At 39.3% G+C, this 114,826-nt stretch overlaps 7 protein-coding genes, 1 long non-coding RNA gene and 1 pseudogene across 8 annotated transcripts; 2 read left to right on the top strand and 7 right to left on the bottom strand.

The window, feature by feature from the left end:
* Window positions 1–7,264: 7,264 nt before the first annotated feature.
* LOC137256149 (cation-dependent mannose-6-phosphate receptor-like) lies at window positions 7,265–19,461 on the bottom strand. Its single transcript, XM_067793852.1, has 7 exons — window positions 18,931–19,461; window positions 15,424–15,514; window positions 14,220–14,335; window positions 12,492–12,579; window positions 11,417–11,508; window positions 10,499–10,625; window positions 7,265–8,088 (listed from the first exon to the last, which is right to left on the bottom strand). The coding sequence occupies exons 1-7, from the start codon at window positions 19,113–19,115 to the stop codon at window positions 8,029–8,031; spliced, it is 759 nt and encodes a 252-aa protein (XP_067649953.1). The 5' UTR covers window positions 19,116–19,461; the 3' UTR covers window positions 7,265–8,028.
* A 1,939-nt stretch (window positions 19,462–21,400) lies between these two features.
* On the bottom strand, window positions 21,401–33,201 carry LOC137256341 (uncharacterized protein 3). The gene is made up of 5 exons (XM_067794117.1): window positions 33,111–33,201; window positions 25,482–25,557; window positions 24,379–24,405; window positions 23,107–23,331; window positions 21,401–21,832 (listed from the first exon to the last, which is right to left on the bottom strand). The coding sequence occupies exons 2-5, from the start codon at window positions 25,555–25,557 to the stop codon at window positions 21,642–21,644; spliced, it is 519 nt and encodes a 172-aa protein (XP_067650218.1). The 5' UTR covers window positions 33,111–33,201; the 3' UTR covers window positions 21,401–21,641.
* Window positions 33,202–36,042: 2,841 nt separating this feature from the next.
* Window positions 36,043–40,488, top strand: LOC137256025 (uncharacterized). Its single transcript, XR_010954542.1, has 3 exons — window positions 36,043–36,179; window positions 38,033–38,106; window positions 40,219–40,488. It is a non-coding gene; the product is annotated as an uncharacterized lncRNA (long non-coding RNA).
* A 4,557-nt stretch (window positions 40,489–45,045) lies between these two features.
* Window positions 45,046–49,834, top strand: LOC137256369 (glutamine-rich protein-like). Its single transcript, XM_067794199.1, is given in 3 exon segments — window positions 45,046–45,134; window positions 46,175–46,242; window positions 49,478–49,834. Coding segments are annotated over 3 exon segments (471 nt in total). The 5' UTR covers window positions 45,046–45,060; the 3' UTR covers window positions 49,807–49,834.
* A 1,683-nt stretch (window positions 49,835–51,517) lies between these two features.
* Window positions 51,518–59,347, bottom strand: LOC137255455 (uncharacterized; annotated as a pseudogene).
* Window positions 59,348–64,275: 4,928 nt separating this feature from the next.
* Window positions 64,276–67,797, bottom strand: LOC137255958 (uncharacterized protein 7). The gene is made up of 4 exons (XM_067793567.1): window positions 67,693–67,797; window positions 66,845–66,910; window positions 64,993–65,142; window positions 64,276–64,422 (listed from the first exon to the last, which is right to left on the bottom strand). The coding sequence occupies exons 2-4, from the start codon at window positions 66,900–66,902 to the stop codon at window positions 64,298–64,300; spliced, it is 333 nt and encodes a 110-aa protein (XP_067649668.1). The 5' UTR covers window positions 66,903–66,910; window positions 67,693–67,797; the 3' UTR covers window positions 64,276–64,297.
* Window positions 67,798–72,398: 4,601 nt separating this feature from the next.
* Window positions 72,399–76,771, bottom strand: LOC137256424 (uncharacterized protein 4). The gene is made up of 4 exons (XM_067794268.1): window positions 76,663–76,771; window positions 76,056–76,130; window positions 75,725–75,766; window positions 72,399–72,993 (listed from the first exon to the last, which is right to left on the bottom strand). Exons 2-4 carry the CDS (start codon window positions 76,114–76,116, stop codon window positions 72,704–72,706), a joined length of 393 nt encoding a protein of 130 aa, XP_067650369.1. The 5' UTR covers window positions 76,117–76,130; window positions 76,663–76,771; the 3' UTR covers window positions 72,399–72,703.
* A 5,320-nt stretch (window positions 76,772–82,091) lies between these two features.
* On the bottom strand, window positions 82,092–97,066 carry LOC137256070 (alpha-protein kinase 1-like). Its single transcript, XM_067793754.1, has 3 exons — window positions 96,956–97,066; window positions 95,419–95,496; window positions 82,092–83,685 (listed from the first exon to the last, which is right to left on the bottom strand). The coding sequence occupies exons 2-3, from the start codon at window positions 95,483–95,485 to the stop codon at window positions 82,244–82,246; spliced, it is 1,509 nt and encodes a 502-aa protein (XP_067649855.1). The 5' UTR covers window positions 95,486–95,496; window positions 96,956–97,066; the 3' UTR covers window positions 82,092–82,243.
* On the bottom strand, window positions 84,716–95,398 carry LOC137256069 (uncharacterized). Its single transcript, XM_067793753.1, has 5 exons — window positions 93,408–95,398; window positions 92,842–92,889; window positions 87,987–92,018; window positions 86,903–87,418; window positions 84,716–86,475 (listed from the first exon to the last, which is right to left on the bottom strand). The coding sequence occupies exons 1-5, from the start codon at window positions 93,421–93,423 to the stop codon at window positions 86,381–86,383; spliced, it is 4,707 nt and encodes a 1,568-aa protein (XP_067649854.1). The 5' UTR covers window positions 93,424–95,398; the 3' UTR covers window positions 84,716–86,380.
* Window positions 97,067–114,826: the final 17,760 nt, after the last annotated feature.

Below are 114,826 nucleotides of genomic sequence, written 5' to 3'. Positions count from 1 at the left end.
GGTGCGTAGCGGGATTTAAACTGCAGATCACAGATTCCTGCGTGTCTCAAGCGACGAAGGGGAGGTGGGGTGTCCTGGTGGTTAAACCGTTCGCTCCTCACACTTATCGAAGACCCGGATTCGACTGCCTCGAGTACAATGTGTCAAGCCCATTTCCGGTTTTTCCCGCCGTCATATTGCTGGAATATCGCTAAAAGCGGTATAAAACCATACTCATTCCCTCAAGAGATGAAACTCTGCACTGTTATTTGCTGCCCAACAACCGAGAGACCCTTGCACGGGTGGTGATGGCTAAGTCCTATGTATTATCCAACAATGAGTGAGTCTATGCTGTTTTTGTCAACACTCCAGCAATAGCATGTAGCGGGAGACTCCAGAAACGTTTTACACAACGCACCCACGTGGGGAATCAAATAGTCAGTGTGATGAGCGAAGGCTAAAACACTGCCCTGAAATAAACACGTGTGAACGAAAAGGACTTTTCAATGGCTGCCTTCACGCCTCCTGCTGACAAACGGCGCGTTATGTTTTAAAATTTCTCACATATTTGTCTTTCTCAAATAACCCAGCCTGAGATTTTATGTTGTAAGCAGCATATTAATTAGCACATTTAATTTTACACATGTAAAAACATTGATTAGACGACAGTCTCGTTTCCTGTTTACTGGGTTCCGTCCAATTGCGTAACTGAGTGCGATAACCAGTCCAGAATTTTTAGACTGATTCAATTAAATGGACACAAAAATATTAATAAGCATAATTTAAGCACCTGTATATTGCAACACTACGTTCCTTCTAATCCTTGCCAAAAACACATCGTACAGTGTCCTCTGTAGCGACTCTGACAAAACGGAAACCTGACAATCGTGGAAATCTCAAAACGAGGCTCTGCCGCAAGGAATTTTTTGCGGTCTGGTACGGACTTGATACTACAATAATCTCATTGTGTTTTGCAGAGCTACACTGAATATGCGCTAAAACATACGATAGGTGTAACCAGTGAGTAAGATGTATTGTGAAGCATTTTACGACATCATCAAACAGGGTCAGTCAGTGATTTCTCAGATAAAGTATGCTACCTAAACCTAGCCATAAATATAGAAATACTGTGTTATTAAAGTTTTAAAATAAAATTCATTTGTAAATACAATTTTTGTATGAAACAATGAGATGGAATTCAGTGTAACTAGAGTACCTATTTTCACTGTCTCACGATATAATTAGAATCGGAACAGTAGGTCATTGTCTGAATAGGTTAATGAGACTTCGTCATGTTTTGTTTACACTTTACATCCTGAAGACTCGAGATAAGAGTGATACTGGTTACATTCTCAATGGTCACACAAACTTCGGTGTGGTCCAGCCTCGATTGTATACAGATTGCCGTCTTATAGGGTCATACAGAACCCTGGAGCAAAATATAAAGCCCAAGCAAGTCTAGATCTCCACAGCTTCTGAAAGTTAAATTTCAGGGCTCCTTTTCAGTACATTATAACTCTTTTCTGTACAATATGTTCATTTCAGAGACTAGTTGTTAGACTAGCTTTAATAATGATTAACTCAAAAACAATAAAATAAAATAACTAATTAACGAATTAACAAATTGTGCTTGATACATGTAGTGACTAAGTATCGTTGTCGTTATATTTGGAATAATATTCACCTCAAGAAACTCAAATGCTTGAATTACCTTGGATTGGTTAATGCAGAACACACGTACTGTGGATTGATTATCAATTATGAACAAACAAGTTAAGCCCTAATCAATCAACAACACACAAAAAATGTTTTCTCTTTCTACTGTTTGGTTCGATATGTAGTCGATATTATAAGTGCCCCTTACAGATGGATATTGATTTCAAGCTGCCTATTGGTAATTGAATATGCGTTTTATAGGAAACAAAGGTAACCACGCTGGAGTACACATACCGAGACCTACTTGCACGTTTGGGTCATCACAGCACTTACCATAACAAATGATGGTCAATAGTCATGGTGAGATTTATTGAGCAGGCACAAACTGATACAGCGTCAGTAGTATTACGGGCTTTGATTACTGTTGGTTATTTGAGCTTCAGGAACCTTAAAGGTAGAACCTAAAGACGTGCATTATGAAGACTCTGTACATGGTGTGTCTTCTGATGGCGGGGTGTTCCGGAACAGTGTTTCAGGGGTTGTTTTCCGGGGATCCATCTTGCAGAAGGGAACATGTGTTTGATGAAGTTATTGTCGGGGTTGTACCAGTGTCGTCACTGACGGAGTGTGTTTTGGAGTGTCTCGTGTACCCGAAGTGTTTATCCTTTAACTTTTGCATGATCGACAGCGTCACAACCTGTCAACTCTCCACAGAACCTACAGACGGCACGTGTGATCAACTCAAGCCCAAACCCGGTTGTAACTATTACGAGAAGGCAAGTAGTAACTTTTGCCAGGAACCATTCTAAGCACCGCCAAAATCCGAGTTTGTTTGTTGACTTGTTGCTTAAAACCATACTCAGAATATTCCAGCCTAATAAAGCCGGTCAGTTAATAAGCAGATCTGCACCAGACAATCTAGTGGTCAATATCATGAACAGCAATCTGCGCGATTGGGACACTGACTACCCAGTAGTGTTTGTCGCCTCTTACGGAAAGTGTCGATTGTTGATGACAATACATAAAAATACATTGAAGCAGGATGTGTTGATAGCAGAGGAACAAAGCTTGACAACATACTGCTTCGAAACAATATTTATTTGTACGTTCATAGTTAGAAAGAGCGGTTTTACGTCGCGTTTGGCAATATCCCACCAACATCACCAGAAATGGGGTTCACACATAATACACATGTGGACAATCGAACCCGTGTCTTTTGACAAGCAAACACTTCAGCCATTAGGCTACGGAACCGGCCTTGTACGTTCACCATGAACGTGAAACTTTTTTTCAGTGCCACAAGGTAATAGATACTGACGTTGGTTTGAAAGAAATTGTAGATGAATACTTAAGCATATGCTTTACCAAGAGTCAAAGGTTCATACTGGCTACCTGCATAGAATTTCCTTCAACCCATGGCCGTCCTGCACAAACGGGTGGTCGGGTTCGCTGACGTCGTTGACACATATCACCGTACTGAAATCATGAAACCAGAATTTGAATTGTCTGCTCCTGACTCGATTAGTTTCAGACCATGGCCCTTTAGATGAAATATTGCATCAACAAATAAACAAAATATATGTAATCCAATGTGTTTTCTTTCAGTTGTGAGGATCCTGCCGATGTGACAGTATGGTCTTCAAGTGTGACAGGACCAAGGAAGTGTGCACCTGAGACATGTATCGACAGTTGCCAGTATTTAGCTGGAGGTTACAATGTACATCTGTGTACATTTGTATATACAAACCCTTACAGCACGGTTGTCATGGCAACAAACATTAAACCTATAGTGTTAGTTTATTAGGGACAGTTCTGACAGTCATTCAGAAACAATGGTATGAACTTCAGTGTGACTGAACCGGAAAATCCATTGAAAAGATTCCTTGATGACGTTTTATGTGTTGATCTCATTCGTAACTACTCGTGTCATTCCGCCAAGCCGGATGGCGTCTCGTACCCCTCTCGTGGTCAAGTTTACGACTGGATCCTGTCTAAGCTCAACGAGGCATGGAGATGAAAACAGTCTAGTACCATCATCGATGAAAGATTACTCTGAATATCCAAACATGCCTCTAAGAATATCCTACATCCGTGAGGAAAACAGCACTGTGGTCATTCCCTTTGCAAATATGTTTTAGTTTTGAAAGTTGTTCTTTCTTTAGCTCAATGTTTATGGTTAAATTGTGCTTGGTATAGTTTAGTCAAGTTTCAATATTCTACGGTTCCATCATTTTCATGTTTTGAAACTCGCGACTTGATTGGTTTGCCACGATTCTTGGCAATAATGGCGTACGGGACTTCCTGGGTACGGGACTTCTTGTAGGTCACGGAAAGAGACGGGTAGTAACGAATGTGCTGAACCTTGACTTGAGGCGGGTACATACGGTCGCCAGTTGTTGATTGATGGTGTCAACTCCCGTTTCTCGTTCCGGGGATGTTCCCAATTTGTTTACAGTTCATCCTGACTGCAGTCTTATCAAACAGCTTTATGGTTGAGTGATTTGAAGTTAAACCTGTTCACCTATCAACTTTGAGACACTAGCCCACTATGCTTGAGCGACTATGTTTCATTAATCTGATACCACTGTGACTGGCTTTATAATTTATTATTCAGGGATGCGTGTAACATTAACAATTTATATCAAATGGATATTATAGCGGCGTTATAATTAACCACACTGACAATAAGTTTAAAAACTGTACAGACGTTAACACATTTCACAGAGAAATGAGCTTGAGCCTTCGACACAGTTTGTAGAGTTTTGACAGAGAGTAATGTAGTATATGGCGTCCCAACGGTTGCCGCTTTGCAATGGCACTCATAATATTGCTGTCTAGTTTCTGGCAAAACAAATAAATCTAATTAAATGTACCAGCAAACACTCGATTTGCAACTAAACTCTGGACTTACAAAATTGTAAATATTTAAAGTTTGTAAAGATAAGATTTACACAACATTTACAGATCAGGACAAACTTTATGAATGAACAGATTTCATTTGGTGGAAGATGCTAGATAGATTGTGTTTCTTCTCAAGGCGAGTCAAGGAGTTTATGGCCATGACGTCGGATAACTTCCTTCAGTGACAGATTTAGAAGCTGTCTTTATTCGGGAGATGCAGCAATCTAAACGTCTCGCGAATGAGGAATTTGTTCATCCATAAAGTTTGTCCACATCTGATTCACCAGCTCATGCCTCTCAAAGAGGACATTTACAATTTCGTAAATTTGAGCTAAACAAAATTGTTAATTATGTAAATCTTGAAACAAATTCTGGTGTCACGAAGCATTTTGTCGGATGCCACGACAAATTTAGTAGTATGTTGGAAGCCAAGAGGTGGAGAGGTTACCTCCGTCATTATAATATTAATCCAAGGAGCAAACGATCCACATCTGCTGTTGTTTGGTTAGCTTAAAACACTTTACGTGTATTATTCTGATTATCAGAACACCTTTGCCCGTGGAACCAGGGCATACCAAGGTATATGTGCACATTGTAGTCTTTGGCATTGCACAAGGCAATAACAAAATTTATTCAGTATACAGTGGAAGCTGTCAAACCGGCATCTGTCCATTCCGGCAAGCTGTCAACACCGACATAAAATCTCCCATTTGTGGCTTGTACATTTACCATCAGCTCTCCAATCCGGCTCGTTGTCTAAATTCGATTATTTTTTCAGTCCCGATGAATGCCGGTTTAGACAGCTGCCACTGTATGTGGTAACCGATGGATTGAAGATATGAATATAAGTTTCATAATTTAGGTTACCCGTAATTTATTGCTCTTGGTACCAACAAGTAATCGCCTATCGTTAATAAATCATAACATGTCATTTGTTTGTCATGAGAAATGATGTTAGATCTGTTACTAAGAAAACGCAATATTCGACTTGTTTCAGCAGTCAAACAAACGCTATAAACGTATACTCATAAAAACACCTGATTAAATAATCGATATTTAAAGTGATCGGGATGACTTGGGTTTTGGATTAATCAGATCATGGTGATTGATCAATGCTTTGATGTCAGTAGGTAATCAAGTAATATTTGATCATGAAAGGACGATATTTATGTCAATCACATTTTGTGTTTTCCAACAATTATACCAAATCAAAATTGTAATAAAATATGTAACAAGTTGGAAGTCCAAACTGTTCTTTCGTTATCATACTAGTATTATTTTAACATAAAACTGATATGTGTGCTAAAAAACATGTTGATGAAAGCACATGGCCTATTATTAAGAAATATGTTTTTCCGCTGAGTTGTAAGGGTGTCGTTATCGCCTTAGTTGTCTTATTCATCTGTCTATATTAGATAATGCAGAGGCCAAAAGAATCGGTGGAAGCATTAAAAACCATTCCTCTTCAGATACAATACATGGTTTGTACGAATCGGCTATAAATGTGTTCTGTTGTCATTGTGTCCATGTTTTGTTTTTTTACCAGATGTATGCATGTGCACATGTGCATGCGAAAAATACCCTAAGCTTATGTCGACAATGACGTTCGCCTGTCACTTCGACACCCGTATGTGAAACCCATTTCTGGTGTCCGTCGTGATATTGATCATATATTTCTAATAGCGGCGTAAACCTATGCTCACTTACTCCGAGGGTACTGGTGGTGATTCATTCACTCGTCAGGGTTTAGGCGTTAACCACTTTGGTGAAACATTTTGTCACGGGGACAAACCCACTCCAGGTTCGAGGGAAGATTCCTGGCAGTACACAAGAAGTGAACTCAGACAATTGATTGATATCCTTCTCTTGCGTCCACATATGCTGTGTTTTTGGATTGCACATGGTCGCTTCCCGAAAGGCTTTCTTCATTCACAACCGCGGCGATATGCAGTTGCCAGATCAATACACAAAGCATATGATCGTGATGTTCATTTGATGGAAGCCAAGGAGGCTGAGTGGGTTTGATCGCTGACTTTTTATGTTGCCTCGTACTGAGAGTCAAAGTTCGATCTCCGATTGGACTCACTCCAACACGTTCTTAAATCTATCATTACACCGAGCAAGTATAACTTCATTTGAATATAAAGTCTTTCCTTACATTCAGGACTGAACGTAATCCTTAACACAGGGAGTCGGTGGTGTATATGTGCTGCATGCAGCAATACATGTCTCTTTGTGCGAGAGTTTTATGGAGCTTTGGAACACAATGAAAACAGAAATGGGTATGTCTCCGGGTAAAGATAACAGTTATAGTCAATTACAGCTTTGAGAACAGTTTTTAGAGTGCAGTCCCGTCTAGCATGCAATATATTACAAGGACGTATCAGTATTTATACGTACTGCGACAAAGATTATTGTCTTCGTGCTGTTTTCACAGACCAACAATGAAACTATACATGTAGGTGTTAATTTGGCAATCAAGATGAAGCAGAACCCATTCATTTCAGTCAGATTTAACAGTTTTCATGTAAATGAATGAAACCTGATTATGATAATATACTGCCGGACATCACAAAAACTTCCCAATCGCGACAGTGCCTTAAATAGTCAGCGGAAGGCTGCAAACCACCAGTGGCGGAGGGGTACCCAACGGTTCAAGCGTTCCCTCGTCACGTCGAAGACCAGGTTCGAGTCCCATGTACATGACTTCATCATTTCATAATGTTCATTGGAAATAAAGCATTACTTTATTCAAGAAAGCCTGTTCACTTTGCATAGTATGGATACACATTCTCTCGTAAAAACCCTTTAAGTTAACATTCCACCTTTCATTTGAAATAACATATAATAAGCATATATTCCATGGGAATAGAATATTAATGTTCCTTGCCTTTGTTGGGGGTACATTTTCATTTGGTATAACGTATGCATTCATTTGTAATTACTCAGGGGTGTCGAGGTCGCTCAGTGGTTAAAGCTCGTCACGCTGAATACCCAGTGCCAATTCCCCCGCAGTGGTATTGCTGAAATATTGCTAAAAGCAGTGGTGTAAAACATAATCCCACTCGGAAACATCAAGAACAAAACAAGAATGATACCAGTATCAACACAACGCCATCGAACTATTTCTTGTATGATCAATGCTTAACCACCATTTAACATGGTCGTCACCATATGGCTGAAATATTGCCGATGTGACGTTAAATATCAACTCATTCTTTCATTCACTCATACACGATGTGAACTCTCTTTGCCCTGTAGTGTCGTATCCATAGATAGCCACAAACTTAACTGTATCCCATAAGCTATTACGGCGTTATCTGGGGCTGTTTCATTGACTGCTCCCTTGCAGATACATTGATGGTGATTGCTTTGATGTTGCATAATAACTTCATAGTTGTTAGGACAAAGATAAGAAATATGTTGCTGCTTGAAGCCACTGGAACGCGTCTGTACCTCTGGGTGGCAGGGAAGGGACTTGTCCGATGACCGTCATATTTCAGAATAAACTCTATTTCCTCTGCCGCACCGAAACACGAACAGAAAACCTGTCTGAAAACAAATGGGAGAGTGGTGGAAGGTTTTACAATATTAGCTTTGAACAATACTTCAGCTGTATCTCATGGTTCTAGACGGTAGAAGAAAAGCCCAAATTGAGATGTCATAACCAAATGATCGACTAGGGGTTTATGATACGCTTTAGGGAAGTAACGCTCCACAATGAATACACCTAGCAAGAACACTTGGTGTACGGACGTCCGGCATGCTGCTACGGACCCAAGAACAATAATCAGTTAGAATCTGGATTTATAACCAAAAAGCATAAGCTCACGGGTATATGTGACCTTCACCTATACATTGTAAGGGACGCAACTCTGTATTTCTTCAGAGCCACCTGTACCTAACAATGGAAGATACATACATGATCGTTTGATTATTAAATTCAGTGAGTAAATGTTGTTTTATTGATTACTGACTTTTTCAAATAACAAACGTTATGGTGAAATGAACGTGACTGTACAAGGTCATATATCTTCAAAATACATCTTAATTAGAGCACAAAGAATCACCTGACTACCCTAAAAGAATAATTTTATTAACGAAAGCGGAAGAAGTTATGCTGTAAAAAACTGAATAGTGTTGCGGAAAGGGAAGGTAGCTTCACGCCTGTTATTTAAGAATAATATAGCTTTCAACTACTTTCAAAAATGTCTTTTCTCTCTGTTATACCGTAACGTGTCGGTGCCACGTTAACACGTCCATGTGAACGGAGAACATCTAACGCAGAAAATGAAAATGCAACACTGTAACACGTGTATATTACAAAGCACATATTAATATTACAATTAGAGTGTTTCCAGTTTGTTGACATGGTGATAACAAGTATCAATGATAAAAGTAAAACCCTCATATGAATATGCGTTCCAACTCTACGTTTCAGTATGTTGTGCAGTTTACATTGTCTAAAGTGCCGATTTGTGGGTTCAAAAATATTGATAATATATTTGCCTTGAATGTTTATAATGTATGTGAAAACCCTGGCTTACAAAAGCCTACCGCATTGACGTGCGTAATATTTCTTTATTCATCTATATTCAGGATCATGTGCGTTGGAATCAATGCTGAAAAGCTGTACGAAATAAACGTCAATAATTGTTAGAATCGCCATTGTCGAAATTTCTCAGCATTAGTACTTGGACAAATGGAATATGAATCATAAGAAAATCGTGTGATCGATATACTGAATGGGGTAGTTTGAAGTGTTGATATGGGTACCAGATTAGATCTCGCAGTTTGACTCAGATCGGCCTGCGATTTAGGTTCAAACGGGAATTGGTTAATTGAACGGGAACGACTTGACTAAAAGGATCGAAATCGGTTCTACAGTCGGTTCACAATGCAAACGTTTTGTCACGCACAATACACCACAACATGTCCCTTACACAATTTTCGTATCACCAACACGAAACAAGCATGACACGCCACTATATTGACATCTCAAGTGGTAACTACGTGACAAAAAAGCCATGACGTGCCAAATGTACTACCCATCAAACGTTTAGACTCACTAATGTAAATGAACTCGTTTACTTTAGTCAACTGTTCTGAACTAGGTGTTGCTATTTTCCATACTACATGAAGGTGTTGTTTACACATGAACTGCTGTCATGTGTTCAATAAATTATGCAATCAGTCTAAATCGGCGAAATCGTAAACCTTTACACCAAATGAGGCTGTTTACATGCGTGATATTTGCACATACTTTGCCGGCAATTTGATTTTTGATTCAAATGAAAGTCATCTTTATATAAGGTTTGTTGTTGGTTCGCCCAAGTTAGTGGAGAAATTATTCATCGATGCAACTACAATCTACGCATGCGTGTTATAGGTGAGTCTAACCTTTTCATGGGCAGTATATGTGTCATACCAGTGACACGCCACCTACATGACACAGACACAGACACACGGACAAACAGACACACACACAGACACACACACATTTGGCACTTCAGTGACATTGCTCGCACAATATATTATGCAACCATCCATACATACACAAGCACACACACACATACATGTCATGCATTTTAGTGACAACATGCCTACATCACACACAGGCACACACACCAGGCACAGAGAGAGAGAGAAAGAGAGAGAAAGAAATTGAGAGAATGCTAGAGAGGCATGTTCTGTATATTAGTGACACTACATAACACACACACAGAGGGGCATGCCCTACATTTCGCTGACACGCCTCCAGCATTACACACAAACACACATTCACACGCGCGCACAAACACGCACTTGTCCTGCATTCCTTCGCAAACCATACATACACACAGACTGATGACGAGTCACATACATGTTGCACTCCAGGGCCAAATTATGCCACCAAAAAACACGTACCCAGTAGGGTACTTAATCTACTCATTACCACACCCTTCAATCATGTGACACCTACATGTATGGTTCCGAACACTGAGTACCAGAAGTTGTAGTTGGGGAGTAGCTCGGCTCCAGAGGCCTTCCTTACAAACTTCTGGAAGATGACTCCCCCAACGATGTATATGATCACACATCCTGATATTCTGAAGAATTAACATCGAACATTTGGCACAACCCTAGCATGTCGTTGCAGGGACATTACATGCTGTAGCGTTCTTTTAGAGAAATCTGCGAAGACATTACGACATGTTTCTTTGTCGTTAGTCAGTGAAATCATCATTATCCTAATAGTTTAACTGTGTGTCAGGACTGAAATGTAGTTTTAGCAATATTCCAGCAATTTTGGATACCAGAAATGGATTTCACACATTTACCCATGTGGGGAATCGAACCAGGATCTTTGGCATGAAGGGTGAACGCTTCAACGACTGTGCTTCCCCGCCGCCATTCTCACTGTGAGGTCTAATGATGTGAATTCGGTCAGTGAGTGAATCAAAAATAGGAATTTTACCACAGTGTATATTCAATACCAAAACCACCATTGGCCTTGGGCCTTCATCGTGACTGGGGGCGAGGTAGCCTAGTGGTTAACGACGGCTCGTCACGCCGAAGACCCGGGTTCGGTTTCCCACATGGCTACAATATGAGAAGTTAATTTCTATAAATATTGCTAAAAGCGGCTGAAAACCATAGTCTATGCCACCTTTGCAAGCTATTACATTTTTACGGAGCGTCGCATTAATAAACAGATAAGCAGAAACTAATTTCTAAGTTACATTTTACTTTACTGAAATTATTGAATTCAAAAACACGTTTGAGCACAGTGGCCAAAGATTTTGGCATGTCAAAGGGATGCAACTGTGTCCTGAATGCATTACGGGTTTGATTTTTAAATAAATAAATAAATAAATAGATAAATAAATTAGCAACTTACGCAATTACTACAATAGTTCCTATGGAAACTGGACCATTTTCCCCTCCCCCTTCGGTCGCAGGACATGCGTACTTACTGTGAAGAGTTAGATACTGAAACAGGCAAACATCTGATAATATGGTGTGTTTCTATCATTCGTATAATTGGCACCAAGAAATGACACAAGTACGAGTGCGCCGCAAAGTGCACTAAATAGTCCATATTAACCCCATTATTTCCAGCACTCTGGAAACTGTACCTTCCCAAAACGCCTCGAGCGATCAATGCCATCGTTCTTTCGTGACTACAAGTGTCATTCCGGCAAGCCTTCTCCTACTCATCTCGTGGCCGTGTTTACGACTGGGTCCTGTCTAAACTCAAACGGGCATGGAGATGAAAACAGTCTAGTACCATTATCAAGGAAATGCGTTTTACTACGAGAGATTTGATTGATTTGCCACGATTGTTGGCAATAACGTCGTGCGAGACGGATACGAGTCTTCTTGTAGGTCACGGAAAGAGATCAGTAGTTACGAATGCCATCGCTGTCGAAATCAAAGGGACACAACTCCATCTACAATTTTGACACAGCTGCGATAGACATTTTACCATCGCATCAATCACTTTCGTCGATCGAAACGAAACAAGTTGCAAACGAGTTACTGCTTGACACGCATTAGATGAGCCTGCGCAGTAAACGCGTTTGTGACAAGTAGACTGGGCAAGGAATGTAAACGAATACACTCGGCTGCTACAGGTACATGAGGTAGGTCGGGGACTAAGCACGTGCAATACACGCTTACGGTGGCGTGAAATCAATACTGCTACTGTTTATCACGTGTCTCGTAGAGAGATTTCGTTAAGCAAGACATGATTCGCACGAGGAAATTGAACATTTTAATATCTAGACGACAACCTGTTTCCCTCTTGTTTCAAATGGAATGTTCTGGAGGGCGTTCCCATATAAGCAAATTTGTGTCATTTGCCAGGTCGTGGCTCATCTAATACTTGTCAAGCAGTAAGAACTTCCTCATTCCCTTATAATGGGAACCGTTATTGTAAAATATGTTGTCTCTCAAAATAAAGGTTTACATACATATTGCTTGCTCCTCGGTGGATTTTCTCCCTTCACATCAAGTTTACCGGTCTCCGTTTTGTTACAGTTCAACGTCACAAAGAGAGTTCTGTTAATTGAAAAAATATCAGCTGTGGGTGACTGAATACCATGGCGGGGTACACAAGAAATAGGCTTCACACATTGTACCCATGTTGTGAACCAAACCCGTTTCTAGATGAGGGAATGCTGGGCTACCCCAGCGGTCCTGGCACATTATCAGTAAAAGACACTGGATGTCATGGCTAGAACTGCTTCAAGAAGCAAATGAAAAAAAGCTTATATACTGTTACATCGTAACAGAATATCTTCAAAAACTTGGGGATACCAACTGCAAACTTCACGAGGATAAAGAGCATATGCAAATACCGACATGTGAACTCACGACAATTATCTTTCCACGATACGAATTTGCCTACAACAATCAGTTCATATGAAAACAGTAGCTTTAAACAGAAAGGGATGTTTTGCAAAACATAGTTTAGAACAGTTGACTGAAGTGAGTGACTACATTTACATTGACTATGCCAGCAATAATGCGACGGGGAACATCAGGAATGCGCTTCAGAGAATTAAACCGCACTCAACAATAATCCAGTTATATGGAGGCGTTCTGTAAATAATCGAGTCTGAACCAGACAATCCAGTGATTAACAAAATGAGCATCGACCAAGTCAACCAGCCTGGCCACCAGTCTAAGTAAACTTAACCTCAGTACTTTTCTTTACACGCCACTTCTGAGTCTAACAAAACCTCATATGAGGTAGCGTCAGGTAAACTTTGAGACTGACCAATCAGAACACAGCTTACCAAATCGCGAAAGGTGAAATAATTGTGTTCTTTGCGGATTTTGTTTGTGGAGAGATCTGTGTCAGTGACCTGTATATTGTGTAAGTCCCTCCGATCCCTAAGTAGTAGTCGTTGTCTGATTAGTTAAATATATTTAACCGTCTCGCTATTGATTGGACGGTCATATGTCGCTCAAAGGTTCTTCTACTAGGGCTTGTTAGACTCAGTGGTAGAGTCTGATGAATAACACTGAGACCAAGTTTACTTTGACAGGCCTGACCACCTGATCCTATTAGTTGCCTTTCACTGAGGACCATGGGTATGCCGACGATGAATATGTCCGTATCTTCGGACATATCTTGTAACATATCTTGTAGCATAGTTAAAGCGCCAGCCCAACGTTCCGTTGTCCAAAACAACAGTAGCTAAGATCAACCTTAAACACTAACGTTGGAGTTACGACCACCTTAAGAAAAAGATACGCCCGTTGCACAACACAACCTTAGGGCAACCTCAACTCGGACTCCAGGATTAGCCGTAACCTTAACTTAGGCTGAACTATTCAACACAGGTGTATTGGAAACGTCCCTTGTTACCAAATTCAAATTGTCGAGTTGACACACTCTGTCTCTGTACAATCTCTGCTTTCTCAAAGTTCCCTCAATATCGTTGCATAAAATAAAAGCAGCCGCCATATTCCCTTCCCAACATTAGAGATGCTAAGGTTGAGTCGGACCAACCTTAGTTATCAACCTTAACTTAAGGTTAACCTTAGTTAAAGTTGTTTCATGCAACGGGAGGCAAACCTTAGTAAAGGTCTAAGATTGTAATCTTAGAGTTAAGGTTGATCTTAAGAGCTGAGGTTGTTTTGAACAACGGAGCACAGGAAAAGTAGCTCTATGCATAAAAACAATAGCTTACTTCGCCCCATCTGTGTACTGAATCTGAAGACCATCTGTCACGTCATTTATAAACAGTGCACTGTCCTGCTTGCCAATACTCGTAAAATCTCCACTATCCGTGTCTTGCTGACAGCCCTGAAAAAGAAGCGAGGCAATCCTGTAAAGACACAAACATTTTACCCTATCAACTAATCCACCTTTATATTTCTGAATTAACCGTAAATCTCAGTGTAATTAGTTTAGAAATGGCTTTAGTGAGTAAGTGGTGAGCAATGTTCCAGCACCATCCAGCACGGAGGAGATTAGAACATCACACTTTGACTCTTGTAAGCGGTTGTTTACACTAAAGGGGTGTAGATGATTGTTTCTTGATCGCACTTTTAGGTTTAAGTACATCTCTGCATGTCAGTGGAGGACAATGTGTGGTCATAGGCCAAATCATGAATATATATATATAATTAAAACTTAGGCCAATTCATGACTATATATATCATTCAAACTATCGTAGACCCGACGTCACGCACGATGAAGGTTATGAGTGAGAGAGTGAATATTGTTAAGCGCCTTTTAGTAATATTCCAGTAATATCACAGCGAGGGCTTCACATATTGTATCCTTGTGGGGAATCGAACCCGGATCTTAAACGTGACGAACCAAAGCTATAACCACTAGGCCACCCAAGGAATTCAATGATCTACACCATGACACTGGACACCTTAAATGGGCAGCACATATATTGAAGCACCGATGCACTGAGTAGCCCCGCGCGCTTTAAAAGCGAACTAGTCCACCCAGTGCGAGGCTGACGGGTAGTCTAGTGGTTGAAGCGTTCCTTCGTCACGTCGAAGTGCCGGGTCGGAGTCCCCACATGGGTACAATGTGTTAAGCTCATTTTCTGGTGTTCCCTTCCGTGATATTGTTGGAATGTTGCAAACAGCGGCGTAAAACCAAACTCACTCACTCAATCTCTAACCAGTGAGCAGTAATGACCCCGTCGCCTACCTTAACACACCGGACACGCACCAGCACAAACGAGAAACACGCACAAATGAACGCATACACGTGCACAGGCATACACTTACTCATTCACTCCTCGTGATGAAACCAGCACCTAGATTTTGGGAGTTCTCAGAGAGCTAAGATAGTCTGTAGTTATTGCTATGCATTGTACTTAGGACCATCTTAACACTAGAAGAACTTGAAAATCAATTCCGGTACTTTACCGCGACGCCGATGCAGGTGCCCTCTGTAAATGGGTGACAAGGGTTCCATGAATACTTGTAGTAGCCAGGAGAGTCTAACAGGTCAGAGAATCTGAAATCCGGCAACAATATGTCAGAGTATTGAGGTACCAAACGGAGGATGTTTCCGAGGTGTAGCTATGAATCTTAAGTTATGTCAAATTATTTACGGCGTTAGCCAAAGGCAATAAATACCAACATCTTTGCTATTAAAAATAATCAATAACATTCAGAAATCTGAAAACACACATTGCTTAATAAACATTTATGTAAATATTTAGTATAGTTCTTACGTACACAAGGGTAATGTTATGACGTCATAATGACCATGAATGACTACATACCCTTCAATGAAAAACTGACGAATCCGATAAGTAGGTACAAGTAACAAATTTGAATTGGAAAACTTCCCGTGAATTTTATTTTATTTCATTTATTTTATTTATTTATTTATTTATTTTGTTTTATTTTTATTTATTTATTTATTATTTTTTGGGTATATGACCAAAGGAAAAATACTACCAAAGGAGAGTATTGGAGTAAAGCCCGTTTTTCTTGTCAATTTTAAGTATGTTTTGGCCATTTATTACTGTACAACGCTATCTGGGTCATGGCAATGTTTCGCTCATTTATCTCCACTCTCATCTTTTCGTGCACATTTGTGCATATGGTTGCCGGTTTTAACAACACGTACTAGACTAATGCTCAGTCTCTGAATACATAATTTTGATAGTAACAAACAAACCCATTTAAATTGAAAAGGCGCCCACGACCGACCAGAAATTCAAATCTGAACCTAGGAAACTCTAGACTTGCTTTATTTAGAGCCTTAGCACTACATGGACAGATGGGGTGGTACTCATAAAGTTTCTGTGAATTTTCTTAGTTTTTCACTTAAGTTTCCTTACGAATTCTTAAGTTTAGGAAACATTCTTAGTTACTCTCTTAACCCAATGTAAGAAACATCTTAGCTATAAATGTTCCTACAACTTAGAATTTTCTAAGAAGAAATCATAAAGCATGATGGGATCGTATGTACCGAACCAGTGGTGAGCGAATGACGTTTCGAAAAACGAAAGTCTAATTTTAGTTACGGAGACGAACTCTTCAGTCGAAAAGATAGGAAAATCTTTTAAAGCAGACGACAAAATGGAACCTCCAACAAAAGAAACAAGATAATCTAACTGGACGGAGGAACAGAATTTGCTTCTAACTCTCCTTGTGGAGCAAAACGAGAGACTCTTACTCGCCAAATTAGGCGCGGGGGTAACTTCCCTAAACAAAAAGTAAAAAAAAAGCATGAATTAATTAATACCCGAGCATGACAAAATGCAATGATATGCATATATTCATGTTTCAAATTTTTGGACAAGGATACATATACCGTATATGTTTTGATAGAAGTTACAATATAAACTGGAGTCACTTTTCCTATGGTCTCAAGCAAAAATAGTTAAAAAACATAGGGCAGACCTCTTTGTATCCTTGTCCAAAGTTCAAATTTATGCAAAAGTTTGAAACATGAATAAATGCATGGCATTGTAGTTTATCACACTGACATATTAGTTATGGGATAACAAAATTCACGTGAGTAGATGATCCTAAATAGTTGGTAAAGGTGTCTGATAAACTTTGACAAAACAGAGTTAAAGATACAGTGAAATAATATACATCCTCAAATGATAGCAGAATTCTATTGGCCTGAAGTGTCTAATAAAGCAAAAATACAAATGACAAAAATACTGCCTAAGTAGCACATGAATTATTCTCAAATTAGACATTGAACTGTATTCATTTTATTCATGATTTAATTTTTATCTTAATTTTGCAATAACCTATTTCAATTTTTCACGTTCCTATAATAAGGAGAGTAAGTCGTATTTACCGGTTGTACGCATGTTCGTGAGTGTTGTTTGGCGGGAGGTATGGTGTCAGAAGCCATGGTTTTGAGAAATGCCCACTGTCTCCTAATAAATGAAAGTTGCCAGGTACCCGTCTTTTTACAAAGAGAACTTGGAGGCTACTTGCTCGAAGGATCTGTGTATCATGTGTCGATCCTGGCCACTTGGCGACAATCCAGTTATGTGCGTCAAAAACTAGCTGGGTGTTGATTGAGTGGTAATGTTTGCGGTTCACAAACACAGATTCATTCACGTGTGGTGCGCTTACTTGGACATGAGTCCCAGCAATGACACCGACCACATTTGGGAAGTTTGCAACGCGCCCAAACTCATTTGCGTTATCAATTAATTGCCTTTGGCATAACAGAAATGAGATGAATCTACACCATATGCCGTGCTTTTAGAGCAGCTGACGTCTGTGCTACAGCCCGAGCTGCTGTTGGTTGTGGAATATCCATTTCCATAGCTCGTTGAATTCCTTGGGTGGCCTAGTGGTTACAGCTTTGGTTCGTCACGTTTAAGATCCGGGTTCGATTCCCCGCAAGGATGCAATATGTGAAGCCCATTTCTCGTCTCCCACGCTGTGATATTACTGGAATATTACTAAAAACCGCTTAAAAATATTCACTCTCTCACTCATAATGCATTTTGCCTGTAGCCCAAAACCTCAGTGTTTCAAGCACTTTCCATGTGGCTGATAAGGACCAATTTGTAAAAGTAAATGCATCGATTTCACCCGAGATCAAGCCTGTCACAAACTCCCACCTCTGTCAAGACGATAACGTCATAATAGCTCCCTATGAGTGTACAGATCACGAACATTCTTCCTAGTGTGAACGTTTGTGTTTACACGAACCGGCATATTGGATAACATAAGATTTTTCGTAACTAGTTTGGTGTCCTCATGAGGTTTCTTAAGTTAAGAAGTAAACTAAGAACAAAATGCCTTGTGTAAGAGTTTTCTAAAAGGTTAGGAACGTTGTTATGGAAACTAAGAATTCTTAGTGGATTTAAGAATATTTATCTCTTAAGAAAATTCTAAGAAGCTTTATGAATACCGCCCTGGGGCGGTAGAGAAAATAATGTGGTTCAGGGACTGTTAGGCACGCTAAACATGAAGATCTGCTCAGGCTATGTTACCATTCCATGGAAACCACAAAAACTAAAATTCATACCTGAGTCTAACCATCAATAGTCACATCTAGGGATCATGCTTGACACATGAACCAACTCTGACTGAGCTATCACGAATAGTTTAGGAGATGCTTCGGAAAATGTATGGCGGACGTACGATGGATGGACGTACAGACGGAAGTCGTTTCTATATTCCCTGCAACTTTATTGTTTCGGGGGATAATTGAAGAAGAGAATCCAGTATAAAAAATACAGATCACCAGCAACTGAAAGTTCATCACCATGTTCTAGAAACCATGGTTACAGTGCTTTAGCTACCTGCAGGCTCCCTTACGACGTAAGCAGAATTTCCCACCGACAAATATGTCAATCAATAAATCAGTCAGTCATACGAGATCCATATGTAATGAAGTACATGTCGATATAAAGATGATATAAACGCTACAGTACTCACGCGGGTGTGTTGTCGGTCTTTGCAAGAGGGGAGAGATCGATCAGTCCCTCTGAGTTCCGACATGAACAAGAACTCACTTTATGGCATAGCTCGGTTGAATTACATACACTTAGGATGGTACTACACAATAATGACAGTACAAGCAAATTATACATATTCAAGTATACTGTCCTTTTAAACTGCATTGTGCTTGCCGGGATCAAAGGTATTCAGATCGTTTGGGTTGTGTTATCTGCTGTTATCACTGTTGTAGAGACAGGTCACTGAGCGCTATCAGACACGATTACAGGACGGGTTGAGAGTTGTATGGCTGCTCTCGGTGGTGAATGTTCTATTTTGATTGATGTTTTATGCCCCAGTGAGCAACGGCACTGTAGTCGTGTTTGCCAGGGTTAAACAATGTAGTGGTTGATAATGTGAGCATCCACATGACGACCTCCCGCTCCCGATATCAGTCTTTCACAAGCATGGGTGACTGAAGTTGAGGAGGAGGATCGCCAACGATGACTGATTATGTGAGTGTTGATACATGTCCCGGAAATGACCTTATCACTTGTTCAGCCACTCAAGCAGCTTGCGCAACGTGAGTGAGTGACTGAGTGACTGAGTGACTGAGTGCGTGCCTGCCTGCCTGCCTGCGTGTGCGCTTGCGTGAACTAGTGAGTGGGTGAATGATATGACAGCAGTTTGAATAACCACTACCCTTTTCGTGTTCCAATCAGTGCTGCACCGTCAGTATGTTTCATGAGAAAGCAGACGCACACACAAGGTATTTTCATTGTAATTTATTTGGGACACGTGATATAATGACATTATTTTATCAGCTTTTGATCGGCATTCCTTTATCCTTTACTTACTTTTAGTGACACGATTGTTTTTTGCGCTATGGTGTATTTAAGGAGTAGACAACCGGAAGCTGGTATAACCTGCCCCACAGGGGCTCAGTTTGCATTAGAACACAACCCATATGTCACAATACTATCAAATGTTCTTTTCTCGCAACCTCTACTGGACCTCCACAGAGCTGTGTTCTTTCACCCAAGCTCTTCATTTTGTGGGGTGGCGGGAGGTTTGCATTTCTGGTGTCCCCCGCCGTGATATTGTTGGATTATTGCTAAAACAGTCGTAACACTAAACTCACTCACTCAAGGTCCACGCCGTCATATAAAGCCCCTGTGGTTCCTAAAAAATCAGGCTGAATAGATGATCAGACGTGGTAACGTGACGGTCACAATGACCACCAACACAGAATGGCGTCAACTGACGTCTTATTGTCAAGGTTACACAACATGATTGTGACATAGTATTTTTGTGAAAACACTGGGTTTTTTCGTCATTTACCATTCAGAACCTATCCACGAGTTCTTACTAATAACGAAATACCCTGTGTAATTTGTTGACGCCAGTTAGAGCTAATGACGTTCACTAACCCAACTGATGAACGGATGCTTGCAGTCCGTGATCATAGCGTTAGTTGTATTTCTATTAATGTAATAAATGTAATGCTATTGCCCCTCATGAGTTAGTGAGTGAGTTGATGTTTATGCCCCTGTTTGCAATATTCAAGCAATACCACGGCAGGAGACACTGAGACAGGTTTCGATATAATGTACCCATGTGAGGAATCGAACCCGACCATCCCAACAAATGAAGTGGTTATATATGTATGTATATATATGTGTATATCGGCGGGGCACGCTATGCGGGCAAACAAGGATAAGTCTGACTGGCGCAGAGAACGCGTTTACAGGAGTAGGCAGCGCACGGCAATGAGCAAACCCATTTTGTTTGTGAAAGATAGAGCAGATCTAGGTTAGTTCATGTGCAAGGCATGATGATGAAATCGATTATTTTCATCTCTGTTTTTATAGTGATTCATAAACAGGTGGTTTGTGAGAGCGGAACCAGTTTACACTCACTAGAGTGTAACACAAAGTGAGTGGTCAAAACTACCAGTTGCCCGGGGACTAGGCTAACTGCCTTACGGACAACTGAAAGTTTCTGAAAGTTGCTATCCCACTAAATAATTCACTATTCCGAAATTTGAATGTAGACACTGAACAAAGGACAACAAAACGGTAAAATGCCGTCATTTATCAGGCCCCATGATTGCATGATTTAGAAATTTATTATAATTTAATATAATAATATAATTTATTATATTGTTATTTATCATAACTCAAAAGTCGTAAAGAGTAGTATATTTACAAATGACCCCATGCAACTGTACTATGTCTGTCGGGCCAGTGACCATGCAAATTTACAAGCCCGACTAGATTTTTACTAATCATGGGCTAGCTGACCAGTGACTATTTCGCTCTCTGCTTGTGGGACATCTCTAATACGAGCAGTGAGTTTCCATTCACCAAAAGGATGGGAAGATGTGTAAGCTTTCGAATTCCGACGACGACTAATTCCAAAGCTTCCAAAGCGGAATCCAGGCTTCGAATAGTAAAATACACACATGGTCTATAAACTAAACCTTTATTTGTGAGTATCAGCCATTACATGGACAGCCATTGCAACAACATGGAATACAGACCCGCTATCATTTTAAACCGAACATTTTAACTTTAACATTAAATAATTCGTCTTCCATTTCGCAAACCCCGAGAAAAATAAACCTTTCGACACATTCCATCCGTAAAATGAATGTTTCTGGAAGATGTAGACTGTTCTCGTTGTACCTGAACAGTGTCAGTGTGTGTGTCCTATCTGCCAGCAAGAGCGCTGGCTGCCATTGGGACTTCGGCTATGTCGTACATCAGGGCACCCAGACGGTCATGTGATTGCACACAGCGAGAATTGAGGAGTTTCCCGGCCTGCAGCCTCCTTCCACGGTCTGTGAGAATCATTAACTGTGTCGCCGGGCTCATCTGAGATTGCACTGATCCAGGAAGCGCTGAGAAACAGATACATATTTTCTTAAAAATTTGAAAAATGTGAGAGGTGAAAGGAGGCTGTTCATTCTCTGTGATTACTTATGAAAACGTTATGAAGAATAATCCTATATGAATATTTTAAGGATAATGTTTCGCTGTGATTACACAAAGGATCGCAAAGCGTAATTCGGATACCGGTCACGATATGAAAACATTTAAGAAGAAAGATCCTATACGAATATTGGAAGATGGATAACTTTTTGCTTTGTGTACACTAAGAACAGAAAGCCGCCATCCTTGCTGACAAACTTTGAAAAGAATCACGAAGAAGGATCTCATGTAAGCGCAGGCCGACGGATAATAGTGCAAAGAAGGATTGCGTGTGGTGTTCCAGCTTACAAAAATGAAAAGGTACTTTAAAAAGGATATTTGCGAGTACCGGAAAACGGTACAGTTTTGTATGTGAGGACACAAAGGAGAGATTTAAGAAATGAAACGATACATTGAAAAGGATGTTTTGTGAGGACAGGAAGCGCGATATAGCTTCTCTGTGAGTACACAAAGATCAGATTGCAAACGTGAAACGATACATTTAAAAGATGTTTTGCGAGCTTTGGAAGAACGATATAGTTTCTCAAAGAAAAGATTTCAAAAAGGTTCATCAAAAAAGTTGCTGATGGATATTGTTCTCTGTTGATCCAGAAAGAACCATACAACTGTCTGTGAGCATGAGTAGAATAATATTTCGTGTCGGAGAGTGAGAAGGCTATTGTGTGTCAGTGAGTATTGAAAGACAATTAGGTGTGTGGCTGTTTAAAAAGTGTTCTTTCAATCTTTTATGTCTGTCGGGAATGCTGTATCTTAGTAAGTAAATGATGTGCTTGAGAACTCAATAAATGGGAATACGCTTCTTTTGGCGCATTTGTATGTTTCTGTAGGACCTTGTTCAGCCAGCGTCAGTGTCTAGTTTGGAGTGCTAAAAGGTGTGTAAAATGTTTTGGAACCCAAATCCTGTGAACGGAGTACCAATTTACGTCTGATATGAGTTTGACTGTAAAGAATAGTGTTTACCAAAACACCAACCCAAACCCAGACGTACTCTATTATTTTAACTTCATCTTCAAATTGTGGCTATGCACAATAACCTCCTTAGACTCAACACAGTTAATCTGGAACACTTTATTCCGGAAATTCTTTAATAAAGACGACTTAACTGGGTTAAAAAAGGTTCCAGGAATGAATGACGATGAGGATGAGCCACCGAAGTATAGTTCTAAGATTCGGAATGTCTTACGCAGTGGTTTCATGTCCATATAGTCCATGAGAAGGTACTTCAATACCGGGTTTCGAAATACACAAGGAATGTTCTGAATGGCGTCGAGAGCTGTCATCCTCTTGGTGTAGTCACTCGATAGCACCGCTTCGGACACAGCCATCCGCCGCATTAACTGCATCCCAGCCGCACTAGTCGGAGGATGAACCCGGTTGGTCAAAGAAGGCCGAGCGGGCGGGAAGGGACCTTGAACATAAATGACCCATTTGGAAGGTCACACGCATATGAGTCACTGTGGTTATCGAAAGGTTTTGAGCCCAAAATACTTCTGATATGTTCATGATGAAAATAACTGTATGATATTGATGGATGGTGTGTATCATTACATAAACACGACACTGGCATGCACATGCCGCTTGCCTCCGGTCATCTGAAATCTAATCACATGGACCCCTATTGAAACGACAGAAATGGATAAGCATTGTGGACAGAGCACTCATGAAGTAATTAATATTTTAGGGCCACCCGGCGAAGGACACTGAAGAGCGACTAAGAGAAAAACTGTGTCTTGGGATCACAGTTACAGCGATTTGCAGTCTCTTATATTGTATATTTGTACATTCTTAAACGCCGCACGAGCGACTCGTATGCGATGTGACAGCAAGCCTTACCACCCGATTCCGGATTCTGACCCGGATCTTCACTGGTTCTCAACTTTATGACATATGTATATGTACACAGTTACACCCCCAAAATACGTTCGTTCATTCTAATGCGTACGTTAACTAATAACAAGGTTTACTTATTTCGACTTTCGGCGCCACATATACATTTATGCCCTCATGCTGCCTTTGCACTCATAACTTTACTATACTGAACAGCAAAAGGAACGCAACTTTCGGAAAAATGAAATTTCATAAAAGAAAGCGTCTTGACAAGAAAACATAGTTGCGTTTCGTTTTGATGTTCAAAATATATACCTACAGAAACTTAATCTAACTAGATTTACATTTAGGAACAGAGCATTTCCGAATCTAAGAGATTCGATCAACATCCCAAATTAACCACTAGATGAAATTTTAAAAGTTCAAATTTTCAATACATTTTCAAAAACTTACACATTTTGTGACAAACATATTTCACTATCCCCACTTGCCCCATGCTGATTGAATTTAAGGACGAGTAACAGATGCAAGTGATATGGATAGAGCGAATTAAGTCGTACAATACATGTTTGTTGATTTGTGAGGAAAAAGAAATGTTTGATGGTAAAGATTGTGTCTTCTGCCTCACCTCGTAATACAGCCCCTGGCGGTGGACCTGTTGAAAGAAATGGCGAACAGGTGAAGAAATGTACAGTACTATGCTCAAGAATCCTCACACTGCTGTCCGTTTGACTCAAAAGCGGACCGTTGAATTGCAAGCTAACTCGAAAACTAACAAACATAAAATACTCATTGAAACGCTGGATACAGATCATAACTGAAACATGAGGCAAACTCTGTGAAGTCTTGCAGAATTCATGTACTAAATATCGAAAATTTATAAGCAAGCTATCAATATAATATTGACACAGGTTACGAGGGAGGACTGCACAGATAGGGACAGTAGGGTGCTCGAACAGCGATCGACAGCACAGCACAGGTTCATTAATAAAAAAGGTTTGTCGGCACCTGTGCACCTGCTTCTCGAACGGTCTCTCGAACGCCTGGCTGTCCCCTTCTCTTCACTCCTCCTCAATTATCAGCGTTTCAATGAGTATTTAATGGTCATTAGTTTTAGAGCAGGATTCCGCTTTTGAGCCAAATGGTCTGTAATGTTTATATACAAACACCGCCATCCATACGATAAAGTATGCCAAACGCGTCATAATGGCTCGGGGTAAAATCTCAACTCCTTAGGTAATATACATTATAATGTGTCTGTGATACTAGATGAAGAATGCCCATCTCTACTCATCTGACATACTTACACGCTTACGTGTACGGCGTAACTGAACTCAAACATATTAAATTTATACTCCGGCCACGTTCTTTTGTAAGAGGTGCGTGTTTACATCGTTATTGTGTACAGCTTATATACGTTATTTGCTTATGTGATATGCAAAAGTGTTAATTTATTCTCATCGACTGAGTTTAAGAATAAACTATGTCTGAGCATGCATTAATACCGAAGATAATGAGACCAAAAACATTTTTTCAACGTGGCCCGAATACACTTCCGAACATTAAACCATTTATATAAATAATCGATGTTGAACTTATACGTTATTTATTTATTTTTGTGTTGTTTAAAATTAAACATTATTGTTTAGCAAAACATTGTCTAACGCTGCCATTTGAGTAAGCTACAGTTCAAAGCGACGTCAACACCATGCAAACACTGTCAGTTGTTACCTGGAAAGTTCTGAGCACAGACGGAGACGAGGAGACATGCCAGGGTGAACAGGGAGGCCCGTGCTACTGGAACCATCTGTAAACAAACATAACACACTGGAAGAAATCGTTCTTACAAGGTCCGCGTTACTGGAACCATCTGTAAACAAACATATCACACTAGAAGAAATCGTTCTTACAAGGTCCGCGTTACTGGAACCATATGTAAACAAACATATCACACTGGAAGAAATCGTTCTTACAAGGTTCGGGCTACTGGAACCATCTGTAAACAAACATAACACACTGGAAGAAATCGTTCTTGCACGGTCCGCGTTACTGGAACCATCCTCTAAACAAACATAACACACTGGAAGAAATCGTTCTTACAAGGTCCGCGTTACTGGAACCATCCTCTAAACAAACATAACACACTGGAGGAAATCGTTCTAACAAGATCCGCGTTTAACTAAATGTATAAAAAAAATGCTTAAATATATACTCTTCAAAAACAGTAGGGGAACTGTACTTTTAACGTACGATTGTCGAAATTGGCAGATACATGGGATTGAATCAATGTTGATGCAGTAATAATGGATGCTTTGAGAATGCATCACCGCATGGATTTTCATTCAAAGCAAAGCTGTTCATTCAGTTATTCCCCTTGTTGGATGACTGGAGTATGACATGAAAATTTCAGGTTTACAATTTTCAGTCAGTAGTGTGTCATTTGACCTCGAAAACCCTGACCATGCACAGATGCAAGAAAATTGTCGGGAAAATTGCCGACAGTGATTTATCGACCTGCCTGGAAAACGTCAAGATTCATAATGACGTCCCATGTATGTGTGGGAGGCGTTGTGCACATGCTTCCCATGCATTGTGTTTGCGTGTGGTGAAATGATGCTGCATACACAAGATGAGTATCATTGTAACGTCCCTCAGTGTTTGGGGGGTTTTGGGGTTTTTTTTCTATCAGACTTCAAAGTTCAGATTCCCCTACTTTTTTGTAAGAGTATATATTTTTTGCAGTTATTCGCACTTAAGGAGTGGAGAGTTTTTTGTGGTTTAACGCCGTATTCATCAATATTCAAACTGTATGACGGCGGTCTATAGGTAATGAAGACAGGACCAGGCAATCCAGTGATGAAAGCGTGAGCATGGATCTACGGTGGCATGTGTCAACAAAGTCAGCGGCCCTCAGCACCCTGATCCCGTTAGTTGCCTCTCATTTGTTGCTGAAGGCCAGTTCTAACCTGGATCGTAAAGGAGTAAAGACCGAGTTTGAACAAATGACGCTTTATTCATACTAGAGGATATGTTTTTAAAGATTGTTTGAAAACAGTCATGTATGTTCAAACTTTACCTTTAAACTTAATCCCCCATATAAGTTCATATCACTTACTTATTAATACAAAGGAAACAGACGGAAAATAGTTTATTAACATGTCACGGGGCATACAATTGAAATCTCTTAAAATTCACAAGAAAAATGGAGACCCTACGGTCTGTGAGACACGATAACTCCTTAAAATCCACATCTGGAATGTAGCTTCTGTCATCGGCGTGACATACGAACGCTTAAAGGTCAATTGTTCATGACTTATAATATACATTGCTGCTTGTAAAAAAAATAAACAAACAAAATTATAAGCGTACAATCGCGATTCAAAGATGCAATATTTTGTACTTGGGCTTACTTCCCGCGAAAGGAAGCCTTCGGGAGACCGAACCCAGTCGTAGCGGGTGGGGGTGCACTCAAGTGTAACGACGGCTTTCGATTGGCCGGTTCATTTGCAGATACGCTGAGGGCACATTGTGTGTACAGAAAGATGATCTGTTTGATGAGCATTTTAGAAGTATGGCGAGTCACAAGAAATAAATTGGATGTAAAAACTTATTTATTATACAAGGTCACAACTTTTCGAGACAGTTCCTAGTCTCTTCTTCAGGTGAAGTGAGGCTAAAACTAAAGGGATGATTGATTGATTGATTGATTGATTGATTGATTGATTGATTGATTGATTGATTGATTGATTGATTGATTGATTGATGACCAGCTCTACCTGAAAATTGCACCATTCACCCCAAAGCATTGGTTCCGCAAGGTAGATGATGTCCTAGCCCTCCTGGACGGCCAAGATCCAGAGGACCTGCTGCAACACTTGAATTCCCAACACCCAAGAATACAGTCCACAATGGAAGAAGAGACACACCAACAGCTTCCCTTCCTGGACATTCCTCTCCACCGAACAATCCATAGCCACCAGTGTTTACCGTAAACCAACACATACGGATCAGTATATTCATCACCACTCCAACCATCTCCCCCAGATCAAGAAAGGCATAGTAGCTATCCTGGCACGAAGAGCAAAAGCGGTCTGCAGTCCTGACAGCCTCCACAGCGAATTAAAACACCTGAAATCAACCTTCCAAGACCTTAACAAGTCCCCATCTAGTCAGCAACACCATCACCAAGACCCTGAAAGAAACTCCTAAGTCAACTAAGCCAAAACCTTCCCCCATCAGAATTAACATACCATACCATAGAAATCGCATCACCCGTCTCATCAAGAAAACAACAGGAATAGACGTCACCTTCAGTAGCGACACCAACCTGAAAACGCTACTATCAGCTAATGGACGCTGGCCAACAACACCTAAATGCAACAATCCAGCAGGATGCATCTACCAGATCCAATGTAGTGGTAAAGAGACATATATCGGAGAAACTGGTCAATCAATGGCTGTCAGTTTAAAAGAACACAAAACATCAGTTCAAAATTTGGATCAGAAGTCTGTTGTATGTGAACACATCATGCACAACCCCAATCACAAGATTGTTTGGGACAACACCAGAACATTAGTTAGGCCAATGACTTCAAAAAACGGAAGCTTCTAGAAGCCATTCCAATCAAGCGGAACAAGCCCTCAATCAACAGAGACGGTGATGTTTACCTACGCAATGCATGGAACCACCTTATCCTCAGTGACTAACATTTAACATCTTTACCTGTAACTCGTTAACCTATCAATACGAGCCTGCATGCCAATCAGTTGAAGCCGGTACATAAGTTGAAGCCTGTACATCAATCAATCGAAGCCTGTACATCAATTTATAGAAACCTGTATGCCTTGTTACCCATTGTTATCTGTCTAGTGTTGTGTGTATATATACTACATCCCTTTAGTTTTACCCTAACTTCACCTGAAGAAGAGACTAGGAACTGTGTCGAAACGTTGTGACCTTGTATAATAAAGACGTTGAACCATAAAGCATTTTAGTTTGATCCCACCAACTTCTAAATGCCTTTGAAACAACAAAAATGGATGTGGTTTGTTTGCAACCCACAGACATAAAACAAAAAACATGTCACGTGTACAAGTATCACACCTGCCTAATTACATCATGTGGCAGAGACAGGACTCGGGTGCACGAGTCATAAATCAATTTATTTTGTTTATAGCGTATAATCTGATAGGTGTCAAGTTCAAATTGCACGTGGTCAATGATTGAAGCTGTGTATTGCATATTATCCTTAGCAGACAGGCAGACAGACATACAGGTGTCAATAAACAGACATTGAGCTTTCTCTGTGACAGAGGCTGCTTTTTTTTCTTTTTTTTTATATATATGTGTAACGAGTAGATTATTTACTTCTTTGTGTACACAACCAAGATTACACTACTGCTCACGACCTCATACTCCGGGCAGGCATACTGTTTCAAGCTCCGCGAGCCTATTCACTGCGCATGCGTCATGGGCTAGGGGAAATTTAGTGAATTGTTTGAACTCCGATTTCGCGGGCTTTTTTTCATCGCGTTTATTTTTCAACTTTATAGGTTGAATTGGCATTTTTAATGATTTGTTTCGGTAAGTGCATACCAAAAGGCATCAGAATCTGCAAAGTTGTATTTTACGTTGCATGTGACCTTTAAACACGTGTTACGAGAATGTATTTCCTGTGAATTGTGTTGTTATTAATTATTATTATATATTTATTATTATATATTGTGGTCGTTGTAATTGGGTCACAATATTTAAGATTTAGTGTTAGATATTATGGGTCACATTTCCTACAGAGAATTATTTAAGCGGCACGCCTGTAAGGCAGTGCTTTTGAGTTACCCCCCTTTGAAAAACATAAACACGAGACCTCTACTGTTCTAGAGCATTCCACGTTAGTGGCGATGGTCGTATGTGCTCGAACTTTCAGGAAATGACTGAATGTATACATAATTGCTAGTTGCCGTGTTGTCGAGGGACGCACAGACGATTGCAGTATATGTGTCTTCCTGCCTCCGACAACGCTTGATCTACATGGCTGCTGCCTGACCGCTCGCTGTGTTACATTCTGTATAACTCTTTCTCACTCTATGTGTAAATCAAGACTTTGCTGAGTTTGCTATGTATATTTGTGACCCATTACCTTAGATTTTGTCTCATGTGTATTGTATTTGAAATCGGTCTTGTGACTCTGTATAACTTGCTCACTTTGCTTAATCATACAATATTTGAATGTTTTAGGCTTGTCTTGTTCCGTTTTGCTGGCTGACAGGGGATTTTTTACACCATTTGTGATGGTATATTTTTAACCGTAATACACGTACCACAATCATTTCCAAGGTGGTAACAGAATCCATTTCTGCCAAAGAAAGTACATGGAAACAGTAAGCGATTCGAGGAAAATATCCACTATGGGTGTATATTTCGATGCTTTTTTTAATCTAATTAACATAAAAATTCAATGCTCACAGTGCATGTCGATCTGCGGACATCCAATAAGAAGTCATGTTAGGAAGGTCATTACCGACCAATCAGAGAGTCGCTTACGAAAACGAAAAAGAGAGAAGACCCGAAGGCGCACGCAAGCCGGACATTACGAAAGATAGCTACGGTCTGTACGGGATAAACATCTGGCACTGAAGAGACTTTAGTACGAAGCCATTGAGAAGGAAGGCAAGACTACTTCAGGCATCTAGTAGACATCCCAGATTTTACTGTCTTTTTTCATTTCTTTTTCACACTAACTTTGTCAAAATAGTTTACAGTCAAAAAGGTCAGTATTCGTTTTAGGCATTATCATGACACGTGTTCACCATTTAGAAACAAGTCTCTAAGATTCGATAGATTGCCACCTGATTGGCTAATTCGACTTCCTGTGAGTTCTTCATTAGTAGGTGTATTAGCTCATGCTTTAAGTCACTTATTTACCGAAAGGAGAATCGAATATCTGCAGTAGACCGCAATATAGTGTCAATATCGACATTGACCGAGGATTCATGACATATTGACTTTGACTTAAACGGACTGAACCTTTACACAGTTGTATTGCAGTTTTTATAACGACGGGGCCCTTATAAATGAAACGCCTTCATCAAAACTGCTCATTTCGATCTTTAATTACCTTAAATCGACCTTTTTTACAACACTGCACAATTCGCAACCGCAAACGAAATTTCAACCAATCAGAGCGGCGCGTCTCCATGACGTAATAGTAGTTATAGATATGAGAGTCTATGCAGAATGTCTACATTTCAGGGGTTAAACTATTTCGTTTACAGGTTTGTACAAACCTGAAATCGCGACAGCTGTTGTGTAAAATGGAAGCTATATGTTCTCACAATCTACTATCATTTAGTTTTGAGTCCTACTTTGCCTAGTTTCCGATTTACAACCCTTGTTTTCATAGACGATTCTGTCAAAATCGCTTGGTGTCGCTAGGCTGTAATCCGTGTTAGCTGGTATAAACCAACACGTTATTTGTCATCATTCTCTTGATGCTCAGTTAATGAATTTATAACAGGTATAATTAGTGGTAACGCCACTTAGATTACCCGAAAAAGGTCCATATTTGGCATTTCTTGTGTCTGGATTGATCAAAGGATTAACCGATAACACGCTGATTGATTAATTACCTTTATGCAGATTTAAATGGGGATTTGTGAAAAGGTAGTGTTTGCGTATGTACATTTACTAATCTATACTGAATACACTCTGTCGTGTCCGTGTCTATGTAAACACAACACCCTTCTTTCAAAGGATTAACAGCCAATACATTGATTTATTGCTTATTATTGTCTAACTAAATTACTTTGTTTAAAAGAATTACGCACATTGTGCAATTAGTTGCCAGGTGTGCTATCTTGGGTGACCAATGACTGTACAGCAATGCGAAAAACCTGAAACGATACATCACGTTTTCGTATGTTAGACTGTTAAAAGATACATCATTTGGGAAATGTGCAGATGAATTATATCTTACTCGTTTTTATGGATATTGATGGATACATTCCTCGAACAAGGTAATAGCCTGACATTGCTCCTATAACTTTAATTTGTTTCAATTTTAATATTTGTATTTTGTTTATATTAAGTTGTCAAACTACAGGATCCGATGGAGATCTGTGCATACTGACACTATCACCCGACCCCAAGGAGCAAATGACGGCAACACAACAATTCGGCATGTCTTTGGTGACGGCGAGAAATGAGCAAAATGGAGAGCTTTGTACCCGTTTTCTATACATCTAACTGAAAATCGTTCATTCTATGACGTCACTGCAGGGCTCTGGTGACAGAGTTACGTAACCTGTCTGCGGTTTCGTTTGCGAGGGAAAGAGAAGCAGACGGCTTTTTAGCAACTTTTGAGCGCTTGGTATTAATTAAGCACAAGTGTTTTTGGGTTTTTTTTACGAAATGGTGTTCCGTTATGACTAACCAGAAGTCTTTCATATGCAGTGGGAAAAAGAGTACCAAATATTTATGCGTTCTTTAACTAAACGGTAGAGCATTCGACGAAATAATTTCTTCACAATGCTCATTCATGACATATGACTTTCCAAATGCAGGATGTTGTTTTCGTTTAGAGCACTGGAGTATTGCAATTACTGGAGATCTCTTGTTTGTAAAATAGAGTTCAAGCATTAAACAGTACACATTTCCTATGGAAAGCGAAGTGGGTCTCTGGCTTGAAATAAATAATTTGTAGATGTTTCCAAAGAAAGAGTGTGACAGACGTATTTCAATATGTCCATATCTATTTGTAACGTAAGCAGAATGTCGGAGTAAATTTCAAACAAACATCACATCATTAACTTCATTGTTAATGTTGGAATAGGAACCCGCTTGTTTTATTTTAGTAGTGGTTGGGAGTACATGTACATTCTGGTAAATATCCATTGTCTTCCGTTACCGTATCCGACACAGGGTATAAACGCCCACGATGCGATTAAGTTATGTCTGTACTTTATCACGTTTGTGATTTTATCCATTTAGCAATATTCCATAAATATCACGACCGGGGACCCCAGAAATGGGCTTCACACATTGTGAACATGGGGAATGGAGTGTGTGTCGTCGGCGTGACGTACGAACGCTTTATCCACTAGACTAAGCCACCCACAGCTACTGCAAAGGAGAGGTGCAGTGGTTTAGCTGTAACTATAAAGTTCTATCTAGGTTCAACCATACATTTAGAATTTTGCTGAAACCAAACACGACAACTAGTAAAATAATCTGAAAATCAGCAAAATAAACCTTAAACTGTCACTGCTTGCCCGTTTTAACAACTGCTCTTACTCTTGGCCCAGCTCTGTTTACATATCAATAAATCTTCGAAAGCACAATTGATTAATGGAAGTACTTACTTTATTCGGTTACCCCAGCGAATATCCGGTGATATTGTCCGGGGCAGCAGAATTCGGGACTATCTCTCTGAGGGCTGGCCGCGAAAGTGTCAAGTCCCATGACGTCATTCATTTATGAATGAGGGTTCAAGAGGGGAGGGGTAAACGCTTTATAATGCTGGCAGGTCTTCATGGACATCGACCGCGAATCTGAAGCATCAGTGTTTAGATGTTTGTTTTCATACCAAAATTCAGTCTGATAACATACACTATTATCTTATCTCACACATAAATGTTGCAGTCTGATTGGCTGAGCGCCCCTCTGTTATATCCAATGCACCAAGCGAGGTGCATTGCGATGTACCCCGTTGCCAATGGTAACTCATTCGGTATTTCATGGTCATACGCCTTACCCCAAATAAAATTTACTCACGTATGATGTTCGGAAATTATAGAATTTTTTTTAATTCAATTCGATGGAAGGGAGAAGTTTGTGTCGTCTGCAAAATCTAGCCATGGCTACGAAAACATTTGCCTCGCATTCCAATAAATGACAAAATGTTCAAACTGAGTCCCTGTGAATACCACGAACACCGCTGTTACTTTACTATGACAAAACCTGCAGGACAAAACAGCAAGATGCAAGATTATATTCGTTTTATTCACAGAGGTTGGATGAAGTGTACGATCCGATACCCGTGCTTAAAACATTTCAAAATTAACATTGAGTTCGGTAAGATAAATATGCTGTTCACTGGACACGATGGGACCATGGGTTGATATTTGTTTGTGTTCCCTGAGCCCACAGTCTCCTCGTGACCAGCGAACAACTTGTAACATACTCTCTGCTAAAAACTTTCCGTATTCTGAAAAGTTCTCATTCTGAAGCTCCATATTTTTCTCATTTGAAATGAACGTTTTTTAGTTTTACACCGTTTTTCGCAATATTTCAGCAATATCGGCAAGGGGCACAAAAAATGGACTTCACACGGGGTAAGCCTGTGGAGAATCGAATCAAGGTCCTCGGCTTGACGAGCAAACGTGACCTATTATGATCTATGTGACAAACCCATGAATGAACTGGCTTACATGAAACCACAAAAGACACTGCACGCTGGAAAATCGATTTGACAGAAACATAATCGTTAATAAGTTGAAAACAATCACCCAAATTCTGTACATCTAAGATCCCAAGCACACATGTGTCTCCGTCTAAAAATATCCATTTCTTCTTTAATTTATTTATTGGCATTTAAAAGATTCACATTTACTCACTTTCTTTCGTTCTGTATATCTTAATATATGTGTAAATTGTGGTTAATGTCATACATGTTTTGTTATCTATAAGTGAGTGAGTTTATTTCCACACGTTTCATCCAGGGAATCGAACCCGGGCCTTCGGCTACCCCACTGCACCTTGTTATCTGAAATTTGATACCGATCAAATGACAGAAATTACTAAAATCATTTAAAAGATAATACCTTAAAATAATAATAGTTGCATGAGTATGGATTGAAATATTTTCAAGATGTAAGTAAAATGAATACACACTAGGCATGACATACTGTGGTAAATGCCTACAGGTACAGCAGCACCCCCATGTGAAGCCTCATTCGTTATTACTCACTGTGATAATTATGTCACAGGTGACCACATGGAGGCAGACTTCCTGGTTTCTTTAGTCTCATTGCTCGTCAACGTCAGGAAGCTGCCATGTACATGGAATACAGCGAACCACTGAAACCTACTGACAACAGAGAACGAGTAAAAACTGTAACTGCCATCAATATAGTGAACAGTAAAAGAAACGCAAGTTTCGTTAAAATGAAGAATCATCAAGCAAGCTTTCATGTTCGTGTCTTCTATTTAAAGCCTTGACAAAAATGTTTCGTTTCTTTTGCTCTTCAATGTGATATTTTCATTCTCTTGAAAAACATTAGCAGAAAAGTGTTCGGTCAAAGGAACTGCCAATTTTGAAAGACTAGAATTCTCTCACATACAATGTTCTGTCGCATTTATGTAGAATGCGCGGAAACAATATTTTTATCTTCATTTAAATGACCTGAGAAAAACTTTTAAAGTATATACGGACCAATAAAATATGGTAAGAATAAATGTGTTATTAATCAGCCTAGTAACACATGGAGAAGTTTAAACCAAGCAATACTAAACATCGTCTTTCTTCAGACCGCAACCCTATTGCTTGAGTCCGGCAACAAAGCAAAGCAAAGCAAAGCAAAGCAAAGCAAAGCAAAGCCAATTGTTGTGTGGAGACATTGGAAGGTTATCAGGTTTCCTATTCAAGATTAAGAAGTGCTTTGATTGACACTCAATACCTCTGTTAGTGAGTTTCAGATTGACATGTAAAGTATGTGAGCGAAAGAATACAAAGTTTTCGTTATCCCCCGAAACAGATTTAATTGGGCACAAAAGGCGAAAGAATAATGTGTGTGAAGATCAGTGGTGACACCATGCGATTACTTCATATTATATATAATAATGTTCGATGTCTGTCACGTATGAGCCACTGATTTTTCTCTTACAAGTCGAGTTCATATTCTCTCGTCGATGTTTAACTTCATGGAGTGTCAGCTTTACGCGCGAGCCCACTTGCACAAACCGATTTTAACAGTGATTGCAACTCATTCTCTAACATAGGCTTAAGACTGTCTTAGACCTTAGACCACTTTGTGCAGGTGGGCTCTGAAATAAAACAGAGAATATTGGGTATTGTACATAGATGAAACCCACAAGCAGGGTTGTGGCCTGTCAAATATGAAAACATAATTATCTGGCCGAATCAGACCATGGTTGTGGGGTTTTGGCATGCATGTAGGTCCCATCTGCCTTCCAACACCAGACAGCTCGTGCCTCTTTAACATTTGGGGAAGACACAAGGTGGACTCCAACGAAGTGACAGCTTGACTCCTTGCCATGATGAAACACACACTGTTTTGGCACTTTTATGCAGACTAGTGTGGATTCCGCAAGGTCAAATTTAAAAGTTAGTTTCTTCACCATTGTCGCCCAAAGTGTGGTCTATTCCCTTGAGTATCCAGGCTTCTTTTGAAGTCAAAATTGGGATCAAGGTGAGTTTTAGATAACCCTGTTTATATGTTCAGACATGACAAACTGCGCGGGGTAGTTTTCTCTGTAGAACATCCCCCGAGGGATGTAAGAAAAATGTTGGTCTCCAGTTTAAGATGACCGAGTCGATACCAATGTATGACATCTGAGTCATCGTGTTCTGACAGTGTGGCGTCTTACAATTATATCGTCAGCATCAGCTATGCCTAGTCGGATTCCTTCCAGACAGTGTGCAAAATAACCCGCTCACCCGTGGCTAGTACAAATCCAGTCGGGCCAGTGAATCGTTGGTGAATTTTTGGCTCGCCAGTAAATTTTCATGAGAGCATTTGGTACATATATTCCAGCTCTTCGACTTGTTCAGATATAATACACTTTTAAATCATGCAAGATGATATCCTGCTAAAATCGCCCATCATATCAGCAGCTTAATGATGAAGCCCGTGAAATGATGACAATTTCGGTTTAGAATCTTTCAGGCATAGCTAGCCCGACTAGGGCACTGCTTACATACCGTTGTTAAACAGCGGGAATGATGCTGACAGAAGCATAAAATATATGCAACAGCTTCCCCTTTCAGTATAGTTCCTCATGGGTAAATCCAAGAAATAGGTGCTAAAGAATGTGAGCTAGTTTTAATTTTCAGCTCAGTCGTAAGATAGGTCTAAATTAAACTCAATTCTGATCTTGATCTTGTTTTGTTTGCGAATTATTGCACGCACGCACTTCTGCTGTTTACTGAGAAACTGAAGAAAACTAATGCCACCCAACTTTTTTTTTTTGTAGTGCACTGATTTACTCGCCGTCCCCTCGTGCTGTATCTTTCAGTTTTGAACTTATATCAACAAAACCTGAAAGGTGTTTGAATCAGCTTTGTTCTATACGTAACAATACTAAACTTTGCGTTGATTTATGGTGCTAGGTCTCCGTGGATCTGTCATTTCCACTGTACTCTTTATGTGCTCCAATGTACACATCTATAACAGTCTGACGCTTTCCATATTTTTAGATTCATCTTAATCTTCATTAAATTGTATAAGAGAAATTTACTGTATAGCAGACAGCACGGGATAGCGTTCCTGAAAATGACCGGAAAATATCCTTAGACTGATTTTGTCGGTTGTCCTTTTCGGTTTTCGAAACACTCGGTCTAGTCTGATTTTCAGTACTTCCTTCATAACTTTCATTCCCTGCTATTTGACCCTATCGACAGATAATCTAGATTAGACATTTTTGTCGTCATAGTTCCATTAGTGTCCATATCAATACTTCATACTGAGCGAAGAAATAATTTTCGAAATCTGACCTCCCTAATTTGCATAGGTATCCGTATATGACCCCAACGGATACCGAAAATATCCGTTGGCTTTATCCACACTCCGACTTAGCATAACATCACTGCCACAGGCTAATTTGCATATCACGTGACCGGACATTTCTCTTGTTTGTAAACAAATGCAGATATTCATAAATAAGCTGAGACTGGCATAACGGAAGCGATACGACGAGGTTTTTATATTGTTTTACACTGTTACGAAAATGTTCTGCAACTGCGTCAGTAGGGTTTATGACAATACATATTTATTTTTCAAACCGGCTTCATCCTTTGCTCCCCATTAGTCTTCGATGACAGCACGTGGAGCCGTATAACCCATGTAAACAAAGGATCGCGGCGCAAATCGGAAGAATGTTACACGTTTTAGGATAGTTTCTCAGTAATAAGATTATCGTGCCGTAGATGCATCCAGGGCATAGTGGAGATTTATCGGAACGTATATGCTGGAGATGTCGAGCATGGTTCTGAAATACTTCTGCATATTGTCATATATGAGTGTGATCGTTCTTCTGTTTACAGAACCTTGGGTGTCGCAATGGGGAGTGTTTCACTGGTCGTGGTAACATGCCTGTGCATCGCCATCATGGCAACAGGTTCGTTTTCATTGTCAGTATGTACTTGGAAGCATATAACATGTCATATATGCCAAGCGTGTAAAATGACGTGGGTCCTGCTATATTACTAATTGTTTTATTGTTTTACGTCCAAAAGTTTCTGGTGCAAAAGGGACGTTGGGTAATCCAGTGGTTAAAGAATTGGCTGGTCCAGGGTTCAATTCCTTACATGGATACACTGTGTGAGGCTCATTTCTGGCATTCCCCGTCGTGATGTTGCTGGAATATTGCTAAAAGAGGCATAAAACCATACTCACTCACTCACTGTGATACACGATGTCAACCCCATGCCATTTCGAAAACAAATAAAACAAAGACTGAATACCGGGACGTGCATATGTTATTTAGGAGATAAACATCATGTGTTGGCCAATTTCCGGGTGTTATTGAGTATTTGAAGCACGGGAATGCATTTGGAACCGACAGCGTCCGCCGGAGGTTTCAAACGAAATATTTCCGTGCTTCAAATACTGAATAACACCCGGAAATTAGCCAACACATGATGTTTATCGACATTGTAAACAAAAAAGGTAAACCAAAGGGGTTTTACTGTCTGCACTCGTTTACATCGAGTAGGGGTACAGCAGTGAAGTGTCATCAGCTGGCCGTTTCAGCTGGTTCCCATGGTAGCATCTGGAGTTGCTCATTTGTGACGTCATTCTACCTTTACGTCACAATATGATTTGAATGACGTCACCACTGTTGATGACACAACAAAACAATTGTTTACGTGTTAATACGCAGTGAATAGTCTTGCAGGTTCCAGGAATCTAATACCATTTGATCATGTTTTTCAACAGATTACAGAACACAGTGACTTTTGGTTTACAATGTTTGTTAACTGAGTTTTGTTTTACGCCGCACTCAGCAATATTATAGTTAACAATACGGCGGTTGTTTGTTAACTACCACAAACACATTCACCAGAGCACAGTTTTACTCAGGCTTTTTCACCTCATTTAGAGGTCGTTCCACCCCAGCAACAAAATCATTATTATTTTCAGCTGTAAATTTGTTTCATTATGTTAATCATCTAACGTGTCATTCAGTATATTCGTATCAGTTCACATATGTTGTGCTGGATCGAATGAAGTCCTTCAGTGATAGCAGGAATTCTTGCTTGGACAGGAATGAACTTGTTGATAGTTTCCTGTCTGTGTACTGTGTCAACAACATAGGAAGCTGTTCTTAGGTCTTTGGGAATTGGTTTCTATTGGTTAGGGGTCAAACAGCCCCTTAGGGAAACTACTTAGGGTGCAACGGAACTCCACTTACTACGGGCTGCCACAAGTGCGGACCTTTAAAACAACGTACTCTTTCGAGGTAGCTGCCGAAATTAATTGTCGTTAACATCTGTTGGGTTTTAGAATTATATTACAAAATTAGTGTTGTTACATATACCCTACCTGTTGAAGGGAAGAGACTGAACTGGCTCATAATTAATTTTATCGCCTCCATTATTGGAGAGTGAAATGTCAACGGTCAGATCCCGCTGTTGGTACTTGTTATCATTCAACCAAGCCAGAGCACATTTAACGGGAAGAAACATGAACTGGTCGGACTCGGAGTATAATATCTCCGAAAGGAAAGTCCATGAAGGTCACATGCAATGCTACACTAGCTGACATCTTAATGAGCAAACATCCGTGAAGATGGGTTTAGAATAGCTCTTCAGTAACCAATGCTTGTTGTAGGAAGCGACGGGTGTCAGGATTGCTGATTTCGTTGGTCATCGTATCCCAGTTTTGTGGATCAGTTGATTGTTTGGCCCAGACATGATTTTTTACAGACTGCCACCATATGGCTTGAACGTTGCTGAATTCACCGTTAAATAGACCGGCTAGCCAACTTAATGCATACAAACATCCACATACATGTATGCACAAAGCTACGTCTCGTTTTGCCATGAATGACTCCGTCGTTAGAGCGAGTAATATGATAATATCACTACTTGAAACTCTACTGGATACCATTTACAATGTGTTTGCAAACCCTGACAACTGCAACTTAAGAGCGACTTGAAACTACGAAATTTCCACTTACGGATATAGAATGCTGTGCAATATTAAAGGACGTTTATTTATTTTGCAGGAGGTCAAGGTCAACGACCCACGGCGCGACCTCTTGCCCCTCCTCCCCCGCGGCCATTTTACCAGTCGGCACCCAGTAACTTCTTTGAAGGCTGGATGATGATGGACTTTATGAATGGTGGAGAACTGTTTTCATTCCGTCGGCGTTGACAGTATTACAAAACAGTGTCAAGCATCCTTTAAATGATTAAGCGGTTCAGAAGTTTGTACTTTTATTAATAAAGGTGTCGTGTGTTTTTTTCTCTCTCTGATAAATAAAAAATCAATACTTTTTTTCTTGTCCTCGATGTTTTGTCGTAGATAAGGTAGACAATGAAGTATACACATATTTTCCGTAGGATCGGTGTATCATATTCTTGATTAAAAGGATGGATGTCGGGTTGGTGGAAATATTTTTATTTAGATTAGTGCTTAAAATGAGTCCCTACTAAAAGTAAATATGCAAGCAATATCAAAGGTGGGTCCTTTAACTGAGTTACATGTACATGTGAGATAATGAGGTTTTCATTCATATGGGTCTGGAGCTGTTTATGACTGGTTAAACGGAGCACCAGTACCACCATTAAAGCACAGGTTCATGTCGATATACGCTAACAATGAGTTCGATAATCCGTGGTCTCTCTGCAGCCAACTTGAAATTGTTTAAACACCTCTAACACAAACCTTACCCAGTCACCCACAATTCGTTTCGAATTAGGAGGTAACCCTTTGGTGTTTGAATACGGGGGCCGTCTCACCATAGATCCTACTATTATAGTCAAGAATACTAGATTTGAATTAGTAGATGACAGCTTCATGCAACAAATCAGGTCTTTTTAGAAACAAATCCTGCCTAAGATGGTGTTACATGCTGAAGCAGAAAACTCAGCCCCAAAGTCTTTACGCAAGGGAATTCGTGCAAAGACATTACAAAGGCAGTACATGTACGAAAGCAAATTCTTCTCCTTTTGGCCATCCATGGACTCATCCAGCACTATAAAGGGTGGGGTGAATAATTTTGTCTATGGTATCCTGATTTCTTGTAGACACAAGTACACCCCGACGACCCTCCACACCCATACACACACACCAATGTGCACAGACAGACAGTGTACACACACACCAATGTGCACAGACAGACAGTGTATACACACACCAATGTGCACAGACAGACAGTGTACACACACACCAATGTGCACAGACAGACAGTGTACACACACACCAATGTGCACAGACAATGTACACACACACCAATGTGCACAGACAGACAGTGTACACACACACCAATGTGCACAGACAGACAGTGTACACACACACCAATGTGCACAGACAGACAGTGTACACACACACCAATGTGCACAGACAGACAGTGTACACACACACCAATGTGCACAGACAGACAGTGTACACACACACCAATGTGCACAGACAGACAGTGTACACACACACCAATGTGCACAGACAATGTACACACACACCAATGTGCACAGACAGACAGTGTACACACACACCAATGTGCACAGACAGACAGTGTACACACACACCAATGTGCACAGACAGACAGTGTACACACACACCAATGTGCACAGACAGTGTACACACACACCAATGTGCACAGACAGACAGTGTACACATACACCAATGTGCTCAGACAGACAGTGTACACACACACCAATCTGCTCAGACAGACAGTGTACACACACACCAATGTGCACAGACAGTGTACACACACACCAATGTGCACAGACAGACAGTGTACACACACACCAATGTGCACAGACAGACAGTGTACACACACACCAATGTGCACAGACAGACAATGTACACACACACCAATGTGCACAGACAGTGTACACACACACCAATGTGCACAGACAGACAGTGTACACACACACCAATGTGCACAGACAGACAGTGTACACACACACCAATGTGCACAGACAGACAGTGTACACACACACCAATGTGCACAGACAGTGTACACACACACCAATGTGCACAGACAGACAATGTACACACACACCAATGTGCACAGACAGTGTACACACACACCAATGTGCACAGACAGACAGTGTACACACACACCAATGTGCACAGACAGACAGTGTACACACACACCAATGTGCACAGACAGACAGTGTACACACACACCAATGTGCACAGACAGTGTACACACACACCAATGTGCTCAGACAGACAGTGTACACACACACCAATGTGCACAGACAGACAGTGTACACACACACCAATGTGCACAGACAGACAGTGTACACACACACGCACATAAACACTTTGGAAGCTATGGTGGCATTTACTTTACTTTTGTCAACAGAAATATCATTGATTGTTTTTATACCTACAAGCCAAAACACTGATTACAGAACAGTCTCGTTTATTGGTTAATGGGTTCCGTGGTATTGCGCAACTTAGTGCGATAACCAGTTCAGAATTTTAGACCAATTTATTTAACTGGATTCATAAATATTAATCAGTATGATTCGATATGTCTAAGCACTTGTAAAATGCAACACTAAGCTTCTTCTGATCCTTGCAGACACGTCGTATTACAGCGCTCTCTGACTAACAGAAACCCGGAAATCGTGGAAATCTCAAAACGAGGCCCTGCCGCCATAGAACTTTGGCGGAGTGGCACGAGATTGATATTATATCGATCAATATCAATCAATTATCGAACTACACTGAGTAAGCGTTAAAACACATAACAGGTGTAACCAGTGAGACAGACGCATTGTGAATCATTTTACGACCTCATCAAACAGGGACAGTCTGTGATTTCATAGCTGCCCGAACATCGACATAAAGTATAGAAAGACTGTGTTATTGCAATTACTATTTTCTTATGAAACAAGGCATTGGAATTGAATGTAACCAGAGTGGTCTGTTGTGTCTTTTTCAACTTTCAAACGGGAAAATTCGGATTGGCTGAAAAGTAGGTAATGGTCTGAAGAGGTTATTGAGACTCGTGTTTCGGTATGTATCAGTGTAGTTGTATTTATGAACCATGGCAGTCTTCGACACCAGATAATACCGGAATATATTGGTATCCGGCGAAATACATTCCCGCTGCGATGGAAATTAAGTCATTATATTAGCTTATACAATTGGACCTAACAATAACCAGTAAGACTCTTGTGACGTTCCAGCCTTTAGGTAAATGGGCACACATCAGGCTTAGTTCCGTTGGCAGACGTGCACCTTGTAAATAAAATGGTGAATGTTTATAGTGAACATCGTTATAGAACGGGATACCCTCAATGGTGTGCAACTTCATGCATATTTTGGTGGTCATTGACGACGAGGATAACAGTGGTAGGAAACAACAATTTAGATGTTTGCAATACCAAGGAATCTTGACGGATGAACTATGGATCAAACTTATGGTGATTCTATCAAGGTTTAGCCTAAGTCATCAATCTTAAAGTTCAGAAGTATAAGTAACCTGACTAATTGTTCACTAATGTTCTCTGACTAATTTAAAAAGTGGCAAGTTGATTTTGTAAAATGAACACCGTATGACCATTACCAACAAACAAGGAACATATCTCTTCGTAATGGTAATGGAATATTACCTCACACATTGTACCAATGTTGGGAATCGAACTCGGATCTTCGGCGTGACGAGCGGACGTTTGAACCACTAGACTACCCCACCACCCTAAAGAATGTTACATGTTGATGCCCAAGGTGTAACTGAACGTTAAGTAAAACAGTCAATCACACATGACGTGAACTAAGGTTACAAATCGCTACAAATCGCAACAAACATATTGTAATGGAAGTGCAAAATAAAGTAGCAGTAGCAATTCAAGGAACGAAGTTATTGTAACAATAATGACAGAGATGGCAATATTCAATGCAACAATGGTGAAGCTGCAGCCAAGGCGGAGTATTCAGGGTAAGAATGATCTTCATTCAATTCTTGGTCGTCTTGTAACTTCCGCATGGTCCCTAGTCTGGTGATCTACCTTTTGTTGTTGGCGATCTATAGACTTTTGTTATATTGTATTGTCCAAATAGAGATATGAATTTTAACTTTCCACGCTCGTTCCAGTTCAAATTGTGGTATTCTAGTTGTTTTACTTTCCTTCGTCGACAGGTTTTTATTATATATATATATACAGACCTTTTCAGCGTTAACTGTTCTCGTCACGATGTAACCGCAAAATTGCCGAGGTGACGTTAAATATTAAGTCACTCACTAACTCTTCTTGTAACATAACCCTGAGGTATATGTGAGATGACAGGCAAGAGCAGAGCCCCATTTCATTTAAAAGATTGTAAGATTCAAAAGATTGTTTATCATGAGTGCCCAGGCAATACGACACTCTGTAAAGATCAGGCCTTGTCCAAATGCTTGTTTGGCATCATTGGCATCATTGGCATCAAGTCAAGCAAATGAAGTACGATGACACATGTCAGCCAAATTTTGAACAGCAGATTCCTTCAGTCCCCATTCCATGAGCACGGGTTGCCGAAAACCAATGCAATCATGGATCCTCACAGATCATTAACGGATTGAGAGAGAATACATGTTTTAGCACGCATTAAAATGCATCAGAAATTGGCCAGTTGGGTTAATTACCTTTTGTTTTGAAGATATTGCTCCGAATAAAATGTGTGATAAACATGCAGCATATATATATATGTCATGAAATAAATAATTAATGTACACTAAACATATTAAGTCGTTCGTTAAGTCAGCGTGCTATGGAACTACTTCCAGTCCATGTTCCGCTGGGCGGTCAGCAATAACGACATGGTGTCACACACACGTCAGTCATAAGTGCCATGGTGCCATTATACTAAGTCGTTCTGACATCTTCAATGCTTAACACTGAGATATATGGTAACCTTTCCCCTTTCAAAACGGGTTTGTATCCTCTGAGGTGAAATCAGTCGTCGTCATCACTCACCAGCGTAAGTACAGCTCTCAGTTCTTCCTTTCAAAATATGCCCTTACTCAAAACAATATTGTATACAATTTGTATATTCTTCAATTTTTTCAACACAGTAATGTTCCTTTTTCTGAAGTAATGAGACATTGATATTGTCAGGATTTTCATGATATATTACTGAGCACAATGTCACTGGTAAGTTCTTCGAATACGTAATGCTATATGACACAGCGTTTGGCGACAGAACATGTACAAATAACTGCAGTAATCTTCGACTAATCTTTCAAAGGTATTTGTTTCTGACTGACTTTGCATTTGACTTGAAGATTGCAAGCAGGCGTTACTATGTTTAAACGGGGTAAAGATCGGAAACAGTAATTATAGATGGTTCAGTTGGGAAAGTTTGTATCGACTGTAAAAGAACGTGTGCAATGGCCGCCAGTGAAGAAGGTGGATGTCTGCGGATGACATATTCAAGAAATTCTATTCAAACTTACTTATTTTTACTGAAATCCTTTTGGAAAGATTGATATTAGGTAGCAGGTATTTGAAAGATATGAGGCATTGTAGGTCAGGTTTGACTGAAGAATATAATTACCTTTTAATATAACTTTTGCCTCTCATGTCCGCTCAATTCAGGAAAAGCATGGGAAGGAGATTCTGATTAAACTGATTTGACTAGACCTCATTCCAATAAGAACCGCTTTGGTTCCGGTGCATTTTATCATATAATTAACTTGTTATTATATCATGTTAAATGCCAACGATGCGACCAAGTCCGGTTTTACATACCCCAGTTTGTGTGCCATTTTGGAGACTTAATCACCTGTGTAAGAAATACGGAGAAGTAATATCAGGCTTTTTTTTCTTTCCACAATCATATAATATTCGATGTGTTTTTCAATTATATGTACAGAAGTTACATAGTCAATTTTCATTAAACGAATACAAGTAACCAGTGCCATGACAATTGGTCCTACACATCATCAAATAAAATTATTGGTGCGCATTAAAATAGAGATAGCCGTTGCAGCTCATGATCTGTGATGCTTCATGTTCCAGCACCGCCATGAAGCTCCTTGTCGTTTTCATCATCGTCACCCTTATGGCCGCATATTGCCAGGCACAGGGTAAGCGTTCACTGAACTCTTGGTCTGCAGCTTCAGAGAAAACCATTTAGTGTATCTTCCAAACTAGACTCCATTAGTTACTCAAAGCTGCAGGAATCCCTTACAATTATTGTCGCAATTACTCATAATTACTCATAATTACTCAAGATACTTCTGTACTGATTTTCTAACGCAGCATATTTTCATCTCATTAACCTTTGGCTCAGAATAAGATATAGCATTTTTATGAGTTGGCTACAATACTTTTTACGTGTATAGATACAACAACGTTAAACCGTTTGTTCATTAGATGTTGTGTTATTCAGCGTCAATCCCAAATCCAAAAAAGACATAAAATGAAGTCATGGATATACACTGTTTTGTTAATTATGTACATATAAAAAGCATCTATGTAAATGTACACATTCAGCGCATTACCAGTCCACGCCTGTTCTGTGTTCAGCCAATCAGGAAACAGAAGTATGACAGTCGTGACCTATAAATATATATATTGCCCAGCAGATTAATTAAGTAACTTCCGATATATTTGCTTGAGATTTAAATCATTCGTCATTGAAATATGTGATTATACAGGCACATGCTTGATCTGCGATGTGCGAGATTTACCGAAATGAATGCTCTGATTTATAGACCAACACCTTGCTAAAATTTAACATGTAGGGTAGTAACCACAGTAACATAATTTTATAATATGATATCATATATTTCCCATAGGTATTTGGGATTGTGAATTGGGTTAGTCATACAAACTATTATTACGTCATAACTGATGATTAATCTTCATGGCTACTGACAGGCATACGACTATCCAACAAGCAGTAAGGTTTGCTAGGTTTCTATGTATGCATGCAACGATGGCATTGTGAAGGTAAAGCCAGTTACAAGATATTAACACATTCTGTCAATGAGTCTAACATTTCAGAGTAATATTACAACCGTTGGCATTACAGTGCAAATGATTATTAGAACAGACACAGGCATGAAATTTCAAAATTTAAACGAAATGACATGTGATAGAATTGTACTTATATACAACTACAAGTTTAGGTTTTATGTGACACATTCTTTCGCTTGACAGAGTAAACATTTATACCAAAAATGCACGTTTTATTTCAGGATGTATTTGTTACTTTGTTGTTGACTGGAAACGTTTTCTAATATAGAATGCATTATAAGCCTTAAGGGTGAAGTAGGGAATTCGGATATTACTGTATGCTCAGCAGTATATATTTTTATGTTTTTTGTTACCCAGGATTTGCTCGGCAACCAAACCAACAAGGCGGAGGTTTAAATACCAATCAGTTACTAACATTTCTGCTTCAAGCTCAGATGGCAAACAGTCAAAATGCTTTCTTGTTAGCCGCCATGAACTGATTCGGAAACATTCTGAGAAATAAACGATGAAAATGTTTCTTGTTTTGTTTTATTTCTTGGCGTTATGTACCACCGACATCATTGAGGTCACGATAGGGGTCACACAGAAAAGGAAAGACAAGCGTCTTCATAAAAAAATACATTTTTCAATTTCCGAAAGAGGATTGCAGTAGCGTCTGAAACAAACGTTAAATGAATTGTTATTGTCGGGTTCTTATGCGTTGCGTTAATGCGTCTGTTGTGTATGACCTTTCCATTGCTTTTACAGATTTCACAAACCTTCTGGTGACGTCTTTGTCAATAACTATATCCATGGCTTCCATAGTGACCTTCAATAATGACGCTGGGTAGATTTCTAGCATCAAACTCGGCTCTCTGTTATGATCAAGCCACATCAGACAGAGGATGATCGTGGACAATGGTCTCTGACAGCATGCATTTCTATTGTAGTGGATTGGGCAAGCCTTTTGGGGTTGAACAGCGGTGGCGGGTTGTTTCAAGCACCGTCCCGGAGGCTCATTCGCAGAAATCAAGGCATGACTAGACACTTTGCATAATATGAAAAATAGAAATAAAAGTTGATAACAATAATAAAATATCTTCCAGAAAAACTGGAGTTACATCAAACATTCTTGACAAAAGAGCGAAAACCGTATGTTTCAATTATTGTTTCTGTGCAAACTTGTTCGGTAATTTAAAAGTATTAAATGAACAGCTGAAAATTCAAATTTAACATACGGTTTTTGCCTTCTGTTGTAGATCTTTTGAGCTTGCAATCATTGCTGGGACGATCAAGTGGTACGGGGCTCAGTGGCCTTCTTGGAGGGCGCCAGACAAACACACAACAGCAACAACCAATCACACTTCAACAACTTGCTCCTGCTTTGCTGCTGTCCAATATGAACCTTCAGAATACAATGATGAGAGACCTCTTATAATTTCGGTGCATATTATGTAAACGATTTGAAATAAATTCCACTTCTAGTTTCGAGGGTTTGAGGTGTTGTGCTAATGAACAATGGTCGTACTTTTTAATGGTATGCCAAACATTATGCCTCAGTTACTGTCGAACGCAATTTGTTGTTACATATTGTTTGTATGGTCATCGACAGAATACACAATATCCCATGTAGTTATGCAGACCACCAAACCAGAGGTTCCAACTAATCAAGAGTGTTTGTTTCAATGATCTCCCACTGGATTACTGTTAACACTTACCATCTACAAACAGGGGGTCGAATTTCGTAGAGAACAAAACCAACAGGCAGTCAGCACTCTGCAAATACCTGACATTGGTATCTACGAATGACCCAAACGGTTTACAGTAAAACGTGTTTCGGTATGTACGCATGCATAGGGTGTATAGAATGATTTCGGAAGATCATGGCAATCTATATGTTGGTTGTTGAAATTTTTGTGTCTACTAGATGGAACAATGGTGACAATATTTGCCCGCGCACTTAGTTTTGGTTTGGCTCGGGTGATTATTCATCATGTTAGAGTTGTTTGGGGGAAAATGTGCACGTGAACGTCGAGGTAAGTACTTTGTAACTATTACAGGTTTTTATTGCCAAAATTTTCTCTGACGACAGATTTCATCTTTCAACGTATTCAAAGATGGCATCAAACTATGAAACTGTCTTTGGTGGAATCCTCACGTGGACGTGAAGGATGTCTGTCCTTCACTAGTTTTGTACGTGTGAAGATACTTTACTTTAGATACCTTTATACATATGATTTAATTACAGGATTCCTGAGAAGAACGGTGACCACAAGGAAACGGACGCTTTCACCACATCGCAATCACAATGCCGTATGTGATTTTTTGTGAACTTGCATATGCAATGTTTCTATTGGACAGGTCTGGACGTGGTTCTTGCAGCTTTGCTTGGGGCAATAAATCAGCAACCGTCTCGACAACAATTTCAACAACAACAACAGCAGCAACGACAGCCACAACTACAGCAGCAACAGCAACAGCAAGGGATACAGCAGCAACCGCAAGGACTACAACACCAACAGCAACAGTTTGGCTTGACACAACAACATGGACAAGGCCGAAGACAAAATATTGTCCAACCAAACCCTGCATCCCAAAACAATAATAGAATGATGTTGGATATGCTTCTTTTGAACCAAATTGCTCAGTCAAATAGGATGAATACATTAGCTTTCATAATGGCCAATTAGTTTGGAGTAAATGGTGTTACAGATCAAATGTTTGTCGTTTTACCTCTAGTTATACCATCACGACACTCGGAAAAAAGCATCTCATTGTTTGATATCACTGCTTATAGTTGTGCAGGGTTACCCGTGTCGTGATCCGGTGACTGAACATTATTTTTTGTCTTGTCAAAGCCGTATAACCGAAGGTAAAGTGATAAAAGTCCAGCACCTGCTTCAGTTGTGCTGCGTGCTTCAGGTGCAAACGTGTGCTATTTTTGTGATTAAACTTTCTAAATAAAGTACACATTCCAGTACTAGTACTATATTTTGGTTGAATGTCATCTGAGATTCAAAACCACACTGCATCATACATTGCAACATGCGATATTTTAATCAACACGATGCCTCTCTAAATGGAGCTGGCAAAACTATCTTTGGAGATCACGTCAGATGGATATTCGATTTAGCCAAAACCCAATAAGAGTTATTTAAGATGAGGGCAGACTGAGTGTGGTCGTACAAAACCGGTGAATGACATCTTATAAAAGCAACCAAAACATGGTTAGCATTTTACAAAAGCAGAAATCACTGAACGATACAGAGTACATATTGCACATAGTTTCATGAATCACTACCAAATGGTGACAACACGCGAAAAATGTCATGCATCACTTGCATAAAAAATATCCAAAAACATTCACAGGCATGTAATTTGTTCACATGAAAAACACGAGAACGTCTGGTGACGAACTTAGAAACAAGAGAAAATAGTGGAGATGGTGTTTGTATCGGGTATCATTTGTCACGGTTATCAAATTTACTCCTTTATCATCTACCATAAAGGAAACCAACTCATTTATATTCTTTATACGCATGTTTAAAGCTAATGCTTGCTCCTTCATCTACAATCCTCAAGACTGTGCTTGTGTCTCCTTCAGTGGGGATTCATAAAACGTCATTCTTGTTCGCACACCGTGAAAATGTTTTTTCGGAAACATCCACAATACAGGTTGTGATAAAGCGTTACGTCAAATATGAAAGCAACCCTAATGGAAGAGAAATAAAGCCTTATGATTTTCGAAAGTTCTTATTGCATCGGTTCAAGAAGCTCCTTTGGACTGACTGCTCAGAATGTTAGTTTGAGATGTACAGCATCGGTGTAAATGACTGCAAATGATTCGACTGATTGGGCCAGACATTCATATTCAGAGCAACGAATTGTTGCCACAGAGTCCAGTATCATTCTGTTTCTTCGACCTTCATGAATGGACTCAACACATAGTACCTATGTTGGGAATCGAACTCAGGTTTTAGGAGTGACGAGCCAACGTTTTCCCCACTAGGCTTCATTTGCCCTGGCACGTCATGGCTGCCGTCACGGTATTCGATGAAGGTGAGGCGAAATAATGTTTACTTGAGAATATCTCGCTCATATGATGACGTGTATGCGTGTGTATGTTTGGCTGTTTGTGCTACCCCAGGCTTATGGGACTTATACCGGTTTTGTTGTGCAGGCTTACTGAGATACCATGCCGCAGTTTAGCGTGAATGCCTCACTCAGACATTATACAGACTCCGAGTCGACCTACCCGTGTTGTACTCATTAACGCCGAGCTCCAAAAATGGGCCAACTAGTACCATATTTTAACGTCTATGGGTATGACGCGATATCTCATTGGATACCAGTCTCCAGAGAGACGAGATTTCTTGATAAATATGTATATAACACAAGTGGTCTGTTTTTAAGACATTTATTCAAAATTTATTCATTTCATTATGTACAAAAACGACAACAAATTAAACTGTGACCTGTTGATTTTGTGAACACATTAGTGAAATCAGATCCTTATCCACGATTTCCAGCGCTAGTGAATTGGGATGTCACATTTACATGTAGCGGAATTAAACAGCGACCCTTCGGCACATCTCATTCTCACCCAAGTGGAACCAGCTGTGTTTTGTTCAAAATAATGCCCAATCCGATCAAGTCTTCTTTTGTCACAGTCTGCAAGACAGAATGGTTCAATTAAAGTTGATTAAAATCTCATTGTTACTGTTCTTATTGCCCTTTACGGAAACTCGGTCAGGTCCTTTTGTTACACAAGCTATGTTAACGTCATTGCCGGGGCCTATGAAATCGAAATGGCAGCAATAGCTAAGAGAAAAAACACTGTCTCAGCATTATTCAACTATATTACAACAGTATGTAGATATCAGAGTTTGAATCAGACAACTAGTGAATGACATCATGAGCATCGATGTACACAGTTTTGATACAATGAAATGTGTCAACGACGTAAGCCAGCTTAACCGCCCGACCTCGTTAGTCGGCTCTTACGACAAGCATGACTTGTGCAGGCACATTCTAACCTGGATCTTCATGTGTTGGAGTGGGCGAAGACTTATAGATGAAACCACTGACAAGGATGAAAACGTATTTAATCATTGGAAACGTTAAAGAAAGTCCTGGAAATCTGCATGCTAACTTGCCCTCTGACATATACACCCTACCTCAAACGCAGTCTTCATGTCGGTCTAACTCGGACAATAAAGACCTGACTCACGATGTCATTCAAGATCACACGAAGTCTCTCTCTACTGCACTTAAGGCGTGAGTATCCTCGTCATTTGTATGAGCAGATTCTTTCATCCTTTGTCACCTCCACATAAAGTGTCATGCGTTCATGTTTCAAATGCATACTAAAAAGTTTGATTACATTTTCATGTAGGTTATATTATTAGTTTGAATGGCATTCTAGAAGTTGGTGGAAGAGATTTGACAAAACTTCTAGACGATCAATCTCTTTATTTTCACAATGCTTGAAAACAGTAAAAGAATCTGTACAACAAAATGTTGATCATCCATAAAGTTTTGTCATCTCTAAGTGATATTACTCACGATTTGGTCGGGAGACACAAGCACAGTCTTGAGGGTTGTAGATGAGATTGTCCGGACACGTCAGCAGGGTCTCCTGTTTGTTAATGACTAGCCGGAAGTCTGTCAGGTTTGACGTCTCTTCTATGTAACATTCTGTGGGCAGTAAAATCTCTTGTTAAATTCATACATCTAAACCCACTGTTTCTTGTTTAGAACCAGCAGTATTCTAGCTAAATGGCACCGATCTGAAAATAATCGAGATTGGTTCAGACAGTCCAGTGGCTGACATCATTCGGAGCGACAGGCGATATGATGACATGTGTCAACCAAGTCGTGATCAGAGAGCCTGACCACCCGATCACGGTAGTCACCTCATGGGTACCTGAAGGCCTGAACCTCCTTTCACAAAGCACTAAGGTGATCGTAAGGCACTGGGTAACCTTAGTACAGTGTTAAAGAATGAGACTTGAGGTTAACCTTAGTAAATGCTGCTTCGTGAAAGAAGCCCCAATATCCCGATTTCTCGAAACAACGTAAGGGTCGGTTTTGTGTTTTTCACTCAAATTCGAGAACATGCAATGTCCAGAATGAACTGAAATGGATATTAAGCTCACAGAGAGTAGACAATTTGAGTTTGGTGATGAAACTTGGACTTTTATGTTTTAAGAATGTTTCAAACTGTAAAAACTTTGAAATTTGTGTAAAAACATAAGCTTGTTTCGAACGGTCGGGGACAATTCTAACCCGGATCTTCTCGGGTTTTGCCCACTGAAAAGATTCACACGAATATAGTCATTTTTCTGTATGATGTTGTGAAATGAAATAAACTATGGTTGTTACGAAGTAACTGAACTTCGTAATACGCATTTCGACTTGGGCCAAAATAATAGTTCGTTACATCCCCCGGTTCGTTTTAAAAGTAATTTACCGTGATACGTATTCAAAGCGCCAAGATTGTGTATACTTCATAATGAGGTTTTAGTGCTCGGTTTGCCTTTACAGAGAAACAAGAAGATCAAACAATGGGTGCGATGGGTAGCCTAGTGGTTAAAGCGTTCGCTCGTCACTTGAATAGCCAGGTTCGAGTCCCCATATGGGTACATTGTGTGAAGCCTATTTCTGGTGATACGAGGGCAGGTCAAAACGCTCTAGGCCTTCATGGGCCTTGTACTTCATGGACCTGTTGCTTTCGAACTAGTTGATTTTTCTGAGTAAAATAACTGGAAATGCCGATGAAGAACACTGTACAACAACACTCCTAAGATTAGTTGGTGTCACCAGTCTAGAAGGCCGGTCATAGAACCTTTTGACCAGCCTTCGTATTGCTGGAATATTGCAAACAGCGGCGTAAAACTAATCTCACTCACTCAGGATCACGCCATATAACCACGTATCCCAGTTCATAAAATATATATTACCAACGTTTCTTTGGTCTCTGGGAATGCTGGAACTGAAGCCACAAATACACAGTTCCCTGATGAATATGAGGCCAAGAGGGCAGGATAACGGCTCCCACTTCCCTGCCATTGTCCTCTGCTCAAAGACTGTGCCATCACGACTCAGAGGGCGCTTGTCGCATTCTGTCAAGTGAAAGTAGCATTCAAAAGATTAGGCGAAGAAAAATTGAGTTGAGGACAAAGTCAAAATCCCAGCGTTCTACCGACACTGTTTTGATTTTGATGTTTTACACGGCACTCTGTCATATTCCAAATATATGTCAATCTTCAGCCATCCAGGGATTGATGTCATGAGCATCGACCTGTTCAAATGAGATACGATGGAATACATCAAACCCAGTAATCGAGCCTGACGACCCGATTACGTTAGTCACCTCTTCTGACCAGTATACGCTGTAGAAACTAGTTGGATTAAAAGAAGGAATTACGATTAATTTTGGAGATCAATATCACTAATGTCTTCCATCACTTGTAGGGGTCAGTGGGGTAGCCCACTGGTTGAAGCGTTCGCTCGTCACAGAAGAAAACCCGGTTCGATTCCTGACATAGGTACCAGGTGTGAAACCGATTACTGGTTTCCCCCATTCCTGGAAGCAAAACCGTTTTCTCATATCATTTGTAAAATGAATTCAACATCTAAGAAAGAAGATGTGCTGTAAGTTTCGAACGTCCATAATAAAACAAAAATGAAAACCAGAAAATTAAATATGGCAGCTGTTCCGACCTAGTGACTTAACAATACCTACCATCATGGATTTCTTGACAGTTACATCTGTCTGCTTTGAAGACTTCCATGCCATCGCACATGAGAACTCGTTCCACGCCTCCATAATGCAACACAAACTCCCGAGCATTCAGTGGACTTCCAACTATATAACATTCTGGAAAATTACGAAAAAAATACAGTACAACTTAATGAAATCGAGACTTCTTAATGATTGGCAATAGACGTACGTATTTCAACCGAGCTCGTCAATTGTGTTCGCGTAACTATATAATAAATATTCAATATTTTACTGAGAAGATACAATCTAAATTTGGGTATGTAAAATGTCTTTGATTTACAGTTATGGCTAGGTTTTGGTATCGGTCCTGGCTTTAAAAATGTAAAAGGTGTTTTACCAATGTCGTTATGCAGCTATAGAGAAGGAGGTTTTACGCGGTCATTGTGTCATTTGATTGGCTATTGAACTATATATAGTTGGAAGAAAGCTAAGTTTCCCCGTTATAGGAGGAGAAAATACGTTGTTATATATAGTTGGAAGAAAGCTAGGTTTCCCCGTTATAGGAGGAGAAAATACGTTGTTATATATAGTTGGAAGGAGGCTAGGTTTCCCCGTTATAGGAGGAGAAAATACGTTGTTATATATAGTTCGAAGGAGGCTAGGTTTCCCCGTTATAGGAGGAGAAAATACGTTGTTATATATAGTTGGAAGGAGGCTAGGTTTCCCCGTTATAGGAGGAGAAAATACGTTGTTATATATAGTTCGAAGGAGGCTAGGTTTCCCCGTTATAGGAGGAGAAAATACGTTGTTATATATAGTTCGAAGGAGGCTAGGTTTCCCCGTTATAGGAGGAGAAAATACGTTGTTATATATAGTTCGAAGGAGGCTAGGTTTCCCCGTTATAGGAGGAGAAAATACGTTGTTAATGGTCGTAATTGTAGTGGAAAATATGTCGCTAATGGCAGTAATGGAAGTAAAGTAAATTACACTCAACCACTCAAAAGGCAAAGAATGATTCATACTTAATGAATGTTGTCATTGTTTGTATGCGATCCAAATCACCTCAGACGTAAGAAAACTGATGGCGATATGACTTGTTTTGTTTTCTTTGTTTCGATTTTTTTTAAAAAAGAATGCAATCATGGTTTTAGTCTCTTATATGTTCACAGCAATAAATAATAAATTTATAACTTGTAATTGAATTTAAAACAGTTTAAATATACAAGACAATATACATGCTAGCTATAGAGCACCAACACCTGAAGGTACATCATTGGGACAATGGGGACCTGCAGTACATTTGTTTCCTTCATTGACCCAAGCTGGATTTGCACCGTCCCTTCAGCTGTTATCAATTTTAAACAATATAGCCATAAATTACAGTGACATATATACTTGAGGATACAAAAACAGCATGTTTATATTTTTTCCCAAAGCTTTGGGACTTAGGTACCCTCTCGGGAGGACAATAATGTTACAGTGGTTTAACCCACTATGAGGATACAACCAATACAACAAAGAGTACAACAGTAATTCGTTATGGTTCAGCAAACATGCAAACACGAAAAACATGTTTATAAATACAGACAGCTGTTTAAAAAACACCCTAAATTTATAATTTATAAGCTTGTCATGAGCCATCGCTGACCTCACTCGTCACTGAATTAACGTGTGCCTTTAAGTCAAAATCAGACACGAAATACATCTCTCTGATTGGCTGAATCATACACAGTAGGCGTTGTGAACTGGCCTACTTGAAGAGACCTGCAGTATGTTGCCCCGGAATTCCATGTGTATTGTCATCCTCACCTAAAACTAAGTTTTTCACTTAACGAATTGTACATCGTATTGGAATAGTCGTTATATAGCTGTTGCTAAGGTTTAACCAGGTACGATGTGAACGGTATTCAGTTTGGAAAATTCCAGTTCTATATACAGAGAGTATATGGTATACTGACAAACAGCGAGAACGCATTATAAACGTTAACAAACCTTACAAGAAAACCAAAATGGACCGATTTTATCACATGGATAGTTAACCCAACTCCTAACAATCCCCGTGTGATAAAATATACGAATATAATAAGTAAATAAGGATTCATTGTTTGACGTTAATCTCTAAGAATTCACTGTACGAGAAATACTTTCAGCTGTTCCCTGCCTCTCATGCTGAATATTCTCATGACTGTCCAATTCCACAATTGCACATCAAAACCAAACCCGAGGTACAACGATGGTAAGGCTGATACCTTGGAACGTTCAGGAAATAAATATATACTCAGTTACCGAGTGAACTATTTTTTCTCGCGTCGGCAATATTACAGCCATATAGCGATGAAAACAAAGTAATCATTTTACAATAACTGTCGTCAAAAGACAGTAAAATAGGTGGGTGTATCACAGTTTTGGAAGAAAACCAACCTGATGAAAATTTTAATAAGACAGTAGGTTCAATAGATTCATTTGTTACCAATTCTAAGATGCTTGGGTGAAAGATAAAAGGCGCCGACAGTACTTTATCAGACGATAATGTGCAGTTTTTGCATTACGTCACAATGCCTTGGTGTCACTGTGTCATTTTAGTCTGCCCGAATACTTTTGCATTACGTCACAATGCAACCGACCTCATGATGCATATCAGTTGCCATCGCCTCGTGCAGCCTGCTACAGTAAACTATTCCGTTGCATCCCGTTTCTTGGCTTGCAGTTGCTTCATTCAGCTGACATCAATGGTGGCAACATTACGTTTCTGTTTTACGACGATAAAATGTCTCAGTTCGACTCGCAATCGAAAAACGTCACGGTAACGTTCGCAAGGTTTTCATTCCCATAATGCAGATCTACGTTTGGTAGTAGAAATCTGACGTCCATATTGTCCCATATGGTTTACGTTAATAACAGATGCAATTAAAATAATTTATAGATATTTTTAGATAATTTTAAGATATTTAACCCAAACGTAAAACGTCAACAAATTGTTTATCATTTGTTTTTCTGCTAATGCTCGGCTTACCGTAGGGGGTCAGGCAGTTCAAATAGCCCCTCAATTAGCCCTTTGCGAGGATTCATGATTTAGATCGCCGACATAGTCTGTTCTCGTGTAAAAAAAATAATACTGATAAGGAAGTATTAAATTTGGCATCTTGGAACAGAAATACAGTTCGCTCTATAACCATGTATAGTATAATAAAGCACGCTATAACGTTAGCTGTATTTTGAATCAAAACCAGACATTAAACCACCAGCAACCAAAGTTTGACCACCTTACTGGTGATCACGGTATATTCAACCATGCACCCGGAATCATGCAAATGGCTTTGTGAAAGCTTCATGTGAGTTCACGTCCTACCATGTTTCACTCACGTATCAATAAATCATTCGCTGTAGAACAAACTAACCACAGGCAACATTACTTCCGATGCCCCACACAGACCTCGTGTCAGCTGTCTATGCATACATCAAGAATACGTCTATTTAGAAGTTAAATTGTTGTAAAAACATCCGAAATAGAACCGACACTTTTATGTACATAACATGCTTAAAACTGACAATGATTTACAAGATACTTGGACGTCTTTCCGCCAAGGTTTCAACTTGTTTTATGGTATGTACATGGCAGATGCGACATCTTAATGTGGGAGGCATTATGACATACCTCGTGAAATATGATGACAGGACATATAACTTATAAATATTCATGCATGAAACCGTGTTTCCTCACAAAATATTGCACCAGAGACACAGTACTTGTAACAAATCATACTTTCTTGTCTTTCTATACCCAATTCTTACTGAAAAATTATGAATATGAAAGTAAAATACTATGGACTCGTTTCAATTTACGCATGAAATGAAAAGAATGACTGCATGTTCACATTTTGGTCACCACTTTTTTAAAATGTTTTATACTTTTTCTTAATTACAGGTAGTGTTTGTGATACAAAAAACCCGCCACTAACCATAACAAACGAAAATTAAGAAGGTCATGTACTACATTACATCAGGACAGCTCCTTGACTCCCACCAGTGAAGTAAACATAAGGAGACCTCCTTGGCTCCCACCAGTGAAGTAAACATGAGGATAGCTCCTTGGCTCCCACCAGTGAAGTAAACATGACGAGGCGCTAATGTTTCGTGAATCACTTACTTTCACAGTGGACGACGCAGGAACTGGCGATAATCCCTGCAATAATCCTCAAAAAGCCGCGAAAGACCATGATGATCTACAGAGCAAAAAAATATCCATGAACAAAATGAAAATAATGGTCTTCAGGAACTTTGGCATATGGTGAGGTCTAAATATATGCCATATAAATGCATCTCTGTAAGAGGCGTATGCATTTGTACTCATATTTGTACTCAAATATGTGTGATAAAAAACACTACTCACCTGAATATTGTCAGTATTGATGGAAGTCGCCCTATGCTGCTGCCAGGTGCTTATTATACAAAGAAGGGAAGATACATGTCCACCCTAAGTCATGGAATATGTGGAACAGCGACCCGCGTCAAGCACGATCCTGGCACCTACATGCTCTCCCCGGCAACATGCATTACATATATTGTATCTAGTTCTAGAGTGTCATTTATTTCTCCAATCATGTACTGTTTACGTTGCGTTTTTAGTCGTCGAAGGAGCGTGAAGGGAAAGGTCAACAAGACAATTTTATTAATCATGTTATTTCATTTTATTTTATTTATTTTCTTATATTTTATTTATACATTATGTTCATTATATTGTGTTGGCCTTAGGGTATTTATTCTGTAAACACTTGGCATTATGTATTCCACACATCTGTGTCACTGGTTTAAAAGAAACTGTCTCAGTTTGCTGAATCATTCAGAAAATCTTGTCATCCCGAAACACACGACATGCAAAATGAATCACATGCTCACGTGATCACACTGTCCTTCGATGTCAAATATGTGAATGGTTACGTCGTCGGAATAACGACATTTTGTTTAATTTTTTTACACTTCGCTAGGAAAAAAATAATTATTCCATTTGTCTGCCCATCAACTCCCTGTGGCAATCTGTAGAATGCGTGAAAACCCCACAGAACTTAAATGGATCGTTGCCATGGATATTTAAGTTTATTCCTAACGTCATGAGTATTTTCGAATTACAACTACAGGTGTTATTCATTTCTTTTATTTATCCAGTGTCTAGTTTGAACATTTGTTGTTGATTGCATTATCAACCGGGTGAGCTCGTTGTTGCAACGGCTTCAGAAACTCTTGAACGACCTCTTAATAAATCGGAATGTCAACTAAAGTATGAAACAGTATTGTAGTATCTTGCTAAAATAGTGACAGGAGACACATATACACACAGGGGTAAAGGTCATTGTAACACGGGATATTTTCATCGATAATCTTTCAGAATAATTATAGGATATTAAACGAGCTTCCCCTTTCATATCAAGTTTATGTCCCTTGTGAAATACTTTTGGTTTGCCACGAGCTTTAGCTTTAACTTTGATATGAAAGGGGAACGAGTTTTGCACCCTATTTATTACCCACGTTCTAAAAAGTGAAAATATCGTTAAAATAAAGCAGTATTTTTGCTTTCCTATATAAAACCATGTAACGCGGATTAATACATCACATTGGTGATTGGAATGTCAACCGCTTCACTCCAGGAAAACGTACGCTGCGTAGAGGCAATGTATTTCCTATACGGCGCCTAATCACAAGAAAATAAACAAATTAAGACAAAATCTAGTCGTAATCAAAATTTAATTCTTTTCAGTTGAGGATTTGTTTTCAAAAGCAATAATATAATTCATCAAAACACTTGCGAAGTGTAAATATTTTGAACTTGACTACGTGACCTAAATCTTGCCTGAACGTCAGTCGGCCACCACTGTCGGGCTAGTCGTCATGTTGAGAAGTGTTCACAAAGAAGAAGATTCTAGGGAGCATTTCATTAGGCGCGGCAAATTCAGCATCAAAAATAAATGTGAATAACAGGGAACTGTATGTCTCAAATAGTTGAGCTTAATGTTCTTCATCGGACGAGTTACTGTAAATAATTCGGCGACGCTTTGCGCAGGATGCCAGTGACGCCTTGTCATCTCGGCTTGGAATTCCCACTTGTCGAGATTCGATATTTACGTTGAAGACTTCACCGAAAATTGGGTCTGAAAACACAGCTTACAACCTCGAACGAAGACGATTTCAAGCCTATTGTGTTCAGATTCTGGGAAGTGCTTTTTGCCCCTACATAAGAAATCACGGCAGGCATGGCAGTGACAATTTGTTTGTGCGGGAGGACGCGAATGGATGCGGCTGACAGAGGCAGTGATAGATACAAGAGCGCCGCTCGTCTTTTGATGTTGTGTGTTACAGTGCAATCCTGACAACATACACGCAGAAGGTATTCAATCTCTTGATAACATTCACAACTCTTCCAACCAATTGCCCGTCAATTTTGACGAAATCAATAACTTTTACGGGCGACGCCATATTTGTTTACACTCACGAGAGGCCTACTAGACCTATTTGTTTACGTATTTTTATAGATTGTTTTATTTTCGTTTTTACTTACAGAAACTTGAGTTATCATAGAATTGAAAATAATGCTAGTAACCACACTAAATGAAATAAATTTTATCTAATTCCATAGAAGTGGTTTCGTTTTACATGCTCTCAGGTGTGAAAACTTGAATGAAAATCATCAATGGAATGGGTGATGAAAGTAGTACCAGTAATGTCAAAGTTCACGCATTAGCCAATCAAATCACTCGAAGGTGTTACGAGACACATGTGTCATAACACTTTGTTATGAAACAACTTTACGATGTACCACGTGGGTAATAATTCTTTATTGGAACCAAAGAAAGCGTTAGAATGGGCGAAGAAACCCAGCAGTTCTTCCATTTGCACAAACGTGGCAAGAAGCATTGCACATCAGTGAGCACTGGCCAGCAATATTCACTTAGAAAGGCTTGATGACCATTAACATTTCCACCCAAAAGCAACAAAAATATTCAGATTCGGGATTCGAATCCCGAATCCGTTTCTAACTTCATGTTCTTCCACCCAAACCAGCTTAAAGAAGGGTAAAACCAGCTCTCATGACAGCACACTGACCTGCACGTGTGTAGCGAAGACAACACCTGCGCGGGAACAAGGTAGAAGATTCTTTTCTGTGATGAGTGGCGTTCCGTGGTTACTTGTTCCCTGGCTACGTGATCACAGGTGCACGTCACTCTTTGGACTCCAAAGATTGATATATTGTGGGGTACAGCAAAGCACTTCCATAAAGATGATCCTTAAATATATGGAGAGGAAACTGTCCATATATTCACAGAGGGTGTTTGAGACACGTGGAATTAATAAATACAGATTAACTAAAAGGATTTACTTGTTGCAGTTAGTCAATTTTAGGAGCGAACTGACCTCAGTTTCGTCAAAACATTTGACTTTTCAACTTTTTACACCACTATCCGAAATGACACACGCAAGAAAAAAAACTTCAGTTCGTGGTTCATATTAACTTAGTTAGAGTGTCATATCTTTGTCGGGAATTTTGTCGGAAATTACGAAAATATAACCACAAAATATAGTTTCCATGTTTCCAAATCAGAGATGAAGGGGAACGTGTACACGTATACCCAAAACCTTCGCTTATTGGTTTATAAATACTACTGTCAGAACATTGAAAAAACATGAATGCATCCTGTAATTCCTTTACAGTTTGACCATCTTCTTGGTGCGGGAAAAGTATGAAGTTTGGAGAAAAGAAATACGAAATTCATATCAGTAGCTTAAAATTCATCTATAGTTTGAACTAAATCTTACCAGGCAGTAATCAGTATGTCAGTATCGAAATTCCAATCATCTACACTACTGGATATTTCATATTCATTCATGACCTTCAAATGATGTGTTGCATTATGTTGTATTAACCTGACCATCGTTTGTGTATAAATGATGTGACTATATTCAGTCATTAATGGTATAATTCCTAATCACTGCAAGATGTCGTTTCTTCAAAACAAATTGATCTGCTGAATACACTTAAGTAACATTATAGAGTTTCTGTATATAAATCCGGAGAGAATGATGATATAGATAATTATATTGCATGAAACAGGTGTAATCAGACGACACTGTCTGCCCGATCATTCCGTGCATCTGTTTGAATCACAATCAATATTTGTATGTGTTTCTTATATCCAACCTCAACCAGCAAGATAGCAGACGCAAGAGTGAGAGTGAGTTTTATACTCACCCGATCCCCTTAGTCGCCTCTTACGACAAGCATGAGACCAATTCTTACATAAATCAACAGGACAATCGGTCTATCAGTTGATTTTCATGTGTCCTCACACGCAGACCTCGTATGGCAGACTACCAGCTTTACAGAGTCCGGCAACCACAATTAAACCCCCCCAAAAAACCCGTTTAGTTCAAATATGTGAGCATCGGGTGCTACCAGTAGTGCAACGCATACTAAGTTGTCCATAACGCGAAGAGCAGCCATTATCACATATTTTCATTGATCCATTCATATGGATACTGTGAATGACCAGTACCTTTAATTTACCTACTGCTTCTCCCTTTACTCCCAATGGAGTGACTGAGTATAATTTTACGCCGCTTTAGCAATATTCCAGCAATATCAGGGCGGGGAGCACCAGAAATGGGTTTCGTGCATTTACGGACGGAGTTGAAACCAGGTATTCGGCGTGGCGCTTTAACGCTTCGGCCGCTAGACTACCTCATCGCCCGTACTCGCAACGATCCGTGAAGGTCAGCATGAGTCTTCAGTGACCCAGGCTTGTCTTTAGAACGACTAGCGGGATAGTGTGGCCAGGCTAGTTTGGTTGCCGCAATTGCGTAAACTGATTCTCATGCCAGAGTCTGGTCCTGAGTCGATTATTTACAGACGGCTGGTGGAATACTGCTGAGTGCAGCGTTGACAACTAACCAACCAACCAACCGCTCATACTGGAATGTGCTCCGAAAGAAAATCGGGACTGAATACTCCAGCAAGTTATATACTTACCGTCATAATTTTAGACTCACTGGTGTAAATATAGCCACTTACTTCAGGCAACTGTTCTATACTAAATTTTGCAAAGTATTCCATACTGTTTAATGGTACCGTTCACACATAAACTGATGAATTTGAAAACGTCAGTAACTTTGAAAAGATTATCGGCATGTGTTCAGTAAATGATAAAAATCAGTGAAAATTGGTGAATTCTTAACACTTCACCTAAAAGCAGCTGTCCACATACATGATATTTGGACATGCTTATCAGCAATTTGATGCATGATCCTCGTGCAATTCATCTGCACAAAGTTTGCAGTTGGTTCCCCCAAGACAGTGGAGAAATCAATGTTCTATGGGTGTAATCCCAATAAAATAATAAGAATGCATATACATATCACATAGTGTTTCAAATGAGATAAGAAGAAATGACAGCTGATATATGTTTTATTTAGGCATGATCACAGACACATTTGCTCTGGTTGAGTGTGGTTCCTGCTGGACAGTACCGAGTCCTCCACTTGCCATGAATCCAATGTTTGTACTTCCGGCCGCTGTAGGGTCTCATGTCACAGCCTACAAACAGAGGATTTCAATATATGAATTCAACAGTTACCTCCCCTACATTTGACCCCGAAGGGAAACGGAAGACAGAAACTTTCTGAATGGGTTCTCCTGGTGGTACTAATTGTGAGTGACGTGGATGAAAGTTTAAAATCAGACAAAGTTTAAGTACATTTTTAACAATTTTACATGATATCGATAGTTTTCCACGAAATAGTAGCAAGTTGAGAACGATGCTTGTGTCTGTGTTCGTGCTAGCTGTTAACTGTTGTTGTTGTTCTTTTTAACAATGCAGCCGGAATATTACAGCTATGTACAGGCTGTCTGTAAAAAATTAAGTCTAACCCAGAGAATCCGCTAACCAACAGCATGAGCGTAGAACTACGCAACTAGGATACAATGACATGTGGTAACCAAGTCAGCGAGTCTGATCACCCGATCCTGTTAGTCGATTCGTAATCTATTCTTCACATGGGCACAATATGTGTTATTGCTGGAGTGTTGCGTCGTAAAACTAAACTCAACACCTCAAATTCCATCTCTTGCAGCTCTGCCCCCATGAGGCCAAACTCGAGTACTAACCGTTTGTCAGACTTACGCATCCGCAATGCCCTTCGCTGAAGATTGTCCCTGGTGGACAAGGCATTACCCTTGTTCCGGTTCTGTCTCTAGATATGTAGTGTACCAAAGACCGCTTCAGCATGTAAAGATTGCATTTGACTTTCTTTCTCTCTGTAAAGGAAATATACTTTAATGCAACAAGAACGTTTCCATACTCGTACGTGATACTTGCTAGAAGCAGATTCCATCATATAATTTCGATTACATAACGAACATATCTTCATTTATTACCCACGACGGAGAACGTAAGGGTGTTCAAATTCTTCATACGATGCCCGAACGGCAAACTATCAATTTGTCATGGTGACGTGACGTCATTAATAATGCTATGATGTCACTTTTTTCTGTGACGTTGCGTTATACACGCGGCGACGGCGGGTAGCCAGCCTATGCTTGAAAGTAAATTTGGCGTTATTTTTCTCAGTTTGACGACTTCGGTAATAAAGAGAATATTATATTCTTGCTCATGTCATACTATATTTATGACACGTGTGCCTAAATATTGGTATATCCTTCGCTCTCGCTCGGGAAATACCAAACTTTAGTCACTCGCGTCGTAAACATAGTATGATATGGACGCTCCTACAATATCCTCTATATAACACTCTCAAACGGTGATCATACCGGGTGAAGATATCTTGCCTCGAAGCTGGCGCCTGTCATAAACACATACAAAGGCAAATCCCTGCAGAAATGACAACAAGTATTCCCGAAGTTACTTTTTTGTGTACAAGAAATGAAAGTCATCTGTTGTTACAGACTCACTCAGCAACATTCCAGTTTTGTCAACCATCAATTCTGAACCAGGCAATCCAGTGATTGACATCACGAGCTTAATCTGATTACAATGGTGTGCACCAACCGACTAAGCGTGTTTGACGTTCCCTTCCCGTTTGTCACCTGTTACGACTAGCATGTGGTGATGAAGAAACCCTTTCATTCATGGGGAGAGACACACTTTAGCTACTGAAGACCAATTCAAACCAAGACTTTTAGCGACAGAGACTACATGAGTTACTTAGGACTAAGTCAAACCCGGACCTTCGGTGAGAAATGGGTTGCTGGGTCAGACACGTATGGGTTGCCGAAGACCAACTGAAACCAGGATCTTTATTGAAAGAGACAGGCATGGGTGACTGGAGACCAATTCAAAACCAGACGTTCTTAAATTTCATTTAATCAGATTTAGTCCGATCTCATTTGTTTAATACGACCAATACTGATAACGAAATGCTTTTTTTCTCAAACAGTTCAGTAGTATGATAATACAAAAAATCAAAAAGCATTAGTAATGCGCTCAATTCCCGACCACCCACAGAGGGGTACGCTCAGATCGTCACAATCTTAATAATATCAACAACCACAAACTCACCGTGAAGCGATAGAAGGTTAATAGGCACATGATTTATCCCACCGGGTATACATTTTCTGCTGGGTGATCAGAGGCAGTTTAACTTTTCAACTAACAGTTGTACATGTCACTTGGATCTCGCAGTGAATACATTTTATTGGATGAAGCTGTCATGGTGCACAGAAACGCCATACCCATGCCAAATTGACAGTATATTTTTCTAATTAGAGATACAGAAATAAGATGTACTACTCCGTGTGCTTTCATGTTCGAACAGAGATTTAAGGTGTCAATTTTGTTCAGAAAGTTCACCTGACTTAACCACAGATAAAGAGAATTCCGGGTTTGGGGAAGAAGGGGAGCGCATCGTTATATTCAACAAAGACATGTAACCTGTAAACCTGATTAAATGTCTTTTCGTCCAGTTCTTCAAGTGGTCTATCTACATACGCAGATACTTACGAGCACCAGCACTTAAACAAATGGCCGCAAGGCACAAACATCCCACCAGGTACTTCATGGCTGATTCTGCAACGCACACACAAGAACACAACATAATTACTCAGAAAAACAGACACATCGATATATACTTACACATTAAAAGCAACAACTTTACAACTGATAGATAATATTTGCATATGTAATATATAATGTCATACGATTTTCCTACAGATCTATGTATTAACAAAGCTACGAAAGGGTTTCCATCGTCATCCCCCTGACGAAGGGGCAGGGAATAGCCCAGAAACGTTGTATAAGCAATACAGAAGAAGTTGACATCCACAACATTTGTCCTGAATACCAACTTCTACATGCCTTCAAGGGTTAAAAATAATGAAAAACGCTACAGAACTATATCTTTCGAATGTCCGCCATAAGATTCCACCAAGTGTGTAAAACAAACTGGCAAATACTTCTATTTGAATATGTAACTGAAAAGAACAAAGATACCATAACTTCGCGAAACATGACGGCATGTCTTGCTACGACAGATTGACACTTACCGCACACAACGTTCAGTGAGTATATCAAGTGAACTTTCATATCATAGAATGTACCATACAGTATCATAGAAGGTATTGACTATAACCTAATCATATTCTCAATAGAAATAACAGTTGAAATGGTATATATTATATATGAATTGTCGCCTTTGTAAATCATTCCAAATTACCTTTACCCTATGATATTTTTCTACATACAAATAAAGACATCGGTTCAGAGGACACACATCGTTAGTACTTGACGCAAAATACAAACACAATCAATCCCGTCTGAAGAAAAAAAAGAAACAATAGAAATTAACCTACCTTCCGATACACAAGGAATTTTGTGCACAAAGAATATAGCATCTTCCTTGAACAGATACCAGTTGAAACTATCTAAGGTGTCACATATCCATTAAAGTGTCAAAAACAATGTTTCTGCTACTGACATCGTTTTGAAATATGTAGGCGATTAACACAGAATGGGGTTTGTCTCCCAGGTAAGTTAAAAACAACGTCGGTAATTGCATGGAATGCCTTGAATTCGTGTTTGAAAATCGTGTGTTGAGTCGAATAAAATATTTTAAATTTGATGGCAAAACTGAACCATATACGAGGGGAGGGCTCAATGCTCATGGAACTCACTGCCCAAATTTATTTATATGTGTTGATTTAGTGGATGTGTATGTTTGGATGATTAATGGATTCATAACAAATGTTTAAGCATCTTGAAGAATTATTACGCTAGTAGTTGTAATTGATCTTAATCTTTGATATCACAACTAAATCATTGAAATCACCAAAACAGAGTAATAATAATGGCCTTTCATAATGCACCTTTTCCACACAAAAGTATGCTCAAAGCGCTAACATAGTAGATGTCCCGTACGACCCAAGCTGCCTGTGAGGTGCCAGAAAGTTCACATGACTGGGCCCTCCGGTATCCACTTTCTGCTGAGTGAACAGAGACAATTTGGAACTAAGTCCCTTGTCTAAGGTGAGACCACATGTATCACATGTGTCCTGGAAGCTCTCAGGAATCAAGCTACAACTGATTTGTGACCTAAACTCTATGCCCACAAGCAGTAATTTCTCACAAAATAGGTTACAACACACCAAACAGAGCAATGTCGCGAACTCATATGTCTAATGTGTGTGTCTCCGCAGTAGTCCACTGGGGAGAAATGGGTTGCTATATCTTCATGTGGACGTGCGTCGCTGGAAGATGACCCACTGTCAGGTAGACTTGTCTTCACAAATAATACAATCGCACATTCTTAGATCTTAATCAGATCTGATCGACAAATAAAAGTGGACGACATAGCTTCTGAAAGTGGCATGTAGGTTTTTCTAATGCAACCACGAATTAGCCATGAATGTAAACGCTCTGTACTGGTTTTGTCCCTTGAAACCTCAACACACGGGTCCTCACTAAAGAGTCAGAACCCTTGGACAATAACATGACAAATCCGAACGTCTTTCACCCTTGAGAACCTAGTGAATAGTTTTGCCTGCTTTCCAAACTCTCACAGTCTAGGACCAGGCTTTCAAATAGGACCACATTTTTATTTTCTGTGTTTCTCATTGCCCGACCGGCCCTTCTAATTTTATTGCCGACCACATACAGACCAAAAAGATGTTCATAAGCTCGTTTAAAAATTTCGTTTAATGGCTATATCATACGGGCCGTATGTCATAGGGTATTTGTTTGGACATAGGCAGTACAAAGTGGACTGAAGTGCATGGATCTTTTAGAAACATGAAAACAAACTTTTCCCTACTGTCTGTTTGTATATTGAGTTCTGTGAATGATTCAGTCGTTTCTCGTATGATTAATGTGAGTAAGTTAGTATTCATGTTGCTTTGACCCGCATTTCCGTCATATCAGGGCGCTCTCGTTTCATTTATGAAATTAGTCTTCATGAGCTTTCGTCGTCTATAATTTCCCAAGATATCGCAAGGATGTACAGGATGAACGAGCTGAAAATTAATTTGAAGACTGCAAACGAGTAATTTACATTTGACATAGTCATGAAAAGGGTATACAATTAGTGAAAAGTTTATTTTTCTACCTATATGTATGTTACAGGATTATGTATCGTCATTGAAAAATTCAGTGATTATATCTTAGAACTGATTCACACCGTGGTAAAGTCTAATTACTGAAATAGTCTTGTTACAGAAAGCATAATATTGGGTATAACTCCTTGTATTATGTTGTGACCAGTGAAGGCCCGGGGTAGAATAGGCCTTCAGGAACCCATGCTTGCCATATTTGGCGATTATGCTTGTCGGAAGAGGCGACTAACGGAATCGAGTGGTCAGGCTCGCTGACTTGGTTGGCACATGTCATCGGTTCCCAATTGCGCAGATCGATGCTCATGTTGTTCATCACTGGATTGTCTTGTCCATATAGCTGGGATATTGCTGAGTGCAGCGTAAAACTAAACTCACTCACTCACTCACTCACTTGTGTTATGTTGTACAATGAACTCATATACGAAATAATAATGTAACATAGAAGAACCAAATTCATTTTGTTTACTCTTAAATCACAAGACAGCACTGGAACATAAAACACGGTATTACATATAAGGAATTTTTATGATCATTTGCGATGACAGACTGTTGAAAGAATTGGTTTGACAACGGTTCTTTTGTTGGTCGGTCGCTTCCTCTTCCACAAGTGTCAGGAACCCCAATTCTGTACATTGTGCCGAATGCAAACCTGACATGTATACATATTTTTCACAAAAATTGTGTTGTATAAGAATATATTCGTTAATACGTTTCCTGAACACAATGTTTAATGAGAATAATCGTAAGCATGTCATGCCATGGAACTAGTAGTTGTTTTTTTTGGAAATAATCATAATATTTAAAAAAGAAAATGTACGGTGGGGCAGCATAATGGTTAAACCGTTTGTTAGTACGCCAGTCTAAGGTTCTGTTCCAGACATGAATAAAATTATCAAAGTCTATTATTGGTGTGAACTGCCGTGATATTACTGGCGTATTACTGAAGGGATATTCCTTTCAAAACAAGCACTCACTGGGGGTGATATTGCTTTGTGTGTGTACTTGGTCGTAACGCAATACTTTCTTTGACAAGCATTTAGAAGTTGGTGGCAGACGGATGGCTCAACAATTAGCGTCCCTTGATCGTTGCCGGATCCGAGAGTGGTAGCTCCGAATCAAAGTTCCAATTATCGTTCTTATAATGGAAGCTCACTTGAGCAACCAACGTCTCTTCGAAATTTCATGCTACGCTAAGACTTAATTAAAATGTCACAGTATTAATTTGAACCAGGTGTTACGTTCAACTCACTTGTCACGACTCCCATCCACTAAAACCTCCGGAAAATCATGATCGTGTGTTAGAATACCATATTCACCTGGATCATTATTCTAGTGTTGCAAGGAGCCTAATCGTGCTCATGAATGTTTCCAAAGCAATAAACGTGAAAGATCCGTGTCATTTCAAGCGGATATGAGTGTTTAATACTGCTCAAACGGGCGTTATTGCAGACTGTGTACTTAACAGGTCAAGACAACTGATTATACGATACCATTTAGAAAGTGGTCAAATAACACATATGTCATATTTGTGATTTCACTTTCTCAGTAAAGTACAAATTCTAGTTGGATTTTTGTGGATTGAGTCCCATCCGGGATTCGAAGCCGCACCCTCAGAGTCAGGCACCTATTCAGCAGCACACAAATGGGACTCAACCCAGAAAAGTACTAGAATTTGTACTTTACGGAGAAAGTGAAATCCCAAATATGACGTGTTGCAGGTCAAGACATTTGTTCAAAGACGATAGCACACAGTTTCCAATACTACTGTGTTTTTAACACATGATTAGCTTTCAGTTTCGCCTGCTTGACCTTAGATATTCTGTGACGAAGGGGAGATGAAGGAATATTGCTTCCAGTATCAAACACGTTGCGTATCAGCCTGTGGAATGATACTAGTGTCTGAATCACTAGTTTGTGTGTCCTTTTGTTACAAGTTTGTATAATAACAGGGATGGTGTTAGTTGTGGCGTAAAGCAGGTATTCAATGTTTCAAACATCATTCATTCTGCTTATCCAATGAATTCGATAGATTGTGTTGTCCGTACGTCTTAATTTTCTGAGCATATTGTTTTGCTGATTTTAACTAGATTCAGCACACTTTGTGAATGTTATTATTGTATGCTTTCCACCATCTTAATTCTGGAAATAAATAAAGCTAAATAGTCGAGATAACGCGAAATGTCGAAATTTCAATAATATAATATGATGAGAAAAGAAATGAAAACTAAGAATTTCTCATCTGTTTTCATTTGCTGCTGTTTCACATTTCAACAAGAAAGTGGGACGTCATCCCACATTCACTAATAATCGATCCGTTGTGCAGTTGTAAACCCATCAGTCGAGCACCCTTTCCTTTAAAGCCTGTGTAACGTTAGCCAGTTTTGGCATCAAATCCACAATGTCGTTTGATATCATTGACGCTCTGGACGTTTGCTCGTAGATACCCTTTACCGAATAATTAAAGAATGCACTGTTTCAACGTAACTGGTTTTAATTCTAAAATAATAGTGTGAATGGATGAGTTTTACCCGGACAAGGTTTGACATGACTTGATGTGAACCGAATTATTGTCGAGATCATTAGTAGTCTGCAATGTCCGCAGTTATTCTATCAGGAGTTTTCAAACGGTGATTTGATACCTGTAAATATAGGGAAAAGAATAAGGAACACCACTTCATGGCAGTGTTCCTTTATGTATTCTCAGATCGCCCATAACAGCGCTATTCAAAACTGGTGATGAAAAATAGCAAAAATTTAAGGAACGTTTGATTTTTATCTGTGCTCCTTTTTCTGTTTCTGTCAGTATATCATTCGATATGTATGGGTTCATAGTGATATACTTTCGGAAGCATAGGATTGTGTCCAGTCTACCACTCGATCCTAACTCCTTTGCAGTTGCAACAGTGTACTTAATGTGTCGTGTAATCCACTAAAACGAAAACATGCCATAATAAATGTATTAAGTGTTTTATTTATGCTGTGAAATATATGCATCTGTGATATGAGATACATAAAATACAAAGTCGGTATAGGCAGACACGTTTATCGTCAAACATTTTCGACATTGTACAGGATTCTCAAACGATTTGATTGTAAACGTTCTCGAAATCAATGTTTCAAATTGTTAAACCAAAACATTCCTTCGCACGCATCTATTACCGACATTGGTTCATTTGATATATCCAAAATGTGATGATGACAGATATGATGGCGGCGGTGGCGTCGACAACGGCTCCAGCGACTGTGGCTGCAGCTTCTACATCATTGCCAATATCGCTGGAAAGTACATCGACCTCATCCCCGTGCCCTGCGCTCCTCTCAAACGATTGGCCACCATCATATCGACGGGGCTAAGATCCGCACTCTTAGCTATCACCATTTGCTGAATCGGCGAGACTTGTGAAGAAGGATCCATGAGCATATCCAAAGCGGCCACTTCAAAGTACTTGTCGCCCATCATCATCAGATAAGGATTATTTAATAAACTTTTCTGTGGTTGCCTCGCAAGACCAGCTACTCCCTTGGCAGGTATACGTGGGGCTCCTGCTGAGAGATGACAGTTGAAATCCAATTATGACGGAACTTTAAAACTTTGAATGGGACGATTGAAAACTCAAATGCATATTTTTTTGATAGACCGTTTTCAATCTGGTGTGATGTCAACATTAGTTGGTGAGTTTAAGACTTACGATCACATCTCCAATATCAATTAATCAATCAATCAATCAATCAATATCATTAAGTGTGATTGGGTACAAAAATGTAGCACATGTATGGTACAGAGTTGTTTTTTTTCATAAAAGTACATTTTAAGTACCTCTACATATAGATCTAAGCATACATCAACATCTATACATATTTGAAGGAGTGAGTCTGCAGTTATGTCAGCTCTAAAGAGTCCAAGAGATTACGGGTGTCACTACACCAATCCCTAACGCTTTATTTGAACGATAAAGAGTCCATGAGACCCTACACGTGTCACCACACCTATCTCTAACGGTCCATTTCAACGTTAAAGAATCCCAGAGACTATACGTGTCACTAAATCTATCTCTGTCTGTTTATTTCAACGTTAAAGCTTCCAAGATTCTACACGTATCACCACACCTATCTCTCAAGGCTTATTTCAACGTTAAAGAGTCCAAAAGACTGCACATGTCACTAAATCTATCTCTAACGGCTTATTTCAACGTTAAAGAATCCAAGAGACCACACGTGTCACTAAATCTATCTCTAACGGCTTATTTCAACGTTGAGGAGTCTAAGATACGCAGAACCTGTCATTACACATATTGTTAACGCTATTTCAACGTTAATGGGTCCAAGATACTCTGCTCGTGTCGCTACACCTATCTCTAACGGCTTAATTCAACGTTAAAAGCAACTCTAAACTCTACACACGTCAGCTCCTATTGGTCATGACGTGTTTGAAAGGCATTCAGAAGTTAGACGATCAAGCATGTCTGACTGTGATGAATTCTCGATCATTACGGATACATATTTCAATGTGAGAACCCTTTAGAATCTTTTTGCAACTGACAACTTTCATTTAATTATTGTTTTGTTTGTTTGTTTTGTTGGGTATTTTTTGTTGTTGTTGTTTGAGGTTTTTTATTTGCTTTTTTTTAAGACGTTGAATTAATTTTTTACTTTTCTCTAGATAGATTTATATACGTAACCTAGATTGTTAGTGGCTGCATGTATCCTCAAAGTGGGTTAAAGTGATGTATAATTATTGTAATTATTGTCCTCCTGAGAGGGTACGTAGGTCCCGTACATAAATAGTAAATTTGAACTTCCCAAAACTTTAAACACAATATTTTTGTGATCTATATATATGGCTAAATTGGACCACAATCGCCAGCGGTTGAAGGGATGATATGAATCCAGCTAGGATCCATGCAGGTAGCAAAAGTACTGTAAGTCCTCATGGTCACTAGATGATGGCGATCAATTATTATAGTATTTCACATTGTATTGTCCAAAAATATCGTTCTCTTTGAAAGATACGTACTAGCTAGTTCTAGCCCATTATTTTGACAATCTAGTCCTTCGTTGACAGGGTCTTGTATATCATATGTATTCATTATGAATTTAGAACTAATTTTGTAAATGGCATGGCTCAATATTGCCGATGTGACCATAAATCGTAACTCACTCACTCACTCATAACCTCCAAAACCTTACGTACTTTTATACACACATCTACGGATACATCACATTATATATATCTACGTGTATAAGTGTACTAGTGTTTGTTGATATCTGCACATATAAACATGTGTGTACCCTCCATTTCTATCTGTCCGCCATACCTTTCGTAAATGCATTTAATTTATAACACTTTCACGCCTACACGTGGTGTGGCTTTATATGCCTCTGTGCACGCAGCATCTGAACGCATTTTCTGTATGTCTGCCTTCACATGACTTCTAGATGTAACTTCACTCTACATTTTACAAGCACCATTTAAACTCATTGTAATACGAATGCTTTCACATGATCTCTAAATGTAACTTCATTAGGATCTCTACAAACATCTTGTGAACGTATTTTTAATGTCATGTCCTTTACACGTAAATTCACACGAATCTGTTCAGGCATCATAAAAGCTCATTTTAATACCAATGCTTCACGTGATCTCTAGATGTAATTTGACTCGAATCTCTACAAACAGTGTTTAAACGCATTGTAATACGTATGCCTTCACGTGGCCTCCAGATGTAGCTTGACAAGAATCTATACAAGTATCATTTAAACACATTTTAATTTGTATGCCTTGACGTTCCCGCGAGATGTAACTCGACACGAAACTCTACAAGCATAATTAAAACACATTTTAAATACACACGCATACCCTCCATGACCTCTAGACGTAACTTACAAGGAATCTGTAGAAGCGTCATCTAAACACATGTTTCTATAATTATGCCTTCACGTTTATTGTTTATGAAACTTTAAACATATCTCAGCAAGAATATCTGCAATAATATAGATCTAAACGTATCCCAGCTCGTATCCTTCTCAAGACATTCTCTACATTTCTCAACTATTCCCAAATAACAACCAAAATGTCAACTAAAATGTTTCCATTTCAGTGTAAAGCAAGATTGATCAGTTTTTGTGCAAAAGCGTTTATCATCTCGTCTGTTTGAGCAAAACTGTTTTACCTAGTGATGGCAGCCATTCATTTGCGAGGACTTCCTCCAATATTCGTACTTACAGATGATGACTTAATACCTGTACCTGTTTAACAATGCCTGTTTATATCGCTTACCTGCAGGTGGTCCTGGCAAAAACGGTGGTCGTATTGGCGTATCTATAGAAAGACGGGAAATTAGTTCAGATAAATCAAATGGAATGGTATGTTCATACTAAAACTCAGAATCGATTCCAAACATTTGCAAAACATGGAACCTGTGTAGTTGAGTGGGTGGTTACCTCCATTCTTATACATACACTGGGAACTGAGCCCGGAATTGATTTAATTAACTAATGCTTTAACCGTGGCCTGTTTCTAAAAGGCCAACGATCATAATAACAAAATCAGGGGCTATGATTAAAAAGGAGACCACAACTATTGTAGAACGACAAAAGAAAACACTCACTCTGTGCAAACGCGACATAGGCTGTGGAGCAAATGACTGCCAAGAAAATGAGGCTATTCATCGTGATGTTTCTTCCTGAAAGTTGATCAATTTTTTATATATTATGGTGTTAACACGGGATACATTCGTAAACAGCATTCTAATTTGCTGGAAAACATCCTGTGTACAATTATCAAGATTATACATTTGACTTGATAAGAGGAATCTGACGCACTACAAGAACTCAAGTAAGATAGATTTGATAAATATTTGAAAACTGAGAATGAAATTCCAGTACACACTGATCAAGATTATAAAATGTTCTTCTCTGATGGAATCTAAAGCGCTATGTATTTTCAATATTAAGATCTGTTTGATCTGACTGAATATTCTACTCAGAAAGCTGGTCATGAAATTCCTTCATAACATTCATTGGGATAATAGTACAGTTTTGGGCCTCTTTTAGCAATAATATAGCACTCCACTGGACCCACTATGAATGCACATATTACTAAGATATATATATATATATATATATATGATAATAATAACAATAGGTACAACATACTCGGGGTATGTCTTCTTTACTACAACAAGAAAACAACCTAGTAAACAAGGGCTGATTTACCTGTAAGGTATATGAGCCTCAATATTCCTCTGCCTGTCTGTTCAGGAGCACAAGTTGTACTGACACTAGTTAATAAGTGCCATAAATTCAATGTGTCTTAGGCCCTTCAGATGAGTCAAACGTTACCTCATAAAAAGTTTCATTGCTTGGCACACCCTTGTTACAACTGGTGCATGTCTTCCAAATGCGCAGTCCAGCGTCAAAGGGCAGCGTACAGACTTGACGCGTCCTCCATTGTGACGTTATACTCGTGGCATATGACATTTTATAGCACGATGCATGTCACAGTAAGAGAACTAACACAAGTTTCCGCCATTCCGATTTGCAGATGAGTGCTTTGAAACAGTATTATTGATTGGTTTCCGCGTTAATAACTGTCGTGAGTTCTATTGCAACTTTGGTACTGAAACACATGTGTTGTTTTTTTCATGATTACGACATACATCAAGTCCAGGATGCTCAACAGCGTGTTAGCTGAAACTGACAGAAGGTGACAATGAATAATGTTTAAGTGAAAAGGGTCAACAGGAAACCTTGTTCTTTCACATTTGAAAACTGCGGTCACTGATGAACATTATGAAAGCATTCTGAAGAACTTTAATATACATATTCAGTGCTACCGTTTTAGTGAGAATCCTTTAGGGTTTAAACAATAGAATCACGGATGAAAAGAGAAGACATATTTTATCACTTCATTGGTCTGTATTGTATCTGTAAAAGTACTGGGTTATCAATAAATTTTGTTTTCCTGTTGGTGTTTTAGATAACAGTCCATTTTAGGGTGTTGAACAACTTTTGTTTACATTTTGCCCCGGAGAGCAGTTCGTTTAAAACTTAATCTCTCGTCCAAAATCGAAATAGGACGCTGGGAATTTCTTCAGTACATTGAAAGGCATATGTCCTTGTCATCTCATCTGATAGGGCATCCTTTACGTTGAAGCCAATGTTACTTTGTGCATTTGCTACTGCACTGAAAGTCACAACACCACACTTTATGTTGTTACGGAACAAATAATACTATTAGAGTCTATAAATGGGTCATTTTTCACAAAGGCTCGCTTCTGAGGAGCTTCATTATGAATTAGGAATCGCCCCAAGTACATTTACACAAACATGTATGCTATCAATTAAGCAGTTACTGATATCCTTTGCTTTGATTTTACCAGGAATGTTGTAGATACGTCCGACTCTGTCGCTATATTTAGCGCTATGGTTTAGGTTATTACTTGTTTCGTTGTGTATTTGGCATGTGTTTAGCGATGATTTCTACATTATTCCAGCGATCTGAAAATAAATGATTCTTGACCAAAATGAATCTTTAGGATATGCCAGTTTATGATCACCTCACCATCACCTCCAGTTCCACAAGACGAATCATCAAGAATCGATATATCTGGTTTCAGTTACTACCCGAAATTCGATATGATCGCCTCCATAACACCTGCCGTGCAGAATACTCCAGCGTCTCGAAGTGAATGCTTGATTGCAGCTTATTACTTTTTAACTATTTATTTGCGGCAATATTCCAGCTATATGGCGACGGTCTGTAATTAATCGAGTCTGGACCAGACAATCCACTGAACAACATTATGGGCACCAATTTATGCAGTTGGTGGTCAACCAGATCAGTGAGTCTGACCACTCGATCCCTTTATTTGACTCTGACGACAAGCATGAGGTACGGAAGACCAATTCTGATCCCGACATTCAAAGGTTAGCCGTATTGTGAACGAATACGTATTTGTATCATGGCAAAATGTTTTTTCATTCAAAGTGATTTCATTCAAATAATCTGATCCTAATGTAATATTAAACCGTAACATTATCTTTTTATCACTTTTTTATCAGGGTCCAGCATTTCATACACATTTGATAAGTCGGCATATCTGTAGAATATAAAGTATTTCATGTTACAGTAAATACATTGTGGCAAGACGACCAAAATGAGACACAAGTGTCATATTTGCAGTGAGGGTAACCATTAATTTATGTAACTGGTAATTGTAATTCTATTTTGGTTTCAGCCTAGCTAGAGAATATAACGTATGACCGTTGAAACTGTCTAAAATTGTATTTGCATTATCGGTAAACTGAATCATTCTAAATCAATCATCGTTGTTCCTTCTTTTATTTTTGTTTTTGAGCCACGTGGGTCTGGATTTCTGCTACAATGAGGAACAAATACGGCGAGATGGCATCACCTTGTCTGCCACACCGTGTAATTCAGAAGAATTCTGATGGAAATCCGTTCACAGGAACATTAAACATTAGAGTTTATGTTAATTTCTTTTTGTGGATGGTCCAAAGTTAAGCTATTTCTGGATGAAGATCTATTCCAGTGAATCGATAGCTTTTTTCGAAGTCTCTTAGTATTAAAAGTCCTGGTTTATTCATATTATCTGTATAATCAAAGATGTCGTTAACCAGTCCTGTTCGTTCTCCAGTGTATCTGCTTCCATGAATCCCTCTTGATCTTGTATATTTTATAACGTACTGATGTCACGACTAAAGCTAGTTTATATTATATGTTTAAAAGTGAAATGGGCCTGAAATATTTCAACCGTTCTTTAAATTTGTCGTTTTCGAGATGCGTGTTTTGCGACCTTGTTTGTGACTTTTAGATAACCCACCCTTCATATTTGTTTCATTTCATTGATTATGTATTTATCGATTTCCTTCCAAAACAATATCATAACGAAACATATGATAATATCATAATAACGACCACCTCTTGTTTACTAACGTGTCTCCGACTATCACATAAAGGAAAGGAAGCGCTTAATAAAGTTGCTAGTGTCCTAGTTCCATACACGTTCTGATGACACTCCCTCCCTCCCTCCCTCCCCTCTCTGTCTCTCTCTTCCCCCGACCCTCTCTCTCTCTCTCTCTCTATCTCTCCCTTTCGGTCTCTCTCTGTATGTGTGTGTCTGTTTGTGTGTGTGTGTGTGTGTGTGTGTGTGTGTGTGTGTGTGTGTGTGTGTGTGTGTCCTTCATTGAACTGCATCTATTTTTTTCAAATTGACTATGCATTTCCGTCAGTACCTAACACTGACTACATCAGCCGCTCATCTTCAGTTTAATTTATTGCGTGATCAGTATCCAAGTGATATCGACAGCGGTAAGAGTCAGAGGCAATATGCTGCTTCAGCAACTGTAACAACTGCCATCTAACTATAGCCTGCGAAAATGTGCAGATGTCAAGTTTGTTAATGTATTGTGTTAATGGAACGATAACTGGTGTTTCATGTGTGGGATCTACCGCCAGCATATCAGGTAATTTGATGAGCTGTGCGACAACATGTATATATATTCTACCACAAGCACATTTTGGCTAAACAATCGGCTGTAACCAGAGGAATGGTTTCAAACATGCTGAGGCAAAATGTATGCTGCAAAGCTACTTTTTTTTCTTACGATCCGCTGTATAGTGACCGCCCGTGAAGGTGCGGGTTAGAATTGGTCCTCAGCAACCAATTAGTGTCCTTATAGGCAACTCTCGTGATTCATCAGTCAGACTCGCTGACTTTCTTGACAGTCCCAGTTACATAGATCGTTGCTCATGCTGCTGATCACAGGATGTTCTGGTCCAGATTCTATTATTTACAGACCGTCGCCATATAGCCGGAATATTGCTGAGTGCGGCGTAAAACTAAACAACCAAAACAAACCCCAACAAACAAATTATGTGGTAACACACTTTTGGTTGATGCTGCTCTGTAGCCTATTGTATGGTGCCTTGACATTGACAGTGATATAACATACAGATGGCATGCTACTTCGAAATCGGGAATGGGCAGTCTGGCCCCGATTTGTGGAAAGAAACGTAACTTTTTGACTTAAGTCTGAGATTTTACTCAAATCTGAGAAAACGCATTTCACAGAATGAACTGAAATCAGCACAAAACTCAAACTGTAGGAAACAATTTGAGTTTCGTGGATAGATTACTTAAATTATTTGGGCTTCTATATTTTAAAACTGCCATTGAATTAAAAATTCAGCTGTTTCAAGTTGTGAAATTCAGTTTGAGATTTGAGTAAGAACTTAAGTTTGTTTCGAGAAATCTGGGCCAGGTTGTTTTACTGTCCTTTGCTGACATGCTTACGAATCTGACATTTGGTCTCATCAATGTGTAGCTTGTTTTGCCACTGTATGGCGGAAATACTGCCGGTGTGACAACAAATCTAAATCTAAATCTAAATCTAAATCTAAATCTAAATCTAAATCTAAATCTAAATCGTAACTGGATCAACGACTTTCCGGTCAGAGTAATGTTGGCGATCATATGTTCTGACTGCATTAAGTTAAAATGTGTGAAAAGATACCGCTCATGATGTTCCCTAGACTAACAGCTAGTCTCTGAAATGAACATATTTTACTGAAAAAAATGTTCATAGTGAAAAAAAAATAATATAATGAAATGGAGCCCTGAGATTTTCTTCATCTTTCAGCCTGAAGCTATGGAAATCTAGACTTACCACATTTTCTAGACTTGCATGGGCTTTCTTGGATATATATACTTCAGGGTCTGTACGACAGACTAGATGTTCCCTGATGCTGGAATTATTTTAACACAGCCAACTGCTGATATGATATGGTGCGAAATACCTGCAATGTTGTTTTTAGTGTTGTCCAAGCAGGGATAAACGATCCAAATAAAAAAATATACAAAAAAACATTTGTGATTTTCACAAACGATGTTTGAAAGTTTAAAGAGTAGAGAGTCAGGAAAAAGGGTTTTTCCCCGCTCTCGGTATTGCTCCAGCTATATGAAGGCCATCTGTATATAATCGAGTCTGGACCAGGCAATTCTGTCATCAGCAGCATGAACATCGATCTTCGCGACTGGGAAGATTACACTGTGCAATCAAACTATGGAATATTGACCTCTTCAGCTAACCATATTGTTGTTGGATGTTGTATTGTTGTACAATGTTGTTGAATAAGTCCTTAATGTCCTTAATGGCAGGAATAATGAGCTGAAAGTTTCAACACGATTCAAATGCATATGGTTTAATACGCTTCACTCCGGCTATGTGAAGGCGGACTGTAAATAATCGATTCTAGAACAGGCAATCCAGGGATTAATAGCATAAACATCGATCTACACGCCTGGCATAAGATCACATGAGTCAATCAAATCAGCGAGCCTAACACAGCCGATCGTATTAGTCGCCTCTTACAAGCCTGTGTTACTGAAGATCAGTTCGAACCCGGATCGGAACGGTTTAAAGGTCTTGTAACTCCAGTCATACTTGGATATCTTATCGTGTTACACGCAAAGTACGCTGGTCCTTGCGAGCTGAATTCTGAGGGGAAATTCGTAATTCAACTCGAGAAGTGAATAGGTAATTAGACTCATTATATATTGGGTGTGTAAGGTATTCTGTATTTCAGCAACCAAATGTGAAACAAAAGCCTTCTATAGTGATGATTTTCATTAGAAAGTATTTATTAGGGTACTTCAGTCGTTTCACACGCCATTAAGATATGAACTCAAGCATGAATATATGTGCAAATTCAAAATGAGGTTTTGAAAGTTAATTTGCAACTAGAGCGATGCACATACAAAACGTTTACTCTTTACAGGCTGTTGAAGAGTAAAGACTCCATCAATCTATTCTGGCGTTGCTGTTGCTGTTGCATGATATTCATTACCGCAGATAAATCAGAAATCTGGGATGTAGTCTGGCCCTGGCCTGTAGATGATAGTGGAGAAGGCTGACGTGAAGGACCTGCAAACTGTGCTTGACCCGGTAGTGATATACCCAGATCTGGTACGAGTGCCTGCAATACGTTATTTGGAGTAAGTCCTGGTGCTGATATTGCGATTTGACCGCCACCAAGTGCGCTTGTCAGTCCTTGCAGGAAATTGGATGGTATTTGTTGTTGTTGTTGTTCTTGAACCTGGTTAAATGCATGATTCTGCTGTGGTTGCTGCTGTTGAAAGTTATTTGGTGTTTGTTGCTGCAGTTGTTGTTGTTGTTGTTGGAAATCGGTTCTACCCTGGAACGGTTGCTGTTGCTGGAAATCTGGTCTACCTTGGAACTGTTGTTGCTGCTGCTGTGGTCCAAAGTTCTGCCCTCCCTGAAACTGCAGCTGCCCTTGCTGTTGTGGGATATTAGGGCCTTGTTGTTGTTGCTGCTGTTGTTGCTGCTGCTGCTGTACAGGGTTAGGAACACCCTGAAACTGTTGTTGCTGCTGTTGCTGTTGCTCAAGATTTGGTCCAAATTGGAACTGTTGCTGCTGCTGAAGAGGGTTAGGTCCTCCTTGGAACTGTTGTTGTTGCTGCTGTTGTTGACCACCAAAACGGTTGTCACCAGGGTTCCCTGGCTGTTGTGGCGGCTGTGGCGGCTGTATCAGACTCAAAATATTTCCACCCAAGGGGCCTGGGTCAAGGGGTAAGTTTGGAGGACCAGACCCTCCAGGCGATAAATCAACCCGTGGACCAACGCTGGGAGGTCCACCCTGAGCAGAAGGTGGGTCTGGACCAAACGGAGGAGGAGGAGGAGAAGGGGGAGGGGAAGGGGGGTTGTTTTGCCCATTTGAAGATGGCCCCCTACCTGATAGGCCTAAACCAGCAGTTGATGTGCTACTGGAAGAACCCCCAAGTAAAGACTCAATATTAGTAGTGGATGGTTGACTTGGACTACCAAACGGGGAACCGTTTCCTGTTGTTTGTGATCCAAACAGATCAGCAATAGTACCGGAATTTCCAGGATTTCCAGGACTTCCACCGAATATGTTGTTTGTAGAGGCAGGGGCAGGTGATGGAGTATTAGGAGGAGGAGGAGGAGGGGGAGGGGGGCCACCAAGGCCACCGCTTCTTGAAACTGCTTCAAATCCAGGAGGGACTATCGGCTCACCACCTCGAGCTGCTGAATCAAATAATCCTCCCACATTGCCAACATTCAGAGCATTACCACGATCCCTGTTATTTGGAACTATTATTATGACGTTGCGATCGTTGTTACGAGATCCTCCTCTTCTTCTGTTTCTGCTCCTGCTTCTTCTGCGTCTACGACCTGAAATCAGGTCATATAGTGAGTAGGTAACACTTCGTAACACATGTTTTGACGCTGATAAACCAACAAACTTAATCAGGGCCAAAAGTATTTATGTTAAGCTATGAATCTGTTTGGATTACCGTTCATTCTTGTGAACTCAAAATGTCGCTTACGTTGAAAATTACCTGCAATCTTAATACGTTGAAGCAACAGTGGAAACGATTATGAATGAGTATGAAATTCAAAATTATGATGACAATATAATATATGCTGCCATTTTTCCTAGATCCGAATATTGCTCAGTTTCCTGGGCACACAATAACAGCCACACTGATCAAAGACTACGATTTCAACTTCTGGGATAATGATCCAGTTTTGACTGCATCAAAACAGCCATTTCATGCAAACTGAAAGCTAATAACACGATTCCAACCTCATCATATGCATGTGTCCTTTTTTAACGCCGCACTTCAACTATATGAAGGCGGTCTGTAAATAATTGAGTCAGGACCAGATAATCAAGTGAACATGAAGACTGGTCTACTCAAGTGGGATATGATGGCACGTGTGTTCGCGAAAACGCATGCTAAAATAGCTCTCACAAACATACTTACCTGACCAAACACGGGAACGTAATCAGATCCTCTACCCCTACTACTCATTTATCCATTTTTGTCATTTTTTTTATTATTTTTTTTCTGAAAGTTATTAAATGACCATTGAAAACGCGTGAAAATCTGTATCCGCCCCTGTGAGACATGGCACAGACTGAAAGACGGAACTTCATTATATGTGATTCACGAATGTTCTGTTTTTAGTATTGCCTATAAGTTACATAAATTACACGCTTATGCCTATACATCCACATAAAGTGTCACGGCAGAATATACCTGCAGAGTATGACAATTCAACGAGGGGTAAAAACTCTAAAAATATGCCTACTTCACTTTTCCTATGCTTGTATCACATGCGTCAAATTAGCCCACGTTTAAGGTGCTTCAAAGCCTTTCGTTTAGATGAGAGTAAAGTAAAATAAAAAAACACTATCAAGCTGTATATTACACCATGCCTTTATATCAGATAATATATTTATTTACAAAACGTATGTGTGTATGCATTTGTATATATCACAAACAACGGTTTTTGCTGTTGTTAAACATACAAGAATGTAATGTGAATTTCATATCACAAAATTGCGTGCGTAACTACATGTAACTGGTTTTCATGTGAGTTACATGTACGGTATTTGTGTGGAGTTTACCTTTGAGATTCAACCTGGATCTAGTTTGAACACTTGCACATTAATGCAGTGAGGCTAATATGCTACCCATCAAAAGTTTAGACTTATTAGTGTATATGTATGTATTTACGTTAGTTAACTGATGTAACCTAACCGTTGCAAAACATGCCGTATTGTTTAAAGGTACTGTTTACACATGAAGTGGTGTATTGTAAACAAATTCGTAACATTGAATAAATTATTGTTATGAGTTCAATAAATATTGACATTCAGTGATCATACTTAACAAAACTTGACACCAGAACGCAGCTGTTCACAATTTGATGGATCGCCTGACAAAAGCCCCACAAAAAAGAAAGCCCCTTGGACAAAAGTCCTATTGAACTGCCCCAGACATCACAGACAAAAGCCCCAGATAACATATGCGAACCAACCTTGAAAAAAACACTTAAGTGACTTTTCAAGACCAACCTTCTCCTCAAGCCCCACTTCCTCCTCAGACCACCTTGAGAAAAGATGACGTGGGACTTCTGTCTCACCTTGTTTTTTTTGTTGTTTTTTTTGCTATGGGGCTATTGTCCGAGGGTTTTTTGTCTGTGGGGCTTCTGTCCCGTGGGGCTCTTGTCCGTCCAAATCATGCAAATCATGCAAGCCTTATTCAAATCATCTGCAGAAGGTTTGCAGTTGGTTCCTCCACGTTAGTGGAGAAAATCACCATCGATGTAACCACCAATCTATACATAACATAGAACGAGTGCTTTAAGTGAGTCTAAACTTTTGACATTTTAAAGTATATTATCATCTCCATAGGAAAAGCATATACACATAACGTGCATTTGAACAACTGCGTTTTGGTGTAAAGTTTTGTTAGGAATTCGCCAAATGAGTTTCATTAACGTTTGTTTAACTCATGACAATAATCATTTCAACGTTACGAACTTGTTTTGCAATACACCAGTTTGTGTGTAAACAGTGTCGTAAACAGTAAGGAATATTTTGGAAAATCTAGTAGCTAGTAGCTAGCTAGTTAGTAGCTACATATAATGAAGTGAGTCTAAACTTTTGATTTGTAGTATATTACTCTGCCTTTGAATTCGTACTGCCATTCTTATCCTGTGATGCCACAGTAATACATTTGTAGTTCATTAGCAGTGCTGCAATGCATCTATACATTATACAATCACAAAATGACAGACATCTGCACACAGACGTGCTCAGAAAGAACTCAAAGTCTCAAATCCTGACCAGCACTGGAATAATTCATTGCGATAATACTCTCCTTTCGACAGGTGATTCCACAACAAACATGTACAAGAAAAAATGCAGTCATACACACATACAGTGTAGACCAAAACCATTTCCTTGCTTTGTTTCGTATTTAATGTGAAGATTAAACGTGTAACATTTAGACAGTTATGAGAATGTACTGGTAAATCGAATTTTGTATATTCCAGGTTTTGTAAGATCTTTTTCTCAAATAATCTGCATGAGCATCATAACATCCCCGGTGTTGCGTCCTTGGGTCATTCCTTGGTACTGGCCGTCCTGAGGGTAATGTTGAGTCGGGGCTGCGGAGAGAAGGAACGCACAGTCATTGAGAATAAAGTACATCTTGGATATGTTGGAATTAAACTACCTAAAGACATGGCCATAATCATATGAAGCACGTTGATGGAAGTTCTAGAAGGGAATGTAGAGGCTGAACGAACATGAATACCTTTCATACAACAACTTTCTTTAAAAGTTGTACCGTTCTGTTTTAACACGAGTAAGTGTTTATGAACTTTACACAGGTAAGCATCTCCTACCACATCGCAGATATTAAATTACATCATAGATACTTAAATGTACCAACTACCACGACATTTTTGTACGACCATATTAGGTTTATTATTGTACAATGTAAGTTGCATAATATTACTTGATTTTTATCCATTTAATATTTAATATCAAAACTCTAATGTATAAATAACAAATATCTTGGGAAAGTATTACCCAAGTGCTGCTGGTTTTGGTAGTATGGATCATTGCTCTCTCTGGTTTGACTCCGTTGGATTTGGGCGTGGTGACCAAGAGCATTCGTATTTGTCCTTTGTTCCTGGTTGTAATTTTCCTGCATTAGAATTTGATGTTGACGCATATACTGCTGTTGCTGTTGCTGATGATGTAGCTGTTGTTGCTGATGAAGGTGTTGTTGGTTCCTCTGATAACGAGTGTCAGCATGTAGAGAACGCCTGCTTTGGCTGTTTGACATAACAGGTTTGGTGACATAGGTCTCAGATTCTGGGTCGTAAACGGTTTGCATTCGAGGCCTTTGGAAGTCACCGTTCGTGTATCTACGGTTTGAAGATTGCATGCTTCGTCGATTAGAATCAGGTGGTGCCAGACTTTCCGCTTGATACTGCTGAGGTTGGGAGGCCCGTGGATTAGCAGACAGAAGAACAGGTTGTCTTCTGGAGTGCGAGTCGGGATGATGTACGTCACTTGCATGGTTCTGAACAGGATGCACATCTAAAGTTGAAACATTATTGTAACTATTTTTCCTGTTTTTAGTGACATTTTAGAAGTTGGCAAGTAAAATACAGAATAAACTTTATTGATAAAAACTTCATTTATTCGTGAGAGTTACGTTTCGGTACAGATTCCTGTACCATCGTCAAGCATGATCCATTTAGTTCTTCATGCTTGACAGCGGTACAAGAATAAGTGCTGACATGAATAAAAGAAGTTGTCATCCATATACAATATTTTCTGTTCTATACAATATTTTTCTCCATGAATAACTATGGGTTATGGCTCAGAGCAGCTTTCAATGGTATTTCAGTTAAATCATAGCTTGTCAAGGTAATGTGTTATACACTTACTACTATATATATGGTGCTGATAAATCCAGAGAGCAAGACAAAACTACTTTAACTAAATATTACATTTCTGCAAGCCTATTCTGCAGCACTGCATAGTTATATGTCTCCCCTTATACAAAAGTATCACGGAAATAGCATCTATAGTGCCACTTCCGGCTATATCCGTATGCAGGATAAGGTCAGGAAAGTTACACAATGGAAAATAACTCACTTACTCGACTGACTTATGGTAAGCTGATCGGCAGGGGATATGTGTCTGTTAACCTGGGCCACGTCACTTGGATGATGTCCTTCTGAACCAATGGCTACTCCAGCATGGTGCTTCCGTTGCATAAGCATGCCTCCATAAACGTCGGGAAACGGTTCATTACCATGGTCATGTGAAGGTACATTATTGATTCTCCCTTCACGCCGTCTAATACTTGCTCTCGTTCGCCCAACTGTCTGGAAATTATGTTCTATTCCTGATGGCCTGCCTATGTTAATGTAAGGTGATGAAGGTTCTTGTGAGGGGTGTCTGGAGTATTGTGCTCCAGGATACAACTGACTCGAGGATAAATGTGATCTTTTTGTGTCAAATGATGTCAGGTTTGACTTGGAATTTATATTCGTACTGTCATCTGTGGCTACTGTCTCTTCAGCTATGAGATCTCTGGGCCTTCTTTCCATAGTTGGAATACCAGGTCTGCTGCTGGAGATTGATGTCATTGATCTTGGACTGGATACACGTGGTCCTCGAGCCGATGCTCCTTGTTCATTTTCCCCATAGCTAACTCTATAACGTCCCTTTGCGCTCCTCCCAGGTGATGAGTTTGCAGGAACCACGCGTGTCTGAAGTCTATTGTTCCTCTGCATACTTCTCAAAGATATGGTTCTCGTGAGTCCATGTGCTGACTCACTATACGCCGTTGGCTCAGAGACCACCTCTTGAATGTGTATGCCCTGTACCGCTTGTTCGGGAATCTGCACTGGCGGGTTTTCCGTTTGTGTGTACTGGTGAACAGTAATCATTCTATTCATATCTGTGTTTGTTTTCGCATTGTAAATATCACTAACAAGCTGTAATTGGCCAGTATGGATGGAATCTGCTGACCTTGCCGAGGGTCGAGTTTCAGGTTCTGCAATGACATCTTGATTTGGACCAATGCTAGGTCCCCCGTGATTTTGTATCCTATTGTGTAAGAGGATGTCTTTCTCATGATATCCTGCCCTTGGGACTAATGGTTCTGGTTCAGGTTCTGCTTCCGGTTCTGGTTCAGGTTCAGACACCACGTCCGTATCTCCAGCTTCCTGGATCTGGACGTCAATACCTCCATGAACATGAACCGGGGGCTTATAAGTGTCCTTTACATGGTTTGTCGTTGCATCCCTCTGAACCCCTCCTCTTCCTCCTCCTCCTTCCAGCCTGTCTGATTTTGGTATATTAGTCTTAAATGATATCTGAATGTCACTGAGATGAATTGTCTCGGGTGTTGACGGTTCTAACATTGGAACAGGTTCAATAAATGGAGGCACAGTTGGGTCAGGAACGGGTTGTGTTTGAGGAACATAGCTGGGTTCTTGTTGTTGTGACGTACGGATGATAGACTTTATCAGGGCTGTTATATTTGTTTGTCCCATAGCCATAATATCTTGGTACCTCGGTTGTATATAATCACCTACATCTTGGCTAAATTGGGAATATGTAGTTGTTGGTTGCTGTCTGGGTGTCTGGGTTGTTGTAGTTGTTGATTGTGGTTTGGGGACAAATGGTATCTTAGAAATTTGATTTCTTTTCCGCATCCTCTGAGAATTATTCAGTGTTTTCCTTGATTTACTTTTAACATTAATCCCATCATGAACAGTACCATGGCTTCGTCCTCGAAGCCTGCGGGAAGTGGCGAGGATACGTTCCAGTTTCTTTTCAAAAGCGTCTAAATTTTTACTGGAGTTGAGGCCATGAATATTTTCCCTCAATGAACTCATAAAATTGTTCACAGTAAGTCTGTTGTCAATTTTCTCTTCAGTGGTAACTTGGATATCTACACTCTGAGTTGTAGGTGTTTGTGTAGTAGTCACAAGGTATTTCTTTTGCTGGGTACGTTTTGGCATTTTTCTTTTCTGTGGTCGTATGAGTACAGACAACACTCTAGGAACTGTTGGGGGTACTGTCGTAGTTGGAAAAGTTGTTGGTTTGGAAGTAACGGAAGTTGGGGCTGTAGTCTTGCCTTCTATTTTTCTTGCCTGTGCCATAAATTTTAATTTTGCAAAAATATCCCGATTTAATACGTCTATCCTTGATTTGATTTTGTGGGTTTTCATTTTAACAACTGGTGTCACAGTTGTCGTTTTTTCGTTACTTGTTGAGATCATGTTTTGTTTTTGTGGTGTTTCGTTTCTTCTTTCGCCTGTCGAGTTGGAAAGAAACAGTCCTTGCTGAACATGAAGTGAAGGAGTGGCTGTTGTCGTTGATATTTCCTGTAAAACGACCTTTGTAGGTTTGACCTTATTTATCTTCATTTGGAGCAAGAGTAGAAGATCATTAACAGTCAAGGAATCGGCACTTTTGGTTTTTAGAGTGTTTATATCAACTATATGGGATGTTTTTATGAATGGAGCTCCTGGTGCCGCAGGAGGAATAGAAGTTTGGAGTACTCCCGCATTCGGCTCTGTATGCACCTGACTTGTCATGTTTTTGTTGGAAGGAGTCGCTGTGACTATAGTTATAGCTTTAGCTGTTCGTCCCATTGTGATGGGGACAGTGGTCGTTGTGCTTTTTTTGTAGTTTTCAACACGATGATACCCCATCTTTCGATATGTACTCAGCAGTTTCACTCTCTTTTTATTACTGTCCCTTAACATTCTTAAGAGCTTGTCACGAGACGGGGGATTTTTGAAAGGCCGACTTTTCAAGCTTAACTTTTTTAGTGAATATTTAGAAAGTGATGACAATCTTTGTAACAAAGGAGGTGGTGTCTTTTTTGATTCCATAGGAATGGACCCACTTGTTATGTTAACGTCATTTGTATTCTTAAATGTTTGTGTTGAAGTCGGTTGTACCGTTGTTGACGTAGTGGCTGTTGTAACCGTTACTTTTCTTGATGTGACTGGATGTGGCGTAGTTGGTTTCAAAGTACTTGCAGCTGTTGTAGATACAATTGTTGATGTGGTTGTATTTGGAGATGTGGTAACAGGTGTTGTAGTGATCACTGTCGCAGTAGATGCTGAAACTTTAGGTGTATCCACGAAAGTAGCTACTTCTTCTGTGGTATATTTTGAAGTGCTTTTTTCAGGAGTGGTAACAGGAAGAAGTTTCTTTGCTTCTTCTATGGGAATGTTAAAATTTGTTGTGAGAAGGTTAAGAAAATCGGCCTTAGTTAAATCCTGTCGCATGGAACCAAATATATCATCTAAATTTGGGCTGCCAGTAGCTTCTTGTATCTTTTTAATAGTGGTTTCATCTATTACCAGATTTGTTGTCGTTTTCACAGATACAATCGTAGCGGGAGGGGAGGTCTTGACAGCAGACTCAGTCGCTATAGCTTCCTCAACATCCATTGTTGTAGATGCCTCTGGCAAGGTTGTACCGCTACTGATGGTAGAGGATATCGTTGTGGATTCGGTGACAGAAAATTGATCTCTTGACTTGTCAGCTTCATCAGATGCTGATAATGCCCAAGGTACCGCCTGTTCACTCATCTGACCGCGGATTGCTCTGGATGACGACAAAAGTGAATTCAGATTTTTTGTTAAAAATTGTTGAATGCTATTGAACGTGTTATCCAGTCTTTTCTCTTCCCTTCGTGCTTTATCCAGTGTGGTCATTTCTGTCACAATATTTTCAGGAGTTGGCAGTATAGTTTCAGCGAGTGTTGTTTCAGTTATTGGATGGTTAGTAGATGTCTCTGTAGAATAAATCTTTGTGGTAGAAGGTAGTTCTGTGTTACGCCGAGGTGGATCATTGTCAGTAGTTGAGTCAGTCACCACTGGCCTTCTAGGACGCCTACGTCTTATTCTTTCAGATGCTTTATACATAACTTTAGGTACTCGAGTAGGTGTTTCTCTTGTAGAAGGCAAATTTGGCGCTCGCCTTGGATCATGATTATTTCTGAATCTACGCGATTGATATGGCTCGGTAGACGTGATTCTCATTCTCGTTCTTCTTCTTGTGGATGCTGGCGATGGTCTCGTTACCTCAGCCAGCGTTGGAGTGACTGTTGTCGTTGTTTCTACAGGTGTTTCTGTACTTAACGTCTTCTTCAGAACATCTGCAACGTGAACAATGTAAAAGACCATGTTGGAGTGAACCTTAGAAGCAATGTGGATGATTTCGCGCACTAAGTGGGGCGATGTTGTAGTAAAGCCTTCGCTCGTCATGCCAAAGTCTTATGCTCGATTCCCCAAATGGCTACAATGCATGAAGCCAATTTTCGGTGTTACACTCCATGATATTGCTGGAATATAGTTAAAAGTGGCGTAAAACCTTACTTCTTGCTGAACACTCCGCTTCCACGGGTCAAAGTTTATGGAGAGTGTGCTTTGAATATTGTCCATGTGAATAAGTTTGATATAAAAGTGTCTGTAGCTGGATTCAGTTATATCAATCTTTACGTATGCAGTTAAATGTTGAATGGCATTTCAAAGTGGCCCAAGTCAAGAATGTAGCCACTATTAATAAACCCATTCACATGTTATGTCGCAATTATTATTCCAGAAATTCTACAACCAAATTCTGCACTGGAAATTTTCAACTACGGGATCGCCGTAACTCCCTTCTTTTCTGCTTGATTTAAATGTTATTTAACGCCGCACTCAAGCTACATTGTCGCACTCAAGCTGTAAATTAGTCGTCTTCACAAGACATTCCCGTGATCAACTGCATGAGCTTCGATCTACGCAACTGGGATACTATGCCAGTTGTCAACCAAGTAAGTGAACATTACAACCCGATCCTGTTAGTCGCCAGTTACAGCAAACATGGATTTCCAGTTTTAAACCGGATCTTCACGGCTGCCACCTTTCCGATAGTACGATGGAATTCGGCATGTTTCATTTATCGAAATGTTAAAGGCCAATGCTAAAAGTATTTACCTTCCAAAGGGCCTGCCACGCCCGCCATCTTTGCTATTTTCATCACGTCTGTAAGAACAACAGTCACATTGTGATGACAAACCAAATTGTCTTGCGGATAAAACAAACCATTATTTTAAGAAAAAAAACACATTACCTTGCCTTATATAGCAATACTTATATTACAATACGAAGCAGCCTTCGGGGTCTAACCGTTTGGTATTCACTGGATAACTCGAGTGTTAGAGATGTATATACAAAATTTCAGTTTATGGTTAAGGATCTTTAGCAGTCAGTCATTTTCTGTAGACACACTAAGGCCATGATTCACACGGCATCTTCTTTGACATGCTGTGAAGATGAAGGAAAACCAAGTCCTGTGGATATCAGCTTGTGAATGCAATGAGTACAATGATTCGGTGTAGATACTTTCACTTGCTTGATAAGAGTGAAAGGTCTCAAACAATGCAATAAAGAAGCTGACTATCCATCCTTTAGACTACGGTTTGTTGCCAATACTTTCAAGAACTATGTTTCCTAGAATATCAAATAGTCACCCAGTTGCAGTGAAAGTATGTTGATTATACCTTCTAATGAGAACATCTTTTCTGGAGCGCCTTCACCTGAAATGAAACATAAAGATATTTTCTTTATGGTCAAACGGATTAGTCAAGCCCATATAGAGCGCTTTATAGTACTGGTGGCTTACATTTAAACTACAGTCGCTGGGTCATGTCAAAAAGATAAACTAAGTTCCTGTTCAAAGGCTTGACCCGCACATTAGACAAGGTTATTCGTGATAGAAAATAGAAGATAAACGTGACCTTTTGTTGAGTTTTGGATGCCCGGAAATTCTTTTACAACCGATGTTGTACAATTCCAGTACATAAGACTGTGTACAATACAAACGTTTTGACCCTTAATTAGAACCTCGCGTCTGTGAGAATGGTATGCTGGAAACTTTGGCACCATAACTTCAAATGTTTCGGCAATAAATGAATCCGCTTATTTAGTAGATTTCTGAAAGTGTCAGAATACTGGCAAAATGTCATTTGATAAACGTGATTCTCATTGCGTGAAACTGATTTGCTCATGTTTTCCACATTCGTGATTTGAGAACAGGACTGAGAGAATTTCCGGGATCCAATCCTTATTAGAATCCCAATCAAAATATAGACAAGAGAACAAAACTGAAATATTTGAAGTAATATTTTGCAACACTGAACTTTTATGATCACGTATAATGATGCCTCAAGTGCATTGTAAACTGAAAATTGAATATGAGAATTTGAAAGTAAACCTAAATGGCACAGAAAAAATATGTCATTTTGTGTTAGGGATTTCCTGAAACTAGTGTGACACCCCCATATAGCATCTTCAACAGGGACGAGGGAGGAATTCCAAGGGTTCTCACCTTATGTTTCGGTTCTTCATGTAATTTGCAGTTGCCACACTTCAAATCAAATTCACGACTTCCGCAATTCGTCTAAGCCGCAGATAATATTACGCTCAAGTTCACGCGACGCCTTGAATAATATGCTTGGGCACAAGGCTTTGACAGCTTTGACTAGTTCTGCTAAATGTAATTTATTTTATTTATGAATTTATATAGAATGATATGCAAAGTTAATCATAATGAAATAAATGTAATATGTTGAATACAAGGCACTGTAATATATTGAATCAAGTCACCTATATGTTTTATGCAATATTCAATATGAAAGAAGCACGTTTTGCAGGTAATTATAAAGAGAAAGATCAGCATCTTCAAGCTGATACGTTCAAGTGGCTGAAGTATATGTAAAACACCATCTCTACAAGCTATTAATGCAGAATCAGTTATTATATTGACATATCCCAGTTTTATGCGTAGAATGTGCCAGGATGTTGCAAGGAAGAGAGGAACAAGAAAGTGGGTTTACAGTTACTGAACCTCTACGCTTGGGATGCATGCATCACTTCTAGCGTAGGAAACGCAAGTACAAGTGTTTGCAAGTGTAGTGAGTAGACGTATTTACAGGTGTTATTATACAGGTATTTCCAAGTCGGGGTGAACACGTATTTGTAGTGCATAATGTGCAAGTTATCTGAAGCGTAAGCTGTACGTGTAATTGGAAGAGTGGGAAGTGTGACTGATTGTGTCGGTTATGTGCAAATATGAAAGTATGATAGTTGTACATGTAAAAAATGTGGAAAAAATAAATCTGGGTCAATTTAAAGGGTAACCTGCCAAAATGCCTTGTCTGGGGTCAAAGGGTTTACGAAAGAGTCATGTACAAGGGCGTGATAAATAGAAAAATAGATGATAAGATGAAAATAAGTGTCCAGTGATGTTTAATAAGAACACCGCATTGCCTAGCACAAAAAAATATGTAGGTCACTCGATCAGGCAAACGCCTAAAATGCATTTTCTGGAATGTCTGAGGTAATAAAGCTTTCACTGGTTACCAAAGGGTTTTGTACATTTACGTGACAAACAGAAATACGTTTGCCGATACAAATGTGCCAAATGATGTTTAACGAGAATACTGCATTTCCTAGCCAACTCAAGCATTAAACATTGAATTGTAAAAACGAAAAAAGAAGAAAATGACTTACCTTGTGCATCTGAAGACGCGAGTATGGCCAGAATGACAAGTGCTACAAGCAGGGTACGAGACCACATTGTCGATCCCTCTGGAACAAACAGAGAGAGTGAGTGGGTGATTTATTCTTCCTCCTACATCAAAACTATCACAAAATGAGAAGACCAAGAATACATTTACCTGCATTCACCTTTACATTCCGCGATGTGCGAAATCCACCCTTTAACCGTTAGACTGCCTCTGACTTTCCAAGTACACAATATAAGAGACGTCAACACGTCGCCTCAGTTTAAGCACGTGTACATCTATATACATATTTCGGGTAACATGTAATGTCGTTGTTTTATTGTTTGTGAACATACGTGATACAAAGTGTCATGAAATGGTCATCAAAAATCAATGTTTACATGACTGAGATTGCGCATATGTTGAAAGTGTGTAACGTTTAGTTTCTAATTGACCACTGAACTCCACACATACATATTAACAAATACATATATACATGGTCATGAACTGCAGGTGAGTGAACGTACAGTAGCTGGCCATACGTCAGTCATCATTAGCGAAGTTTCCACAGACCTACATGTTACTAACCTGTTGCAAGAATAACTGAGTAGACACCATTTTATTTTGCTATTTTGCAAACATTTTGGAAATCATTTTACTATGTGTACATAATTTGCTTTCATGTTTCTGTTGATTAGTGACATAATGACACCTCATTAAGCACCATAAGTACAACGTAATTTTAATCTGTACAGACAGTCATGTTAAACCAGATTGGTATGTAAGATATATGTAGTTTAAATGTATGTAGTTCTCTTAATAATCATCGAAAAATTTGATGAAAATTGTTTGTATGTAACAGAGATGATTAACCACCTGGTTTGTAAGTATTGAATGCATTTCCACCGAAACTAAGGTGGCTAAAATCACACAAAGAGTCGATCGTGATATATTTGATTGCGCTGTGCATTAGACTTCAGTATCGTTGTGTGTCGACTTCCGTTTTGTTCCTCATAATGTTTTGACAATGATATTTTTATACCTTCTTTTCCCAGACAATGAGTCTTTGATACTCATTTAGAAAATTTCAAGGAACATAAATACATTACATGACTCCCGTTTAGGGATAACATCTTCTTTTGTCTATGTGTAATGTTTATATGTACCTCCTGATCCCTCATCGGGTAACTGGTGATTTACCTGATAAAGGAGCACGAAGTAGAAGGAAAAGAATGAAAGTGAAAGAAGTTCGCCACGGTGTATTTATGAAAGATTGAGTTGGGTTTAATGTTTTGAACAGTATAAGAGTTCAATTACAACAACACAACTCAATGTGGGATGATCCCATAAAGACATGAAGGCCTTTTCTTGTAAACCTTGAATGACCCCCAGAACCATTGTATAATTCTGGCAAACGTTGAGACATACTCAAAGACAACCGGGATTCGAACCCCTGACCACAAGTGTCTTGCACTCCCAAGAGACAACTGCACCACCCCTGCCCCGAAATCAATATGAATGTGTCATATAGGCTCCATACTTACTTTGAACACTTCAGGCAAAGTACCCGACCCTGCTTCTCGAAGAGGCACGTGCCTTCGTCACAATAAATCCAGCTTGGGACTACGCCCTTCTCACGATAGAATCACGAGCTGCAACAGTCGTTAAAATGCCAGGATGTTGCCACCTAGTCGTGTCCATGTCTCCCATTGTAACAATGTTCCTGGCATGGAGTTTAAACACGATATCATGTCTAACCAGGCATCTGTTGATATTCTATGACGGAGAGTTTCCCGTGACTAATGATCAGGTTATAATTCTATTTACGTTATTAAACGTGTAATATAAAAAGCAATCTCGTGGATTAGCAATTTTAGCGAACGTCAGAGAAATTCTGTTTACCAGTTTCATGAAACCATTATTAGAGTTCAGTATTTCACACATGGCTTGTTGTTTATTACTTTTCGAAAATTACTGTCAGTTGTATATCGGCGATTCACTGCAGATTCCAACTGAGTTGAACTGAACAATACTTTAAACACATACTATATACTGAGATGTATTAAATAGATGTCATTTAGCGGCCTACCTTTAGAACTGGTAAATTCCACAAAACACCTGTATCAAATGCGTCACAATTCCCTGTGATGTAATTTCTTGTATTTATTGCAAGAAACACAGGCCAAACAATGCCGTCAGCATAAGAATTGGTTTGCCCGGACCTTGGGTTGTACATAACAGATTAACAAATACCATGTAAAGGAGGCATCTTTCAGTGATCTAGCGTGCTGTCATTAAACAAACTCTGGGAAGATAACAGATGATTTTCTTAATCTGTGAAATCATGTATCCCAATATATAAGCACACTCTCACTGTAGCTTGTCATAATTTAACAGTGGTATCTGCAAAGGGCGCGGTGTATATATTCGGATTTTCGGGCACGTGTCTGTTTATATAAACTGTGTCGTTCTAAATATAATGGCGTGCTTCAGAATGTGTCATCAGTATGGTCCATCCATCTTACAATCCATTAACTGAGGGCGAAATGGGTTAATGAACTGAATAATATCAATTGTTTATTTCTTTCCAAAATAGACTTCGTACAAACCAGTTTTGATTGTATTGAAAGTATCCAATTTAAAGAATGTAATGCTTACCGAAACTCCGAAAATATTAGTGAAATAATGTGATAATTATTTAATACTTGTGAAATTAATACTCATAAACAGTAGCGTCTGCATGAAAATAGGCTTGAGAAGATTCGGGTCCTGACGACATTGCTGAACGACAACAGCCGGGGAGGTTTCCTCTTTTATAAACATCATGAGACCAAAGCCTAATGCCAAATAATGTATCGTAAACGACGTGTTTCTTAGTTCAATGTAACGTTATGATTTTCACTACATGTATATCGCTGTGGTTCATTGTGGCATTAATGCTCGCTATATCCGTACATATCGTTATAGTTCTATAATTCTTCATAGTTTGTGGCGTCATGATTCATTATTGCATAAGCTACTATCGCATGATTGTATTTCCATATGCCAGTATCAATGTATTGACACGACCATATTCTGCTAGTCATTTATTCAGAGCTTTTCAGTTTTCAATGTAACGTTTTCAAACTCACCGAAGCCATTCATATCAAACGTCAAAAGCCTACCATCAACCGAGAGCAAGGATATTACATTCCATCAGCTTATGATGTACTCCTCCAAGCCCAATCAGCTGTATAAACTCTACTTTGTTAAACCATCCCTTCCATTTGTACATCACTGGCTTCTACTCCCTCTCTCATTGTCTACCCACTGGCTTCATCACCTCAGTCCCCACCCTATTGTGTTAATTACCTCGTTATCTTGTTGTCTTTGTTGGCCTCACTATATATACTTTGCCACCACTGTATGTTTCATTCCTGCTTGACAACGGTACAAGAATCTGTACCGAAACGTCGCACCATCGTAATGAATATGTTGTTATCCATAAAGTTCTACTCCCCAACACAAAGATCTTTCAATGTATATTGCTAATATGTAGTCTGTTCTGTCATTGGCATTCTTACATTGATAATGTTAACACAGCCAATACAATTTATGTACTTCAAATGCAAGACATCGGAACTGCTTAGAAGCAGAAATTTGAAAATAAATCCCACCGACAGCTGCGACTGATTCAGAACAAACAGAGTTTGAATTTATTTCATAACAGTAAACTGCAGTGTTTAAAATGAATCATTGTAATGTTGGTTAATCATCTTAAAAATATTTTATCAAATGTTTCATATAGTTATCTTCATTTTCGTTTAGTGCTATTGTTCCTCAGAGTAATTTTACTGTCGCTGCTATAGATTTAAACCTTCAGTATACTAGAATTTAACGATCATATATCTTTGCCTCATACTGGGCGTCGTTGCCAAATGTAACAAATGGTCATTGGAAGATGATTGCTCATTATGGTTCATTTTAGTAGGGGGCGGTGGGGTAGCCTAGAGTTCGCTCGTCACGTCGCAGACCCGGGTTCGATTCGTCACATGGGTACCATGTGTGAAGCCCATTTTCTGGTGTTCCACGCCGTGATATTGCTTTAATATTGCTAAAAGCGGCGTGAAACTAAACTCACTCACTCACACTCATTTTAGTATTGCATTTTTGATCATTGTAGCATTTTGGCTCATAGCACTATAGTTAACGTTCGTTGTAGCGTTAGCGCTCACTGTGTGACTTTGGTTCATATGGATTAGAGTTTATTACGGCTCAATACAGCATTATTGATCATTATATCATACTACTTGTGATATGTTCGTTCCTTGTAATGGCGTAGTGTGGTTTCATGTATATGCATTGTATAAGTTGTTCACTGGTCACGAGGTGCCATGGGTTGTTGTACCCTCTGTGTTGTTTCGACTCAGGGAACATCAACAAACATTGCGGGTACATCAACCCATGTCTCTTACGTGATCAGTAAACAACTTATTTATCTTACCGAATACATCAATGTCCATTTTGAACTGTTTGGAGCACGGGTATTGGATTATAATAAGGAGTACCTGAGTTAGGCAACAGCCCAAACATTCTGACACGAAGTTTCAAACGAATGCCCACAGTTCGGCATTTCCAGCACGCAACATAGAAAATGTTACTCTCTTGTAAGCGGGGTACATTGACGAGCTCAGCCAATCAGAAAACGGCATTTATGTGTGAGGGAAGATAATGACCCTGGTAGCATTCTGGCGCATAACACTACTGCTCGGTCTAGTGTTAGAGATCACTGTATTATTTTGGTTCACTGTAGGATTAGGGTTTATTACCGGGCAATATTGACCATGATAGCGAAATATTTGTGAAATTTTCTTTCCTCGTAATAGAGTAGTGTGGTTTCATTGTGGTATTAGCGTTAGTTAAATCATTGTGATTAGTTTTTGATTTAGTGGATCATTATAAGATTGAGATATGGGGATTTCTTGTACATTGATCTCTGTACAAAAAGTTGTTGTACCTTGGTCTTCATGAAGTATACATGTGTTTCCGTCGTGTAAAGTCACGTTGAGTATTTAGTCCGTGGCAAAATGATATTACGCCCGCTTCTGTCTGGAGTCAGCTTCGTGCAATGAATTTACAGAGACTTCCCAACACCTTGTCAGTGGATGCCCTTCCTTGGCATAAACAGCGTTTCTTTAAATGACATGATGATTTTGCTATGCCTGTGGCTTTGACTCCGAGGTCCATCCATGGTACGACCCTGAACATGTCCAGAGCGACATGGAAAATGATGCTTTCAAACATTCAACCCGTGAAGAATTCCAGCCAACCAACCTGATCTTGATTGGCCTTTTTGATAAAGCTAATGAATTTGTTTATATCATTGTATTTTCAGTCCCTTTTGACAGCAACGTGATTGGCAAGATTCAGGAAAAGCATGCAAAATACGCGGACCTTGCCTTTGAAATGTTCCCTCACATCCCAAATGCACTGTCCCCATTGTTCTCGGTGCTCTTAGTTTTAGATCAACATCAAGGAGTGCCCTTCTAACACTATACATAATGCAGAAGACTGCAGTGTTGGGCAGGCTTCATATTCTCTCCGGAAAGTTCTTGGTGGGTTCGACTAGGCAGCGCTTCCTGCGAGAAGTCCCATTCATCAGCCTGGTTGTGCCAGGATCACCCGAACCCTCTCTGCTGCATTTTCATCCTCAGCCGTAAAACATAACAATAACCATAAAATCCTTTCCACATCCTTCCTTTATTGAGAGATATAAGTTCGTTCATTACGATGTTTGGTGATAGTTTTGTTTACATCATGATGCAAGTGTCATTTTAAGACTGTGCTCAAACGTGTGATCTTCAAACTATGTCAAAACTAACAAATTACCTCTATGAAACAAGAATGCTCATTGTAAACAAAGCGTTCTTAAAATCTTTGAAGAAACTTCCACTTGTGTGATGCGCATGTGTTTTAGTCTAACTCGGCTCTCAGAACTACAAGTTCTGTATGACGGTAGTATGTACATGCTCGAGTCTTGAGCAAGTCACCACGTCCAGGATTAATAGAATGAGCGTCGATCTACCAAAACGGGATACCATCAACTCAGTAACCAAGTCCTGTTCAGTGTGAATAGAAGAGACCAACAAATTTATTTCTTCAAATGTTGAATTACTTGGACATATAACTCTTAAAAACATACTGCCTTGAAACATGTTTAACTCTGTTTTAGTGCTATTCCATGTGCATTAATACAACATAAACAACATTGTGGAATGTTTAGACAAAGAATGACAAATAAAGTCGCCGAGTGGAGGATGAGAGTGTGGAAGTGATGCCGTGAACGTTTTTAACGCGGTATTGTGTCAGGAAGGGGACAGATTTGGGGACGGACGTTCCTGACGTCTGATTAACAATGGGAATCTAAAATCTGCGGGTTATCACGACCAGGTGCTATCCCTTGAACGTGACAGTACATAGTTCAGGTCTGCGCTTTCAACATGACAATGCCAGACTTCATACAGTCATCTTGAACAGGAATTACCTGCATGAATCAACGTTCTTTAAACGGCAAACACGTCCTGGATGCTCCTGGTAGACGGCCGTGCACTTTTAGGAACCAACCCCCAAATTTGTTGGCTCTTGGTGCTCTTTTGCACGAATGGCGTCGACTCCTCAATAATAGTTACACACATGGGACTGTCAGTGAAGAGGCGTTGGAGTGTCCATTCACGCCACTGGGGCTTTGAAAAATCAGATTTAATTTCTTGATACTTGACACTTTGTTTACGCCTTGACACATTCTGTAACCACTTATGTTTGGCATTATGGTTCTTCTCAGCCTTAACAATAAGTAATAACCTCTATACCACATTCTTCTGTCCTTCCTTTTATTTATCATTTAATGTACTATTGTGAAGTTTCCAGTTTGACTCAAATTGCTGTGTTAGTACCCTTTTATACCGTATATGACTGTTACTGTTACGTAAGCCGCCAACAAATCCATTGTAATTCTTTTTCTAAAAACTAACTCGTAATGACACATGTTAGTTGCAGTTTCCGGTTGAACAGAGTGACGGAACAAGAATAAGCAGAAATTATAAAGAAATACCATACTGCCTATTTCTATCATGAACCTGTTGGAGTTTATTTATCTTATCGGTCGTCGCTGTTGTTAGAATTTTATTACATTACATAAAAACTCTTCTGGCGTAATGGACTAATGAAGCAGGGGAGGTAACTGTAAGTATTCCATATAGAATAATACCCTCCTGTTTCTTCACTCCGTTGAACCGGAAGCTGGGAGTGGGGATCGAGGCGGGGAACGGTCTGATATACCACGAGTTGCGCCTAAAATGATGAATACAAAATATTTCAAATGAGTAATTGTTCAACATCGGGTTGGAAATGTCAGAACTCAACCAAGTGAAGAAATGGGTGTATAACTTTTATGGTGGAGATGTTTTATTTTGGCATTTTAAATATTTTTTTAATCGATGCGAGGAAAGTATTTGCCAACCTTTGCTCGCATAGCTCGCATGTAAGAAGACTGGTCATTTTCTCTATGTTGCGCAACCCATTTGCGCTACAGTTTGCCTGAGGTTCGCCTCGCTGACGTATAGGAAGAATGGTTATTCTGTCTCTGTTACGCAAATCTGTTTGTTACAGTTTGTCTGTGGCGAGTAGCCAAGTTCTTGTGACTTCCGTTTACCTCATAAACAGCAATTACAGTCATAATACATGAACTCACGCCTCGAAACGAGTTGTAGTTCACACAAAACTGGATATGTATTGGTATCTATAAAATTTACATTTATTGTGCATGAATTATTACTTGGTAACAAATCCGAGATCTTGCGAAACCATAACGGTGACAGGTCAATTTGTTCCACACATAAAACATATCGACAATACACCGAAGTGCTGCCGCATAACCTCAGTTATGGTTGTGATTATTTAACATTTACAAAGCAAAACCTGTTATAAAACATCATTAACGTAGAATATGCTTCTCTAAAATCATTTCTGACAAAACGTTTGTCCGCGCAGTGCATCTGAATTCATTTTCATTATAAAAATGGCCATGTTTTAACTGAGATCGCATGGGAAAGTGTGCACAGCTGGTTTTCGAGACAACTACGCGAGGTACTTAGAATCCCTGTGTATAATACATCGTCAACCAAAGTTCTACTGAAGTGAAAATGTAAATAATTGAGTATTAAACTTTAGATAAGGTGGAAATCATAGCTTGTTTTCACAAACCTTAAATCGTTACTTGATCACCAAAGGTACATCAAGAGACGACAGTGAACGCAGGGAAGGGGTTTGTTAATTATCATATACAGAGTCAACTATCAACCATCGTATGTTTCGCTCCAGTGAAGCCAATCTCGAAATTCATTGAGTAGTCACTTGATGCGCATGTCGCATTCATCACGTTGAAGATGAAACAGCTCATCTCTACTTGCGTGGCATCCACGCATGCGTGTACTCGTGTCACAGTTCTGTGACGATGCCACTGAGGTCATTACACAAACGTGACATATCCACATCACATACATTTTACACTTCAGTTACCTACGTGATATTAGGCACACAGCAGTATGAATAAATGACACAGGTGATGTTTTAGTCACTTATAAAACATCAAAACCAGAGAATAACCAGTGTCACAGCAGATGAATTTGATTCAAATGGGCGGTAGGGGCAAAACCTGTAAAGTGTACCAATGGAGGTCTTCAAACCAGTAAAGCTGCTTGTTTGTTTGTTTGTTTGTTTGTTTGTTGTTCAACGTGACACGCAGAAAGGTATTCCATATATATGGCGGCGGTCTGTAAATAATTGATTGAGACTGGGACAGATAATCTTCAACTGAATCTACGCAATTGGATGCGATGACATGTGTCAACCAAGTCTGCGAGCCTGACCACCCGATCTCCTTAGTCTTACTGACCCGATGACCAGTGATGACATCATATGTAGGCATATTGCAAAAAGAATAATATTTTTTTAACATTAACGAATTGTAATATATGTGTCAGGGTAGAGACTGCACTCTGGTAAAATCGGAGTCTCTACCAGTACAGAATGCAATCGGAGCCTCTATTGGTAGAAACTCTGATTATGTGGCATGGCCCACACAGTCGCAAACTCTACCAGTAGAAGCTCAAATCTGACCCTACTAGAGGAGATTGCAATTCTACACTTACGCAAGCAAGTGAATACTTTCTTTTACAAAACTATATATATATAATTGGCATTTGGTTAGTCGTTTCCACACTTTCCTGTTGTCTGGTTGATATTTCATTCAGATATAAGAATGAATGAACATGAAGAACGAATAAACCAGAAGTGCTGTATAATACATTTCACTTTATAATATCCAGGTACCACCTGACACCTTGTTGTAGCATTTCATTGATGTAAACGAGGTGTTACAACATATATTAATTGTTTTGTCATATTGTTTACTATGTTAAAATACATAAAACCATTCAGAAAGAGGTCACATGTAATATGTTATATTTGGTAGGGTTGGTATTGCAGAGAATTGTCATATCAATCCTGGATTCGAAGTCCTCTAATCGCCAGAACACAAAGTCACCCACCTGACCTGCTCAGCTACCGTGAATTCCACATGTCACATCCATAGCTTAGAAATCGCAGCCCCCTTCAGATGTGATGTAACTCATCTGTTTTTAAGATGTGTAATATGATCTCATGTCACTTTTGTAATTTAGCCCCAAATGTGTCCGTTGAAACGGAAACAGTATAGTGTTATACCTGAACGCATGCATATTATTGTCCAACAAATAAAGTGCCTTTGTTGCTTGCCCACAGATCAATCGGAGTTCCTACCAGTTGAATTAGAATCGAAATCGTCCTGATAGAATCTCCGAAATAGTGATGTACCAGATGTGAGTGTATCCTTCCCCACCGTGGCACCCGTCATAAGTATGTGCAAAGCTCTGTCAGCAAGTCAAAACAGGGTGTTGTATCGAACATCAGTTTTGTCACTGATGCATCAAATTTCAAAATGTCATCCACATCTCTGACTTAAAAGTTTTTAAAAGCTTTACTTAGGCGTTGAATGATTTAACCTTCATCGAACAATTTCTTAGCAAGAATGGTATGGCTCTCTTTGAAATATCGGTAAATCTTAACTTGGTAAATTTTGACTCAGTCATTGACCTAGGTCTGTCATAGTTGAGCCATGACTAGTAACACTCGCGAAGAATCGTGATTGAGAGCTCATCTACACAATCGGGGCAGAACCACACACCGTCATGCAAGGGAAAATACCTTCTGTGGCGGCTGTGATGTTCAAACCCTGTGAAGTGGAGTTGATTGATGGGGATCTGGCTGTTAACCGGTGTTCCTGGAATCTTGAACTTTTCAGATAAGAGCATGGTCCCTTTGTTCAAGCGGACTTATCAAGATATGTTATGTAACAAGTCTGTCAAGAGGGGTAGTTCTAAAGAAGGTTAAGGTTTAGAAGTTTTGGCAATATCTACCACAAACAGCTAGTTATCTGTATCACTATATGTATGCATGCACATGTTTGTCATTTGGAAAAGACATTGTCTGTACCTGATAGTCTTGATGCCATTGATTGATATCTGACTTTAGTTTTTTAGGTGAATGATTGATTAACCTTTCCATGTGTTTGGAGAGAATGGGGAGAAAATACGATCACTTTTTGGGTAGTGATTGATAAATACTTGCTACTGATCGAGAAGGTTTTATCGCTTATTATGTCATCACTATCACATATGTTACTGATAAGTGTGCATTCCAATAAAATGTATGATTAACAATCCAACTACACAAACAGTGAGTGAGTTTAGTTTTACTGTAAATAATTGAGTCTGCACCAGACAATTGCGTCGTGCCTGTATAGACCTTGACAGAATACTCTCACATCCCAAACTGCTCGAATCATTAAATCAAGCAGTCTGGTCGCTCGACATCTTACGTGCGCTTCAGTCATATCTGCCACGAGAAATACAGAACAGTCTCTCACACAACGATTTCAATGTCCACGAAAACAAACCCCTTAGGGCACTTGACAGTGGCGTGTATAGATATGAAATATGAAAACAACAAACAACGATGTTAACCCACATATTGTCCAAAGGGCAATGCAAAACATGTACGTACTCAACGTCGAATTTAAATAAATACATCACTTAAATTAATACAAATCCCTGTGATGTATATGTGAGAGTGTGATAGTATGCAGTGAGAGTATAAGCTAGAGAGTTTTAAGCCGCATTCAGCAATATACCAGCTATACGGCGCAGGTCAATAAATTATCGAATCTTGACCAGATATTACAGTGGTCAACACCATGAGCATTGATCTGCGCAATTGGAACCAATAACATGTGAGTGAGTGAGTTTAGGTTTACGCCACACTCATCAATATTCCAGCTCTATGGCGGTGGTCTGTAAATAATCGAGTCTGGACCAGACAATCCAGTGATCAACAACATGAGCATCGATCTGCGTAAATGGGAACCGATGACATGTGTCAAAGTCAGCGAACCTGACCACCCGATCCCATTAGTTGGTTCTTACGACAAGCATGGGTTACTGAAGGTCTATATTCCAAACCGAGCAGTGATATAACAATACGACAAAACATTAGTTCTTAAAACATTGTATATGGAAAATCAAAATATCCTAAAATATAATGAAAGGCGTGGTACCTTTTGACCCTTTTTACTATTTCCTTCAGCTGAATTAAATTTCACTCAGTAAAAATTGCATTTAAGGATTTTTAAACACTATATGCTTCACACTTCAGCTTATCTGAAGCCTTGTTTTATGTTACTGCATGGGTATTGTGTCACAGTCAGCGAGTGCACAACCAGAGTGCACAAGCAGATTAAACACAGCGCGTGGATCACATACTGCACCTTCCTCATCATCATCATTAACTTTGTCGCTTACAATCTCCAATTTAAAAGGCTTCAATTTTGATTGTGTACACACATTCGAAGATTCAATCTGACGATCACACATTATTTGAACTATATTTAATGCACAAAAAATGACATAATTCTTATTTGAACTTAAACGGTTCTACTCATGTGCTTTTGGATTCATTTCAAGATAAGCAGCTGTATTATGGAACTGATGGTGAGTGGATTGACTTGCACGAAACATCCTAATATACGTTAAGGACCAATAACGTACATTACACTGAAACATCACCATGTATGTACACTAACACTTGCACGAAACATCCTAATATACGCTAAGGACCAATAACGTACATTACACTGAAACATCACCATGCAGGTACACTAAAACGTACATAAAACATTCTAATATACGTTAAGGACCAATAACGTACATTACACTGAAACATCACCATGCGTGTACACTAAAACGTACATAAAACATTCTAATATACGTTAAGGACCAATAACGTACATTACACTGAAACATCACCATGCGTGTACACTAACACTTACATAAAACATTCTAATATACGTTAAGGACAACTAACGTACATTACACTGAAACATCACCATGCATGTACACTAAAACGTACATAAAACATTCTAATATACGTTAAGGACCAATAACGTACATTACACTGAAACATCACCATGCGTGTACACTAACACTTACATAAAACATCCTAATATACGTTAAGGACCACTAACGTACATTACACTGAAACATCACCATGCATGTACACTAACACTGGCACGAAACATCCTAATATACGTTAAGGACCACTAACGTACATTACACTGAAACCTCACCATGCATGTACACTAACACTGGCACGAAACATCCTAATATACGTTAAGGACCACTAACGTACATTACACTGAAACATCACCATGCATGTACACTAACACTTGCACGAAACATCCTAATATACGTTAAGGACCCATAACGTACATTACACTGAAACATCACCATGCATGTACACTAACACTTGCACGAAACATCCTAATATACGTTAAGGACCAATAACGTACATTACACTGAAACATCACCATGCGTGTACACTAACACTTACATAAAACATCCTAATATACGTTAAGGACCAATAACGTACATTACACTGAAACATCACCATGCATGTACACTAACACTTGCACGAAACATCCTAATATACGTTAAGGACCAATAACGTACATTACACTGAAACATCACCATGCATGTACACTAACACTTGCACGAAACATCCTAATATACGTTAAGGACCAATAACGTACATTACACTGAAACATCACCATGCATGTACACTAACACTTGCACGAAACATCCTAATATACGTTAAGGACCAATAACGTACATTACACTGAAACATCACCATGCATGTACACTAACACTTGCACGAAACATCCTAATATACGTTAAGGACCAATAACGTACATTACACTGAAACATCACCATGCATGTACACTAACACTTGCACGAAACATCCTAATATACGTTAAGGACCAATAACGTACATTACACTGAAACATCACCATGCATGTACACTAACACTGGCACGAAACATCCTAATATACGTTAAGGACCAATAACGTACATTACACTGAAACATCACCATGCATGTACACTAACACTTGCACGAAACATCCTAATATACGTTAAGGACCAATAACGTACATTACACTGAAACATCACCATGCATGTACACTAACACTGGCACGAAACATCCTAATATACGTTAAGGACCAATAACGTACATTACACTGAAACATCACCATGCGTGTACACTAACACTTACATAAAACATCCTAATATACGTTAAGGACCAATAACGTACATTACACTGAAACATCACCATGCGTGTACACTAAAACGTACATAAAACATTCTAATATACGTTAAGGACCAATAACGTACATTACACTGAAACATCACCATGCATGTACACTAACACTTGCACGAAACATCCTAATATACGTTAAGGACCAATAACGTACATTACACTGAAACATCACCATGCATGTACACTAACACTTGCACGAAACATCCTAATATACGTTAAGGACCAATAACGTACATTACACTGAAACATCACCATGCATGTACACTAACACTTGCACGAAACATCCTAATATACGTTAAGGACCAATAACGTACATTACACTGAAACATCACCATGCATGTACACTAACACTGGCACGAAACATCCTAATATACGTTAAGGACCAATAACGTACATTACACTGAAACATCACCATGCATGTACACTAACACTTGCACGAAACATCCTAATATACGTTAAGGACCAATAACGTACATTACACTGAAACATCACCATGCATGTACACTAACACTGGCACGAAACATCCTAATATACGTTAAGGACCAATAACGTACATTACACTGAAACATCACCATGCGTGTACACTAACACTTACATAAAACATCCTAATATACGTTAAGGACCAATAACGTACATTACACTGAAACATCACCATGCGTGTACACTAACACTTACATAAAACATCCTAATATACGTTAAGGACCAATAACGTACATTACACTGAAACATCACCATGCGTGTACACTAAAACGTACATAAAACATTCTAATATACGTTAAGGACCAATAACGTACATTACACTGAAACCTCACCATGCATGTACACCAACACTTGCACGAAACATCCTAATATACGTTAAGGACCAATAACGTACATTACACTGAAACATCACCATGTATGTACACTAAAACTTACATAAAACATCCTAATATACGTTAAGGACCAATAATGTACATTACACTGAAACATCACCATGCATGTACACTAACACTTGCACGAAACATCCTAATATACGTTAAGGACCAATAACGTACACTGAAACATCACCATGCATGTACACTAACACTTGCACGAAACATCCTAATATACGTTAAGGACCAATAACGTACATTACACTGAAACATCACCATGCATGTACACTAAAACTTACATAAAACATCCTAATATACGTTAAGGACCAATAACGTACATTACACTGAAACATCACTATGCATGTACACTAACACTGGCACGAAACATCCTAATATACGTTAAGGACCAATAACGTACATTACACTGAAACATCACCATGCATGTACACTAACACTGGCACGAAACATCCTAATATACGTTAAGGACCACTAACGTACATTACACTGAAACATCACCATGCATGTACACTAACACTTGCACGAAACATCCTAATATACGTTAAGGACCCATAACGTACATTACACTGAAACATCACCATGCATGTACACTAACACTTGCACGAAACATCCTAATATACGTTAAGGACCAATAACGTACATTACACTGAAACATCACCATGCATGTACACTAACACTTGCACGAAACATCCTAATATACGTTAAGGACCAATACCGTACATTACACTGAAACATCACCATGCATGTACATTAGTGCAGTCACGCTCTGACACCAATAAGTGCATTAAAGCATAATCATTCATATGCGTTGAAACCTAATACCGCACAAGCACTAAAACGTCACCATGCATTTATACCAAAACAGGCATGCTCAAACACTAAAACACACTCATGCATATGCGTACCAATAACGTACATTACACTGAAACATCACCATGCATGTACACTAACACTTGCTCGAAACATCCTAATATACGTTAAGGACCAATAACGTACATTACACTGAAACATCACCATGCATGTACATTAGTGCAGTCACGCTCTGACACCAATAAGTGCATTAAAGCATAATCATTCATATGCGTTAAAACCTAATACTGCACAAGCACTAAAACGTCACCATGCATTTATACCAAAACAGGCATGCTCAAACACCAAAACACACTCATGCATATGCGTTCAAAACCAATAACGCACATTCACTGATGCATCGCCATGCATGTATACTAATACAGTCATGCACGAGCACCAAAACGTGCATTAAAGCATATACATGCATATGCGCTAAAACTTCACCATACATATATACTAGTAGTTACTAATACACTCATGCTCGAGCACTAAATCAAACATAAAACCATACTGATGCATATACATTAAAAAAACAACCACGCATATCAATTAAAATTAAATGAAACGTTTTTGTTTTGTTTTGTTGTTCTTTTCTTGTAATTATTTATATGCTTTATTCAAACTAAAACGAACCACAAAGAGTGGCACAAATTTGATGGTCACCTGATAAAATGTGAAGTATGTTGATGTGAGAAGATATCACAATCCCTGTCCCTTTTGTGTCACATTTTGTTAACACTAGATTCACGAACACATAAACAGCAACAGTTATACTTCCTATTTGGCACTTTATAATCCAGGATTAAACTAAAGTGTCCGTTTGTTTATTGCATCTCGTCTAAACATTCACCTGACTTATGTCGCTGACACAGTTTTGAATAGACTACCGACATACTTCCCTCCTCGCTTTGTTCAAAGGGCATAAACTGAAACTATATCACATGTGGGGGATGCGTCATAAGACAGGATGAAGTATGGGAGGTCTAACGGCACTGCTACGTGTACACCTTACGGCGGATTTATGCAGCAGTAGCACGCCAGCCGTGTTCTGACATTGAGTCGTTGGCTTTCAGAAGTAGACTTATCCTGAAGCATAGCTTGGGGTGTCCATATTGTTCTCCAAAAACACCATGTCGTTTAAAACACAAGTAATCGAAAAAAACATTCCGCACGACTTATGATGCAGTCAATATATGAAATAAAATTAGTTCCTATAGCAATAGGGCACCATTAAAACATGCTCACAGATCGAATGTTTTGGCGCGATCAATGTTCATCTGTTTTTCTCGTCGTTACTTTTATATACATAGTTACAAAGATGCATTTAAAAAGATGCTCAGACTACTAGTCTTGTTTTCAACAGATGTAAACTATCTTGTATACAGCAAATGTTTGAAAAAAAAATTCCCTCAACGTGACTCTAATCAAAGGCACGAGGTGATCGTGTCGAGGATTAAACTACAAACGGTCACTGAAAAAGCCGAAAAAATATAAGTGATCTATCACGACCAGATAATGTGTTTTCTGTGGATTTTCCACCTGACTGGGCGTTTGTGGCTGTGAACTGGAACGTTTACATCATGCTGACTTCGTGTCAACGGGTCTCTATTTACAAAGGTTTCATCTCATCTCAGAGGCATATTTTCTGACAAATTGGCCGATCGTGTGAGCGCGGCAATTCTTTGAACAACGCTACGTCCGTTAAGCTTGCCAGAAACCTATGATTGATGATTCCAGTTACTGATCGCACCTCTTATATTTAAGCACCATACCTTTACATGTGCGAATGTCTTAAACCTGAATGACATCGGGCTTTCATGCCACTTCTAGTTTAAACCGATCCATTTGAAATGCTACTTTTGAACCCAAACCTCCAACTCAGGTGGAGCTGAGTTTAATCGAATGGTTACGTTTTTAGATAATGTGTGTGTGTGTGTGTGTGTGTGTGTGTGTGTGTGTGTGTGTGTGTGTGTGTGTGTGTGTGTGTGTGTGTGTGTGTGTGTGTGTGTGTGTGTGTGTGTGTGTGTGTGTGTATTTCACTGTTCTATTTAGGTGAACCCAGACCATCAATTCAGGCTACCTAACTTCTACTAACTTCAATCGATGTATGGTACTCTCTGGCACTCATTGAATATTATCTTACCTCACCCAAAAATGTCCTTTTCTGATTTGCAGAACGTTCGTTTAATATTTCCTATGTACCATACTTACAAGTGAGTGACATTTTGCATGCTTCCCGCTGGAATGCCTAACTGTGGACATTCATTTTTGAAGTTCGTGTTAGTAATTCTTTATCTCGAATAAGTGAGTCACGTATTACATGTGTATATACGGACATTACTGATGTTTTGCAATGTATTGGTTGTCATGTTTCTTTGTCACGTTGATTTACACCATATATTTGTTTATGTACTTATAATGGATAAATAATATTGTAATCATGAGCTGTGTGCGGGTCTGAATATAGGACTTTCGTTATGCCTGTTAGAGTCGGTGTAAGGTGCCTGATCCTGTCAACAATTATTGTCGTATCTGCATATTACACTGTACAGCATCTTGTTGTGTTTGTCTGTGTGTCTGCCTGTACTTGTTTGGTAGTGATTAATCGCTGACATATCTTCTTGCAGGGAAACTTGGATATCGACTCACACACCAACTACCAATTACCAGTCGTTGTTCGACCCCTTTACTGCCTACCGCAAGGCAGGTGAACAACAAGTACAAATAAACATCAATAATTATAATTCCTATTTGGTACTCTACAATCTGGGGCTTAAATAAAGTGTCCCGTTTTTATATAGCATCTAGTCTAATCATTCACCTAAATTCTATCGCTGACAAATTGTTAACGAGACTACCAACATACCATCTCCCCTTTCTTTAATGGGCATAAACTGAGACTATATCATCTGGAGTGACTGATCACTTACATGGCATATTGAAAGTTAACATGGACACCCACTCAGACACACTAAACCGACTACCTGTCGCTGGTTCATCCGTTTACTGCCGAGCACAGGCAGGTGAACAACAAGTACCATTTCGTAAAGTCTTTTTGCTCGAAAAAACGACCGAGTTCAAATTATTGACATTTCTATCTCCAAACCAACACTTCATTCACTAGACTACCACGGTGTTCCCACATTAGGATAAATTACGATAAGTAGCATGCCAATAAACGGATTATAAATATGTCTTGGACCCATGGATTCACCGACTCAAAATCGACTTGTCTGTGTATTTGTGAAGACACTTTTATGTTACAGAAAAGAGATATAGCTTACTAAACGTCTGTGGTGACTGAAGTTCGCGATACGGGTAAACATGACCTGCTGACTCTTGGTACCACCACCTACACAATTGTATTTACAAAGTGACTGTCAGTTGTCAAGAATTTAAAGATTTCAGATAGCACTCATGATACAGGGGAGCTTAAAGTGTCATGTCACGTGTAAATATATTCCCCCGAATGTCTATTATGTAATGTTCGCAATGCCTTAAACTGCGCTTAAAGTGAAAACTTAATGGAATAGCCGAACTGAACAGTTCAGTACATTTGTTCTTGTAGATGTTTTGTGCGCGGGGTGCATTTGTTTTCTGTGTGGTGGGATTTGTTTTCATTATTAATTTGTGAAACGTGACTAAAACTTCCAGTTTTATTGCAAAGGAGAAAAGTCCAAACAGTCATTTTTACGCATTGCAAGAAAATAGAATCTGATATTTTAAGGCTGTCAGTAAATATATGTTCTAGAGACCACCGTAAAGTTGTGCCCAATCCCTTTGCCTTTTTTCCAATGAAATAGTTTGTAAGGTGCAGAAGGGAAATTGGATTCTTCTCAAACCAGATCCATCTATTCTAATCCAATTCTCACTTTAAGCTTGACTTTACAATAGGTGTCATATTTTTTT

This window comes from Haliotis asinina, chromosome 11, assembly GCF_037392515.1.
Source record: "Haliotis asinina isolate JCU_RB_2024 chromosome 11, JCU_Hal_asi_v2, whole genome shotgun sequence".
Classification (NCBI taxonomy): Eukaryota; Metazoa; Mollusca; class Gastropoda; order Lepetellida; family Haliotidae; genus Haliotis; species Haliotis asinina.
The sequence above is the reverse complement of the archived record's forward strand: the minus strand, read 5'-3'. Positions and strand labels throughout refer to the sequence as shown.

Bases quoted from the DNA above. Each gene is read 5' to 3' on its own strand.
- LOC137256149 (XM_067793852.1), bottom strand. From the start codon at position 19,115: ATGCAGTTTAAAAGGACAGTATACTTGAATATGTATAATTTGCTTGTA. The intron at 14,336-15,423 runs GTAAAGTACCGG...CTTCTTTTTCAG, and splicing joins GCACCTGCATCGGCGTCGCG to GGCTGTCAGCAAGACACGGA. The intron at 11,509-12,491 runs GTATGTAAACCT...TGCCTGTTTCAG, and splicing joins CACCGAGGAGCAAGCAATAT to TATCTAACTCTTCACAGTAA.
- LOC137256070 (XM_067793754.1), bottom strand. From the start codon at position 95,485: ATGTGGTCTCGTACCCTGCTTGTAGCACTTGTCATTCTGGCCATACTC. The intron at 83,686-95,418 runs GTAAGTCATTTT...ACCTGATTTCAG, and splicing joins CGCGTCTTCAGATGCACAAG to GTCGTAGACGCAGAAGAAGC.
- LOC137255958 (XM_067793567.1), bottom strand. From the start codon at position 66,902: ATGAAGTACCTGGTGGGATGTTTGTGCCTTGCGGCCATTTGTTTAAGT. The intron at 65,143-66,844 runs GTAAGTATCTGC...TTTCCTTTACAG, and splicing joins TTGTTTAAGTGCTGGTGCTC to AGAGAAAGAAAGTCAAATGC. The intron at 64,423-64,992 runs GTTAGTACTCGA...CTCTGTTTGTAG, and splicing joins ATGCGTAAGTCTGACAAACG to GCTGTGACATGAGACCCTAC.
- LOC137256341 (XM_067794117.1), bottom strand. From the start codon at position 25,557: ATGGTTCCAGTAGCACGGGCCTCCCTGTTCACCCTGGCATGTCTCCTC. The intron at 24,406-25,481 runs GTAACAACTGAC...TTCTTTCAACAG, and splicing joins CTGTGCTCAGAACTTTCCAG to GTCCACCGCCAGGGGCTGTA. The intron at 23,332-24,378 runs GTGAGGCAGAAG...TTTATGTTCAAG, and splicing joins GCCAGGGGCTGTATTACGAG to GTCCCTTCCCGCCCGCTCGG.
- LOC137256069 (XM_067793753.1), bottom strand. The intron at 92,019-92,841 runs GTAAATACTTTT...TTCACGTTGCAG, and splicing joins CGTGGCAGGCCCTTTGGAAG to ATGTTCTGAAGAAGACGTTA. The intron at 87,419-87,986 runs GTAAGTGAGTTA...TTTCAACTTTAG, and splicing joins GCTTACCATAAGTCAGTCGA to ATGTGCATCCTGTTCAGAAC.
- LOC137256424 (XM_067794268.1), bottom strand. From the start codon at position 76,116: ATGAATAGCCTCATTTTCTTGGCAGTCATTTGCTCCACAGCCTATGTC. The intron at 75,767-76,055 runs GTGAGTGTTTTC...GTCTTTCTATAG, and splicing joins CTATGTCGCGTTTGCACAGA to ATACGCCAATACGACCACCG. The intron at 72,994-75,724 runs GTAAGCGATATA...GTCATCTCTCAG, and splicing joins TTTGCCAGGACCACCTGCAG to CAGGAGCCCCACGTATACCT.